This window comes from Acinonyx jubatus, chromosome B1 (assembly GCF_027475565.1).
Source record: "Acinonyx jubatus isolate Ajub_Pintada_27869175 chromosome B1, VMU_Ajub_asm_v1.0, whole genome shotgun sequence".
NCBI classification, from domain to species: Eukaryota; Metazoa; Chordata; class Mammalia; order Carnivora; family Felidae; genus Acinonyx; species Acinonyx jubatus.
This window is the reverse complement of record NC_069382.1, coordinates 100,046,386-100,168,281: the sequence shown is the minus strand read 5'-3', so window position 1 is coordinate 100,168,281 and position 121,896 is coordinate 100,046,386. Positions and strand designations below refer to the sequence as shown.

Below are 121,896 nucleotides of genomic sequence, written 5' to 3'. Positions count from 1 at the left end.
TGATGCCCATCTTCTCCTCCTGGATTCACAAGGTCTTCCCTCTTTGCAAGTCTGTATCCTAATCTCTTCTGATAAGGAAACCAGTCAAATTGGATGGATCAAGACCCATCCTAACGATCTCATTTTACGGTAATTACCTCTTGAGAGGTCCTACTTCCAAATACAGTTACATTCTGAGGTACTTGGAGTTAGGACTTCAACATATGAATTTAAGTGGGACACAATTCAGCCTATATCAGAAGGGAACTTGTCTGATCTTAACAGGAATAAAAGAAATCAAAAAGAAAAAAACAGATATTAAGAATAAAGATGAAACATTTCAATATGTGACAAAATTTTTTAAATATAAACAAAAATTTGGGATATATATGCAAACTTACTATCTTTATAAACAGTTCATACAAGTTAATAAAGAAATAGTATTATTCCAATAAGTAAACAGGTAAAAATATTAACAGACATTTCACGAAGAAAGTAGCTACTGAACAAACTTATAGAAATCTATTACCTTCATTTGTAATTGATAATATTAAAGCAAGATACCCTTTTATTTTACCTTTCAAATTAGAAAAAGATGTAAGTGATAACACTGCATATTGTAGAGAGGGCATGTGCTCATCAACTGTGATGCTTAAAACTGGCAATAAAACCCTTTCAAAAGCAATGTAGAAATATGCATCCGAACCTATAAATGTGGGATATTTTTAACCCATAACCCCAATTTTGGATATTTAGTTTTACAGAAACAAAGCAAAGTAACAAGTCGTCATTGAGGAACCACTTAAAATGCAGATATAACTATCCAATAAAGAAATGGTGCCTCGCCTCCACCTTATCAACTACTGTGCAGCCACTGAAAGTGGAAATAATGAAGGCTGGAAAGCAATGTGGGAAGTGCTCAGGATCATACTAAAAGCATAATATAAAGTAGTGTATATACTATGATTACAATTATAGGAAGGGACTTGTTATGAAATAACTGCAAAAAAAATTTTGTTGGTTATAAAGGATTATAAACTTTCCTCCTCTTGTTTTGTGTTTTCCATAAGATGTTTGCATTGTTTTTAATAAAAATTTTCAATTTGAAAATAAAATTGTTAAAAAATAAAATTAAAAATTAAGCAATCCTCAAAATCTGTGTTTAACTGCACAGTTTCCAAGGTAGGCATTCTACTGTCCCTGAGATTGCAAGGTCCTGATAAAGGATTATCCAAGACAGTGGGTACCAAATCTTCCCAGTCTGTTTTGTTTCCCTTCTTAAGTCCTGGCAATGCATGTTAACAACTTCAGGAAAATGGTACTGATATTTATTATTGCTATGTTTTTGCATTATAACAAAGAAATCAAAATCCTGAAAACCTGATGAATGGGCAGGAATTATCTTTTTAAAAATTACTCTCGTAAATTTGACAAAATCTTAGAAACCATTAATCCAATGTTTTCTCTTTCATATCCACAAACCACTTTCATAGTAATGTATAACCTTTTAAATCCCATAGGATTTTTAATAATTATCTCATTTTCTCATTGTGAAATTTTGTAATTAATTTGGGCATCTACAAGCCAAGGTGAGAAAAGAAAATGTATGTGTAGAAATGTAGCTTTAAAGATAAGGCATTTTATTTTAGATTGCTATATTATTTAAGGTAGCATTATAAAATTCATCTTCTTGCAATCTTTTTTAAAAGCTGTTTTAAGTTTATGTATTTTTTGGAGACAGAGAGTGGGAGAGGGGCAGAGAGAGAGAGAGAGAGAGGGAGAGGGAGAAACAGAGAATCCTAAGCAGGCTCTGCACTGTCAGCATGGAGCCTGATACAGGGCTCAAACTCACGAACCCATGAAATCACGACCTGAGCTGAAGCCAAGAGTCACATGCTTAGCCAAGTGAGTCACCTGGCTCTTCCTATAATCTTTATAATATTTGTAATCAAAATATATACTGGCAATGCTTATTTCCCATTTAATAAGTGATGCCCACTGTTTATTTACTTTAATTGTGTAAAAGAAAAGAGTTTATTTTGAAGATCAAATTTATTTTAAAACATTAAAATGAGGCATGATATAGCATCAAAAATACACAAAAAGAGCTTTATGATACTTAGAATTCTTTCATTTTGCATCTAGAAAAGGCAAGTGATTTTTTTTAAGTACTGTGTTTTGTTTCTAAATGGCAAAATTTTCAAAGTACTAATTTTAAATACTTCTTATATAATTAGCAGGGTGGGGAGTTTTTCTTCACAAAAATGAAACGCCAAGTTAGAGAAAACTGCCACTATAATTTATCTTTTTAAACATTTTTTAAGGTACTAGAGACATCTTGGTGGATTACATTAAAAAAAACCCAAAATGATTATATCTTAAATGTGATAAAAATCACCTTCAGACAAATTTACAGAAGTATCATGCACTTCAGTAACTTATAAACCTTATGCTGCAGTCTCAAAGCAACCCTTATGAGTATAAATTAAACAACTTATGACTAAGAATAAGAGCAATTTAAATTGCATTGTAGTTAAAACCATAACACAACTAAAGGTGGTTGACTGAGTGATTGACTCATGAGTATATACATTGGTCTCCACTAACATGTGGTACCAACTGGGAAACTCTCAAACTCGTATTTTAAAAAATTAATAACCTTTTAGATTGATTTTAAAAAAAGAAACATGGAAAGAAAGATCGTTACCACCTTGGGTGATGATACCAATCCCCCGAAAGAACTCTGAGACACCCAAAGACTGAGAATCTGCTTGTGGCAAAGCCCTGTTTGATGGAACATGGTAGAAGACCAGATTTGTCCCAGGGCACACAATAAACAATTAATGTGACTTCAGTTCTTTTTAGACATCATTCATAAGACACTTTACCTTCCCATTTCTAACAGCTTCTTTCATTTGGCTTAACGCATTTGAAATAAAAATATATTGGACACGATTGAGTAAGACAGTTGTCTTAAGTGGTAGTAAATTTGCTTTTAACAATCACAAAATACATGTCATTTTTAAGTTTTTAAAGTACACAGAACTCTGAAGACACCAGATACTATTTTGCTTATTTCCCTGTTTTATTTCAAGTCTATAAATCTAAGCTTCTCAATGTATTGTGAATTCCATTAAGTCAAGGGTCTTCAGCAAATTTAATACAGAAACACTTACAGTACCAAAATTTTTAAAGAGTAAGCCTAAGAAGCAATTTGAGAGTTGCTTCCTTTCCTTTATCTGTAACTGAGGAAAAAACTAATAATAGCAAAGAAGTTAAAAAACAGATATAGGACTTGGATAATTTTCTAATTAATCATAATCACCTAAATGTCTTTCGCTAAACAAAATTGTTTTTGGTTCTGTTAAAATGTTCCCTTCTCCAAGTTGCCCCACCTAATTCTTTGAGCATTGCTTCTAAGCCCAATGTTCCTGTTAAAACAGTAAGACAAGGTGTTGCTGGCCTAGAGCTATTATTAACCTCAAAGAAGTATTAATTTTGATAACAATCACCTAGAATAATCCTTACCTTGCCTCTATATTATCACAGTAATACCTATGTCTTAGGATGAGTTCACTGGGGACAAAGCCTAATAAGATTTGGATATGATATATTGAAGGAATGTTCTCAGCAGAAAGGGAGGAAGGGAGACAGGATAATAGAGGGAAAAGCTAAACACAGATTTGGTCTCAACTGGAGTCTGGCCAAGCCTAATCCCTTCTGCAGCTCTTGAGCATGAACTACACCAAAAAATGTGGCCCACCTTAAGACAAGGGCCCAGCCTTTTTATTTCCACCCCAGTTGGTCACTGGTATGGGGAAGGGGAGACATAACATCCAGGGCTTCCTTTCAGTTGAGGGCAATTCCCTGGGGAAGTGGATTGTTGGGAACTGCTATTCTGGGAACACTCACAGAATCTGGGAGATGCCTGCACTGGCCCATTAAAAAAGATCTGGGTAGGATATCAATAGTATCCACCACATCTTGGCATCACATCTTCTTTCTTGGCTACCACCTAGAAACTATGAAGAAGGAAAAAAATGAAATAACAGAAATGTACCAGTTTTACATAAGCATAGTAAATAAAGGAAAAACCACCTATGTTTGGAGCTTTGCAGTTGTGAAAGGCATAGACGACAAAAAAAAAATGTATTTTCTTACAGGATATAGTTGCCATGAGCTTTATTTTCATTCAACACTCCAAGGATCCTAGGAAGAATGTCCTCAGCTAAATCTGACACTTTTCCATTCAACATTTTTTCAATCCCAATTAGGAAGATTACTAAATATGCTGTCCCATAGGTACAGGAAAGACCTTTTACTCTTGGAATCCTAGACAAAACTAGAAGACTGTATGTATTTTCTATTATGGAAATTTCATATCTTTACTGGTTTAATATAAACTATAGTAACATATAACAAAGAAAAAAATCAATATTTTATTTAGCTCTGAGGTATAATATAAAATATATAAAGTTTGAAAAATGTTTAACACAAAATACCATTTGCAAAGCACAAAAGTTAATGAAATATTCTAAAATGGTAGCAAAAATGTATAAAGTTCTTTTCTTTTCTTTTTAAAAAAATTTTTTTTAATGTTTATTTATTTTTGCGACAGAGAGAAACACAGCATGAGCAGGGAAGGGGCAGAGAGAGAGGGAGACACAGAATGTGAAGCAGGCTCCAGGCTCTGAGCTGTCAGCACAGAGCCCGACGCAGGGCTCGAACTAACGAACTGTGAGATCATGACCTGAGCCGAAGTCGGACGCTTAACCGACTAAGCCACCCAGGTGCCCCTATAAAGTTCTTTTCTTACATTAACTGTTTTAAATCCCCAAAAGTAGAAATTAAGAAATAATCTTTAAAGAGCTACCATTTAATGGTCATTTTGTTTTCATGTCTAGAAAACAAAAAATGTGTGATATTAATGAGTTTTAGCGTATAATGTATTTAAGTGTTTTTTAGAACCTATGAAACTACCCTTAAGCTATGACAATTCGTATTCCTGTATGACTTGACAAAAACAGAGTGAAGAGAATCCAGATAGGCATAACTCCATGAGACAAAACCTAGCTGGTAAAAAAAAAAAATACTTTGTTTTATGGTCTGTGAAGAGATGAGGGAAATTACTGGCCTGTACCCCCATTCTTATTAAGGGGATGCATGAGGTGTTGTGGATATTACCAGTATTTAACTCACTTATAAAATAAAAATCAAATACAGATTCATCACCACCTATTTTGTATAGAAAGTGTAATTGAAATGCTTTGATAAGAAAAAGGATGTCAATCATTGTAAGCAATGATAGCAAGAGATGCCTTGAAGGGAAATGAAACGTACCTGGTGAGGCTTGGATATGTGTTTCCAGGTAGACAGCCATTGCTTTTTCCTGGTTCTTCCCATAGACATACCCTCTAAAACTCAGAATGAAGCTAATGGGCAAGATAGAAGTCAGTCATTGATATCTTATTTAGCATTAAAGCATCAGAGGCAGAAATTAGAAGGTTATAACAAAATAGCAACCCTGCATATCCTCTAACTTTAAAAAACTCACCATCCCACTAAATAAATTCACGTTATTGAAAAACAACAAATGAAAATTTAAGACAGAAAGCAAAGAGTATATACTTTAGAAAAATCTTTAATGTGTTGTTTGGAACAATTCTATGAAACTTAAATATGTAATTATATTTTCTATTAACCCATTTCATTGTTAAATTCTTCATTCGGGGCTCAAAGGTTCTAGGATTATGAGTGATGCCAAAAATTCTAAGAAAATCTTACCAAGTCATAGCCAGTTATAAAATTTCATGTTTCTATTTTTTTTTTAAAATGTCTTCAGCATTTGGACAACGGAAGGAATGCTACATAGTGATGACCTTTTTATTTTTATTTGTATTTTGTTGGCAGTTCAGTTGGGTTCAACATTTATTGAGCACCTACTATGTACCAGGCACTGTACTAGATGCTGGAGACACAAAGATGAATAAGACATGGTCCCTGTCCCCAAGGAGCTTACGGTCTCTTGGAGGCAAACAGGTAGTGCAAAGACATAGAGTTTATTCTAAAGTGGACGAAAATGTCAGTAATGTAATAATACTGGGCCTTTAAATACAATGGCATGTCATTGTTTATAATGTCAAGGCAGATAATCAAGATGAAGACCATTTTCATGTGATAAAACAGTAAAATCATTAAGACCTAACTTTTAAAGATTCACATGATAAAGGCAGTTAAAACTAAAAATTTACACCACAGTTTTTCAAGTATTTCATACTTAGAAATATTATTGCCCACATTTGTGCTATAGTCAAAGCCATTATTCCAGGTTACTGAATCATTCACATCTCAGCATGCTAGGATTCAGTTTCTCACTGAGTTTATGAATCAGAACGGCTAATTCCTCAGTTGCTTGGCTCTTGTCCTCTAAAAGTTCATAACGAAGGCTGGAGATATCTTGTTTGATTTCTTTTAATTCACCTATAGTATTTGTATTAAAAAAAAACATATCATGGGTAATTTGCTCTTTGGATTTAGAAAAGAACAAAGAATGAATTCATACAATATGAACACATTTGCTTCATAAAGTCCAAGGTACTTTTTTCAATTTTTTTCCTTCAAGATAATTAAGAAATATTAATCTTTAAAAATATACTGATCTTTGACACAAGCTATAAAAATAGTCCAGCTATGTTTTCAGTAGTAGAACTCAAAGTGTTGTTCTGGGGCTCAATCACCTCTTAACACAGGGTGATTTTTCTGTTAACTGATCTGCAATCGGGGTATCTCCATCCTGTCTATAGAGGGTCCCTTTGGTTCCCTCAGACCCATAAGGGTTGAAACCTACGTGGATTATCCCCCTTTGCTAGGATGGAAGAGAACCCTAGCAAAATGCAACTTAATTAAAGCTTAGTCAATCTATTTAACAGGCAAATACTCATATGAAACAACTAAATTTTATGTCAAGTTTGAGGAGTTGGGAAGAACATAAAGTGATTATTAAGGAAGGCAGTGGTAATGAACTTGGAGCCAAGGAAGGGTTTGTAAGACACAGAGAACCAATGTATAAGGAAGTAGCAAGCAACGGTGAAATTAAGTTTAGATGTGAAACCACTAGCAATGTGTACATACATAAGAAACTCCATAGGAGACTTTTGGCTATTAAAACACAACTATACCCATAATTAAGCTTGGCAGTATTTTGATCATATGTAGACTGCAATTAAAAACTGGATTCTCTTGCAAATGATTATCATGTAGGTAAGCCATTGACGTCGAAAGGTGAACTTTGGGGCAGAAATTTATCTTGAATCTATAAGAAGTGATTCTTCAAATCATTGGTATTTCAACAGCTTTTTATAATAGAATCACATGTAAAACATACCTTTAATGATATTCCCTGCTACCTTTATCATGGTTTAAAGTATAATTTCTATGTTCTTATATATATGAAAGTCAGAACCTCTTTATCTTAAGGAATTCTATTTTTTAGGACTACACATAAAACATTTTCAGATTCATTTTGTTTAGGCCAAAAAAAAAAAAAAGTGCTTCTTCCTTTCCCATTTGGCAATATGATCTAATTTGAAATCACAAGGCCGGTCTTTGATGAAATAAGTAGATTTTCACTCCATTAAGTATTACATTTGGACTATAAACCCAGTGGATCCCCTTTTGCATGCCTACTGCCATATCCTCCTTCCTTGTTTTTGACTTATGGGGAAACTATACTTTTATTTTATTTTATTTTTTTGAGAGAGAGCGAGAGAGAGAGAAAGAACGAGAGAGAGCAGGGGAGGGACAGAAGAAGAGGATGAGAGAGAACCTTAAGCAGATCTCATTCCCAGCACAGAGCCCAAAGCAGGGCTCAATCTCACAACCATGGGACCATGACCAGAGCCAACATAAAGAGTTGGATGCTTAACCAGCTGAGCCACTCAGGTGCCCCAGAAGACTATACATTAAGTTTTACATGTAGTCTGCCAATACAGCAAACACAAATTACTCAGCCTCTTCAGACTTCAGTCCCTTCATTTATTAATGAAGCTGTTAAACTGTATGATAGTTTAATTCGAACTTTGTTCAAAACTCCAAATTCTCACTAACTCATTTTTCTCTTTGGTGCAAGGACTTGGAAGATGCTCCTTGGTTTTAATGCTTTCAGCCATCCAATTCCCCAGATCACTTTGTTTTTGTACCCCTCCCCCCCAGGGAGGTTATTGCACAAATGATCAGATTTCCACTTTCTAGACTACAACCCCTTTCCAATCCTATCTTCCTGAGACAATTTCTAGGGCATCATGATTGGATTTTTGCTGATCCTCAATCACACATTCATAGACTTCTTTTCTACATACATGTATCATTGGACTGACTCAGATTTTCAAGGGATTCCTTGTGCTCATCAAGTAATGGCTTCAAAACCCATCACCAGTTTTATTTAGTTTAGCCCTTTCTCTCTTATCAGCACAGATAGAGATCATCTGGTGGCATCTCACTGGTGTTGTAAGCTACAGTTTCCATTTTTAAGGCAACTTGTTTCTCCAAGTTTGATTTTTTTTTTTTTTCCAACTCTGGGCCTGTGCTTTGACCCACCTAGCCTTTGGTGAAACATTTTTATAATCCAGACAGATGCCCTGCCTAGGATATATGTGGAAAAATAGGCACCATTAAGGAAGGAGCCAAGAAGAAAAGTGAAAGGCAAAAGAGAAACACTAGATGAGAGCAAGATTTGTGTATAACAAAGCAAAGATTTTCCTGAAGAAATGTGGATTCTATTTGAGCCAAGCAGTCAATTATTTTATTGGAAAATAAATATTATTTTATTGGAAAAAGGTTAACACTCATGTGCACTCACTGAAAACAGAACTGAAACTACTGACTACCTTATATAATAGGGATTTAAAAGCTTCCAGAAAGATGGCAGGTTTTACATTCTAAGAATCAGGGCATTCCGAGAAGAGATAAATGGTCTCTGAATGACATTTTAAATAACCATTCCTTTAAAAAGATAATTTTAGAAATTAACATAAGATTCTCCTGTCAATCTTGGCACTATTACCTGAGATTGGATTTTAAAGTATCCTTCAATAACAAGTTTCCCAAGTTCATCAAGTTAGTTGCAAAAGAATGTTTCTCAAGTTGGAGATGCTTACCTTCATTAACTTCATCATTTTCCTTGTCCACTTGTGCTTTCAGAACATATCGCTTTATAAGTCTTTTCATTATCTGCTGTTGATCAAAAAGAAATGATTATATCACCAATGATACATATAAGTAACCCAGATCCTATTCTCCAAAGAGTCTCACATTACCTGTAAAGCAAACACAACTTAGGAGAGAGAGATTTTATATAACTATTTACAGAAGATTCACCCAGATTCCACAACTTAATGGTTTTTCACCTTCTACTGAGACTTACTGCATAATCCACAAACATTCTCCCATATCCCTAGGAATGGAAGATGCTATATAAAAAAAAAGTTAAGTTGGAAGATTTCAATTCATGGTTTCTCTTTCAACTGATGATTTCTCTTTAAGATGTGCTGATACTATATTATCACCTATACTACCTTATTTTCTCACTGTCAAATATATGTTCGACAGAGAAAAATTGGAAAATACAGAAAAGAACAAAAGAAATAAACAAAAATCATCAATTGTTCTACTATCCAAAGATAATCATTGTTGTTATTTTGGTGTATGTCTCTTTAAATTCTGTATACATACTAATTACCACATGTACATTTTATATTTTCTAAATACCATATATTCTATTATATTGTGAGCTTTCCTCTCATAGCAATATATATTTTGAGTATATTTCAATCTAAATAAATTCTCTTACAGGATAATTGTTTACCCATAATAAGAAAATAAAATTGGAGCCCTACTTCATACCATGTACACAAAAATTAATTCCAGATGCACCTTAAATGTGAAAGACAAAGCTTTTAAATCCTTTAAAATAAAGCATAAGAAAATATATTTATAAATTCAGTGTAGATCTGGGTGTTTTTAAAACAAGATTTAAAAATTCCAAGTATAATAGAAGAGACTGATAAATTCAACTTTATTAAAATTAAAACTTCATTAAAAGTTCTGTTTATAAAGATACTATAAAAAAAGTAAAAAAGAAAGTCACAAGTTGAAAGAAAATATTGGCAATACCTATAACTGATAAAGAATTAAATTTGGATCTAAAATATGTGACTTTGAGTAAGAAAAACTCAAATAACCCAATAGAAAAAAGAGCAAAGACAAACAGACATTGCACAGAAATGGAAACAAGAATGGTCAGTAGGCCTATAAAACAATTTCAAATTCTTTTCTTGTGGAAATACAAATTACAATTAAAAGGAGACACAATTACACATCTGCACAGGGAAAAGATTAATACATCTCATAATGCCAAATGTTGGAAAGAATATGCATCAATGGGGACTTTTACGCTTTACTGGCATGAATATAGATAGACCATTTGGAAAAGCAATTTGGCATTATCTTTTAAAGCTGAATACTCACATACCCTTTCACCCAGAAAGTCCACTCTTTGATACAGAGCCTGGAAAAACTTTACACATGTGGACCAAGAGACATAAACAAAAATGTTTATAGCAATCTTGTCCAAAATAGCAAATAAAAGTCTGGAAACAGTCTAAACAAACATCAACAGAAGAATAGACAAATGGTGGTATGTTACACAATGTAATGTCATTGTGTTCACTAACGAAATTAAATAATGAAATTACCCATAGCCACACACAGCAGTATGGATGAATCTTAGAAGCATAAATGTTGAATGAAAAATTCAATTTGCAGACTTCACAAAGTCTATTCTTAAAAAGCTCAAGAACAAGTATATCTATATAATGCTTGGTAGGAATATTTGCATTATGTAGCAAGTCTATATTTGAAAAGAAAACAAAAGCAAGAGGCTGAAAAACCCAAACTTCAAGTTAGTGATTACCTCTTAGGTGGAGGCAAGGGGCAGGCCAGAGAGAAGCAACAAAGTAGAGGCCATGGATAGATAATGTTATCATTCTCAGGCAGGTGGTAGTTTCCATAGGTGTACATGTAATTTTAACTTATTATGTGTTATACACATTCTTGTGCATATATCAAATATCACATTAAAAAATAAAGAGGGGGAAGGCCTGAACTGAAATGAAAATATAGTAGGAATAGAAAATCTGTCTTAATTTTTAGGAAGTGGAAATTATGAACCTAAGTGACCCATCAGATGCCAAGCTCAAGAAAAGGATAAATCTAGGAATATTCACAATGTCTGTCTCAAAGAACAACAGATCAAGAGAGAGCCTATGTTATTGAAAAGGAAAAATCCATTTTACCAATCACAGTAAAATATAAAACCTATTGAAATCTGTGAATGTAGATTTAGGGCAGACTCATAGCCATGTGGATCTTGGCCTGGATTTGCTCATTCCTTCACCAAACATTTATTGAGAGCCAACTCTGTGCCAGATACTGTACTAAATGCTAGGCATGCAATAGTGAACACAACTCCTACTAATAAAGTTTCAATGGAACAATTCACTATGATGGGTGAACATATCAGGGATCTAATTTAGTTTAGGGGACAGCAGAGTTGATTCCTATAAAAAGAAAATACAAAGAAATGTGTATCAGTTAAAAGCAGCTTGAAAGGTGGTAATACAAATCAGCAGGAAAGAAAAGACTATTCAACAAATAGTATTGAGACAAGAACTATCCTTATGGGAAAATTAAAATTAGATCTCTACACCTCATACACCATAAACAAAAAAGTTTTTAAAGAGTCAAATAGACAAAAGATCTAAATGTGAAAAGCAAAATTTTGAAAAGAATAGGGAAATAGTTATTGAAAAAGCTAAAGGAAGGGCATCTGGGTGTCTCAGTTGGTTGAGTATCTGACTCTTGATTTCAGCTCAGAACATGATCTCATGGTTCGTGGGTTCAAGCCCCGTGTAGGGCTCTCCACTGACAGTGCGGTGCCTGCTTGGGATTCTCTCTATCCCTCTCTCTCTCTGCCCTTCCCCTCTTATGCTCTCTCTCTTGAAATAAGTAAATAAACTTAAAATAAAATGGAAAAAGCTAAAAGAAAGGATGAGCTATAAGGAAAAGATTAATAAATCTGACTATATTAAGACATTTAAAAACTTTTATGCAAGAAAATACCAATGAAATGCAACCTTATGTCAAATGGTATTTTTCCAGTTGTCCTGGAATTGTTGATAAATCCAAAACTGATGAGAAGGGATACTAAGTACTCCATGGTCTAAGACCAAGCTGTCACTAGCAATTGGGACCAGCCACCTCTCATTAAGACTTACTGAGAATTGCTAGACCAGTACTTACCACCAACTTCCTTCTCACCCCACATAAGTAAGAGGACAGAGACATGGGAGGGATCATGGACTTCTGGAGAGGTTATTCTTTTTCCTGGGTGGAAGGGAGGTGGTACACCTCCACTTCCCAGAAGCTAAGGAGGGGGGTGGAAAGCCAAGGCAATCACTCATAAAGATTAGAGTTGCCTAAACAAAAGGCCTGGTATCTTGCTTCCAATTAAATGTCTATTCTGGCAAACTTGCTGACCTGCTCCTGGCAATTAAGTCAGGGGGGAAAAAAGAACTGAGATGAGAGAGAAACAGCCTTTGGGTCAACCTGTATTCTCATTATTTGGCAAAAGGATAAATTTCCACTATATTGGGTGGAAGGCAAGAAGACATCTCAGTGGGAAAGGATTCAATAAATGGGGCTGGGATGATGCGCTATCCTTTTGGAAAAGGTGAAAATTAGATGTGAACCTTAAATCAGAGTCAGATCTCTGCTTCAGGAGCTGTGCAAAAGGAAAGTAGCTTACATGGCCTTTTCAAACCCTCTAAACATGCCCCCAACCCAGTTAGAGAGAGGCAGCACATGGGTGTCCGCCACAGTCAGGATGTTAAAACTTGGTCAACATTAGAGCAGTAGTGACCAACAAGAAAGAAACTTCACCACAGTGAGCTCAAATGAAAAGATGCCTGCCCTCTGGCTTCTTCTTCCCATTCCACATAGCAGAGGATTAGCACCTTGATGAGCTAGCAGGGGGAGATATGTACAAAGTAGACCACAGCCTTTCTCCACTAGAGACATGGAAACGTTTAGCTTATGCTAAGAAAAATAAGGAGAAGAAGAGCTTTAGATTTGATTTGAAGATTTATACATCAAAATAAACTTAACTGTCTCTTTAATTACAAAAATGAGACTTTCTAATAACCAAGTCACTGGAATGTTCTGGAATCTTGACCAGATGTTGTAAAGGGATCCTCCATTCAATGGAAAAGAAGAGTTCAAAATAGGACAGTTAGTGGAAAATTATTGAAAACAAAGTCATTTTATATGGGTTAAGACTCCTTAATGAACCCATTACACAAAGTTAAAAGACAAACCAAAAAGTGAGAGAAGTTGTTGGCAAAACACATCAACAAAGAATCAGTAAGGAGAATATTACAGAATTTTGACAAGTCAGTAAGACAAATGGCAAAGTAGAATTAGGCAAAGGAATTCAAATTCACAAAAAAGGAAATCTGAATGACCAACAAACATAGGAAAAGATGTTCAATCTCACTAGAACTTAGAGAAGAGTAAATTAATAAATTCACACCTATGAGTTTAGCAAACACTTTTTCTCTTGAAAAAATTCAAATCTAAAGAAAAGTTGAAAGTAAAATGAATTCACATATACCCTTCACCTAGATTCACCAATGTTAGAAATTTGCTACATTGCTTAATCTCACTCTCTGTATTATTATATTGCTAAAGCATTTGAAAATAATTCTGAGACATCGTGTCCCTTTATCCCTAAATACATCAACGAGTATTCCCAAAGAACAAGAATATTCTCTTATATAACCATGCTACAAAGATCAAACTTCAAAAAAATTAACAAGGGAGCAAAAACCATTTAATACATAATCCAGACTTTGTTTCATTTTCCCAACTGAGGAACGACACTGTTTTTAGATGTTACGTATCTTTAGTCTTCTTTAATCTGGTATAGTTCCTTGTCCTTTGTTTTTCATGATGCTAACATTTTTGAAGATGTACAGGGCAGCTATTTTTAGTAGGCAAAATTTTGAAAATCTGTTAATATCAAGTCCTTCTGAGAACAATGAGAAACTCTCATACCCTGTTGCTGGAAATATAAACTGATAGAACTATTCTCAGGTATGTAATCCATAAAAAACACAAATGCATAAAAGGAGACATTTACTAAGATGTTCACTACAGCATTATTTATAATACTCAAAAATGGAAAATAAGCTAAATATTTGTACAATGGATTATACTGTAGCAGTGAGAATAGAAAACAAGATATACACATATTAACATAGATCATTCTCAAAAGCATAAAGTGGAAAAAAAGCAGAATATGTAGTATATTATTAATTTATGTATATTTCAAAAACACATAAAACCAGTCCATAAAGGTATGAGTGTACTCATGTAAGTAATAAATATATACAAGAAAACATGGCAAGAACTCGCATGAACTTCAATATAGTGAAGATCGCTGGGGAGGGATAAAGGCTATTGTAATAGAGTACGTAGGGGAATTTTGTTGTATCAAAAAATCCTTACAAAAAAGGTCCAAAAAGAATATTGTAAAATGTTAACATTTATTAAATCAAGATGGTAGTGGCACAGATGTCTAACAGGATATTTGTGGTACCATTCTGTGTTAGAAATAGTTCATAATTAAAATTCAAAATCTAATAAAATCAAAACTACTAAAGGGGATTCTGGTTGGCTCAACTGATTGAGCATCCTACTATTGATTTCATCTCAGGCCATGATCTCATGCTTGTGGATTGAGCACTGTGGCAGGCTCCATGCTGGACATGGAGTCTGCTTGGGATTCTCTCTCTCCCTCTTTCTCTGTCCCTCCCCTGTTCTATCAAAAAACAAAAAAAAAAAAACAAAAACAAAAAAAACAAAAAAAAAAAACCAAAAAAACCCCCAAGAAACAAAAAACCAAAAACAACCAAAAAAAAAAAAAAATCAAACCCAACAACATACAACTATTGAAATATTCTTCTGAGTAGGTTTTTTGTTTGTGTTTTTTTTCTTTTAGAGAGAGAGAGGGCACAAGTGAGTGAGGGTGGAGAGAGAGTGGGAGAGAGAGAGAATCCCATAAAGGAAGACAGAGAGAGAGAGAGAGAGAGAGAGAGAGAGAGAGAGAGAGAAGTAGGACTCGTGCTCACCTGAAGTGGGGCTCAAGCTAAACCGGTGGGGGACTCAAACTCATGAGCTATGAGATCATGACCTGAGCCGAAGTCAGATGTTTAACCGCCTGAGCCACCCAGGCATCCCCTAAGTAGAGGTGCCTATCAAATTGATGTGCCTCACCAGCCTGGGCATTCATTCCATCTTCAGCAGCAACAGCCCTTAATTATAATAAACAAATATTTTTCACTTCTACAAAGCTGTAAAAACTTTAGTTAATATAAATAGAGAATATTTCAGAGCTTATAAGGGTCTTGTTTAGAATCATTCAGGAATGTGTTATTTAGAAATCTTACCTCCACAAAAAATAAGATTGCTTAAAGGGAGACAGAATGGGTTCAGAATTTAAAAAAATCTCTTAATGTGAACACATGTCTTTAATAGCTGAGTGAACTTAAGGTACTTAACAACCTCTCTAAGCTTCCAGTTACTCATATAAAATATGGGAGGGGGTAATAAAAACTTACAGGTTGAACAGATTAAACAATAAAATGCATCTAAAAGTAGAATTTCTGCTTAGAAAACGTTAGTTCTTGCTAGTATTGTTTATAAAGATAAAATTTGAAGACTAAAATATTGCTACCCACATTCTCTAGTATAATAACCTATAAAATATTTAACGTTATCCAAAACTATGCTTAGAAAAAGTCTATGACTTCAGCTCAGGCCATGATCTCATGATTCCTGAGTTCAGGTCCTGCATTGGGCTCTGTGCTGACAGCTTGGAGCCTAGAGCCTGCTTCAGATTCTTTGTCTGCCTCCCCCACTTGTGCGCTCTCTCTCTCTCTCTCTCTCTCTCTCTCTCAAAAACAAACATTTTAAAAAAATAAAAGAAAAAAATCTATGAAAATTTATATTTACTTCCAGAAAGGAAGAGGAAAGTACAATATTTTAAAAATTAAAATGAGTTCAGCTTCCCTAGAAACACCATGTACAAAGTTACTCAGATTACACTCCCCATTGAAGGGAAAATAGGTAGATATATTACTAGGGAAAATTGTGGTTATAGGCTTAAATTTTTCCCCTCTAAAATCTGGTGTGTTTAAAGCTTTCCATTTATCCCACAAAAAAATTCATTTTTTTTAAATTTGCATCTTAATATTAATAGCTTAAATATATTTATATCTACCACTGTACTAAGTTTGAGCTTCTCTATAAGGCAAGAAGACACCTGATGTTGGATCGAAATTAGTTTCTCCACACATGACACTACCTGGTAATAGTTCATCCTTTAGTTCATATTGGAAAGATAATTCATGAATTCCAAAATGATGTGTAGTTCAGACAAGGGACAAAGGTTAGCTATTTCCATTCTATTAGGTAGCTTGTCCAGTGAACCCAAGGCAGTATGGTGTAGCAGTTAAAAAAGTGGGTTGCAAGGGCAAATTGCCTGGATTTGAGTTGCTAACTACATTATTACAAGCTGTGGAACCTTGGTGACTTAGTCTGCATAATGGAAATGTTAGAACCTACATGGTAAAAGAGATAATACAGGTAAATTACATAGTAGGTGTTCAAATTAGTATAACTATTACACTCTCATTATCATGTATATTTCTATAAAGCAAATCTTGATTAACCAATATTAATAATGCTTAATAATACCATAGGCAAGGATCATAAAACTCATATGTGGCAAGTAAAATTACCATTGTAAATATTACCTTTAAATTTTCAACTGATTCCTTAATCAAAGCCAGTACCCAAAACAAAATTGACCATTAACAAACTCATTATTTTTCCCTCTTGGTCAAGTTACTAACTAATGGAATAGAAGTCCACAGTCCACAAACCTCCAGGAATTATCCAAATTTCTTGGTATGATCCTGTGAATTACTCCTTAAGATAGACATTGTGACTTTTGTAGAGTAGATCACAGATTTTCTCTATCCAGGGTGTTGAAAGCCTAGATGGTAGTTACCTTAAAAATTATCTCTTGCAAACAAATCTGAGTTCATTTTTTAAACCTTCATTAAGACTGGGAGAAGGACTGAAATGTGGGTAGTTGGATATATGGGTATGTCCCTCACTCCCAAAAGGCATCAAACCTTTTCTTTTCAGTTGCTTATTTTTCACTAATTCAAATTCAACTAACACCTGTGAAGAACTCCTTCAGGTACTTTTACATTCATTTTCTCATTTAATCCTACAGAGAAGCCAAATTTGACTGTCCATGAGTATTCCATAATATGAATATTAGAAATCTATAAAGTATGACTGTAAGGTAAGACTAATATGAACAAATATAAAGAACTCAGAAGTAGAGAGTAGAATTTGAGAGAGGAAAGGGACCTTGGAAGTCATGTGTTTTTCATATTTTCATACCACTCATTGTGAGACATCCTGATCCATCACCATTGCACAGCCTCTGAATAAACATCTGTGATTCAGAGCCTGTTACTCTCTCCAGACAGCTGGTTTAATCTATTTTTAGACAACTGTAGCAGTTAAAAAACAATTCTGTTGTATTGCATCAAATCTGCTTCATTATACCTTCTAACCACTAGTCAAAGTTCTGTTCTTTAGAGAAATAGAGACTAGAATTGCTTCTACTTGATGGGTTTTTAAATATTCCCCTTCTATGGGTTTCCCAAGGTTCTCATACCATTTTATTTACATTTCACCTATGCCACATTTCACAGGGTTGTGTGAATGTTCATCTATTTTTCTTTCCTTCCCACCTCAATCTTGAAATTTCACTCCAGGGGAGAGATCCTTGAAGGCATGGACTGTATCTTTGTATCCTTGTTACCAAGGACCATGCATAATAGTGGGAGTCTGGAATGTGCCATCAACCTCATTATGAATGAAGCTTAATGTGAATGTCTCATATTGCCTCCTTTAGAGAAAAATGCCATGTCCCTCCAGTAAAACCAAGCCACCTATGGTAGCCTTAGTGGTTTGGACTAGGGACCATCATGTGGGCCAAAGACAGTATAACACTATGTTGGTGAAAGGAGTTCCCAAGCTGAAGAAGGTAGTTAAAGCAGAGCTGCTACAAGAGACACCAGAGAGAATAGGACCCAAGAACCTACAACCTTGTGTCTGTGGAGTCTTAGAAAAAATTCCCATTTCTTAAAGTCACTTTAGCATATCCATGTACCTTTAACTTGAACTTTTCATGAGCAGAATTCAATCACAGCTATCCCTCCAAGTCCTTATGTTCTCCAGAAAAAATCATCTCTAGTTTTGTAACATAACAAAAAAATATTTACACACATAACAAAAATGACCTCAGCACACTATTAATAATGTTAATATAAATAACACTATAATTAATCAAAGTATTTTTGAAACTCTTCCTCTGTTATACTTTGAGGCAAACTTGAGTCTCTCTACTTTTGAAGTAATTGTTTTAGAGAGGAAACACTCATTTGGATGTAAAACACATAAGGTGCAGCTGGCAACAGCCATGTGTTTTTTTGAAGATGGATATGACTATTTTTGAAAAAAAAGTAGTCATATGGCACTGAGTCTTATTAATAAGGTGACTAATTATCTGAGTTTAATAATGAAAATGAAGCAATTTTTGTATCTTATAAACTTATTATAAAAGTAATTCTTTAGTGATATTCCAAAAATGTTCTGAATTGTGGTAGCACCATTAGAATTAGAGTATCCCAAAAGGTCACCACTTTGAAGAAAATAATCCCCATTTAGCAGATTAAGATCTGGGATTTCTTTAAGTAAGTCATATATTATAATTACACTGCATGAAACAAGAATTCATTAAACTAAAACCAATTGTTATCACTCATGGAATCCATAGTAAAGAGATTTTATCTAAATATAATCAAGGCATTTATATGAAATTTGATTCATCTGTGAAGTTTGATAGCTGATTTAAACCTTTTTTCTCAGAGTTTGTTTTTATACTATCAATTTTGGAGCACCACAGAGTATCATGCTACAGACAGGGAATTCTTCTCCTTATAAAATATGAAATGTACAGCATTCTGGAGCCTCTAGGCAGCGTAGGAAAGATCACCTCATATAGAAGCAGAACAGTTTTCAGACACAAGAAGATTGAATTTGACAATAAATTTGGGAATTTCCCCACTTCTTCTAAATCATTCAAAAGCAACAAGGAGAATAAGAAACAGAAACACAAACTCCTGTGATGCATCCATACTCTTCTTTAGAAATGTCATATGAAAAATCAAATGAGGGTGTGAGGAAGTGCCAAAGGCAGACATTCATGGCTGAGAACTTCCCTTGACCTTTTGACACAAAATCTAGAGAAGTTTGGAATAGAAGAGTGAAGGAGAAATTATAAAGGAAATCCATATTTGCTAGATATATTTCGTGAGGTGGAGAGGGAAAGTCTGCCTTGCAACTGACTAGTCTTGTATTGCTATTTTCTGTTAGGGAAACATAAAGAAAAAATGAACTCACAAATACAATCCTGTGTCCATAGGAAAATTCTATTAGCTGCGAAGGAGGATCTGGAATTCTCTAACACCACTCCAACCTCCTGAAAGCTGCTGATTCAAGAACTTACTTCATTTAAAGCTGAGTACAGATTGGGAGTTAAGACGGCAGATACTAGGAGGACTCTATGCTAGCCTCATCCCTTGAACACAGCTAGATAATATATGTCCAATTATTCGAACACCTAGGAAATCAATCTGAGGACTGAGAGAACAAACTCACAACTAGAAGGAGAAAAGAGGCCACATCGTGGAAGGTGGGAGGTGCAGAGACATGATTGGGGTAGAAAAGAATTGCTGATGCTATGGAGGGGAGGGAACCTGGATCAGGGAGACAGGAGAGAAAGAGAGAAAAAGAATAGGACACAGGGCACTGCACAAGAAAAAATACTTCCCCAAAACCATTGGGGAAATGGGAACGGGGAAAATGAGAAGAGCTGATTATCGCAAGTTTTTACAAAGAGTGGAGCTCAAAGTCTGAAGTTTCAGAAATCTGCACCATAGCTGGGTGGAGCCTGGTGGGCATAGAGGGGCTCCTGTGCAGGAGAGAAGAGGACTGAGAGTGGACAGCATGGTCTGAGGATCCCCTGCATCACACTGGGAGAGACAGTTCCCCTTCTTGGAATGCATTTGGGAGAGGTGTCACTGCCTCTCAGAGGACAAAAGAGCGGTCAGGCACCAGTGAGCTGCCCCGTTCACTAGCATACAAGCAAAGACTCCTGCTGAGGACAGCTAACATGGACACCAGCTTTTTGCTGCACTTTACCATAAACTCCAAGCCCCTGTGCCTTCGTGTAACAGCCCTTTGGGGACAAACTGTCGCCAGCCCCAGCGTGGCAAGACCCTCCTCGAGAGGATAAGCGGCATTTGGTCCCCAAAATTTGGAGTTTTGAAACCCAGCCAGTTGAGATAAAATACAGGAGTGGGAAGATGGCTCAGACACAGACAGGGTGAAGGCAAGGGATCTGAGGGATGCCTGGTACACACAAAAGGAAATTGTTCACTCTTCTGTGAGGGTTTCCTGAGAAGTGGCAGGCACAAACTCCCCTCTCTGGTGTCAAGAGAGCAGGTTGGTGCCATTTTTCTCCCCTACATCAGCCCAGACAGGCTACAGTGATCAGCACAGCATCCACAGTGGAGGTTTCAGCTGCTTACACCAATGCCCTCCCTCCTGCACTCTGTAGGTTCTTTTTTTTTTTACTAGAGCAAGTGTCCCTGAGATTCAGAGCAGTAGGGAGCCCCTCCCCCAGAAGATGAGCACAAATCTCCCGCGTGCACCAAGTCTACTGACCATACAGTGCTGCAATTTCAGCCCTAGGGCAAAGAGGATCTAGCCTCTTTTAACAAGAAGAGTAAAACACACCTAGTTAAAACGCACGACACAGTAGACAAGGTCCAAACAAGTCCCCACTAAAGGCAAGGACAAACTCTACAGAGGACTGACCTGAGGGAAACAGCAGCCAAAACACAACAGTAGCATGCACACAGAATATATCAGAAATACTTCCTGAAGCACTAGGCCCTAGACAGTATATGACCTCTTCTTAATATAGCCATTACTTTCAGGAGTAGGAAACATAACAGGCTTTCCTAATGCACAGAAGACAGAGACCTAGAAAAAATGCCAACACAGAGGAGTTCATCCCAAAAGAAAGAACAAGAAGAGATCACAGCCAGGGATCTATGCCTGTACCCGAATTTAAAACAACAATCATAAAGATACTAGGTTGGCTTGAGAAAAGCATAGAAGACACCAAGGAGTCCCTTACCACAGAAATCAAAGACTTAAAACTGATCCGGCTGAAATTAAAAATGCTAACTGAAATGCAAAACTGACTAGATATGATGACCACGAGGATGGAAGAATCAGAAGAACAAATAGGCTATACAGAAGATAAAATTATAGAAAATAATGATGCTGATAAGAAGAAGGAAAAAATATTAGGTTACAAATGTAGACTTAGGGAATTCATCAATTCCATAAAGTTTAGTAACATCCATATCATAGGAGTCCCAGAAAAAGAGAGGGAAAAAGGAGAAGGTTTATTTGTGCAAATTAAACCTGAAAACTTCCCTAATCTGGGGAAGCAAATGGGCATCCAAATCCAGGAGGCACAGAGAACTCCCATCAAAATCAACAAAAGCAGGCCAATACCAAGACATATCATAGTAAAATGTGCCAAATAGATATAAGGAAAGAATCCTGAAAGCAGAGAGGGAAAAGAAATCCGTAGCCTAGAAGGGATGACAAATAAGGTTAGCAGAAGGTCTCTTCACAAAAACTTGGTAGGCCAGAAAGGAGTGGCATGATATATTCAATGTGCTGAATGGGGAAAATATACAGCCAAGAATACTTTATCCAGCAAGGGTGTCATTCAGAATAGGGAGATCAAGAGTTTCCCAGACAAACAATAACAAAAGAAGTTAGTGACCACTAAACCAGCCCTGCAAGAAATATTAAAGGGGGACTCTTTGAGTGGGAAAGAAAGGCCAAAAGCAACAAAGACTAGAAAGGAACAAGAAAATCTCCAGAAACACCAACTTTACAGGTAATACAGTGGCACTAAATTCGTATCTATCAATAATCATTCTGAATGTAAATGGACTAAATGCTCCAATCAAGAGACACAAGTTATTAGAATAATTAAAAGAAAAAAACCCAAGACCCATCTACATGCCACCTACAAGAGACTTATTTCAGACCTAAAGATACCTGCAGATTGAAAGTGAGGGGATAGAGAAACATTTATCATGCTAATGGATGTCAAACAAAAGCTGGAATAGCCATACTTATTTCAGACAGGCTAGATTTTAGACCAAAGACTGTAACACAAGATGAAGAAGGGCCCTAGGTCTAAATAAAGGGGTCCATCCAACAAGAAGATCTAACAATTATAAATATTTATGCCCTCAACTTGAAAGCACCCAAATATATAAATAATCACAAACATAAAGAAACTCATTAATAACAATACAATAACAGCAGGGGACTTATACCCCACTTACAACAATGCACAGATCATCTTAAGTAGAAAATCAACAAGGAAACAATGGCTTTGAATGACACACTGGACTGGATGGACTTAGCAGATATATTCAGACATTTCATCCTAAAGCACAGAACACACATTCAAGTGTACATGGGACATTCTCCAGAAAGGATCACTTACTGGGTCACAAATCAGCTGTCAACAAGTGCAAAAAGACCGAGATCCTACCATGCATAATTTTCAGACACAACACTATGAAACTTGAAGTCAACCACAAGAAAAAATTGGGGAAGACCACAAATACCTGGAGGTTAAAGAACATCCTACTAAAGAATGAATGGGTTAATCAGGAAATTAGAGAAGAAATAAAGAAATACATGGAAGCAAATGAAAATGAAAACACGATAGTTCAAACCTTTGGGATGTAGCAAAGGCAGTCATAAGAGGGAAGTGCATAGCAGTACAGGGCTACATCAAGAAGAAAGAAAAGTCTCAAATACACAATGAAACCTTACATCTAAAGGAACAAGAAACAGCAAATAAAGCCTAAAGTCAGCAGAAGAAGGGAAATTATAAAAATGAGAGCAGAAAAAAATGATATAAAAACAACAACAACAACAACAACAACAACAACAACAAAAACCAGTAAAACAGGAGCTGGTGCTTTGAAAGCATTAACAAAATCAATAAACCCTTAGCCAGACCTATCAAAATGAAGAGAAAGGACCCAAATAAATAAAATCATGAATGAAAGAGGCATGATCACAACCAATACCACAAAAATACAATTATAAAAGAATATTATGAACAATTATATGCCAATAAATTGGGCAATCTGGAAGAAATGGATAAATTCCTATAAACATATAAACTACCAAAACTGAAACAGGAAGAAATAGAAAATTTGAACAAATCCATAACCAATAAAGAAATTGAATCAGTAATCAAAAATCTTCCAAAAACAAAATACCAGGACCAGATGGTTTCCCAGGGGAATTCTACCAAACATTTAAAGAGGAATTAATATATTTTCTTCTCGAACTGTTCCAAAAAGTAGAAGTGGAAGGAAAACTTCCAAACTCATTCTACGAGGTCAGCATTACCATGATTTTAAAGCCAGACAAAGACCCCACTAAAAGGAGAACTACAGGCTAATATCCCTGATGAATATGAATGCAAAAATTCTCAACAAGATCCTAGCAAATTAAATCCAAGAGTACATTAAAAGAATTATTTACCATGATCAAGTGGGATTTATTCCTGGGCTGCAAGGGTGGTTCAATAATCGCAAATCAATCAACATGATACACCACATTAATAAAAGAAAGGATAAGAACCATATGATCTTGATAGATGCAGAAAAAGCATTAATAAAAACCCCAGTAAAGTAGGGATAGAGGGAACACACCTCAACATCATAAAGGCCACCTACCAAAGACCCATAGCTAATATCATCCTCAATGGGGAAAAACTGAGAGCTTTTCCTCTAAGGTCAGGAACAAGAGAGGGATGTCCACTCTCACCATTATTATTTAACATAGTACTGGAAGTCCTAGCTTCAGCAACCAGAAAAAAAAAAAAAAGCAATAAAAATAATCCAAATTGGCAAGGAAGAAAGGCAAACTTTCACTCTTCACAGATGTCATGATATTCTATGTAGGACTCCACCAAAAAATTGCTAGAACTGATACATGAAATCAGTAACATCACAGAATATAAAATCAATGTACAGAAATCTGTTGCATTTCTATACACCAAAAATGAAGCAGCAGAAAGAAAAATCAATGAATCTGTCCCATTCACAATTGCACCAAAACCCATAAGATACCTACAAATAAATCTAACCAAAGAGGTAAAAGATCTGTACTCAGAAAAGTATAGAATACTTAGGAAAGAAATTGAAGATGATAAAAAGACAGAAAAACATTCTAAGCTCACGGATTGAAAGAACAATGTTCAAATGTCTATACTACCCAAAGCAATCTACACACTTTATACAATTCCTATCAAAACACCACCAGCATTCTTCACAGTGCTAGAACAAACAATCCTAAAATTTGTATGGAACCACAAAAAACCCCAAAAGCTAAAGTAATCTTGGAAAAGAAAAGCAAAGCTGGTGGCATCACAATTCCAGACTTTGAGCTCTATTATAAACTTGTAGTCATCTAGACAGTATGGAACTGGCACAAAAACAGACACACAGACCAATGGAATAGAATAGAAAACCCAGAAATGGATTCATCAACTATATGGTCAACTAATCTTTAACAAAGCAGGAATGAATACCCAATGAGCCAATCATGGCTTTAAAATAAGAGCACCAAAGGCTGAGGAAAATATTGTGAGTCAAAAAAGGAAATGATATATAAGCTTGAAAGTCTTAAAAAGAGGAAGAAGAGAATTGTCACAGAAAATGAAAGGTAAATTTGAAATAGCACATATGAAGACAAAGAACAATACAGTATGAGAGAAAAGGAGCCAAAGGAGAAATGAATAAAAAATTCAACTGGAATAGAATAAAAGTGGTTGCTACAGAGGACAGGCAAAGAAGACTCAGCAGGCATCTAATTGGATTCTTTAAAGAAGAGACCCAAATAAAGGAACAGAACAAAATGTTTCAAGATATGATATAAGGATATTATTCAGAAATAAAAGAAGACTGGAATGTATAGATTGAAGAGCCATACTTTGTGCAGGAAAAAATACACACAGATTCACCTTCAGAAAAACCAACAGCAAGTTATTGGACTTAGAAAATGAATGAAGAAAATGTGGGCATTCAAATCAAAATCTCAGGTCAATAGTATAAGAAAAACAATCTGGCCTCAAACTTTTCCACATCAGCATTTCATTCTAGGAGCAGTGGAGCAATGTTTACAAATACATTAAGAAAATAAAGTCATATCTAAGAATTTTATAGCAAGTCAATATAAATATATAGAAAATAGAAAACAGTTTAGAATATAAAATAACTCAGAACGTAGTTCCCATGAACTCTTTCTGAAGAAACTAAAGACAAACTTTAGTCCACAAAGGAAAATGATGGCAAAAAGATCCGTGGCATGTGCCAACTCTGTGGGACTAAAATGAAAACAAATGTAGGTTAAAATCCTGACCAGCACTTTGGCATAAGGATTACTCTGAAGTCGATTAAGAAGCAGAAAACACAGAAAGAGCTCACTCCCCCTCTCCTATCTGCCTAAAAGCAAAACATAAATTTCCCTTTGTGAAGGTCTTCCCTCTCCTTGTTCCAAACCAGAAGGAATTAAAACAACCATCATCACTGGAGACAGAAAGTTGGCACAGGGTCTGCACAGGAAAACCTTAATAAAGCAACCCTAATCTTCCATTGGTTTTCTTGTATACTTACCTTCCCACAATTTAGTACCCTTTAGAGCCCAAACCTGTTTCCTTTGTCTTGTTGCTTCTACCCAAATTTACCCTTTGTTAAGATGGTATGTAAGCTCCCAATTCTAACTACCCCCTTGCGTTACTCATCAGGGAGTTCTCCTGTGTGTATGCATTTTGCTTTTTATAAATACACGTGTTTTTTTTCCCTCATATTAATCTGTCTCTTGTCAGTTTAATTGACAAAACCTAAAGGGTAAAGTTTTTTTCCTCCACCACAGTTGTAATGATTTAACTAATAAATGTTAGGAGAAAGGGGGAAGTGATAAAAGATAAAATAAACACATTGATTCTCTCATATTTTAGAGCTGGAGGATCAAAAGATAAAACTTGAAACTTATAAATCGAGTAACAGAGACAAATATATGTAAAGACATAAAGATAAGCACCAAGACAAATAACATAATCATCTCAGCAGAGACTGACAATTCTCTTCCCTGTTTTTTTTTTTTTTTAGCTTGGCAAATGGCCCCTAGGAATTAAGATATTTCCCAACCTCCCCTGCAGATAAACTGTGCAACTTTAAATAAGTTCCTTATAGGAAAGAGGCATATATTTCTTTCCTATCAACTTCTAAATGTATTTTGGAATGCATAAATAATAGCCAGATTTCCAATAACTTTCTTGGACCATGAAGCATGTTAGACTGAAAGCCAGTCATGACACAATTATATGCTATAAAAGCCTTGGTCCTGAACATTGGTAGGTAGCATACCAGTCCTGGGATGACCACCTCTTGACTTCTTGAATAGGTGAGAGGAATAAATTTCTATATATATACTTTACATAGTGGTTGGTATTTGGTGGTTTTGTGAGGTTTGCACCAAACTTAATATCCTAATCAATACAAACAACAGGAGGATGACTTTATAATGATACTGAATACACAAATGAAGATCTGAACAGTTGGAAAGGTATATCATGTTGTTGAAAAGGAAGCCAGACATTATACAGAACTCAATTTTACTTAATACAATCACAAAAAGAACAGAATATTTTACTGCCTACACAAGCTGACTCTAAAGTTCAAACAGAAATAGAAACAAGAAGAATAGCCAGGATATTATGTAAAATAAGAGTCCTGAAGTAAGGACATATGTATGTGTGTGTCTGTGTCTGTATATTTTATTTAACTTTTGTTATAAACTATAATAATTAAAACAATGTGGTTCTACAACATATGGAAATCCTAGAAACAAATCTAAGTAGATAAAGAAATTTAGTAAGTGATAAAGGTGACATTTCAAGTCAATAAAAAGATATTTATTCAACACATCCAACTATATAATCATCTGGAAAACGAATAAATTTGGATCTCCACCCCACACATTGCATCAAAATATATTCTATGTGGATCATATATTTTCATCTGAAAAGTAAAACCATAAAAGTACTAAAGAAAATATGTGTAAAAAATTTCTCAAGTATTCTTACGTGGGGGAAGATCTTCCTAAACAGGTCACAAAATCTAAAGCGATAGAAAGTTTGTAGAGTTGATGATACAAAAATCATAAAGTTGGGTGAAAATATTAAAAATATATACAACAAACAGAAAAAAATTCTCAACTTGTATCACAGGCAAAGGACTAATTTTAAAAGAATTCTTAATTCTTCAAATATTTCATAAATGAATTCCTCTTTATAACAAAAAAACCATCAAGAAAAGTAAACATGTGGAATACTAAATATAAAAAGATGGTCAAGTTCATTCATTACAAAGAATGCCAAGGAAGACTACACTGTGATACCATATTCACCCATCTATTTGACAAAGATAAAAAACCTTTGGTAACACGCTGTTAGTGCATGAAGGAGGAAATGGGCTCTTTCACACATTTATCGTTAAGACTGTAAATTGGTACAAGTTCCATCAAAATCAGTTTGATAATAGCTAAAATATTAAAATGCCTATATACACTTTAACCAGACAATTCTATACAGTTGTGCATGTTTCAAATGTCATATATATGAGGTTACTTACTGCAGTGTTGCTTATAATAGCTAAATATTGGTAATATCCTCTATTTCTATCGATAGAAGACTGATATATTAAATGTAAATATAACCATATAAATGGAATATAATGTAGCCATTAAAAAGTAAGACTTTGACAATCAGTGTGCCAAGCAATTTACAGGATTTGCTGCTTCCAAGACGAGTGTACAAAGAGCACTGTACCCATTAAGTGACATAACCATACATTATAAATTCCTGGATCTTCATTCTTGTGATCTTGTGATCTCTAGATTTCATCAGAAATCTACAGATTTGATAGTCAAAATGATCAACCAGATGGAAAAGAAAAGCTACAACCTCATCTAAGTTGGAAAATAGTGTTCAAATGTCACATCTAATGTCAAAATGCAAAATATATTTTAAAGTAGCACTAATGGAACAGTATAGCCTAAGAATCCATTGGAAAAATGGATTACCTAGAGAAATGTATCAGGTTTCCATACTGTGAAAGCATAATATTCCTAATATACCATATCTCCCACTGCTTCTCCAGCTCAAGGTATTTGAGGATGTTCTTTGGAAGGTGTGGCAACACTTTGCTTTTAATATCACAAAGGAACTCTTCCTCAACCAAAAAAATGAAGGATGTGGAACTCTGATTTCTAAAGTCCCCTCCTACTAACATACTATTTTTTCCCTGTTCTGTTCTATCCTCATAGTATATCCGAAGAATATAATTCTACTCACCACACACACACACACACACACACACACACAAGGAATTACATAGGGATAAAAAGATATGTCTACTGAATGCTTACCTGATAACGTGTTGGCTGGTTGAGAATGCTGTTAAAACTGTGTGATTCAAAAACTCTTGAGTTAGACTGAGTGAAGAGGTTTAACTAGGAAAAAATACAATTAACCTAGTAAATTAGAATACATTCATTTGTAAGTCAAAAATATAATCTACTATATTCTCATTGATAACATTTCTGGAGTCAACATTTCCAAGGAAAACTTTGTGGAAGTGGAGTTTTATCAGTGATTTAATAGATTTTCAAAGGTAAAAATGAATGCAACATAACTCACATTTATCAAAATGTTTATAATGTGCACTGCAACAGAACTGCTTAACTGAAAACATTTTTAAAAGTTGGCTCATACTAAATGTAATTGTCCCTGAGGACTTGTGTGCTTAATCAAAATGTATTCACAGTATCTATAAGGTAAGGATGCATAGAAGGAACTGTCTGCTCCTGAGCCTGTATTCCTCTCCTACACTTGGACAGGAACACACTACAAGTTCAAATGGTATCATTTGGTATTTTGTAACCCTGAAATATGAGCCAAAATAACATGTGTTTCTAGGTATCTTGGCCTTATACTGAGAGAAATTCATAACTTTCAAGATAATTGGGCTTAAAGAAATTTTTTTTCTTGCTCTCTCTTTAGAGTTTAACTTTAGAGTGGGTAGAAAGAGACAGTAAGAGAAGCACACTGTTACTAGCTACTTTTTATGTATGTGAGCAGGGCCTGCCTCTTACTTTTGGGCAAGCTGCTACCAATACAGTATGATTCAAAGGCAGGACCACCTATGCGAACATATGTATTCACCCCACCACCTGACTTCCATGATCATTACTCAGGATCCTATGTGTGGGATGCTAAGAGGAAGTGGCACAATCTTGCCAACAGAAAACCTTAGCTAATAAAATTAATTCTTCTATTTGCCACTAGAGGTCAGTATCTGATTGTTGACTGAGGTTAGTTTTACAGGTTAGCGCATAAGATTTCTTGAGGCTCCTTCCTCTCTTCTAAAAAGAGAAAAACAGAGACATATAATTTCTCCAAATTTTTACCAAATTCAGTATGCAGAGAGTATTTATTAATATTTATAATACAAATAATATTAAAGAGATTTAAACATCTCCATGCACAATTTAAAAAATAAAATTAAAATGGCAGTTTTTAACTAGATATGGGGAGATTGGGAAGCCATGGCTCATGGCTTCTGAGAGATCAGTGCTCAACTTTTTTTCTATTTCCAGCCACCTCTCTGAAAAAAGCTGTTCTTCCTGCCAATGGTGTAATACAGGCAGAAGAGGACACCATAAATAGAGCACTTCTGCTCCCCTCACATGCATTTGAGCAAGCTGCATTTCCTTTACAGAGGTATAGGTAGCCACAAGACAGACATCTGAATGTGCTCTTCTTCCCCTGACAGTATTTCTCCCCTTCATTATGATACTCTTAAGAATGGAGTCCGTGAAATCAGTTGCCTACAGAAAGAAAACTTTAAGGTGTGAGTGCAAGAGCTGTGAGTTCCCATGCTCTCCAGAGGCTTCCGGTTTTGAATAATAAAGCTTCAGTTAATAAATCCCCAGAGAAACAAAGCACCTTCAAAACAAAGTCAATTTCAGTAGTGGTGGGAGTTGCCCAGGATGGCAATTAGAGCCTGGCCCATTTAAGAGACTAGCCACCCTGTCTCTGAAGGAGCAGCCCATGGGGAGGAAATGGGCCAGTAACCAAGCCATAGCAGTAGGTGCTGGGTATAAGGCAGCCATGTGCAGTAGAAAGAGCAAGGCATCTGATGCTGGAAAACTTGGATTTCACACCTACTCCACACAGGCCAGCTAGCTCCCCTGACCTTGTGTAAGTACGCTACTTTAATGGTTTCAGTTGTCTTATCTATAAAATGGGAATAATAATAATACCTACCTCACAGTGTTGCATGAGGTTCAAATGTACAGCAAAGCACTTTGTAAACTGTGAATGAGGAAGGGCACTGATATTTGTTGAGGCTGGAACTTTGTACATCTCATATCATCCTTACATTAATCCTACCAAGTTTTCTCTCTTTCAGATGAGACAACTAAGGCTCAGAGTGATGAAATGACTTATCCATGTTACTTGAAAATAAGCCATAAGCACCAGAATACAAATCCTGGTGTGACATAGAGGCTCTATTCTTTACATTGTACTTCTTCTCGCTGTGTACATATGAGGTACTATTTGAAATCATAGGATGACACAGCCAAATCAATGCCTTGGAACATAATAGCCTTAAGAGCCCATGTCCAAGTCAAATTTAAAAAGGTTTAAAAGGCCACCTTCCTAAAGAATAAGATGCCAGGGTACTACAAATCTTGGAAATACACATTTTTTTTAAAGAAAGAAATGAAATTGCAATAATCTAGTCTTTTTTCTCAACTTCAACTGACAAAACTTATCCACCTCTGCTCAGAAAGGTCTGTACTTTACGGAGTAACATTGCTATCTTGTGGGCTCCCAAGGTATGACAAGAACAGATCATTTTCACAACTTTAGGCAAAAATTAGTTACTAGTATAAGCAACTCCACACATTTATTCCTGTTATGTCTTGCTCCCTTATTATCTGAGGTCTGCTCATCTCCTCCTGTGTCCTATACCAATTCTATCTCTGCAAATTAAATTCATGATAATGAAGTATTGTCATAAAACTCATCTTTGTTAAAATCAAAGTATGACTCAAACTAAAATCAAAGTATGACTTACCCAGGAAAACTTTGGGACAAACCATTCTTGATTATTTATAAAAATGGTATTTATGAAATATCAAATGGAATATTTGAGGATGCTCTTAGGCTTGTGTTGATTTTATGATATTAAAGAAAAAGGTTACTTAGCTCGATAAAGAGTTTCTACAAATAAGAAGAATATGGTGGTGGTAAACTATATATGCAGCCAAGAGGAAAATGTGAAGTTAAAATTCTTTAACTTCAAAATAACAATTGAGAAGGATGGAACACAAAAATACAAAGTGTTTTCTAACAATAACTTTCCTGTTTACTTTTAACAAGTTAAAAAAGTGTTTTTGTTTGTTTTTAATCCGGCACTTTGCATGAAATTCTGACCAGAAGTAACACATAGACTAAGTGACTTCTTGAAACATTGTGAAGATATTAAGTGTTAGTCTATGAAAGACTATGGAATGGATAGTAACTTTCAACATCTTCTAAGTTCATACATAAAAATTACCGAACAAACATCAAAAGACAAGGAGAAAGACAAAACATTCATTGCAATGTCTTGCTAAGTTTTTGATACGTACCCTGGACTTGGAGTTACCCATTCCCATTTCTATATCCTTCTGTAGCCGGCTCCTTCTGCATTTGGAGAAGTTAATGATCCTCATGACGAAATAAACAAATGACTTTGGACTAGGAACTAGACTGAAGGGTGGAGGTAATGTTTTTCCATCATCAAAATAAGATAACCAAAGTTTTGAACGAGCAAACTTCCATTCTACGTCACTGTCATCCTGTATCACAAAAATAGAAAAGAAACAATGTCTCATTTTAAAAACTAAATATTCTAGTAATTGATTCCAGTAGGATCATACAATGAACCTAAATTATGCTTTTGAAATAGATAAGTCACTTATATACATTTATCTGCATATAACTTCTATTGGCCTATATAATATTCTTAGTATTGTTTTCATGATACTCATCTTTTTAATTTTTCTCTTCCATATGCCTGTAACACCTGAAATTTAACCAGAGTGTCCCACCCCCCAGCCAAAAACAAAGCAAAAATGCAAGAAAAATTCAGGGTCAAGGAAGGATGAAAACATTAACTCCTCCCTTCTTCCCCACCTCTGCCAATTCCTCATAATCAATGGTACTTCATCAGTCTTTACCCACCCTCCCTCCCTCCTCATCTAGATCCATCCAAGGCAGGCTATATATACACCATATTATACTTTAGAGCAAAGGGAAAAGAATAGCACTCAGACAAATTGCACTTTGGATGTCATGTCTGCCATCTGTCCTCAAATGTCACATAAGGCCCTGGGTGGACTATTCTTGTCTTGTATCTCCTTTTATCCTCAGCAACAGCCCAGAGTGATGGAGAGAAAAATGAAGAGAAGGAAGTTCAAAGGTGGAAGAAGTTGGCTTGTTCATTTCACCCTGCCATTACCACACTCAAGCAGTTATTCAGAGTGCCACAGTTTTCATTTCTGGGGGACCTAACTTCTGCTTTGAGAATCTATGTGTTTTCTAAAACACACACAGAGACTCGGAGGTTTAACAAATAGCAAAATACTAAAGAGATACTGAATACGAACTGGAAGGACATAGGAAAACATACATACAATGATGAAGGAAGGCACCAAAGCAAGAGCAATCCAAAACATGAAGTAAAATGACTTCTAGAATACTAAAAACTCTGGCTGGATACAGGACATCACTGATGTTTACCAGACATCTAGTAATTCCTCTACTAGGATCTTTCAGATGGTTGGCCAGCTAACCTAGGAAAGAATAATTTCCCTATAATCAGTACTTCTTCTAGCCATTAATTTCAAAACTTCTGAAATATACTCTAAGAGGAGGCAGCATGATGGAAATTCATGGGGACCCCTGCTGTGCTCCTAGAAGACACTAGAGCCTGTGAGACTATCTATCCAGGAGGGAAACACAGGGAAATGTCCAGGCTCCTTCTGCTTAGATATAAGCCTCTTTATTGACATGAACTGGACATCCACCAAAGGGCACAAAAACAGATGGAGGATATTATTAGAGTGAGATGGCAAGAATAGATACCATGGATAGAAAGCAGGTTTACCTCAATTTCTTGATATGAGCTATTAATCATAGCAATTAACATGTTGAGTAAAACGACCACCATAGTTACATTGTATATTCCATACAGAACGTAGCCAATATTCTCTATGAATTTGTGATCGTATTTGAGCACAACAGAAGTGACTTCAGACAACCCAAATATTGACCAAAACAGTGTCTTGAAACTTTCTTCTACACTGTTGAAAGAATAAGGTACACAGTAAATAAATTAACAGTTTTCAGTATTAAAATAAAAAGAAAAACAAGTTAGGGTTTGAATACTGTAAAGATGTAAAATGCCATCATCACAAGAAACTCTGAGTATAATTATTTTATTATAGTATTTAACAGAAATTGTTCCTTCAGGGGTTTATGATTAGATGTTGCCAATGCCTACCTTTTCTGTAAATTATCTTCAAGTGAAAATTCCCTGAACTCAGCAGGGGAAAGGTAAAGTCATGCCACAATACCCATTCCTTTCTCCTAAAGGATGGAAATTTGGGGTTTGATTTTATAGGTCATTTAGACCTTTAAATCAGGTTTTCTGTAGTAGAACAAGGTCAGGATTAAGATGATATACTCACTTCAAAAAAAATATGTACAAACATATTCCCTGCACTGTAGTAGTAGGGAAGAATGAAAACAACCTAAATATGTATCAGTAGGGGAGTTGGTAAATAATTCCATCTATATAATGGATTCCTATGTAGCCACTGGGAAAATGAGACACATCTATCTTCATGTGTTTATATAAAATGGTATCTAAGAAGTACTGAAAAATAAGATACAGCAAGTATGAAATAGTCTACAATTTGACTAAAAAGGAGGAGTTTACAAATACTTATATTCTTGTTTATACATAAAATATCTCTGAAAGTATCCAAAAGAAACCATTGCCTCTGTGAACTAAGGAGATATGAGAGATTGGGGCCCAAGGGTAAAGAAGGGGACACGATTTTCACTGTAGATACCACTCTACGAATTTTTTTGCCACAAGAATATATTACCTAAAAGTTACATTTAACTGGAAATGAATAGGAGAGAACAGATTGCAAGATTCCTGTTATTTTCACTTATATAATCTACTCCCTGATTCTTCCATAACAGCAAGTAACACTTAGGCTCTCACCTGACTAATCACCTACTTTTATCCTTTAAATGAATTTTGCCAACCGAATTTGGCTGCTTTTGGCATATAACCAAGTTGTATTTACTGATACATGAACCACAAAAATAATCCTTAAACAATTACACATGTAGAATTCCATTACAAAGGAAGGTTCAAAAGTAAGTCCTTTTTCCAAAAAAAGATTTATGGAAACAGTGCTGGTTTTGATTTGTTGTAACAGATTCTAAACAACAATTCCATAGATTTATAGGTTTTAGCACTAGTTTATTTACTCATGCCATCATTCAACAAATATTGATGGAACACCTATCATGTTCTAGAAATTGTGCCACACCCTTATGAGGCTGAATAGAAAGATTCCTATTTCTATATAGTTGGTGTCTATTACAAAACAGTTCATTGTGTGATTTTATAGCATAGATGGTAGCAGGAGACTGAGAAAAACGATAACCTCTTTGTTCCCACCATTACTTTAACAGTGTCCCCAAATTCTGACTCCTTCCTCTTGCTCTTTTTGCAAACCTTCTCTCCTCTAACTTCAAGAATATCGATTCCTGTGAATACGTATGTGTGGGAGGAGGCAGACAGTAAAACAGGAGAGGACACTGGCAGTGCCTGAGCTCTTACCTTGGGCAAGAGGCTTCAAATAAATGACCTTACATAATCCTCACAATAACCTGGTTCAAACCTTATTGTGTTTATTTTAAAAATAAGGGAACTAACGCAGAGGAGTGCTGAGTAACTTAACCAAAGGCCGCAGCTAGAAAATAGCAGAGATAATGCATCCATATCCAGGTCTGCCTGATTGCTAGCCTAGAATCCTTCCACTATATCAAGTTGCCATGTGTTCACACAAAACAGTGAAGACAATGTGTTGTAGAAATGAGTTTTTAAAGGCTCACAGGGGTGGCACTATGTGTAGGATATCTCCATCCCTCCCCTACTGGGTTCAAACAGAGTTTTTTTTTTTTCATTACAATAAAGTGAGTTTCCGTTCTCTTCTACCCCCAAGACTTGCTCTGTATTAACTATGTGAAAAAATCATTTCCAAACAATTTAGATGTCTGGAAGGGCTTGATGTTCTATTTTAGTCTACAGGGAACTTATTGAAGGTCTAGATTCTTTCTAGCTGTGGCATTACAGGATACAAAGGGAGACAGGGAGGGCTAATGATCTCCCTACCTTGAAGGACTACAGTACAAAGGGAGGACCCACATGCAGGGTTAGGGGATCTCACAACTGGATGTCTCTCTGCTGAGGGAACTTAAAGGGACAATGACTAAGGAAGTTTAATCAAGGAAGACTTCACAGGCAAGGTGAGTCTCCGATGTAGAAACAAGTGTGACCACAGGAAGGAAGTGGTACTAGTGTTATAGTGAGTTATACAACATTTAGCTGTAATTTCTTCTTACTCAACTCCTTTGTACTGATTAATGATACATTAAAATAAAGGCCAGTGCTTTCTTTTTTGAATAGTAATGACTACAAATTACTGAAACTAAATTTAATGTCATACATAATGTAATAGATGTCCAGTATTAAAAATCTGCTGTCCAATTCTCTTAAAATAGTCAGCTTCATCTAGGATTTTTCCAAATTTTGATTCTGTTCTGTGGTCCCTTACTAAACTCAAAGAAATGAGCCTTTAGGGAAATGTAATCATGCATAAGCATTGCTTTTCAATGGATAGTTTTGCTCTTAAAAACATCTTTATTATGATTATTGAATTTGTGGTGTGTTTGATTCATCTGGATTTGTTAGAAATTTTCCTCATCAAACCTTTTTTCGAAGATGTTTTACTTACGTGGTAAAAGCAGCATTTACTTTAGCCCCAAGGTAGTAAGAATAAAGTATGAACATGCCAATCATAAAGGCAAGAAACACCATAATAAAGAGGACCATGAACTTGAATATATCCTTCACAGTCCTTCCAAGAGAGATCTGTAAGGGGCCAAAGCTCTCATTTGCAGGGAGGATATATGCGATCCGAGAGAAACTGAGCACAACAGCAATGGCGTAGAGGCCTTCAGATATGATCTGAGGGTCAGAAGGGAGCCATTTATCTCTGGCTAGAAAAAGAGAGAGAGAGAGAGATCAGAAATGGGACTTTGTTTCATTGCAATCTACAACATAAATACCTTAAATAGGATCTATTTTGTAGGAAGGTGGTTTTTATCTCCGTTGAAACTACTCTAGATTTAATTAACTGTCTGGGCATTATTTTTATGTTTAAACCAGAAGCATATGAATTCTACACCCACATGGAGTCTTTTAATCTAATAAACATGATTATGAAGATACTAAACCTGCTCCACATTGAGTAGAAACAGAGTCAAGTGCAAAAGATAAAGAAAGAGGTTAAAACCCTTCATTAGACACAGACTGTGTCCAGAATGACAAAACAACGGACTTGACTAATCTGTCTTCTCATATATGGACCAGCTATTTTGTCACCCTATAGGCTCAGTTGGCACAAAATTTATTTTCCATATTTCATGGAGAAATTAGTTCATCTAACATTTTATGCAAATAAAATGTTGTATTACAACAAGTGAGAATATCACTGAATCACAGTGGTGCTGTCAGTGTGATATCTGAGCAATATTACTTGTTCCTGTAAAATGTAAGATGCTATTGAGGTGCAAAAATTTTGGATATAGATTCTAAATGAAGATCCCACCACTTTCAAGGTCATTTAGTAGGTTCACAGCAGACTGTTGGATACTCATTTCCCTGGAAGTTCAATGAAATAATATGTCGCTAATTTTGTGCAGAGTTACTCCCAGAAGAATGGATACATTGTAGATATTTCCAACAACAAAAATTAATGTTTATTGAATGCTTAATGTGTACTAGACACTGTGCTTTCCAGTGACTCTACAGATTTGATGTTATCATTATCGTTTTTTTAGAGATCCAGAAACCAAGACTTAAGGCTAAATCTTTGATCAAAATCATACACATAGTAAGGAGCGAATCCTGAATTCACTGATTTCCCTCCAGATTATAGTCATTAGATACACATGAATCAACCTAAATAAAGAGGTTATTGAAATAGTCAAGATATATATTACACAAGATACAATTTAAGCTAATTCTTTGATTATAAATGGTAATCATTTGCTCATTTGATCTGGTCTCCTTGGAATTAAAAAATCTTTGCTTGTTGACAACAAGACAAGGTGTTTAAATTTCACAATGTGTGAAACATCCATCTTACATTTTGGAGCAGGCGCCCAGCCTTCTTCAGTTATGTTAACATGCCACTAGTACTTATCACAATATAAGCCTTAATTACACTTATAAAAAGTGATTCTTACAATCAGAACTCACTTCAACTCTGTGCCTGAGTTTCCTTATCATTAAAATAAGCGTTAGGCAATACATTTTTTTTAATATTTACTTATTTTGGGGGAGAGCACAAGGAGGAGAGGGGCAGATAGAGGGCAACAGAGGATCTGAAGCAGGCTCTGTGCTGATAGGCTGATTGTGGCAAGCCTAATGTGGAGCTTGAACTCACAAACTGTGAGATCATGACCTGAGCTGAAGTCAGATGCTCAACTGACTGAGCGACCCAGGTGCCCCTAGGCAATACATTTCTAAGGTTCTTTTCAGATTTAAGATTGTGCAACTACATGGAAATTTGCTAATCACACCTTTCCAGCCTGGCCTCAATGGAGGGAAGGCTCACATTGCTTACCATCGGTTTGTGCTGGGCAAGGAAGGCATCAGTATCCTTGCACCCTGAATATCAGCTGGGACCTCCCTGCTCTTCATGATACACAGAAGTTAGGCATGAATTCCCTTCCATATTGTGTTGAGGGGCAGGGTGTCCCCCCCAGTATTTCTGCCTGTTCCCCAGAACTTACATTCTCATGCCACTTTAGCTCCTATTTCCCGCCTCTGCCAAATTTTCTTCACTCCACCTGTACAGCAGTTTAGGGCCTTTTGTTATTTTATCTCCTCCAAACCATGCACTCAGGTACTCATCTTCCACCTCGAGCAGTTTATCAATCTATTTTTTCCCCTAATGAAGACAGTTTCATATCCTAAGAATATGTAAGAGTACTTATGTTGTTAGGCTTGAAGATAATTTTCTCTCACTTCGCAACACCTTCATTTTATAGGTTTGAAAACTGAGGCACAGAGAAGTAAGTTACCTTGAACAAAGTTATACACAGCAAGGGAGCTCCATAGCCTTGATATGAATCCAGTTTTGTATAGTTCTAAAGCTCATGCTTTCTCCTCTGTTCATACACATTTAACACACATCTCACATTAAACATACTCTTATTGACATTTCCTTCCAAAATGTGGTTCCAGTACCCTTCCTGATGCATAAGAGGACCCTTCAGTTAATAACTTACCATAAGTGAAATACTGTATCTCTGGTGGAAGTGTAACTTCACTGAGGTCACTCTCTTGGACATAACTGTCCACATACTGTTGTGCTTTTGTTGCCTGAAGGAAAGCTAGGAATCTGGCTGTGAAAGCAGCAATGAAGATGGAAAGCATCCCAAAGTCCAGCACATTCCACAACTGCAAAATATATTCTCTAGGTCCTTCCAGCCAGAGCTCCTTACACTCAGACCACATCATTCCTGTCACACACGGAAGGTACAGGTTACATTTTATAGCTTAGACTAGCTTAGAGAAGCTGTTATTTTGTCCACTATCAGTCCCCACCTATAAAAAGCTCCATAGATAAAGTACCATATCAGGCACCCTGAGGCCCTGGGCAAAGTTAAATGGAGGAAAAATGTTCAAGTAAATAAGAATTAGAATTCGGAGAAACATAATTCTACACGTAGCATCAGAAATGGTGCGCGCGCGCACACACACACACACAGGAATATTACTCGGCCATAAAAACGAATGAGATGTTGGATTTGTAACAACATAGACTTAGAAAGTGTACACTAAGTGAAATAAGTGAGACAGAGAAAGAGAAATACCATATGATTTCACTTACATGTGGAATCTAAAAATCAAATGAACAGCAACAATGAAAAGGCTCTTGAATACAGAGAACAAAGTGGTGGCTGCCAGAGGGGAAGTAAGTGAAGGGATAGAAGAAATAAAGAGCATTAAGAGGTACAAATTTTTAGTTATAAAATAAATAAGCCATGGAGATGAAAAATACAGCACAGGGGATATACTGTAATAACATTGTATGGTGACTACGTTTATTGCGCTGAGCATAGAGTAATATGTAGACTTGTTAATTCACTATGTTGTACATATGAAACTAATACAACAGTGTATGCCAACTACACTTTACTAATAAAAATTTTTAAAAAGAACTTTTGTGAGGTGAGGTAACAAGCATTCTGAAAATGGAAACTCTCCTAAAAAAGACCTCTGAAATGAAAGCCAAAAAAATTTTTTTTTTGCAAAAAAATTTTTATTCATCAGCTAATGGCTACTAGATTATCTCACAAGTATTTCAATTAAATATTTGATCATCACAGTAGGTCAGATTTTTAAAATTTACATTTATTCAATAACTGAAGTTAAAAATGTGATATATTTATAATTGGGTTCATGTTAGTCATAAAAATTTTTATTTAGTGGTAAGAGATAACTTTTAGTATTCAAATTATTCAATTATTTTGTTCTACTGCTTATCTTACAATGAGAATGTTGTCACCACATAATGCACAATAACATTTTAAATAAAAAAGGCAATCGGGGCACCTGGGTGGCTCAGTTGGTTAAGCTCCCGACTTCAGCTCAGGTCATGATCTCATAGTTTGTGAGTTTGAGCCCCGTGTCGGGCTCTGTGCTGACAGCTCAGAGCCTGAAGCCTGCTTCAGATTCTGTGTCTCCCTGCCCCTGCCCCTCCCCTGCTTGTACTCTCTCTCTCTCTCTCTCAAAAATAAACAAACATTTAAAAAAAAAAAAAGGCAATTGTTATATAGACACAATGTTTGGTAGAAATTAAAATACTTAACATAGAAAGCTTACCAAGAACCCAGACCATAATTAGCATCTCAGTCCAAGTGAACTGGGTGGTTTTCACCCTGAAGATCTGCTTGGGATAGTCAATAACAGTGATGTTTGGCAGCGTGGTGATGCCTTCGAACCTGTCTGAGGCATTGAACACGAGCAGGCCCAGGAAGATGATGAAAGAAGCAGCATGTGCCACAAACTTCATGAAAGGGCTTCGCAGAATTTTCCCCAGCTGTAGTACAACAAACAAACAGAAAGAAGACGAAGACGAGACTTTTATTTTGGAAATGTCAGCTTCTACTTATGAAAATTATTATACAGGGTAAAAGAAAAACAGATGAAATGAGAATAACTTCAAAATTCTGCCTCTGTTTGTGAAGAGCTATACATTATGAAAATCACTCCTTTTAGGGAATGCTGCCTCCAAGAATTATTTAAGAAGTCTTTAAACTTCATTGTTTCTAAATATCCAATTTATCCTGGGGGGTAACACTGCATTCACAGATGCATTTCTGAAAATCACAAGGCATATGCTGGTTATTCTTATTTTTCCACGAAAGACCACACAATCCATGTCTAGGTTTTGAGAGTCTAGGAAAAGAAACTCCAAATTGTAGTGCATATGCTTTATTGCTTTACAATTGAAATGTTATGAATTTAGAGACTCATTCATTATAGTTGAAACATTATGTGTTTGTAGCACATAACAAGGCCTTTGAATATTAAAAACCTTACTAGTACAGAAGTAAATTTTAGTTCTCACTTGTAAGTCTTTTGAAATCGACTTGTACTTTGTATATGAAAAAGGCAGATAATATTAGAATCAAGTAAATATTTTATGTACTATTACCTCAATAAGAAGGAGTTATACAATAATTAAAATCTCTAAGTAGGTTAACTTAATTAAGTCAGCCCTGAGTTTGGAAAATCATATAAATAGTACAAAAGCATGTCTGAAGTTCAGAGCATAATTATTTTAAGGTAACTCCTTTAAAGTCCCATGTGATATAATGTCCTTTACAAGCCCCATGTTCTAGTAGAAATGAAAAACAATTCTGCCTGTCCCAAGGGCTTCTGTAGCCCAAGAAAAAGGTACATTTGGTTGATTTATCAAATAAGTTCTCTAGTCTACATACTCAGAACCAACTTTCAAACTCAGTCTGTGACCTTAAAAAGTACCAAGGCTCACATTTAAGAGACGGCAACTTCAAACAAATGTTTTTGCATGTCCAGAGCCTTAATTTGATGTCAACAAATAACCGAAGAATGTTAAGCATTTCTGGAGTTGAACATGAATGCAGACAGACAAATGTCATATTTTCCATATTAGACATAGACAAATAAACACCACATTTGCATATTGCTGTGCTGTTCTGCAGCTGCAAAGAGGCACATTTGGGGTAACTCATCCATAGCACACAGTGATTTCTTGAGAGTTTCCAAATCTGTTTCTCATAAAGGCTGATCTTTTAAAACTTTAAAGAACATGAAAATAAAGCAGCATGCCTATCGTGAAACTAGGATATACGTGGGGGATTCTTGCTATGTTGTCTTCGGTGGTACGTGGCACTTATAAATGTGGGCTCCAGAAACAACTCAATTCTGTCCTTTCCCCTCTCTGGGGGACACAGAGTTCACTATACTATTAGCTGCACTTTTGTAAGTGAAGAGAAAAAAGGAATGGACTTCCATGTTTTCACTGATTAAGCTGTCCTAAGAGGCAAACACTTAGAAACATCAACTTTCCTATTCGTTTCCCTCAGAAAGGGAAATTATTTGTGTGGGAAATGATTTTTGCTTTGATGCATGCTCTCTTATCACTTATAGATTTTAGTCTTTAGTGCTTATGTATTTGAGGAATCATAAGGTACTTTTCCATGATACAGAACAAAGGAACTTAGTCAACTCATCAAACCTGATCAAAATGACAAACTTTCTGCCTTAAATTGCATGGGCAGCTCAACAATGAAATAAGATGGATGAATACGCTCACACGTGTATGGTGCCTGCAGAGCAGGACTCACTCTGCCAGGAAGACTATGCAGCCAGAGAGGTGACGGATTTCCAGGATCATTGTAAGTGGCCTTGACTCATTTTTCCTGAAACTGCCTCTGATTTAAACAAAACCAGATCTCAGAATATAAAAGCAGGATTAAAGGACCTCAAAACGGCTTATTCTCCCTGGCGGTGCCCTTTATTAACCTAATACAGATCCTGTTAGCATGACTAGTATGCCTTCCCATATCCTGTTCAGAGGATCTCTTAGGCACAATTAAACTGAGTCTATACTAGCAAGTTGAGAGAGGGATGAAGATAGTGAACAAAGTGATTCAAGCAAACTAAACATAAACAATCTAAAAAATCCAAAGACCCCAAACCCAAATTCTACTTTTTTTTTTTTTTTTTTTTTTTTTAAGAATCTTCTGAAGGAACAAAGGGCAGAGGGTTGGGGGGAACCTGGCATGCACTTTCTTGAATTCTTTAAACTAACACCACTGTTTGTGACTGTGCTTGATACACTGAACCTCAGATCTCTTGACAGGTTCCAGTGAGTTGCCCTTCCAGTTCTCAGGTTAACTTCCTTGGCACCACTGCAACAGGACTGTTCTAAATGCAGGCCAACTCAGTTGACGCTCTTGATTTATTAAGCTGTCCACAGAATCAGCAAAAGTGCTACTTCACTCAAGCCGCTTTCCCTCTTGACCACCATGCGGATTTTACCTTAAAAGCCTAAGTATTATATGCCTTCAAATGTGATCTATTCCACTAGTACCAAATCCTTTTTCATCTCTTATTTGAATTGATCCAGTCATTAAAAAGCAGAATTTGTGTCCCTGAGTCCATTAACATTCAGGGTAAAACTGATAAGAGCCTTAAGTAGGAAGCTTTTTCCTTCTTCATTCCCAAAACACACGGCACACCAACCACGGAGGAAATGGATGTAGAAAAACATGTACCCTGCTGCAAGGTGCAATCCAGTAGCCGATGGCAAGAAATGGAAGGCCCAAGGCCACCACCAGCACAACCAGACACTTGATAGCTATGGTCTGTTCCCGCAGGCCTGAGAGGTTCTCATACCAGATTGTCAAGAGCTGCTGCTGGCAGTTGGGGTGAGCCACAAACTGTTGGCAGAAAGAGAGGGGGAGAAAGAGGTAGGTTACTATCATTAGGGATACCTCAACTACTGAATGCATAATCCTAAAGATATTAATGTACACTTTTCCAGAATATAGGCACTAGAAGGTTCTGGTAAATTTTCCTTTACCTTCCCTCCATTTTCCAAAACTGCTTCAGAACTAATAGTACTTAAGTGGAAACAAGAGCACAAAATTGATATCATCCTTAACCACATTTCTTTCTGATTGACATTCTCCATACTACACAGATTCCTGTCCATAATCTGGGTGACATATGCTTTCCTTTGTGAAAATGTGTCCCATCTTGTTGTCTGCCAGCTTACTTATGTTCAGTTCAAAATGGAAAAGAATTGGCTTGTATTAGACTATAGCTAAAAAAAGAAATGTGTTAAGTTTCATAAGTAATTCCTAAAGTGCTACATGTATGAAAAATATACATACATATATGTATGTACTATCACTGCAAACTGCAAAGATCTGCAAAAAGCCAATGAATCTGCAAGAATTCTGCTTGGTTCGCACTTACACTGCGTCCAGGCCCTGGCAGCAAATGTCCCTTCCTTCCTATTTCAGTAATCTGTCCTCTTTTTATTGCTGCCTCTATCACAGGTTAAAAAAAAAAAAAGATCTCCAACAGTTCTTTTGTAATTACAATTGTAACCAGGAAAACTGAGCACATTATACTTACTTCAGCCCTGCCATTTTATTCTATTTTGCCATCTGACTTTGCTAAGTCGTCTGCCAGCCTCTATTCTGATGGACTGGGATTTCGCTAAAGTCCTGTCCTTGTTCAGGTAGCAAAATGTATTTGTAGTCAGGCTCATGTAAAAAGGTCCCTACCCTAACAGGTGCCCATTTGTGGCTAAATATGCCTGTCTTTGAATGGCCAGGTGCACTTTGCCCAAGCTTGGAGATTATTCAGGGTCATTCACAAATCAACTATGAGTGCCAGCTTACATATATTTTTAAAGAGTGTATAGCAACGCAAAAATCAAGGTATCATTATCTTCTGAAAAACAGAACAATAACAATGAACCTGTTAAGAAGTACTCATGAAATGTTTTTTTACAAACTCTTAGAGGCAAGGAAGGCAGCTCCAGTTCCTACTATGTGAAGGGTTCATCTTTGATCAAGTTCTAGTTAATGATCTTAATGATTTTTAGCAACTCCAGGCAATTCCTCAAGTTATTCGGCTAATTACCAATAAATACCACACCTATAAGGAAATTAATGGGTTTCCACTTACTGGTGTATTGTTTCCCATTAGCTCTTCTAATTAAAAAAAATTAATAAAATTAAAAAAATAAAACCTCATCCCCTAGTGTAGACAGTAGAGATGCAATTTCCCCTAACCCCCCACTTTTGCCCCTATGTGCATCGCCCTCTGGGAAGTCCACTCTGGTGACTGCTGTGCCACAGGGCACAAGGGGCTCTTGACACCTGCTGACAGAAGTGGTAAGATGAATTTACAAATATTAGATTTGAAGTACTTCACTGAACTTATTTCAACAATACAAACTGGTAGGATTTGGGAGATTTAAAGTACTATAAAGAGGATGCTATCTTTTCTAGCTTAATGAGTTCAATGTGAAAAAGCAGATTTTACCTTAGAAGTTTCTTTCAATTCAATTATAAAAGTCCCAGGTCCTAAAGCTCACTGGTCATTGCTAGCTGCTAAGTCTGTATTAGAACTCCTTTCCAGACTCAAGATTCTGTTACTCTTTCAAAGTTCTGATTTTTGATTGATACAGTCATTATTTGAACCCATTATAAAATATGATCAAGGTTGAAAGTCCTGGAATCTTTGTGACAACTTTCTAGGATTCTTGTTGAGAACTTTGCCAAACTTCCAATTCTGCCCCTGTACTCTACTGAATCATTTCCTTCCTGCTTTACCCCTCCTTCTGTGTTAAATCCTTATCCCCTCTGAGTTCCTAAATGTACCATTCATTCATTCATTCACTCTTCAAAATGTTGTAAGCTCTTCTTATGAATCAGGTACTCTGTTAGGCACTTGGTAGAAGAAGGTGAAAATGGAAGCATCAGTGCACATTAAGTGATTAGGGATTCCTGTTCTACAGCACACAGTAAGCTCTCCATAAATGTGGGGAAAAAATGGAGACAGATTTCTTATGCTTGCCAAGATAAATAATCAACATTTAAAATATTACTAATTTGAGGGGCACCTGGGTGGCTCAGTCGGTTAAGCCTCCAACTTCATCTCAGGTCATGATCTCACGGTTTGTGGGTTCGAGCCCTGCATCAGGCTCTGTGCTGACAGCTCGGAGCCTGGAGCCTGCTTCCAATTCTGTGTCTCCTTCTCTGCTCCTACCCCACTTGTGCTCTCTGTCTCTCAAAAATAAATAAACATTAAAAAACTAAAAAAACTAAAATAATACTAATTTGAAAGTTGGAGGGTTTACATTTGGACAAATGCAAACAAAAAGCAGTCCTAGGACTCCAGTTAGGCTCAGCTTAGGATGGGGAACAGTGCATTCAGAGAAATCTACAGTGGAGATGATGTCATCAAATCAGATTGTCGCTTAGGAAGTCAACATGCACTTTTTTATAGGCCAAGACTTTCTGCAGGACAGAAAATCCCTATGAAGTTAAGAGACAGGTGGACGTGTACCCATGTAAAATTGATGGACAAATTTCCCTTTTGAGTGTCCGGCCTTTCTTTCTTAGGTTTTAATCTCTTAAGGACAAAAATATTAATGTTGCAATATGGCTTCCTCTCCTTGCTCCTCCTCCTCCAGTTAATCTTCAACTTTGAAGATGTGCTTTATGGCATGAATTACATTGTATAAGGGTTATACAGCCCTTAAAGACTTGGTGGAAATCAATCATTCCCATATGGTATTATATAATGATCAATATTTGACCCATTGTGACTTGTACAATATAGTACAAAACCCTAATATATGTTAAATATTAGCCAAAACTGTGGTGTTTGCAGTTTACTTGTCACACTTTAAAATTCAGGTTAAAGGTATATTTCCTATATTATTAATTCTACTCTCTTCTTGAGATAGTAATACACCAGCCTATGGTATCTGTTCATTCCTTTCAATTCACAAGAAAACACAAATGGATATTTTCCTCTAATAATTTAAAATCCTAATGCAAGTACACAAGGAACATTTTTAAAAAATAATAAAATCAATACAACAGTAACAAGTGAGGGCCAAAGAGTTAATCCCTCTAGGAGATGAGTTTTTCTCTTTTCAATGACTTCAAAATAGGGCAGTGACCTTTATCTCTTAAAATTGTTTACCTTCTAAAAAAACCTCTTGTGCTGCCACTCCAGTCATAGCCAGTTGGATAAAATTTGTATGCTATTTCCCAACTTCAGTGGACCAGCAAATTGAAATCATTACAAAAATAATGCCTTTATTTGAGGTGTTCTGATTTAAAGGGAGAATGCTTGACACATAAGAAAATCTCAATCTTTCAATGGAACAAAACTATTGTAGCATTGAGAACAAACATTTTTTTCTCGTGCCAAATGACTAACAGATTGTAAACTGAACCAGTAATCAGGGCAGGTTAATGGAAAACCATGAGATAATTTTCATCTTAAAAAAAAATTTCATGTTACATTGTCTTATTATCAAATCACCCTTTACAAGAACTATCTTCATGGAAATACTGTTGTACAAAAACATGTTAGGAACACTCTGTTTTTGTTTTTAATGACATTGTTGAAGGCACAGTTCATACAATTTAAAATGCTGCTGTGAATAAAAGCTACATCATTCAATTTCTTTTTAAAGCTTTTTGAGTTGTGAAATATAAACTGAAAACTTACAGTGTGTAAGTTTTCTGGATTTTGAACCCACTGAGTGCACAATATTCTGTTCTTTCTCAGTGCTGGGCACAAACCTGGCCAAGAGGCTATACAGTGTGGGATTCAGGACAGGCTGGCTAGCACCTGCACTGCACCCAAGGTCTCTGCGGGATATTTAGCATTCTCATTGCATTGCTCAATGTTTGGAATTAAGGAAACCACACTTTCTTCATTCATAGTGGATAATTTTATGTGTATATGTTGCTGCAAGTCTCTCTCTTTTTAATGTTTCGAGAGAGAGAGAGAGCGCACACACGCATGTGCAAGTAGGGGAGGAGTAGAGAGACAGGGGGATAGGGGATCTAAAGAGGGCTCCATGCTGACAGCAGAGTCCAATGTGGGGCTCAAATTCATGAACTGGAAGATCATGACCTGAGCCGAAGTCAGACACTCAACTGACAGCCACCGAGGCACCACCATGTGTCTCTTTTCTAGGTGATATTTCTATAGTTAAATCTAATCCCACCATGGAGAAAATAAGAGAGCAAAGAAGAAGTCAGGAAATTCTCTTTCTCAACAGCATGGTTTTCCAGATCGATAGTCTATCAACTTCTAGTATCCTTTATCTTTGTCAAGGACTTTCTTAGAATAGCTTAGTAAAGCTTTCATTATTTCTATTGAGGGAAAGGATTGATGTTCATCCTCAAGTTGCAGAGAAGACAGAGGTAAAGACAGAATTAAAACACAGAGCTTTTAGGGGTGCCTGGGTGGCTCAGGTCATGAACTCATGGCGCGTGGGTTCGAGCCCCACATCAGGGTCTGTGCTGACAACTCAGAGCCTGGAGCCTGCTTCGGATTCTGTACATCCCCCCCTCTTTCCCTCTCCCCCGCTCATGCTCATGCTCTGTTTCTCTATCTCAAAAATAAATTAGAACATAAAAAAAAAAACTCAGAGCTTTTTGGGAAAGGTAAATAATCCATTATTCAAACGGGAAAATAACATTTTCGTCTAAAAGTTAATTTTCTTGTACTCATTTCAAAAAATTTCATCTTTTGATCTATTCCATTCTCTTTTGTAGAATAACATGGGTAGCTCTACAAACAGTAATAAAATTTACTATCTTTCCAGTTTTATTATTTACCTTAGAAACTCCTCAGAAATGATTCTGAGATGAATAATCTGTAACATCCATTCCCTGATAGAGAACACATTATTATTTGTTCCCCACTAGTCGCATAAGATTGCCCATTTCACCAACAGAACTGAGAGTATGAATTTTCTATTCTTTAATAATTTGAGAGAGGGGAAATGGTATTTGTATATTAGGATGAATTTATTACTAGAGGGCTTAAAATTTTTAAATAGGCTTGCTATCCATTTACATTTTCTGTGAATTGCCTATTCATGCCCTTTGCTTATTTTTCTATAGGGCTCTAGAAATTTTTCTTAAAAATTTGTTTGAGCTTTTTGTAGATTATCAATCCTTGATAAGTCAGAATTGAGAAATTATACCTTTCTCACTTTGCTCTTTTTTATGATCTTTCTGTGTACAGAGGTTTTAAGTTGTCTGTGGTTAAATTGTTTACACTTTTGTTTTGTTATTTCTTCAACTGCTTTCATATTAGAAAGTTCGTTCTCCCATAAATATTAAATTCATGTTCAGATCTCTCCCATTCAGGTCTTCTATATTTTCATTTTCTTGACTAACTGCCATCGAGCTCTCTAAGGCCTGGGTAGACCTCATGGTGTGATTCCCAGGGAAGACTGAGCTCTGGGAACTATGAGGCCAGAAAGAAGCCAGTAATCCCAGACCCAGAGCTGGGAGGAGATCTTGAGCACATAGCAAAAGAGACTTTGAGTCTCTTATGGGAAACAGCTATTACAAAAAACTAGTTTCCTTGGTGGAATTATGAGTTGATTTGAATATAAATTTATTATGTTATCAAGAGGGAAAAATTCCATAACATATATTTTGAAATCCCAATGTCTTGCATGTAGCTGTAGACTACCTCAGTGTCACAGTGGGTAGGGTTCACACATCATTGTAACCCAAGAAGTGGTTTTACTTAGGAACCAGAAATGAGATAAAGGAAAAAGGAAGCACCAGCAGGGATGGGGCATCTTTTCTCTTTGCTAAATGGAGACATGTAAATGTTGAGTGAAGAATGAAGGGCATCTTGGAGAGAGAAAAAGAAAGGGGGAAGTGGGGCTTTGGGGGGCATTCTGGAATAAATTTTTATATACATTAATTGAGTGAAGCTTCTAAGTCAAAAACTTGAATCAATACTCCCTTTATATCACAAAACAAATGAACCCAGAAATACCTGCAAAGCCCTAAACATCCTTTCAGTTTCAAATGCACTTTTTGTTGTTTCCTGGCAGTAGCTGACTGATAGCAAATTTATTATTAATGACACCTCATACATAATAAGCTATACATCAATTTATTTAAAATTAACATGCCAGGAAGACATTCACTGTCTCAAGACAGTTTGGTTCACAGAAGCCCATCTACAGATGAGCTGTCTCTGCTAATATGACACTTTCAAAGCAATGATAAAGAACCAGTGACAACTGAAATCAATTCTCTCCTCTCAGGTGCTAAAGAAAAGAGATGTGTATTGTAAGATTTGTGAATAAATGTCCAGACAGTTTTCTAAAAATGGTTTAATATTAATCTTATTCAGTATTATCTTTTTTCCTTCAATATAGCAAAACCTCAACTAACAAGAATTCTCTAGAGAAAGACAAATACCAAATGATTTCATTCATATGTGCAGTTTAAGAGACAAAACAAACAAGCAAAGGGAAAAAAGAGAGAGAGGAAAACCAAAAAACAAACTCTTAACTATAGAGAACTGATATTCACCAGAGGGGAGGGTGGGGGGGATGGTTAAAATAGGTGATGGGGATTAAAGAGGGCACTCCTCATAAGCAGTGGGTGTTGTACGTAAGTGTTGAATCCCTAAATTATACACTGAAGCTAATATAACACTGTGTGTTAACTGGAATTAAAAATAAAAACAAAAAAAAAAAAAAAAAGAAAGAAAGAAAGAAATGCTCTAGGAGGAAGGCAGTCGAGCCAATTTACTTTTCACTGATAATTCCTTGAAAAGTTATTTTACATCAGTATTAACTAAGAATCTTCACATTTCCCTGTCTTTTTAAGTTGAGGAGAGATTTGTGATTAATAGCTGGCTAAAACCTTGTGAACACTAGATGTGGAAGTTCTACACTTTGTGGAGTGTGCACACACACAAAGAGAGAAAAGGAAAGAGAGAAAGATCTCCTCATGCTCACTTACTGCTAGGGTGCCAGTACATGCCTAGGTTCCACAGGTCAGAGGCACATGTGCAGACCTCAGTTCTGGGCCTGGTTCTGAGTAAGGTTTCCGGAAGCACAGCTTAGATAAGCTTGTTCTTCCACCTCCCCTCGTGAATCTGTGAGTCTCCTCATATCCCTTACTTTCTGCCTAAACTGGCTATAGTCTGCTACAATGGACTGGAACAAACACAGTGAACATGAAATTTCTGTTTGATGACTAAAGCTAAACTTGCTTAAGAGTCATCATCCTGAGAATGAATTTTCATAATGTAGAAATGCTACTAGCTCATACATGTTGAATAATCACCATGTACTATACCCGTGCTAATTATGTGCATTAGCTCTTATAATTATCAAACAACTGAAAACGTAGTTGCTATTGTGGTCCCTACTTCACTAATAAGAAGACCGAGGCTTGGCCTGGTTGGGTGACTATCCCATGGTCACACAGGGAACACGTGGTTAACTCAGGACTTGAACCCCTACAAACTGGCTCCAGGGCCTGCCCTCTTAAGCACCATGTACGGAGGACAGAACATTCAGCGATACATGATTAACCAGTTCATAAAACCAGATCTATTCCTGTTAACAGCTTACTTTTGGTGATTTATCAGTTTCTCTTAAAATACAACGTGTGTGTGTGTGTGTGTGTATAATTAGTTATCTAATATATAAAAGCTGTTAGATTCTAGATAACTGAGATTTTTATTACAGTAAAACATCATAGCTACAATTTTCATGGATTATTTAAAAGCCCCATACAAGCAGCAAATACATACACTTAAGTTTATTTGAAATACCAGAGTAAAAAAGTAATCATAAATCTTATTTCTGGTATTCACAGCTGTGTGACCTTAGACATAACATTTAAGTTTGGCAAACCTCAGTTTCCTTGTAGAAAAGAAATCTCATCATCTATTTTACCTATTTTATAGGTGAAATGGATAACATAGGCTTGTCACAAGGATTAGCATGACAGTGTAACAGTGCCTTACAAAAATGTATACAAATAACATTTTATTATTTTTAATTGCATCACGAGTGGTTCACAAAGTTCTTTTGCATGTCTTAATCCACTGAAATTGCATCAAAACCCTGAGATAGGTAAGAGGTATGATCCTCCTTTTATAGGAGAAAATTGAAGTTTAGAGAAGGTTTATGACTTATTCAAGGTCTTGCAGCAGACAAAAAGTGGAAAGGATCACAGAAGCTAGATATTTGACTCACAACTTTACCACATTTCACTCAATCTCTTTCATGAAGAAAAAAAAATCTATTATCAGTAACATTTATTTTTATTATTTAAAAAATTTTCCTGGGATTATGGCATAGTTGATATGGTGCTGGATAAAAGTAGGCCACTTACCTTTTTGACTTCATACTTAATAGCAAGTTTGACACGACTCAGTGAAGCTTTATGCCTGTGTACCTCTAGGGGCTCTGCTGATTCCAGATCTCCATTCAGAATGGCTTCTACCTCTTCTGAGTCTCGGCAAAGATCCAGCACACCCACTACAAAGTCTTTACATTGCATGGAGAGCTTCCGGTAGTCATTCTAAGAATGAGAGATTTAAATTCAAGGAGTTTGTTTTAATTCAATGAAAAGTATTTAGAGTTTTTGCGAATTACAAAAAAAGGTCCCTTCTTCTGGGTAGAATTGCTGGTTAGATACAGGCCGGATTTGCCCCCATACACCCTCTTAGCCGATACCTTCCGCAACCCAACCATATCAGACAGCTCTGTGAATGGTATGCACGTTGGTCCCTGGCTTGTATTAAGAGATGTTGGCTAAATGCTAATGCTGACAGAGCAAAGGATCAAAAAGACTTCAGGCTCTCTTATGCAGATAAACAATGGTTTCCTTAAAGCCGAAACAAAACAATTCCTGTTATGAAAATTGGTTTAAATGGCAAATTTTCTAAGGAGGCAATCTGATATACAAGATGGACTATATGTGAAAATCATTTGTTCAGTTTATACCATCCCTTGCCTTGCTGGGGACCCAGCTTCTCAAAGCGTAATCCTCAAACCAGCGGCAGCAAGAGCACCTGGACATGTGTGAGCAATGTCAATTCTCTGACCCCATCTCAGATGTTCCTATTTAGAAACTGAAGAAAGAGCTCAGCAATCTGTGTAAACACGCTCTCCAGGTGTTTCTGATACACCTTTACATCTGAGGACGACTGGTTTATAGTGACTGTAAAGAGATGGACAGGAGCCAACCTGGAGAGGAGGTATTTTTCCTTGTTTGTCTGAAGGGCACATTATCATGTCCTGCAGAACTGGAAGGAGAGAAATGTCTGATTATATGTAATTGAATTCTCAAGGGTTGCAGAATACCAATACCTGAGAGAAAATTTCCAGGCCACTGGAACTAACACCTTGCTAAAAATAATCCGTGAATCTTTAATTTCATTAGCATATTTATATAGTGCCATGGACTGGTATAAGGAAGTCACTTGGCAGCATTTCCTGTTACCTTCTGAATGGAGTTCTATTTCTGGCCCCTTGGTTCCAGTCAAGGTATCAATGACCATCTCTTGGGAAAGCATCTTACTTTCAGAAACCCCAGTTCCACCTCTATGGCTTTCACTAAGTTTTAGCCCATTAAGAAAGTTAACCAGATGATAATTTAATTCGGCACACTTGAGGAAAATAGAATTTTTCGATATGTTCTGAGATACTGTAAATGTCTAATAACTAAGTAATCTTAGGATAGCAGTATTTCTGGGCTTCCCAAAATCCTACTGAAAAAAAAAAAGACATGAAGAATTTGAATTTTTTCCCTCAAATACACAATTGATTTCATGGGCAAAAATCACATCACCAACTAAAAGAAGAAAGACTGTTTAAAGGCTACATAGACTATAATAGTTTCCATTTCAGATATCAGAAATTCAGATAAGGAACAGTTACAGTTAATCCTTTTCCCCTAATAAGAGAATAAAATGAATAAAACTTCAATCTTTGGTTTCCATTCAAGTTGGTACCATGCAACTGATAAAATTAATAAAACGTTCAGTCTCTGGCTTCTATGCAGAATGTCAGTTAAATATCCATCTGACTTTCATTCCTGAAAGACTAATGAAATATTTTATTATAGCACCCAGAAGTATTAAATCCATGTCTGTTTCCATATAAAGCTTCCCTTTTAACACATTTTTTTTTTTTTAGATGAAATTTCCTCATGTTACTCTTCAGTTCAGACTGTTCCATAAGATTTGGAGCAACATTGGATCACCATTTCTTCACTGATCAGAAAAAAGAGAGACTATTTCAATGCTTGAAGAAACTTAATAACTGCTTCTGTAGTAATACATAAATCATAATTGTTTTTAAAAATGATAATCTGGGCTGGGTGGCTCAATCAGTTAAGTATCTGACTTTGGCTCAGGTCACGATCTCAGTTCTAATTCATACTTTCTGGGTCGGAGCCCTGCGTGTCTCTCTGTCAGCACAGAGCCCACTTGGGATCCTCTGTCTCCCGCTCTCTGTCAAAAATAAACATTAATTTTTTTGCAAATCATAATCTATAAACGTCTCATCTTAAAGTCGTGTGGTTTGTTCACATCCACTGAAACATCAGTCAAGAAACAAAAACTGGTAATCATACAAGTTGCAAAAACAACACTTAGTCTTCCTAACAATGTCAACATTTCCTGCTCGAAGAAGTGTATTGCCCAAGTGCGGAAAATAATCACAGCTGGAGATAATGAGAATTTCTTTTATTGTGGTCATGGGATACCACTTCATCAATATATGTGGGGATCCCAGGGAAAGATGGAGGGCTCCAGCTAAAGACAGCTTTTCTCAGTTGCAAAGGAAACTAGCAACAGTCTGCACTGCACCACAAGGTGACTATTTTAGTTCTACCACGAGGGCCTGTCTCATGTTCCTTCACAACTCAGACCATTTGTCTGATCTGCATTTTCTAGTAATTTTCTCTTAGTTTTGCTTAATCATGCTCATCATGCCACTCTTCCAATACCATGGCTCTCCACAAAGTTACCAGATGGCCCTGCTACTTTCTTTACAGAGCGGGAACTCAAAACCCTGAGGACCTGCTTAAGCCAGGGGAAAAACAATGATGCTTGGTCCCTGTGGCAGCCTGTCTACAGATTTCAGCACACTTATTTTAATGTTTGTAGTTATCATCTCAATCCCTTTTTATCCTTAAAAGAACAATTGAGGGGCGCCTGGGTAGATCAGTCAGTTAAGTGTCTGACTTCAGCTCAGGTCATGATCTTGCAGTTCATGAGTTTGAGCCTCATGTCAGTCTCTGTGCTGACAGCTCAGAGCCTGCAGCCTGCTTCAGATTCTGGGTCTCCCTCTCTCTCTGCCCCTCCCCACCTCACATTCTGTCTCTGTCTCTGGAAAAAAATGGATAAACTTAAAATTTTGTTTTGAAATAAAACAAAAATTGAAATTCAACTCTAAGCAGGCTTTGTTCTATCAGATCCTTTCCCTAATAACAAAAGGAGCAGGCTAGTGTAGTGCTTAAAAGCAGAAATCTGAAGCCAGATTTACTGGGTTCAAATACTTCTTCCACCACTTACTAGCTGTAGGATCCTGTGGGATTTACTTAGCTTCTCTGATGAGAATAAGCCAACCTAATATTGCTGCTAGGAGGATTAATTGCTTAGAGCATGGTACACATGAGGTACTATAAAAATACATCCATGTTATCAGGTACAGCACGTTAGATAGAATATCTAGGTCTGGGACCCAAGGCACCTAAATCTAGGCTTAGCAGATGGGTCCTTGGCTATAGCTTTTGTTTTCTCATTTGTAAAATAAGAGGTCTATACAACCAGCTGATCCTAGAGTATCATCCTGCTTTTTGCTGTAGTGATTTTGGTTATATTTATTTACCTCTTCCTCACAGCCCTACTATGATGTAAATTAACATTGCTTTTCTAATTTAAAGAGAAGAAAACTGAGGCACAAGGAAGGCAAATTCCCTCTTTTAAAAAAAAATAAAGTGCATTATTGACTCAGAATTAAGAAATTTCACTTTGCATTCTCACAGCTTAATAAATGACTAGCTTCCTTGCCACTGACATTTGGAGGATTAGACCTAGAGTCCATTCTGTCCAATATTCTGTTTCTCAGAATAGCTTCAGACATCATTTACACATCCAAACTATTTCCTTAATAACCTGTCACCAAGCCGTCCTCCATTAATTTATCTAAATCTAAATCCTAGAATTTTCAACCTCTCGGGGGTAATGACCTTCATATGTTTTCGGCACCATGCCTCCTGCATTCTTCAAAGAATTTTGGAAACTGCACACTGGCTAAGAACCTTCTCGGATGCACCTAAGTGATGGCGATTTGAGGGGTGAGATGCTAGATCTTACAGACCATTGATAAGATAAAATAGATACAGGTGTCTAAAAAGAAAAAAATCACCTCTTTTTCACTAGGGAACATATTATTTTTTCATTTTAAGGCTAGTATTTGATCTCATATTTTGAACTCTTTCTCTATGGAAAGAATACAGTGAACATAGGGCAAATCAGGTTATCTGTTTGCCTCAGAAATGAGCTTCATTTCCACTGCCCTTTCCAAGCTGAGTCTCTGGGTCAGCACCGTGAAAGCACTATTTTCTTTGTCTGTCTAAAGCCCTGACTGATGGACAGGAGCGTGGGATGAGAGGGCACAGAGATGAAAGGAAAGCAGGTACTAAAGGAATAACAAGGACAGGCAGGAACAGGAAAGAAAAGCAACCTTTAGTCTGGAGGAAGACTTGTCGTCCTTAGAAACTGTAACTTCTGAGGAACCATCCATATTCAGGGTCAGAGAGGGTTATGCTACACGAGTACTTTCCGTACAGATCAGAAAAAGGAACTGTGAGATTCAGATGATCTTTGCAGATCCTTAGACACTTGGCAGCTTCATGGACGCCCTCTTTAACTCAGTAGTATTTTCTCCTGTTTTTGCCTCTTGTAACATTTTCCCACATTTGAAAGGTTATCAGAGGTGACTCTTTAAGTGAAGGTAAAGGAGATTCAAAGTATCATCAATACAGACCTAGCCAGCTTCAGGAAAAAATATGAACAACAAATTTTTTAACTATCACTTCACGAAGATGACTTCTCTACACAGAATTGCAAACACTAGCCTCTTTTATAAATTATTAAAGCATAATATTAGAAAAAATTCCCTTTTGTAGAATCTCTTTTACAGATCTTCAATATATATCAAGCAAAATGCAAAAAAAAAAAAGAGCAAAAAAAACCAAAAAAACAAAAACAAAAAAACCCCACAAGGTTTTGATGAGATTTGAAATAGTGGCTAATAAATTTAGAATTACATTTTTTATTACTTTGTCAAAATAGTGATATTTACAACTATTTAACCTTGATGCTTTTCTATTTTCTCTAAACAGAATTTGAAATTTTCCATTTTCTCTGAGTCCTGTCTAAAAGAGTAACTCATCTTGACTCCAAGGAAATTCATCTTTTCAAATATCACATAATGAATCTCTTCAAAGAGAGTAAATATAAGGTGATATTTTTTTATTTTTCCACATTTTCCAAAATTTTTATAATAAACGTGTAGCTTTTATATCAGAAAAATTTTTAATGGAATAACAAAATTATACTTAAGGTCAGAGATCCACCAGAACAAGATGAGGATTTATGATTAGGTAATTTGGTATGTATGGAAAAGGAAACATACAAACAAAAAAAACATGCAAAACTTTCCTACCATTTTTTAACATCTTTTTTTAAAAAAACATTTTTTTTTTAGAGCAGGTTTAGGTTCACAATAAAATTAGGAGGAAGGTACAGAGGCCTCCCACATTATCAAATCTCTCAACAAAGTGGTACATGTCTTATAATTGATAGATCTTCATGGACACATTGTAATCATACAAAGTCCATAGTTCATATTAGCGTTCTGTCTTGGAATTGTACATGCTATCAGTTTGGATAAATGTATAATGACATGTATCCATCACCACGGTATCATACAGATTATTTTCACTGCCCTAAAAATCCTCTGTACTCCATTTATTTATTCCTCCTCTCCACTAACCCCTAGCAACACCGATCTTGTTACTGTCTCCACAGTTTTGCCTTTACCAGAATGTCATATAGTTGGAATCATATACTATGTAGCCTTTTCAGATTGGCTTCTTTCACTTAATGATATGCATTTAAATTTCCTCCATGTCCTTTCATGGCTTAATAGCTCATTTCTTTGTCCTAAACCAATTTCTTGCAACCCCTTAACTTGAATTATACTGCTAGTTGCATTTGTGTAAACCTCACGTAAGTATGAAAAACTGTAATAAGATCTGAAAGACAGAATAATCACTTTCTGTGATCTGACACCACGCTACAAAGAAGATTAACTCAGCATCCAGAAAATAATTTAAGGAACTGATGTCTACAATAATCTTCTTAGGTGGACAACGGGAGACAAGAACCTGATGAAAAACACGCTGACTTTCACCAGAACCATGAAATCTCCTTGTGCCCCAGATTTAATATGTAGAACCGTCCAAAACCCATAGGAGGATGTAGTAATTGAATAAAAGATTAAAATATTCTATCATTAATTTTTTATAAAAAATAATACCACTTAACTGGAAACAATGTTCAGAAAAAAGGCTCATTCATTAAAAAAAAAAAAATCCGTTAATGCAAAACACTTTGCTATCCTTGTATTTCTGGGTTGACCTGAGGTCTATGGCTCACCACTCTGAATATACATTTGTGGATTTCAGGAGAGACATTTTTGTCATATTAATAAAATTATTTTAATCATATTCCACATTAGTCTTCTTTCTACCTAAAGGCATATACAGATGTTTGGGCCAATAAACAGTACATGCAAAACCAATATCACTTCAGTGTCGTGTGGCACCATACCACTAACTATAAAAGAGGAAGGATACGGGAGGAAAAAAGTCACACCAAATTCCTCCTCTAATCAAAGAGGAGAAGTCTTGTGTTCCACTTAATGCTCACCCACACAGAGCAGCACCATAACTATAGCTCTCAGATCCAGTATATACCCATCCCCGAAGCAAATTTATCATGGCACCATGTTTAGAGGTGGAAATCATCGGTCATTTCTGAATGACATCCCAGTCCCTTGTGATTTTAAATCCACTGGGCAAAACTGATCCCAGAGCAGACTATGGAAGCCATCTGGCAGCAGCCAGGAAGTGGATGAGCATGCAGGGTCGCCAGGGTGGAGCACAGAGCTTACCTTGAACTCCTTCTCTATGTTGGCCAGCTTGGCCAACTCATTGCTGAGCTCCAAGGCGGTGAGCACTGGGTCCTCGCTAGACAAGGACAAGTACGCTGGGCTGGCCAGCCCCTTGTAGGCATTGATCCTTGAGCGTGAGTGGCTGAAAGAGTCGTGCCTCTGCTTCTCCATGCAATCTCCACATTTGCAAAAATAGTCGTGTGGCCGCTCGATCCTGGCACCCTTCATCAGTAGCATATGCACCACCTCGTACTTCTGGCAGTGCGCCGCCAGGATGATGGGCGTGATGTCGGGAGAGAAGCGTGTGCCGTCCTCGTCGTAAGCATAGAAGTCGTCGTCCTGCAGCTCCTGCTCACAGGGGCTCAGGGTCAGGCGCTTGCTGGCTGCGAAGCCGGGGTGGTTGAGGATAGCTTCCACGATGCGCACGTAGCCCTTGCTGATGGCAAGCAGCAGGGCGTCGCCGATTCGTGCCAGGTTTTCCTTCTTGAGCAGCAGCTCTGTCACCTCCAGGTGCTCGTTGCCCACGGCCAGCTGCAGCGCGTTCTGGCCCATGTAGTCCACGCAGTTGACGTTCAACGTCTTGGACTCCTCTAGCATCTTGCGCACCACGGGGATGTTGCCGTACTCAGCAGCGTCGAGGAAGCGCTCTTCCTCAGCTGTGAGGCTGGTACCCCGGTCATTGAACATGAAAGCGGGGCCCCGGACGGCCTGGCGCCGGCCCTTCTCCCGCATCACTGTCTTGCGCCTCAGAGATGGGCTTCCCTCCATGGACCTAATCAGCAGCAATGAAAAACAACTGTAGACTATTAGGGCATAGTGCTTCCTCCTCATACCTCGCCCTTCTCAAGTACACAGCACCTACAGCAGACCTGTGACCTGCGGGCAGCTCGGTCAGTTGCTAAGCAACGTGCCTGAAATTTACACCTGTACCTAATATGGGCTGCTTGAACCCAGAGAGGAGTTGGCAGCCTATCACAACGAGGGTTCCTGTTCAGTAGAACATGGCATTCAGAAGAAACAATAATATAAACAATTTCCAGACATCTGTGCCTCCCTTGAGACCCTGGTACAGGTGGAACTCATTGGACCTTGTATAAATAACTGTACTGTCCTAAAAGTCTTGAAAATGAAGGCCTAGCAGGTTCTTGGCACCAAAGCACTAGACTTTAAGGCTAAAGAAAGTAAATTTTTCAAGAATTAGGCCAGAAGAATCCTCTCAAGTCATTGCATATTTTTAACTAAATAAAATAATTGACAGGGGAATAAAGGCCTACTATTTAGGCCAAGGATCTTTCAGGATCTTTGTTATCTTTTTCTCTTAAGGGTATCCTGTCCCCACCCCCCCCCCAAAAAAAAAAACGAGATTCATTTTTTTCAATGACACAGGCAAGATTTAGCAATTATAAAATTAAAGCATCAATCTAAAACTTACTTTGTTGAAAACGTCTGTGACTTTGTAATAAGAGCCGTTAATTACCAATACTATATAATTGCCTGTTTGAACTAAAAGGAGATGGTATGATTTATGGTTTAAAAATCACTACTATTATTTTATGAATAAAGCAACTGGGCACTAATAGTATATACAGAACAATGTGTACAAAATCCAAATACCAACCACATTTGTTGAGACTTAGTTGCACTATGAAAATGATCTCATTAATTGATGTGTACAGTGACTGAGTTCACATTGTGATTTCTGTGATGCTGGGTAAATTCATTTCTTCAGACTTCCTTACCCCAGGTGTAAAATGGAAATTTACAAAGTGCTTCAGAGTTTTCTCATGAGCACATAAACAAAAATCTTTTTTAGAAGTTCCAAGTCTCTGAAAAATGATGCTAAACAATATAATTTTTAACATTGTGATTACTTTTAATGTTTCAGTGGCTATTATTCTAAGTACAAATTTACATCTTTACCCAGCTCTAACATTCTTGCTGACTGAAATTCTTATGATCGACTTCCTTTAAAATATCTGTAATTTTTGTTTTCTGTATGAGTTGCACCAAAAGTACCAGTTAAAACTCTTTCCACATTATCCACTTTTAAGGCAAATAAGAATGACAAGTTAAAAGTGAATGGCTGGGGAAAAAAGGATTTCTTTCTATAATATATATTCCAGAAATACTTTCCACCATTGATAAAACAGTATTCACAGAGTCAGGGGTTGAAAACTAACTAGCGAGGACTCTATTCTCCCTGGGAGTCTGGGGGTGGACTTTAGGGAACAGGAGAACTCAGAGGCATCTACCAGCCCCTATTCAATTCTCACTTCTGCCGGCCTCAAACCAAGAGAGAAACACAGAAGGCACCAGCAGATGTTTCCCATATGGAGACCAAAGGAATGTGGCCAGGCAAACCTGGGACTACACAGGTGACATATCCAAAGAGGTCCGGAGAGGCTTGTTAACTCCAAGGGCAAGAGGGCTATGACTGGCACCCCGTTCTAACTGCTCAACTAGTGTCAGGTGATCAACTTTTAAAAATTAAATAAATATAGCATTTTTATATACACACCTTTATAAATTTACACATTTATGTACACATACGTATATACATACATATATATGTATTTGTAGCAATTTCTAGAAAGCAATACAAGAGGCTTTTAACCATAGTTATACTGGGCTCTGAGCAGTGGAACTGAGGAGCCATAGGGGAAGGGAGATTTTTGCTTTTCACTTATACCCTTCTGCACTTTTTGAATAGTTTTAACCACAGTTTGACTATTTTTACTAAAAAATAAAATTCATTTTTTGATGTTTATTTTAACCCCTTAGTTGACAAAAATTTTTAAGTAAATGTACATATTGGCAACCATTGCATTATAATCTTTCTGAAGCTAAATAAATGCCATATTAGTGGGATATGGATGTATGTTGTGTAGGGTAGCATGCAGAGTGAGGTTGTGAGTGTGTGGTGCGTATGTAGGAGACAAGGAAGTGCAAAGCTGGGTGTGGGGGTGTTGTGTGTATATATGTGTGTGTCTGTGTGTGTTGGTATGATGATGATTTTTAGGTGGACAAGAACTGGGAAATAGCATTCACTGAACTGCATGGAAGAAAACTTTGTTTCAAGATCAAACTATGACAAGGGTTTTAAACAAATCTTGTAAAAACTGTCATTGTAGTAGTTGAGTATGTTTTATTACTATTAATGGTACTGACTTCATTGGGTTAATATTTATACTATGAAGCTACAAACTGGAACTCTTCAAATGTCTAGAATCTCCATACAGTATAAAAGATGAATTCTGTGCTTACCAATGACAATATATTGACATTTTCTATAATACAGAATATATATGCAGAGTATATATGTCTGAAGAATTCCAATCTCTACTCAGGTTATCGTTGGGGAAATAAACTCATTATTAAAGTGCTACCTCTTAATGGAAAGGTCTCTTTATTTAGTGATTGCTATCTAAAAAGAAAATCACTTATAAAAACCCCACCTTTTCTCCCCAAAGAGTTGATGTGAAAATACCAGAATATGATACTTCAATGAATTTTTCTTTGCATTGCTTAGTACTCGAAAGTTTTTTTCTTAGAATTTCTCCCTCTTTAAGAACCAGTATCTCCATATTGTATATTTGAGCTGAAACGTGGGATTTTAGTACTATACAACACAAGTCACATGCGTCATTTTGATGTTGTCTTTAAAACATTCTAACACTGAGTTAAGTGTGAAGTCATATTTCTGAATTAGAACAAATTATACGGCTATTTCAAAATAAAAGAGCTGATCTAATGCTACTTCATGGTAAATCCACATAGCAAGTATCTTTCTTTCTTTCTTTTTTTAACTTTTCTTACAGTATTAAGACAAGCTTCATTAATCTGGAATGATAGAATGGTATGAGCCACATTGAATGCAACTCATCCACAATTCATAAACATGGCTCCAATCTCAGCTAGTTTTGACAGGGCATCTCCTCTAGCATGAGAAATAAGGAAGAAATGTGGGTGAATGGAAGAGAATGCTTCACTTTAGAAATACTAACACTGAAATCATTTTTCCAGACATTTCTTACCTTCGGATCCCCACCCAATGGCCTGACTCATTCAGCACTGCAAGGGTACATTGTACAGGGCCTTCTTTCTTGTAAAAACATTGGAGTACCACTGACCTAAACCAGATGCTTTACAAGTCCCTATGCAAACTCAGGCTGATAGGGATGTCTGGTAATATCTGACTGCTATGGACTGAATTGTGTCCTCACACAAATCCATATGTTTAAGCTCGAACCCCAGTGTGATGTCATTTGGGGATGAGGCCTTTGGGAGGTTTGGAAGGTAATTATGATTAGATGAGATTATGAGGGCAGAGTCCTCATGATGGGATCAGTGCCCTTGTAGGAAGAAATAACAGAGAGGGTTGCCTGGATGACTCAGTTGGTTAAGGCTTTGACTTTGGTTCAGGTCATGATCTCACAGTTTCTGGGTTTGGACCCCATGTCAGGCTCTGTGCTGACAGCTCGGAGCCTGGAGCCTGCTTCGGATTCTGTGTACCTCTCTCTCTCTTTGCCTCTCTCTCTCTCATAAACATTAAAGAAGAAGCAGAAGCAGAAGCAGAAGCAGAAGCAGAAGCAGAAGCAGAAGCAGAAGAAGAAGAAACAGAGAGCTCTCACATTCTTTCCTTCCCTCACTCTCTCCCTACCTCAAGCCAGAAGAGAGAACTCTCACTAGAACCTGACCATACTGGCACCATGATCTTGGACTGCCAACTTCCAGAACCATAAGAAAAAAAAACACTTCTGTTGTTTAAGCCACCCAGTCTATAGTACTTTGTTGATAGCCCATGCTGAGTAAGACGGTGACAATACATCTTAAAGAAAAAAATTTTTTTTTCATCCTTTATGAAAGAAATTTTGGGTTCTTGTTACTTCTCCAAACACTTAAGCAAATAAAAAGTTCTTTCTAAAAAATATTTTGGTGTATCCAAAGGCAACCCTTTACTCCATTCCATTCAGAGGCAAAAATACAAGTAATACTCCTCAGGTTTCATAACTTTGACATCAACTCATCTGACTTCAAACAGTGTTTCTCTAAGTGAGGGCCACCCACCCCAGGATCACTTGGAGCTCCTATTAAAATGCAGATTGCTAGGCCTCATTTTAGATGAACTAAATCAGAATCTTTCAGGGGCGTGGCTCTGGAATATATATTTTAAATGAGCATTCTTTGCAATTCCTATGCACAGTAAAGGTTGGGAACCTAAAAACATAAAAACAATGACATTATCCTGGATCAACGACCCCAGACTATGAGGCCTTTTAAACATCTGTCACACTGGCCCTGCCAAAAGCAAAGCTGAAACAACACATGTGAGCAGTGGAGCCTGAGGGACAAATGGCCTTACATGCATTTAGGTTCCCTATGTTTTACTAACATGTCACATTTCATGTCCAGGAAGCAAGTCACATGAATCACAGCAAATAAGAAGCCTGTAAAATGCCTCACCAGTGACCATTTAATGTCATGCCCTTGCCTGTTTCAAGGATTTATATTTTTAAAAGGTTACTAGGCCTTCTTCAAAACTACATTTAACAGGTTAAAGAGGTTGTCCATTATTGTATCCATTTACTATAGTCATCCTAGAATTGTGTATTAATAGGCCTCTCTCTCCAGATGAGTTTGCTTCCTCTACTCTAGTAATATATAAACTGTATATAACCCTTGCCTTTTTTTCTTTTTTCTTTTTCTTTCTTCTTTCTTTCTTTCTTTCTTTCTTTCTTTCTTTCTTTCTTTCTTTCTTTTGCCCAGGAAATCTAGTAATTTAGTTTAGATCTAAAAGTTCTCAGTGACCATCACTATTCTACCCCAGATTTTTGGTACAGTCTTTCCCTTCCTCCTAAATGATTTTTCATATAGATATAAAATGAATTATCCTATGTACCATGTGTTTTAAAGCTATTATATAGTTATATTAATTCTTTTTTAAAAAATAAAGTATTAATAAATACTCCTTCATATTGTGCACATATTCTTGGATGGTCAGGTCATGCTTTATTTCTCATTATCTAGTGACCCACAGGGAGTAAGTATTCAATAAATATCTGTTCCACTGAGTTTCCAAATCTCCTTCCAGGCTCTGTCCTCTCCTTTGACCTCATATCCCATATGTACAATTATGTATCCCCTGGTCACTCTAAAATGTCCCACCTCACCCTCTCCCTTAACCAGCACCCCCTCCTAACATTTGCATCTCAGGCTGGTTATTCAGGTTTAGCAATTTTAAGGTCATCTATGACTCACCATCTTGATGTTCTCAGAGTTCTGAAGCTTTTCCTTTGATATTTATTGAGTACTTACCCACTGTGGGTCACTAGATAATGTACTGGACCCTCCCTTCCAATTCTCATTGTCAGCACCATCTTCCAGATCTTTAACCAATCATATTTGGATTATTACAACAGCTTTCCAACAGAGATGGCATGAGGGAAGGCTACTACTAAACTTTACTGGGTACTTGGTGTGTATATATATATATATATATATATATATATATATATATATCATACATATATATATATGTTTTTGTACGCTATCATATTTAATTCTCATAACAATGTTATGAAGCAGGTATTATTTCCCTTTCATAGATAAGAAAACTGAGATTTAGAAAAATTGCCCATGGTAATACACATAGAAAAATGCAGATCTGGGCTTCAACTTGAGGTCTGTCTGACTCCAGATTCCTTCCAGTACCACATGCTGTTCTTGATTTTCTTCCTTGTACACCACAGCCATCCCAGCATCTTGCTCTTTTTAAACTCTGCTTTTACTCTCACACTTCTCTTAGACAAGAACAGCAAACAAAATAGAATTCTCCAGTTGACTTTCAAGGATGCTGACTAGTCAACCTTGTTTTCCTTGCTCCTCAGATTCATTCTTCACTGTCCTATAAACATATTATCGTGCTTATTTCTATACTATCAAGGGTATTTCTATACCATCAAGGGTATTTTTGGAAATATTAGCAAGGTGCTTTTCTCTTTTGTCTTTCCAAAAACAGTGTCCTCGCCCTGGTTGACCTTACTGTGGGGATAGCAGGGGAGGTGGAGGGGTGTGAGTGGTTAGAGTTAGGTGCCTATGTTTCGGGAAGAAGTAGAGAGCACAAATTTTAGAGGAGTGCAAAGAGAAATATCAAGGTAATTTTCAGCTTTTTGCAGGAAAAAGAGGAGTTTTCATGCAGAATTTAGGAAAAAGAGAAATTGTCTTGAAAAGGATTTTCTCTGTTCCTTTATTTCTCTAATTAGTTCTGAAGGAACCTGATCAGAGAATGCTCTCATCAGGCAGACAAGATAGCTCTCCCACTTTTGACATCAAAGCTATGATACTTCCTGTCCTGACAGAAGAAAGAAATAATAGAGGGGAAGGAAAAGTTAAGATGTGGATCCAAGAAAGTGAAGAACCACTGAAGGCAGGAGATCTGGGACAGCCCAGCCTGATTAAGTAGGGAATGGTGTGGGCTTTCTCAAGCTACCCTCAGTTCCCCTGTGGTGCAACCCGGCACTGAGAACCAGAGAGCCTGCTCCCAGACTAGGACACCACTAGTGCTGTAAGCTCTATTAGAGCTCTGTAGCTCATGGGAGCTGAACTGAAACCATATACACCAAGGAGCATATCTGGGTTATAACAAAGGCAAGTTACCAAGATCAAGTTATTTTCACTGACAAGCAGCACCCGAGCAGACAATGAACATTGCCCAGAGACCAGAAGCATCAGACAACTCTTTCTTTCCTCAAGGGAACACATAAGCTCCCTTCCCCAGTGCCCAGGCGCTACAGAGGAAGCAGGAGGGTGGCTGTTTGAGATTCTGAGTTATTTTATCCAAGTGAGAGGCTATTTATTAAAAAGAAAAATCACTTTATCATATCAAACTAGGATCAATGACATTGGCTTCACAGCATCTCTACAGAATGCCCTCAACTAGGAGTGTATACATAAACCATAAAGAGACTATGCCCCCTTGTAGGGATTGGGGGGAAGAATTAGTAAGAAAATGTCCCTTAGATATAAACTCAGGGCACAAGGAGACATTGTTAGTTGACTTAATCCCTGTGATAATGTAGAGCAAGTCTTCCCTCTTGTTAACTCACATAACTGCTTAATTGATTAATTAACTTAATTAATTTATTGATTGCTTAATTCACTTGTGGAATGACAATAAGTATCTGTTTAGCAAGCAAAACAAAAACAAAAACAAAATTTAAAAAACTAATTTAAACCACACATTGGACAATTGGTTCATTTTTTTTCCTCTCCTGGTCAGCAGGTAGGAGACTCAAGGGAAAGACCTGTTACAGGTAGATTATAGGAGCTGCTCATCCAAGTTGTTCTGGTTTCTTGACCCTGCTACACCTACACTTCTAAAACAAACAAAAGGCTGTTCTTTTTGTTTCTATCCTTAGGCCTACTCACATTTCTGCCCAATTGATCCAAAGTCTATAGACAAAGAGATTCAGACAGAATGGTAAGTAACTTCCTCAAGGTCACTAAAGGATAAAGAAGAGAGCTCAGAGGTCCTCTCCCAGGCTTTTTGTTCTCTACCATGCTGTCTCCAGGGAATAAGAAAAAGATGAATAAAGGTTGCAAATCAAAATAACGTTATTAAAATGTATGCTTAGCTTATGTTTGGGAACATTTGGGTTCTATAAAGAACAGCTTCAAAAATTGCTCTTCGGATTGAATCAAAATCTCTTTAGCACTCATCAACAAATGAACATTATTAAAGAAGTCAAATCCTTTACTGAAATAAAGAAACAGTCAACTACTCAATCCATCTAGCAAGGAAGCAAGCAGAGTAATAACACCATCAATGTGAGCCAAAGCAATGAGAATAACACCCAAGTTGTTTTGACTAAGCAGTTCACCACACTGAAGAAAGTGAATGTGCCAACCAGCCAGGATCCAGTCTGTAATTCTGTGAAGGCCAAGAAGAGCAGAAGGAGCCACAGAAGATAAGTAGTGAGAAAAGCTCAGAGAGGGAGGGAAAGTGTTAGAGAGCAACCACCATGTCACGGTGTCGGGGGTGGTGATAATTGGAAGTGATGATGAGGGCGGGAAGCAGCAGGCACTGACAAAGGACAAGAAAGCCAGAGAGGAAAAGTCAAAAGTAGACAAACCCCATAGTCCCCCTGGCAAGCAGGCAGCTGTCAGTCAATGTCCTGCCTCCGGAGACACTCAACATCTACATAGCACGGTTTACGAGTGAGTGTGCTAGCAAGGAGGAAAGGGCGTCTCACAAACAGCCTCAAGAGTGTCACCAAAAACACGTTTTGAAAATCTCTTAATATACGTATTTGTAGAGGGCAAGAAGTGGAGTGGGAGATACTCTGAACTTCAGTAGCCCCCAGGGGCACCAGTACTCAAGGCTAGAGGAAGGCAGCCCCATCTGTTCAACTGTTTGGTAGACAGGGTCCAGGGCTACGGGCAGTCCCAGGCCCCACACCGCCTACTGCTGAGCCCACATCTACTGACATCACAAACAGCTCAATAACATATTATCACAGTAGCAACCAAACCAACAAGATGAGGAGCTCCATTTAAGAAACAGGAAAGCACAGCTTTCACTTCTAAGGATTCTCATTGCAGGCAAAAATTAATAGGTAGCAATTGCAGCACTTACAAGTCTGGAGAGATATCTGGGTCTCCACAGTAATTAATTTCCTGACAGTTTCTGTTGGCCTGTGCTATATTCAGAATACTCTAGGTATGAGTTTAATAAATCTATTAGACAATGCTAATTTGGGTATGTGCCCTAATCGCTAAGTCAGAGACAAGAAGCTGTTGTATATTTAAGGAGGGAAGCTCCAATCTCCTCTCTTTGTCACCTTCCCAGTCATCCTTCTCATGAAAGCTCTTTGCCAGACCCCTCAACAGCTAAAACCAGAAAAACAAAAAGGCCATTTAACAGTGTGTTCCTTCCTCTAGAAGTTCAGTGCAGGCAGAGGTGAAGACCCCTAATCATTGCCTGCATGATTTGATAATACTTCTAAACGCATGTGCCTTCTGGAACTTAGATGCTTCTGCTTCCAGGAACTGTATTTTGTGTATAACTCTGTTAGCTGTTAAACTGACTATTACTTTGTTTTGTGATTGTCTGCTTTCATGCCTGGCTCTTCAGTAACATCTGTAAGAGCAGAGACTGCCTTTCTTTATCTATAAAGAGATAAATGCCTGGCTTTTAGTACATGGCTGGTGAGTATCCATCTATCGGAGCCATGACTGCACAGATGCATGAGTGCTTAAACCCCCTGACTGAATACCCAGGGGACAAACAATCTTCTCCTCCAGGCTAAAGAAAACCTTTGGCCACACACGATAATGTGCAGAAATAGTGGTGGAGGAGAATTAGAATAATTTTCTTATTAAAAAAAGTAATGAATAATACAAAATAATAATCAGAAGTTAAAGTAAACAATTATTCTTTCAAAGCAGATTTCTGCTTTATCACATTTAATTCTTAGTGATACCACAAAAAGTATCTGATGAACTCCACACCTCTTGATTTTGATATTAAAATTATGTTTGTAAGGATAATATGGGGGCACACCAAGGATAAAACTTAGAATTGATAACCTCTAATAATGAAGCTTATTTATAAAAATAAACTCTTTCACAATACTCTCTAAAACTAATGTTTATTATTTCAGGAACATTAAATGACAATGAAATTAGAATTCAAATGAATTCAATGTATAATTGAACAGGAATTGAGATAAAACAAACTCAATAATAAAATCAAAAACTTCTACTGACCCAAGAGAAGTTCATATTTGGCTATTTAAATATATTAGATGCTATTAGATGTATTATATTATATTATATTTATTATTATTCTATACATAGCTTTATATATATATATATATAACATAAACATAAATAATATATGTTATATATATAGACCTTTAATATTACTAGAAGCAAGGGATCTGGTTTTCTATCACTATCATCTATATCCTAAGTCAAAAATCTGAGGTTTTTGGATGCTTGCTCCTGCCTCATCACCCTCAACCTACTTTTCAGCAGAGAACCCATATGCATCAGTACTATTTGACAAAACATAATCAGAAATGCAAAACTGGTATAGAATATTAGCACTGCCATGCCCTTTCCTTAATGGGTCATATACTTGTGGACACTTAAACCTCATTTTTTAAAAAGGTCTAAGACCAAATCCGTACTGTCACCTATTATTTGAATAGTGCAAAGAGGGAAAGTTTTATTTTTTAATAGGGGATTTTTTTTATGACTAGGTAACTGTAGACAAACATCCTTAACCTAGATGCTAAATTAAAGACAAAACACTATCATAATCCTAAATATTCTCATAAAGTCACTGCTGAGCCCCATATGCACAAGTGTGAGGTTGTCCACCCATGGTTCACAACTCCAGATCTTCTATCTGGGGCCAGACTCCTACATGCTCACCCTGCACAGACCACTAATCTGTTTCCCCTGCCAGACTTCTACTGCGCAGTGTTGATAAGGAAGACTGTTGGTCAAGAAAACAGCCTTCCGCCTCAGAAGACTGCTAAGCAGTCATTCACCATTACCCGAGCATGCCACCCCCCCCCCCAGGAGGCAATCTCAATCCTGAGGCAAGAAATTAAAAGTATTCCTTCCTACCAAGAGCCTAGTAGCCCAATAAAAACAGGTTTCTTCCTCCCGTTATATTTCTTGTGGTGTTTTATTTCCTACCGTCAAATGTGGTAAGGATTTATGGGATTGTAGGCAAAAGCAAAGCTCAAAGGTTAAGAATACTGAGAGAGAGAGGAGGGGTGGGGAGAGAGAGAACAGACAGACATTTGTTATCCTAGGGCAGTAATAAAAAAATCCCTAAAATTCTAACTCCACCATAAAATGATGCTCCAGTCCTAGTCTAGGATCCTCTCACCACTTTGATAATAAAAAAGAGAAAACCATAAATGATATATGGCAGGAGGTCAATTACATCTTGAGATATTCTTTCCTCCTTTTCGTTTCCATTCTTAGTCCTCCTACTTAGCTTACAAACTTTCTCAAGTTGATCGGCCATCAGCAGTCAAATTGAAATGATTAACTAATTGGATCTCATAAATGAATTAATACTAATTAGTAGTGTCCTGTGTCATTCCTCCCAGGAGTAAATGCATTTTTAAATTTCTCTGAGGAAGAGAAAAAAGCTGAACCCAAAGGAGGCCAAGGTGTGAACAGCACAGTGCTAAGAGCCTAGAGATTTCAAATGACCTGGGGCTGCTATGAATTAGAGGTCACACTTCAGCTTCAGTTTCTCAATTTGTAAAAGAAAAGACTGGGTTAGATAAAATCCTTTGCAACTCAAAAGTTCTATTTTTTTTTCCAAAATATTCTATATTAGTTAAATTCAGGAAGTGTGGTACTAAGATGACTTTAGGTGGGGGAGTTCAGATGACCTTCACATCACACTGTATAGGTTACCAACTATGCCATCTGCCCAATAAAATCAGACATGATTAAGAATATTCTTCCTTCTGCAATCTTGGCCTGTTAATAGCACAGTTTTCATTGGGGCTTAAAAAACACATGAGACACAATTATAGGGATATTTGGTTTCAAGATGATGGAACAAAGGCCTCTCTTCCCCTTTCTCCTCTCCAAAATTACCCCCTTAAATATCAAGGAAAACAAAGAAAAGTAACACAAATTTCATCTTCCATGGAACTGGAAGACACTTGTAGCATCTCCAACTACACAATGCATGAAGTTGGAAAGAAGATGAGTTGGAAGAAAAGGAAATGATTTAGTGGGGATAAGGAAGGTCCAACCAGAGTGCCTATAGCAAGAAGCAAGCTAATCCACTCTGCTTGATGCCAGAAAAGCCCAGAAATGGAAGACAAAAGAAATACCAGCAAGTAGAGATGAGGCAGGAGCCCAAAATAGGGGGATTTGGCTGAAAGTCTATATACAGAGTAGGTAGAAACTCTTTCCCCAGATTTCTACCCCCTTACAGATATGATCAAGTGACAACCCTCACCCCTGTAGTAAAGATAGGATGTGAAATCTCCAGAAATAGAAATAGAGAGCTCTAAATGTGGGGATACCAAGCCCAAGGGAGGGCAGGCACTAAGAACAGGGGATCCCTTCCCAGTTCCAGCATGAAGTATTATATAAACACAAATTGCTGCTTTTGTTGGGACACACTTTTGGCAGCACTTTCTCTGAAGAAAAACTAAACAGAATCTTCTTTTCCAGAAGTCTTTCTTTTTTAAAGATAACACCACTGAGAAATCTAATGATTTTGTGCACATGTTAATTTCAACAAGAATTGATTTGTCTTTCTTTTATTAAACATTTTTAAAATTTGTATTTATTTTTGAGAGAGAGAGAGACAGAGAATGAGCAAGAGAGGGGCAAAGAAAGGGGGAGACACAGAATCTGAAGCAGGCTCCAGGCTCTGAGCTGTCAGCACAGAGCCCCACGCAGGGCTCGAACTCACGGACCACAAGATCATGACCTGAGCTGAAGTCAGACGCTCAACTGACTGAGCCACCAGGTGCCCTGGGAAAATCCTTTTTAAACTTCATTGTATTTTTAAGAATAATTAAGTATTTTGATGTCAAACTTTCAATTTAATTATGATAACCATATTTTTAAAATATATTTTTAATGTTTATTTATTTGGGGGGGAGGGGCAGAGAGAGAAGGAGACACAGAATCCGAAGCAGGCTCCAGGCTCTGAGCTGTCCACACAGAGCCCGACACAGGTCTTGAACCCATGAACCATGATCATGACCTGAGACAAAGTTGGACACTTAGCCAACTAAGCCAACCCGGTGCCCTGATTCTTCTTTCTTAAAGTAGACTCATCAGGTGCCTAGGTGGCTCAGTCGGTTAAGTGTCTGTTGATTTCAGCTCAGGTCATGATTTTACGGTTTGTGGGATCCAGCCCTGCATCGGGCATTGCACTGCCAGCAAGGAGCCTGCTTGGGATTCTCTGTCTCTCTCTCCCAATTTCTCTCTCTCTCTCTCTCTGCCCCTCCCCCACTCATGCTCTTTCTCTCAAAATAAATAAACTTAAAAAAAATAAAAGGAGACTCATAAATTTCTCTCTTGATTTATCAAGTACTTTCCAACTGTGAATCAATTCTTCCCTTTTCTTGAAACTATCCTTCATCTTCTTCTGTGTCCTCTATTTGCTACTCTTTCTCTCCACTCTCTAAATAACAACAAAAATTCCCTCAGAATAGGGAGTCAAGAGCGCTCTTTGTTTCTCTCTCCACACTTTCTTTGGGTAATATATACTCCCATCAGCCAGTAGATTCTCAAATTCTCTCAAGCTTTAAACTTTATTTCCATCTTCCTGCTTGACACCTCTATCAGAATTATCTGAAAACTCAGGCCCTCCTCTTTGTTCTTTTCTTTTCAACAATGACATCAATGATCTTAGTTATCTGGTCAAAATCACCAAGTCATCTCTGACCCTGCCTTCTCTTTAAACCCTTGTGGGCAGTTAGTTGCTTATTTCCATAGATTCTCTGTGTATTCTCTCTTCCAAACTCTCCCCCTTTCCATCGCCCTAGTACTACACTATTACAGATCCTAATCTCAGCCTGAACGGTTATGGTAGCCCCCTAATTTATTTATTCACATTCTGTCAACTGCCACTACAATCCATTCTGCTCTCAGACTGGCTTTAATCAAATTGCTGCTGCTTTGTAATCATTAGTGGCTCCCTTTTGCCTCCTCCTGGCAAGATCCTTATATTAATGCCCAAACCAATGCATCCAGCTAAATCTCACTGCTCACCTACACATCCTATATGTTCTTTAAAAAAAAAATTTTTTTTAAGTGTTTATTCATTTTTGAAAGACAGAATGTGAGCAGGGGAGGGACAGAGAAAGGCAGCGGGAGACACAGAATCTGAAGCAGACTCCAGGCTCTGAGCCGTCAACACAGAGCCAGACGTGGGGCTTGAACTCACGAATCATGAGATCCTGACCTGAGCCGAAGTCAGACGCTTAACCAACTGAGCCACCCAGGAGCCCCGACATATTCTATGTTCTAACCAAACTCAATTAATATTCCTCAGACATGCCTAGCATTTTGAGGGGAGAGCTTCAATTAATTTATCATTCTGTCTCTGTCTCCTATCCTATCTTTCAAGGCCCATAAAAGTTTCCTTGATTTCTGACTTTACATAGTGGGTCTCTCCTTTACACTTGATCCTTCATAGTTCCACCCTTGTGTGTATGTTTTTATGGTGCTTATTTTACTCTAATTCATAATAGCTCATGCCCAGTTTAATTTCCATCTCTCCTTCATGAAATTTTAAACTCTTTGAATGCAGAAAAATTGTCATACTCATCTTTGGGGCTTGCCATACCTAACCTGCAGTTTGCACATGCAAATGCTTAAGAAATGTTTTTGAATCTGGGGCGCCTGGATGGTTCAGTCGGCTAAGTGTCCGACTCTTGGTTTTGGCTCAGATCTTGATCTCACAGTTTGTGAGTTTGAGCCCCACATCAAACTCATGCATCAAACCACATGGGATTCTCTCCCTCTCCTTCTCTCTCTGCCCCTCCCTGCTCATGCGTTCTCTCTCTCTCTCTGAAATAAATAAATAAGCTTTAAAAAAAAGAAATGCTTTTGAATCGAAACTCATGAGAAGTACCTTCATATACCTTTTTGGAGTTTCATCAGATATTTAATAGCTAAGACTGAAAATGAGGTAATCTTGCCAATGACATACTACTTGCTCCTAGGTTTGCAAACAACTGGGATAAAGAAAGTCTTGCTTTGAATCAATAGTTGAATCAAGAGTTCTATCAAAGGACTTTTAAAATTTCTTGTTAGTAATGTAACAGATGACATTCTTTCTCCTAAGTCAGTCTGTTTAAAACTCCCAGATGGAACACTGGAGCATGGAGCAGTGAAATGAGCAACAGGATTACCCTGAAGAATCTTTTTGGTCAAAGTGAGACTCTATCCTGAGCATCCTGGCTGAATTTTAAATTCAGCTGCTCTATTCTGCCTACTGAAAATGACCCTGGGGCTTTGAGAGACTGGTTGTCCTGCTCCAGTGCCAACATAGGGTTGCTGTGTTTGCTTTCTGAGCTGTTACATTCTTGCCATATTCTACTTGAAGGTGGAATAAAGAGCTGATTTCTGCTACAGATATCAAACTAGTGCCTGATGTTACAAAATGATAGGACTCAGACATGGAGAGCTTGCTGCCCTACCTCTCAAAGAAACATTTATTGTGTCCTTAAAATGACTGCGTCTTCTCAACTGCTTTACAAAGTAAACACACTACCACGTTTACTTATTGAATTATGTAAAGTCAGAAAATGGGGGGAAAATGTTCTAATAGAAAAAAAAAAGTCTACAGTGCAACTTGCTTCAGTGCTTTGTGTAATTGGCCTCAAATTTCTAAAGGCAAAGTGAGTAATCTCTGCTCCACCCTACTTTCTCAGATTAGAGTGCTGTGGTGTCCATTTAGTGTGGATTTAAGGTAAAAGAAAAATAAATAATCAAGAAATTGGTAAAAGGAAAAACAGACAATGTCTTAAAATCTTAGGGAGGCTGGGAAGCGAGCTGGCAGAGCTTTAATCCCTCAGGATATACCTTCCTTCCATTTCCTGGACCATTTCCTCTCCAGGCTAATCTTCAGCAGTAATTGAACCACATCAGGATGCGTCGCTCATTTTAAATCAGAACCCTTTCCTAGGCGATCTACTCCTAGCCACTGACTCTGGGTTTTATAGGCAAATCCGGCAAGGCCAGGAGCAGGCTCTGAGCGAGCAGAGCAATGCGAGATTAGGTCGGTCTGGAGGTCGCCGCGGAGGCCTGGGACCAGGAATGTGGCAGCTCGAGGGCAGCAGGGGGCACTGCATAACCTCGGTCCCCTCACGTAGCCGGTTACCCGTCTTACCCCACCCAGATGGTTAGGGCTGCCCGCCACGTCTGACCTCAAGTTCTCTACCTAGGTCTGTGCGTTTTTCCTAAAAAAGACAGTAAGCCCTGTGGCACGCCCAACATGTGGGACACGAGAAATGCCATGGACCCTATAAAACTAAGCACTCTCTTTTGCATCCTTTCTGCGTCTCGTAGCTGCTAAGGATGTCTCCAAGATCTGGAAATTAAGAAAAGTTGCTCTTTCTCACACACTACAGTGCCGGCATTTGTCTTCCTTTAAAAAGAAAACAACTACTGACCCCGGGCCGCCTGGGAACTACAGCCAAAGTTGTCATTAAACAGTTCCTGCGGCTGCCCTGCGCCCACTCTCCCGTGGGGATTTGGCTTCAGTATGCCCCCAACTGTGAATGGACCGTCGAGAAACGGGGCGACCCGGCAAACCTACACTCACACTGCGTAGAGCACACCTTCCTTCCCTTCCCTTCCCTTCTCCCCGCTGCCCTGCCCGGGCCTCAGACGGCGGAGAGCTTCGCGGGGGACACGGGTTCCCAGGGTGGTTCCACGCTGAGAAGCTGAGGGGGGAGGGGGTCGGAGTTCGAGGGCGCGCCTGGCTTTGTGCAGACCTTCCCATTCTCCGGCTTCCTAGGGTAAGCTCGGGGTGCATCTGCTGAGGGGTCCTAGCCTATGGGGCAGTAGTGCTTGTGTAGGAGAGGACGTGTCTGTTTGCTGGAAATCGAGTCTGGCGTCCGTGCTGTCCGTCCACGGGGCCGTTCCGTGCGCTTGAGCCGGGACAGAGCTCCAGCCACGCCTTCAGCGGCCCCCAAGTCCCTCCACAAAGCAGAACCAAGGGGACGAGCCCCGGACCGAGGTCCGCACCCCTACATCGCCCCGAACAGAACTGCCGTGCCGTGCCGTGCCGTGCCGCGCCGGGAGGCGTTTTGGGGTCCCAGGCACTTCGCGGGTTGGCCGGGAGCGCGCCTTCCCGCCCCCCCTCCCCCCCCACCGCCGCCCCACCGGGCACTGCCCTCCCCAGGCACGGGCCGCGGGCCGGCCGGGTACTCACATGTCCAGCCCGGGGGAGAAGCGCTGCGGGCAGTAGCTGTGCGCTTCCCGCTGTGAGGGCGCCGAGCGCGGCTCCAGCCCCCCGTTGACGCCCCTCCAGCCCCGCCGGCGGCGCTGCGGCTCCGAGCCTTCGTCCTCACCCTCCTCCTCCTCCTCCTCTTCCTCCTCCTCCGGCGCGGGGAAGGTCACCCTCGCTTGCTCCTTGCACTTCCTGACCTTGGTGGACATCGCGCCCGCCGCGGTCGGAGCGCGGGGATGCCGGCTGCCCGCCGCCGCCGCCGCCGCCGCCGCGCGGTCTGGCCGCGGCACCCCTTCCCCGCCGCCGGCCCCTCCGGCAGCCCCCGGCAGCCCCGGGCGGGAAATCTGCAGGAGAGAACGGCACGGGGGGACGCCGAGCATTCAGAGGCGGGAGCCAAAACCCAGTCGCCGCCGCCGCCGCCGCCCACCATGAAACCGTGGGAGCGGCCGCCGCGGCTGTGGCTGCGAGGAGGAAGCCCGGGGCCGAGTGGGGCGCTGGTGCTGGAGAAGGCTCTCCCGCCCGGCGGCCGCGGCGGCGGTGCCTCCCCCGAGCCCGGCTCCCGTCTCCGACAGCATCACTTGCTAGGACACTAACGTTACTCTGGGTGAAGGACAGAGAGGGAGGGAGGGGGAGAGGGAGGGAGAGCAGGAGGAGAATCAGTTCCTAGCCGGACAGAGAGAGCTGGAGAGGAAACCAGATCAGCAGGTAGGGAGCGAGGAAATCAGAGAAACTTCCCTCCCTATTCTCCCATTTCTCTGCCAGGGGATTCAGAGCCCCTTTCCGTTTACAGAAGCAAGTTTCCTAAGGGAGAGAAAAGGGACTCATCTGGCTTGCTGTTAATTTTTCTGCAGTCGTATTTACCCAGTTCAACTCCAAATATTTTTCAGCAAACATCCCTTGTTCGTTGCGTTACTCTAAGCCTTAGTTGAACCTGCAGAGGTTTAAGTACATTTCCTTGAGTGCCTTTGTACCCTAAGAACGGTAATGTTTAAATGTGCATGGTGCTTCAGGTTTGTTTGTGTGTGTGTTTTTAATGAATCTCAAAACCATCTGACAAGATTTATTTACTTTCCAAGAAATATTCAGCAAAATTTAAAGTCTTCTTTTGAAAAGTTAAAAAACAGTACTAAATAAAACAAAAAATTTTCATTTTAAAAGTCAAAAGCAGTATTTTTTTTTTCCTCTGGGAAAAAAGACTCATGGAATTTTAGTCAAAAGGAGACTTAAGGATCAAAGAATTTATCCCTTGTTTTAGAAATAAGAAAACTGAGGCCTAGAAAGACTGAGTAAACTAGTCATGGTAGGTAGTTTAGTGAGAAAACTCAGATTAGACTGAGTGTATTTCCAAGGCTCTCTATTGCCTTAAATATGCAGATTTCAATCAGGTCCAACTTGGAAGAATTACAAAAATACCAGACATGCTATGATGAGATAAAATAAGATATTCATTTTTAACTATATTCAATTATATTGTGTTTTTTCCAGGAGCAATTCTTCCCCCAAATTAACTAAAAACACAAATAAGGAAGTGTAGCTCTTTTGAATTTAATTCTTAAAAGTAAATATAATATTGTATGTTTTATTAAGTTGATAATAAATCTATGTTTAAGGAAACAATTATATTTATTTGTACATCTGAGACAGAAAATACAAGTATGTATTGTCTAATGCTTTACAATTGGAAGCACCTTTCCCACATGAGCACATGTAGAGGTGGGAGTATGCAAATCTTCACAATGTAAATCCCATCTCTGAAATATCCCAGAAGCAGGACTGCTGTCTGCACCCCAGTACCACTGCCTCAGTTCAGGCTCCCATCTACCTCCCTGCTATCCGTATGCAACCTTCCTCTCTTTGTGCCATTTCATTCTCCAAGCTATTACACAGACCATGCTCACAGCAAGTCTGATCGTGACTTGTCTCTGTAAAAGTCTCTGGTGGCTTCCCACTGCTTTCAGGTTAAAATCCAAATTTGGCATGCCCAGCCCTCCGTGGTCTGACCCTATTTCTTCACTCTCTCCTGGAACCCTCCCTCATACACATCCTAACTTCAATTACCCAGGACATCTCACTTACCATCCACATTCTAGACACTTCTCATTCCCCTGCCTTTGTCTGTGGTACTCCTGTCACTGAAATGTCTCTGTTGCCTTGTTCACCTGGCATACTTCTTTTTCCTAAAGACTTAAGTTAGATGTGGCCTCCAATCTGATGCCCTTTCTACATCCCAGGGAACTTCTCACAGCCCTTCTGCATACCACAATCTTACTACTAGTCACTTCATATTGAAATTAACTCTTTCTGTGCTTGTCTCCTCTTTAGATGGAATTCCTTGAGGATTTTTAGGGTTTTATTTACTTTGAGCCACTTGGAAGCTTATCTTTTTGTCTTTGCCATTCGGCTGGACAAGTTCCACCAATGTTTGTTGAATTAACTCATGAAGTCTACAGGATCTTTATAATTATGTACACAAGTTCATGAACTGCTCTTCTAAGGCTCTGGAGAGAAGCATTTCAGGAATGCTGGAGTCACCAGGGTTTACTCTTACATACTATATCAGTTTGCTAGGGCCGCCATAACAAAGTATCAACAGACTGGGTGAAAAGTTATTTTCTGACAATTCTGGGGGCCAGAAGTCCGAGATCAAGATGTCGCCAAGGTTGTTTTCCTCTGACAGATCGCAGATGATCATCTTAACCCGTGTTCTTCCTTCTGTGCCTGTGTCCTAGTCTCTTATGAAGATACCAGTCATTTGAGCTAGAGCCCACCCTAATGACCTCATTTTTAACTTAATTACCTTTTTAAAGGCTCTGTCTTCAAATAGACATCCAGAGGTATTGGGGACTAGGACTTCAACATATGAATTTGTGTGGGGGGAGGGAGGGTGGCAAATTTCAGCTCATAACATAAACTAACTCTCCTGGTCTGAGGGAACTGCTCTTTCCAGAGTGCTAACGTTTTTATTTCTAAGGAGCATGTCCTTGGAATTGATGAAAACCCAGAGGAGAGGAAATCCGAAGAAAGTAGTTTCTTGAAGAGAGAAGAAATATGGACCTCCCTGGCATAAGCCAGCTTTATCTGTCTTATTTCCTTCTTTTGTAAAAGAGGGTCTATCACTGCATATATGTTATTAGCTATCTGTGTATTCATGAAATGAGTGTTTTCCTTACATACATTCAGAATCCATTACTCCTTTGGTGTGTGTGGGGGGGGGGATCGTTATTCAACGTTCAGAAAATCCAACTGTTGAGCAGATTATTTTCAAGAAGAGGTGGCCACTGAGGCATAAGTAAAGCATAATTTTCATGATAAGTCCTGATAAATTAAAAGTGACTGTTAACCTTATAGAAGAAGTTGGTCTCTAAATTTCCTCTTAAATATCTAAGGAACTGCTGTATCTTCTTCAAAATCTGTTCACACACTGTGTGAATCTTCACACACTGTGGAAGGCTCCTGTTCTCTTTCACTGCCTCTTTCTTTCCCTCTTCCTCTCTCTCCCTTTTTGTGTAACACACCTAATAAGAAGACACTATTGAGCAGTAATTCTTGCACCCCGGGATAAAGGTTAGCAATTTTCTCAAGGGAGCAGAGCATGGGAACAGGTATAGTGTTCCAAACAGTGCACAATTTTTCCTCCTTAAGAATAGAAGTTCTCTTATAAAGGGATTTTGCCTTGCTTTTTTAAAAAAAATAGATTTTATTTTTTTAGAGCAGTTTTACTTTCACAGAACAATTGACTAGAAGGTACAGAGATTTCCCATATACCCTCTGCTCCATATATGCATAGTCTCCCCCATTATCAATCAGCTTTTCTCACCAAAGTGGCACATTTGTTAAAATTGATGAAGCTACATTAAAATATTATTATCACCCAGAGTCAGTTTTTATTACAGTTCATTTTTCGTGTTGTACATTCTGTGGGTTTGGACAAATTTAAAATGACATTTATCCATCATACAGAGTAGTTTCACTGCCCTAAAAATCTTCTGTGCTCTGCCTATTCATCTCTCCTCCCTCCCAACCCCTGCCAACCACTGATCTTTTTATTATCTCTATAGTTTTGCTTTTTCCAGAGTATCATATAATTGGAATCATAGAGCATAGCCTTTTCATTGCTTTCTTTCACTCAGCAGCATGCATGTCAGTTTCCTCCATGTCCTTTAATAGCTTGAGAGTTCATTTCCTTTTAGCACTGAGTAATATTCCACTGTCTGGATGTGCAACAGTTTCTTTATCTACATACCTACTGAAGGGCCTCTTGGTTGCTTCCGAGTTTTGGCAATTATGAATAAAGCTGTTAGAAACATCCATATCCATGTCCATTTTTGTGTGGACATACATTTTCAACTCCTTTCATAGATACCAAGGAGCATGTTGCTGGATCATAGGGTAAAAGTATGTTTAGTTTTATAAGAAACCTCCAAACTGACTTCCAAAATGGCTGTATTACTTTGCATTCCCACCAGCATGAATGAGAATTCTTGCTTCTCTACATGCTCACCAGCACTTAGTGTTGTCAGGGTGCTGGATTTGGGCCATTCCAAAAGGTAGGTAGTGGTATCTCACTGTTTCGATTTGCATTTCCCTAATGACTATGGTGTTGAGCACCTTTTCATATGCTTATTTGCCATCCAAATTATCTTCTTTGGTGAGGTGTCTGTTAAGATCTTTCGCCCATTTTTAATCTGGTTGCTTGTTTTCTTATTGTTGGGTTTTAAGATTTTGTGCATTTTGAATAATACTCCTAATTAGTTGTGTCTTTTGTACATATTTTCTCAGTCTGTTGCTTGTCTTCTCATTCTGATTCTTTGCTTTTTAAAATTTATTTTATTTTATTTTAATTTTTTTGATTCTTTGTGTTTTAAAGTAAACTTAAGGCGTTAATTTTCTTAGCAGCATAAGCTAGTGAGGTGGGAACCACTGCCTATAAGAACAATTGAACCTAAAAGGAGGATCCCTGAACTTAAAGTGTGGCAATTAATATTCTAATGTATTTTGCACGGAATTTATAGCGTCCTATTAACCGTAGGTCACTAATGTTCCCAGGCTTCTTCTAGTCCCAGGAGGTCTCAAGTACTTTCCTAACTTAAAACACTTGTTTGAAAAATTTCTTCATGACTCTCAAGTTTGGAAGTCAGAATTTATTTTATTGTAGAAGTAAGTTGTAAGTGATGGTTATATTTCCCGGGCAGCTCACAAATGACTAGTTAGTTTAAACTTGTTTCAGTGTCAGTATACCCCAAAGGCCTGGAATCAAACCCCATCTTGGCTGCTTACCATTCCATGACATTGGGGTATATAGATACGTAATCTATAAGATATAATCATGGTGCCTATTTCATAGGGCCGTTATAAAAATTCTCATTGTCAATTGCACTGTAAACTTTGCCTGGCATGTAAGAGGTTACTGTATAAGCATTAGCTACTATTAGTTCATGTTGTGAACTATAGAACCAACTATAGACGTGTGAAGTCTGGGTCCTAAAGAAAGGACCTATCCTGTCTGATTGAGGTGCATTTACTAAACTGTATAACTGTTGACTTACTTGTCTGTCTGTCACATAGGACTGTCATGTCTTATCTGACCTTGTCACACCCGTGTAATCATAAAACTGGAAGCCAAGCAAGTGTTCAATAAATGGTAACAGTAATAGTACAGGGGCAGTTGCAACAACAGATACTCAGTATTTATGGGATGAAGATCCATAGAAGTGAGGAGAAGGAGGAAGGGAATGTTCTTCCTCTGCTGTGGGCACAATGCCAACCTCAAGTAAAATCAGAATGGGTGTGATTTCTCTTGGGCATCTCCCTAGTCTTTCTCTCTCTACTCTTTCTCTCACATCCTTTCCTACCTTATAGTGCCCAGCTTCCTTCAGTATGGACTCAGTGACTTCATATTGTTTTAATTCTCCCGCAATGGTCTCTCTTTGGCCTGCTATACCCCAAAAGTGCTCCAAACTCCACAATTACCCTTTTTTATCCCCTACTAGTTAAAATTGCTATTCCTTCAGAGTGGCCAATCTCAGCTAGCTTTTAAAGGACGAGTATCTTACACAAATTCACACTAATATGTGTGAAAACCTAAGAATCCTTAATGCTTCAAGAGATTTACATTTTTCAAAACTGCAATGATTATCCATTCAGTGGAATTATTAGTTGTGTATTAAAGTGAAATGAAAGAGAGATGCTTTGGAGGAGGATGGGGAGGGTTAGAGAGTTGCCAAGTAGCGAGCCTGCTTTGGGGTATCTTTCCTACAGAGTTTCTGACTTTCATCTTGCCACTACTAAAGTTACAGCACCCAAATGATTTAAATTTGCCCCCAGCCCTCTCCCCATCAGCATCTGCTCATAGTATTATCAAGAAAGACTCCCAGTTTGAAAAAAGAGTGGAAAATGGGCTAAGGGGCAGAGCTAGAGACTTTATGTATAGTATCAATCTTGAGAAAATAAGGACAGAAATTTATTATTTATTTTTGGAAGACAATTCTCCATGAGTGCCTCACATTTCCATACATCTTGCAAGCAGAGGCAATGGCTGCTCTCGTTCTGGAATATCTTTTCAAGGGTGTTTGTGTTGAAAACAGCCTTGGAAGACAGAGATAGAGTCCCTCTCTGGGGCAAAGAGCAGGTTTGTTTACTGCAAAGAGCAGTAAACAATGCTCCCTCTGGGGCAAAGTTTACATGGGCTTACTGATCATTATAAAAGATTCAGTTCCCTAAGCTCAGGTTCCTCTCTTGTAATGCAACCCACTACATGTGCAGGTATCATTTAGCCCTCTTCATGTCACTCTGTGGGAACTAGGACTCAGGGAACTGGCACAAATGCTGATGCTTTGGCTACTGTTATTACTGTGAGTAATAAACCATCCTTTGTCCCTGGTCCCGGAGTTTTGTGCCTTCTGCCAGCATCCATGAAACTGTGACTAACATGATGCATGTTAGCTTGCAAACAGTGTAAAATTTCAGATGCTTTATAGTTCTTGACAATTGTTACATTTACAGATGAAAAAATTCACAGCTGTCCCCAGGGCAGAAATCTGTTCTTCCTTTTTTTTTTTTTTTTTCCTATCAAAATACAGTTGACACACACAGTGTTACATTAGTTTTAGGTGCACAACATAGGATTCAACAAGTCTACATGTTTTGCTATGCTCACCACAATTCAAGAATAAATTAGGTTCTTAAAGGGATTGTAATAACTTTCCCATGGGACCAAATGCATTATTAATTTTTATGTGCCCACTCTTTTACATATTTGCTAATATTATTGTTTATGTGAAATGAGTACCAGAGGAAATCAATCCTGTCTACTTAATAAGACACAGAGTTGATGAGTGCTGATAGTTTTGTATTGACAATCTGAGGAGTGGCTTGATGCCCGCACTGCCCCTTGAGGCTCTGAGTGCTGTTGTGTTTAGAGACCGGAGGAAAATGAGGGTGCATGTCTAGCTTTCATTTCCTCGACCTCTGTCTGTGTGTACATACAGAAATCAAATCTGTGCAGGCTCTATTTTTGGCAAGGATAAGAACGCCTCTGCTGCATCCTAATCCCTATGATCCCTGCCCACCTCCTTCTGAAACCTATTTAAAGACATGTTCCTCAAAGTTATATTTGTCCTTCATTGAGGGAGGAAAGAAGTACTGATTACTTACAAATGGGAAACTGGCAGAAGTGTGTCCCGTAAGTCACCTGTCAGAAAGGGAGTTTGAAAAATAGAGAAGTTCTACCTTTCTAGTCATAGTATGTTCAATATACATTGAAATGAGCTAATTCATTTCTTATTTATATTATTCCTATGCAGGGTGAATTCTTAGGACAAATTGAAAATGGTCATATAAACTAAAGTGTAATTTTCTTTACGTTTGCCACTCCTATAGCCCTCCTATGTCAAATTTGTTCTGTGATACACACACATCTCTTAGAGGTTGCAAATGCAATCCCATTCTGAAGTCTGCATTGTTCAGTAATAGACTTAGGGTAAAGCTGTTAGTATCCGCATACCAGTTTACCGTCCTTCGTTTAAAGGCACAAGATCTACTCACCACCAGTGGATGAGAGGAGACTTGACTTACTGACACTCCAAGTCTGAGCAGGTATGGAGTCAGGGAGGGGGAAGTGAGCCCCGCTTAGACACTCTGAATATATAAAAGACAGTGTTTCCCCATTGCTTTAAGCCATGCCCTCCTCAGTCCCCAACTTCCTATCCCTAATCTTGAAACGTAATTCCTCTATCCTGTAACTTAACTTTAGGCCAAAGTGTTAAGAGAAAGTAAAGGAAAGAGAAATAGGAGAGAAGACGAAGTTTTCTGCTTCTCCATATATATTCACCTGGAATAAATTATTTTTTTTATTAAAAATGTGTAATGTTTATTTATTTTTGAGAGAGAGAGAGAGAGAGAGAGAGAGGAGTGCACATGCAAGCAGGGGAGTGACAGAGAGAGAGAGGGAGACACAGAGTCAGAAGCAGGCTCCAGGCTCTGAGCTGTTAGCACAGAGCCTGACAAGGGGCTCGAACTCACGAACTGTGATATCATAACCTGAGCCAAAGTCGGATGCTCAACTGATTGAGTCACCCAAGTGCCCCTGGAATAAATTATCTTGAAAATATATACGGATTTTCAATGGTCTCATTGTAATGCAAGTTTTTATTTAAAATTAGAATTATAAGGTATTCACACAATAACATAAAACTCCATTACTAATACTTTTGATATGACATTATATAATTATAATGTCTTTAAGGATTTTAGGGATAAAGGAAAGGAAGGGGATTACATTGTCTAGAAAATCATAAACTATGTGGATTTGAAACATATCTTAAAGGACATTTGGTATGATCACCTTATAATGCTTGAATCCCTCTGCACTGTCCTAGCTAAATGATCATTCACATACATTGATGTCTTTATCATGTATTAGTTTTTTTTTTAATGTGAATTACTTCCCTCTACAGGTTTTTGTTGTTGTTGTTGTTGTTGTTGTTGTTTTGTTTTTTTTAGTGCAATAAATCCTTTCTTTGAAGAGATTTTAGATGCAGGAGAAAAAAAAATAATGATGTGGCTTACACCTTAATCAATGAGTTGAGTCTGTGAGTAACTGCCCGTAAGGACATCGTTTTAACTCTTAGCAGTGAAATAAGTTCAAAGGGGGACATTGATATCTCTGAGGGTTCCTGGGAGGAACTGATGTCCAATGCCACTTATATTTACAAGGACTGGAAAAGTCCAACTGTATATGTACAAATCAAATTCAATAAAAATTGAATCCTCATTGAAAGTTTGCACTTTTTAAATTCAAGCCTTGGATATCACCCAGTCAGAACTTCTGTTATAATTGTGAGTTGGAGATAGGAATGGAGAGCATTTAATAAGGATTTGTGTTCTTGTCAACCAAAACCAAAACAAGTTATAGATTCTGCACATAATAGATTTAGGCTTCACTGAAAAACAGAATTGTCTAAAATATAATTTGCAAGTGGAAGAAGCTTTACATCTTGGCTTCAATGTGATTTACGCTAGAAAGGGAGCTTTGTCCCAGGGACATTTTTGGTGTGCTGTGAGGTGATACTTGCTGCACAACCCAGGCACAGTAATGGAAAGGTTGGCATCCTCATCACACAAGCAATTCCTGCACGCAGAAGTATTTCTCATTAAAGTTTCGCATTAAGTCTTGCTACTGAACAACCAAAGAGTCATTTCTTTCGAATGTTTTATTTTGTGAGAATCTTTTTCCCCTACTCAACTGTTTAGCTAGCAGCTTAACATGCTGAAATCCCAAAGGGAGAAAGAGGCTTCTCACAAGTCAGAAAGGCATGGCAGACTCCCAAGCAATAAATGGCTTCAATTTTCATGTAAAATCAGCTTAGAGAATCGCAGGTGGATTTTTACCAAAAATGCATTGAGGGGCCTCTGCCACCAATAATACTTACTTAAAAATATTCAGCTTATCCACAGCCAGAAATATTATGTGTACTGTAGCCAAATACATTAAAACATCAACAAAGACACCTTTATAGATAATTTGGCAAAATCCCAACATCCACAAATGAATTAATTTCAGGAGGAATAATAAAATGAGCACAAGAGGGCATTAAGGATGTGTGTCTATCAGAACTGTTAAGGGAGAAAAACTAGATAGTTTAATTAGAATGACTTTCTGTGAGGACATAGAAGAAGATCTTACTCATGTGTTAGATCTGTTTCAGAAGTTACTCTGCTCAAAATTAACTACAGTTAAGAGTTGGGGGCATACTGTTGCAGGATTTTTTTCTATATACTTATATCCTTGGTAGGCAGTTTAATGCATTTAAAAGCACAGACCCTGGAGCCAGGGTGTTTGGGGGCAAAATACTATTTTCAGGGGTTTGGGGAAAATTTCTTTCATGCATTTCATAAATGCAAAATATGAATTTGAGTACAAAGCAGGGAAAAAAATCACCAGTTCCTAAGGAAATTAAAAATCCCATGATATTAATGTGGCCATGAATAAAATGATCTTAAATACAGGAAATATCAGACTGGTGTATCATGTGAGAGAGATGGTCATGATCAGAGTCCCAGGATCTCAAATTACTAGCAGCAGTAGCAGCAGCAATTTTTTTTTCTATTATTGCTTTCTGTTTAGTGTGGAGTGAGCATCTGTAAGATGATGTGCTGGAAGCCTATTGAACCCATATGCACAGAACAGCGAGATCTCCACCACTTAAAACCCTGCAAAGTCTTCTCATTGTGCCAGATAATATCCTTTACTTAGCACATAAGACCTTTGATGATGTGGCCCTTGCCTATCCTTCCATCTTTATTCCTGCTACCTTCCTTTTGAGACTTTGTATATGTCCCCTCTGCCTAGAATACATTCATTCAAAAACAGTTATTGAGCACCAACTATATGCCCTTTCCTAACTGTCCTCTTGGCAAACTGTGCATCCTTTAAGGCTCAAAAAAATCTTCTCCTCTTTGAAGTTTCCTTCCTCAAGGCAAGTTAATCATTATCCCTTTACCCTTTTAAATAATGAGACCACTGTACCTTGTGCACAACCCTGGTGCAGACTGGAACTGTACAGCAATATTTTTTAAGTGAGTAAAAAAAAAAGAAAGAAAGAAAAAACCCAACAAACTATATAAGTGAACATATTCCAATTAGAAGTTTTAAAAACTTCAAGTTTTAAAATTATTAGAAGTTTTAAAAACTTCAAGTTTAAAAACTTGAAATTCTTTTCACCTTTTACCTCCTTCAAACCTACTCTGCTCAAAAGTAACTGCAGTTAAGAGTTGGGGGCATACTGTTGCAGGATTTTTTCTATATACTTATATCCTTGGTAGGCGGTTTAATGCATTTAAAAGCACAGACCCTGGAGCCAGGGTGTTTGGGGCAGAATACTATTTTCAGGTGTTTGGGGAAAATTTCTTATTTTTGCTGGGTCTCAGTTTTCTTATCCATAAAATAGCAATTATAGTAATGGTATGTAACTGATTGAGTAAAGCACCTAGAACAGTGCCCTGCACATTGTAAATTCTTTTGAAGTAGTTGCCGTATAAGCTACACATAGGCTTTTTGTTGTTTTCTAAAATATATAGGTGAAACTATAGTATGGCTACTGTTCTGCAACTTTTAGTTTTTGCTTAACCATATACCTTATTTTGCAATATTGATATACTATGTTTAACCATTCATCATTTTTTTAAATGTTTATTTTTGAGAGAGAGAGAAACAGAGTGAGAGTGGGTGAGGGGCACAGAAAGAGGGAGATACAGAATCCAAGCAGGCTCCTGCCTCTGAGGAGTCAGCACAGAGCCATCACGGGGACTGAACTCACAACCTCCAGATGATAACCCAAGCCGCATTTGGATGCTTAACTGACTGAGCCACCCAGGTCCCATCCCATTCATCGTTTAATTTGCTTCTGAATTGTCACCACATGAGAGTATTTTGAGGAAAATTCCTAAAATTTTTCCGTCAGTGTATATATATATATATATATATATATATATATACACACACACACACTTTATGTTTATTTAAATACTGAGAAACTGCCCTGTAAGGAGAATGCAGTTGCTTGAATTCCCGTTGTTAGTCCTGAGCAGCAGGGGTCAAGAGTGAATCTAGTACACTTTGAATAAGATGCATCTCTCCGGTTCACACCCTCATTCACAGGTGTCAAGACCTCTCAGATAGCACTTCTCTGCCTCCTTATCTGTAACTGCGGAGGGCCTGAAGGAGCCTTGTAGCAGCTACAGCCTCCCCAGGGCTACACTGTCTCCCTTGAGTCGGCCAGGACTGTCTCCACCATGCCTTTTATCTAAACGTTTACATGACTCACCATGAGGAACTCTAGACTGCAGGCCACCCTCCTCTCCCATCAGTCCTGCCCATTTCTAATTCTAATCCATGGTTCACACATCGTCCACCAAACTCCTGAATTTCTTCCACTGTGCCTTCTGGAACTCACAATCCATCCTCAGCTGAAATCTACCACATCTTCAACCTCTTCTGTGAATGTTTCCGTCACCTTCTCGCTCTACAGAGAACCTGACTATCCTCTGAGGATGCTTCTTCCCTTGGAGTCTTCTCAAGTTGGGGCTGTTTCTTCTACCACACTCTTTGTATTTTAGACCTGGAATCTGGATCCATGAAATCAGGGTAACTGTCTTTACTTTTTTTTTTTTTTTTTTTTGCTTGAAACTTCCTCCCTCTTCCCTCAGCTTGAATCTAATGTCATTAAATGATACGATATTACCGACTAACCCTCATTATTGGGATCATGTACCTATACCAGTGCCACTTACAATGTTTCTATGATTTTAGCTCCCAGCTCACTGTCAGGCTCTCCAGTACTTATCCCATATTAATTTTTGAAAATTCAATATATATGTAGATATTTCCAACACCCTGGCCTCTCAGCTTCTTGAGCTCCTTTCCTCTGTCTTGTCCTGCACTCTACCTCAGTGGTGACTCTATGATCATAGCCTAGAATTTGTCATAACCAGTCCCTAAAATCCCTCTGGCATCATAGCTTCGGAACCTCTCACCCTCTGCACTTACCACCCCCTATAGGGGCAGTTTGCTTCCTCTAGGAGCACAATTCTGGCGATGCTTCCATCTTTCCAGAATCTCCAATTCATCAATCCTATCCTTTTCTCTCTTTTACACGCCCCCTTACCCAACTTAGATTTTAGGACCATCATTATTACCATCCATGATGTAATGCCCTCAACTCCCTCACCCTCTCCCCCTTCCCCATGTTCACTTGGCAGAACTAACTCTGCTGCGTCATGCCTCTGCTGGTACAACTGGATGCATCCATAGGAAAACATGCAGTCCTCCTTCCTGACCTCACATTAAATTAAGACTGAGATTATCAAGAGAGCTGTTAATACTCTCTGACCATCACAACACAGATGGCGGTGGGAGATGGAGGCAAGCAGAAATATGTGAAGAGTCGTGTTTTATTTAGAGAAAGGATAACACTATAGATTAACTCTATAAAGTGACAAAAATATACACGTAAGAATGTGTTATTTCTGAGCAACCACTATTCTTACAAAGAGTTTTCCCTTCAGAATGTTACTTGAGGATGAGGACCATGTTTATTCATTCTTGAGTTCTAGCAACCTTGTGTTTAATAAATGCTTGGGGAATTTGATTTTGATCAGAACATTTTTTGTTATAGTTAATGATGGAAACCGATGAATACCATGGTGGGGGTAGGGGTGATGGTGATGATGTGGACCTAGGCACTTCTTAAATGTATCTAAACATCATCCTCCCTAAACTTTGATAGTCTTTATGTTCTTTTTATGCAATAACTACATGCATTTACAGGGATTGATTAAAATTTTAAATTCTGAAAATATTGTGAGTTCTTTAGAGCAGAAGTTCTGGCTTCTTTGTGAACCTCTCTTTCCCATGCATTAAATCCATTTTGTTTCTTTTTCTCTGAAAACTTTATTTTATTACTCTTTTATTTGTTGGTCCATATTTAAGGTATAAAGCTACTTTGGGTCAAATTTTAGAAAAGATTGATAACCTTAGGAATAATCTTTTCCCCCAAAGCCTTTCTTTATTAACAGTCCGATGTTTTACCTCTTAAATAAGTTTTTGGATTAGGAAAAAAAAGAAAGGTCACCAGCTACCAGGATGGTTAGAAAATAAGTAGAAATAAATAGTCCATGAACTAATTGCTCTAGATGACATCTTCTGAGATACTTCTTGATTTTTTTCCATCAACTGTGTTGGCGATGGAATTATTAAAAAAAAAAATGTTGGCCTGTGACAGATGCTCACATTCTCATACTTTACAATTAAGTATTTACTCAGAATCTAGAATTTTAGAGGTTTTTAGAAATCATATAGATTTTTTTCATGTGACACAAGTCACGATTGAATTGATCAATGATCATGTATCAATGTATTGAGCATTTATATAATTTATCTGGAATGCACTTGTCTTCGAACTTTACTGAATTAGCAAGAATTTTTTCCCATATTCGTTTTTGGCCACTCACTGAGGTAAAGTAAATGGTGTAGAAAATAAATGCTAAGTCTTTTGTTTGCTTCATTGTTAAATGATTTAAGACTTTGATTATCTATAATCATTTTATACCCTAAAAGAAGAAATTAGTCACTTTATCAAGGCATATATTTTATTTAAAATCTTAGTATTTCTTCAGAACTCAAGAGAGTACTAGTTTTTCTATGTGAAAATTAAAATACGCAGTATATGATTGTGTAAACTCAATTTCATTCTTTGTCTCTTTTTCATCAAATATCCTCCCTTATCAAAGCTCAATTATTTGATTAGTTATTAATTGCTATGTGTATTTGATATAATATGAACATGAATATTCACAATATTCCACAATTTATAATAAAAAAATAGAAACAATAGGATTTTGGAAAAGTAATTATGGTGCTTCCATACAATAGAATACTATACCGGCACAAAGGTCATGTGGTGGAAGAATATTTATTGACATGGGAAAAAGTTCATGATATATGTGAATTAAAAATTGAACTCTTTGTATAGCTTTATACCATTTTTTTTTCCCCTACAAACTGACTTAACAAAAAGACCATAAGTACTTTCACCTATTTCTGGGGGCAAAAGGCAAGTGGGGAAAAGTGTTTAGGATTTGTGATGACTTTTGAATTTTCCTTTAGCTTTTCTGTGTTTTTTATATTTTCACTGACAATGTATTACCTTTGTGAGTAGAAAAAAAGTTTAAGACAAAATTGCTAAAATTATATTTGATTTTTCTTAATTTTATTATCCAAATCAACCAATATTTATTGAATAGCAACCTAGTGCAAGACACTGTAGGAAGATATTTTAAAAAGACCATTTTTCCTTCAGTCAAGGAGCTTCCAGTCATGTTTTAGAAGAATTGGATGTAAAAGTATAAAATGTTTTAAAAATCAGGAGTGCCTGGGTGGCTCCATTGGTTGAGTGTCTGACTCTTGATTTTGGCTCAGGTCATGATCTCCCAGTTTGTGGGACGGAGCCCCACAATGGGCTCTGTGCTGACAGTGCAGAGCCTGCTTGGGATCCTCTCTCTCTCTCTCTCTCTCTCTCTCTCTGCCCCTCCCCTGCTTGCACGCTGTCTCTGTGTCTCTCTCTGTCTCTGTGTCTCTCTCTTTCTCTCAAATAAATAAATATTTTAAAAACTCAATAGGGTTTTGGGGTGTCTGGGTGGCTTAGTCAGTTAAGAGTCTGACTTGATTTCAGCTCAGGTCATGATTTAATGGTTCGTGGGAGAATCACTTCTCTGCTTAACATTCCCATGTTTAATCTGATACACTATGAATCTAACCAAGGTATACTTTTTTCTTTCCTAGTACATAAGGCTAGCTGTTTGCACTGATGACCTCATCATTTGTGTATAATCCTATTCCTACATTCAATTCTAGTGGCATTCAGCAAAGCACAGTTCTGAAACCTTCTAGCTCCTTGACTACAAGCCATTTCATAACACATAAGAACTTTACAGTAAACAGACAGTCCCTATCCCTTGTCTGAGATTTCAATTTATTTGTTTATTTTAATGTTTACTTATTTTGAAGGAGAGAGAGAGACAGAGTGTGAATAGGGGAAGGTCAGAGTGAGAGGGAGACAAAGAATCCAAAGCAGGCTCCAGGCTCGGAGCTGTCAGCACAAGGCCCGACGCTGGGCTTGAACCTACCAATCGTGAGATCATGACCTGAGCAGAAGTCGGACGCTTAACTGACTGAGCCACCCAGGTGCCCCTGAGATTTCAATTTAGATATAGCATGTAAAACTTTCTTTCTTTCCTGTTTCTTGAAGTGGATTAAAATATGGGGAAGAAAAAAACAGTCATATATTTTTATTCTTGGAGCTTTTGACATATTTTCTCAGCTACAGAAAGGAGAGTACAGTAGGATAATCAGTCATTTAATCAATGGTTTTTTTCTTGAGAGGTATTTAGAAGTGTGCTAGTAGCAAGGCACAAGCTGCATGCCAGTCAGTGAAGTGGCAAAATAAAGAGAGTTGAACTGAGTACCTAAATGTATTTCAAATAAGGACCATAACCTTGGTTGTTTTTTTCCCTCAGTGTTTATCCATGTTTGTTAATTCCTCCCATGGGAAAGACTAGGAATGAATTATTGTCATTTAGAGAAGATAATTCCATTGTGAAGAAATATATTACTTAGCACCAAAACAAGATTAGTATTCTTACTTATAATAATGGAAATGATGGTTCAGATTTCCCTGAATGTTATCTATGGGGTAGCTAAGACAAATAATTATTGAATTACATTCTTCTCTTACACTACATAGATTTTCACAGATTTCCTTCCAGAATAATTTTCAAAACGCTGTATGAGGATGTTTATTTCCCCCCAGAGGAAACTTAAGCATAGGATAAATTTAAAAAGTGGTACAATAAAAGTGATAACAGTGTTTTAAAAACATTTTTTCATGTCTGCTAACTGAGAAAGATGCAAGGATAAATATTTCCCCATTGCACTTGTGACTTATATTTATCTAATGAAAATTTTAATTTTTTATTGATTTCTCCTCCTTCCCTCCCTTCCTTCCTATTTGCTTCCAATAAATTACATACACATTTGAAATTAGATTTCTATAGCGACTGCCAAAGAATATGTCTTTTTTCATTGATTTTACAGATATGGAAGCCTATAAATCCTGTTCTCTGGGATCAAAGCAAATATGATAACCCAAAGAAAAATAATAGTAGCCTCCTTATTGAAACAGAACTTTTCAACTGCTCCTTTAAAAGCTAAAAATAATTTATTTGAAATAAAATATGCATAACCAAATGAATGCTTTATTCAAGTAATGTATTTTGTGTCAGTGTTTTCCCATAATACTAGGAAGTTGTTTCTCTGAAATAGAAGTCTTTATTAAAGGATGACTTCCTAACATTGCACTCACTGTTACATAATTATAAGCCTATTAAAACACATAAATTGCTCATTTGAATAAATACATCATAATTTTCATAAAATGATATTTATTGAATATATTATATTAATGCCTATTTATTTTATAAAATAGTATTTTCTATACCTGAAGCTAAAAAATCTGCTAATAGAATTATGGAAGAAATAAGGATAAACCTCCTGAGTGACTTTTTTTTTTTCACCCAGGAGTTACCGTTTACAGTATTCACTTCATGTGAGGTAAATTTAGAATTTTTAAAAATGAAATGGCAGTGGCTTTTTCTTTGCCACTTTTGGCCAGTAGAATATTCTTTTTCTTTTTGAAGGTTTTTTTTTTTTAAGTTTATTTATTTACTTGGAGAAAGAGAGAGAGAGTGCATGAGTGAGGTAGAGGCAAAGAGAGAGGGGAGACAGAGAGTCTTAAACAGGCTTCAGCTTGTCAGTGCAGAGCCCGATGTGGGGCTGGAACTCACAAATGGTGAGATTGTGAGTGGTTTCCTGAGTGGAAACCAAGAGTTGGATGCCTAACTGACTGAGTCACCCAGGCACCCCTTCTGAATATTCTTAATGTTGTATTTACCTGAAAATTAAAAAGTCCTGAATAATTTCTTAGGCTGTAAATTTCTAGAGACAACAAGAATAGAAAAATGAAAGTTATGACCCTTCCAAGGGTCCTGCCTGCTCACAGAGATTTGAGAAGTCAATGCAGTAGTGCGTATTGAGGGGCTTGGGAGGAAAAGCACTCTGCTGTGAGACGTTTAGAATACTAGTGCTGGGATCTTAGAGATCTCCTTGCCCAACACCCTCATTTCACACGTGAGGAGAATGTGAATGGCTTCTCTGAGATTACTCGGCCGGCCAGTTTCCTTACACACCTGCACTTCTTTTTCTCCTTCATCATCCTCCCAGGCACTTGAAAAAAGTTGCCCTTAGCCTACTTCTCCCGATTTCTCATGAGCTGAACAATTCTTTAAAAAGGTATGCTATTTAAAATTTGTTGAGGAATTGGGGGGCACCTGGGTGGCTCAGTTGGTTAAGTGTCTGACTTTAGCTTAGGTCATTATCTTACAGTTCATGAGTTTGAGCCCCGCATTGGGCTCTGTGCTGACATTGTGGAGCCTGCTTGGGATTCTCTCTCTCTCTCTCTCTCTCTCTCTCTCTCTCTCTCTCTCTCTCTCCCTCTCTCTCTCTCTCTCAACAAATAAATAAACTTTAATAAACGTATTTTAAAAAGTTAAAGAAATAGAGTTTGTCATGGAATTGGCAGTATGATCATAGAGAGCCATTAGGAGCTGCCAGTCTGCTATCCTGCCATGATTGAACTCAGCCTAAATCACCTGTGCAGTTCCTATCCTGCTGCTTCTTACTCATTCAGCAGCCTTTGCTCACCACCCTCCCACTTCCCAGACTCGTTACTTTGCAGGAGTACACCTAGTCTAGGTGTCTAGATGCCTTTGTTTGTGCTGTGGCCATCATGCTCATCCTCCTATATTTCCAAGAAATGAACTCACCTACTATCTTTTCTGCCTGGAGAAATTCTCTCTGTCCTTTAAGCCCAGTATAGTCACCTGCTCTGAAAACCTCCCTAATCACCAGGCCTCGCCTCTCCCAGGGTAGAATTAATTATTCCTTCCCTTGTACACTAATAACATTACTGCTGTTGTACCTCTGGGGTTCCTTAGGCAGACAACAGCCTTCCAATTTGGTATGAAAAGACTGTATCTTATCCAGTTATGTGCCTCTAATGAATGATGTGGCCACTCAAGAAATCTTTTGAGAATTAAACCTAACTGTGGGAGTCAGGATTTCAGTCTTGGTTGCCCAAGTCCCATTTCACCCCTCTTAGGGATTCACTGCTCTTGAACATTGCTATTATTACCCAGAAATTTTCTTGGCTTTAGACGTGAAGCTTTGTTAATATCATTACCCTTCACACTTACAGAGAATATTCTGATAGAATTGTTTCTTTGTCACACCCTTTCTGTCAATAGTATTAAATGCTTTTAAAAAATAGGGTTCTCAACATAAAACACTACTATTTGTAAGAATGGTGGTAAAACGTGTATTTTTATTTAATTATAAGATTCCATTAGATATGGTCATTAGTGGGTTGCACAGTTGTTCAGGATGACTTAATTCTTAAGAATTTGAAAGGTAAGTGGTATTTGTTATTTTTTTTAATTGTACATGTACTTGAGATTTTTCTTTCTTCTTGATGTATGCTTGTATTGCTATAAGCCTCCTTCTTAGAACCACTTTTGCTGGTGAAATGAGTGAAGGGGAATAAAGAATATGTTTATTAAAATATTTCATTTATGAAAAATAAAATAATAAAAAATGAATTAAAATTAAAAATTAAAAGTATATATGTAATACATGAAAAGATCTTAACTGTAAAAAAGTTAGTCTAACAATATCAAAGTATAATGAGGAAAATTGATACCTCCTTTCCATGCTCCTTTCCCACAGTATGACTTTCTCCCTATGGGCATCACTATTAACAATTAACTGTGTATCAAATGTATATATATATAGAGATGTTGATATAGATAGAGCCATTGGGTCACAATATTAATTCCTTTATTAAAGAGAAAAAGGTCAGATTATGTGGAGCCTCTTTGTTCTGCCTTTGCAGAGTATTCAGTCGATGTCAGCAATGGCAAAAGAAAAAAAACATCTAAATGATTTCAATGGGTTAAGTGGCCTGATACCAAATACATTGGATGCTAATATATTAGATAATACTAGCAATGGCATTTTTATTTTGCATTAGGAGAGATCATGATGGAATGAATTTGTGAAGTTCACAGGAATTAGAAAAGAATGAGTAATTAATAGGGACTTAATGACAAAAAAAAATTAGTGGTATACCATGCTTAAGTATTTAGAAAAAGTCATTGTTCTGTCAAGTGGAGGTGATCTTTTTCTACTGATATTTTACAGAAATTATACTATTGCTTTTTACTCTTCTTCTTCTTCTTCTTCTTCTTCGAGAGAGAGAGAGAGAGAGAAAGCGGGAGACGGGGAGGGGTGGGGAGAGAGAGACTCTTAAGCAGGCTCCATGCTAAGTGCGGAGCCCAACATAGGGTTTGATTTCACAACCCTGAGATCATGACCTGATCCAAAGTCAAGAGTCAGATGCTCAACTGACTGAGCCACCCAGGCTCCCCTATAATATTACTTTTTAACATATAGAGGCCTGGCTTTAAAAAACCTCCAGATTTCTTTTTTTTTTTTCTTTTTTTTACATTTATTTATTTTCGAGAGACAGAGACAGAGCACAAGTGGGGTAGGGGCAGAGAGAGAGGGAGACACAGAATCTGAAGTAGGCTCCAGGCTCTGAGCTGTCAGCACAGAGCCCGACACGGGGCTGGAACTCACAAACCGTGAGAGCATGACCTGAGTCAAAGTTGCACTCTTAACTGACTGAGCCACACAGGCGCCCTGCCTCCGGATTTCTAATAACTATTTTTGTTAATTTTTTTAATGTTTATTTACTTTTGAGAGAGAGACAGACAGTGTAAGGGGAAGAAGAGCAGAGAGAGAGAGGAGACACAGAATCCAAAGCAGGCTCCAGGCTCTGAGCTGTCAGCACAGAGCCCTATATGATAGCACAGAGCCTGATCCTCCAACTCACAAACTGTGAGATCATGACCTGAGCCGAAGTCAGAGGCTTAACCAACTGAGCCACCCAGGCACCCCAGGTTTTGAATTACTATTAAAGTAATATTTTATTTTTCTTGTAAAATTTAGCATTTCAGATAAAGAAATATCTGAAAGCCTAACTTCCTTTTATTTATTAAAAGCATGATAAAAATATGACCAAGAACTTGCAAATGAAATGTATTAAAATACTTCTGGGCACCTGGGTGGCTTGGTCAGGTAAGCCTCAGATTTCAGCTGATCTCATGGCTCATGGGTTCAAGCCCCTTGTCGGGGTCGGTGCTGACAGCTCAGAGCCTGGAGCCTGCTTTGGTTTCTGTGTCTCCCTCTCTCTCTGCCCTTCCCCTACTCATACTGTCTCTCTCAAAAATAAATAAACATTGAAAAAAAATTTTAACAAAGATTTAAAAAAATTTTTAAAAACGTGCTTTTCAATTTAATCTCTGGGTGAAGGATTTGCATCCTAATTATAGCATAGCATCTTGGAAGGAACTAGAAAGGACCTTGGAAATAAACAAAGGCAAATCCTTCACCTTACAGATGAGCAAAATAAGGCCCCAGAGAGATGGGACTTCTGTCTGTTGGCATACTGAAAGAACAGCTGTGCCAGGGCCCCAGAAGTCCTGGGTTTGAATCTCACCTTGGCCACTTGTGCCCCTCTGAGGTTTAATTTCATCTTCTATAAAATGGGGCTAAGAACAGAATGGCATGGGGATATATTAAGTGATATTATTTAAAAAAGATAAAATAGATGTGCCTATGCAGTGGAATTATTCAGTAGTGTACTTTCCCTACACTGTTCCACCTTGTCTGAAGATACACCAGATCAAGGTTGTAGGAAAAGTGGGAATAAGAATCTAGATTATCTGACTTGCAGGCCAGTTTGCTTCCCAGTAATTCCTTTCAGCCAAGCCCTGATGCCTATCAACTCTTCAAGGATCTTATTTTCAGTCTCTTAGATATGAGTACAAGTCCTTTCACTACAAACGCTAGGTGTGTTCTTGGCGGATGATGGATCATGGTCGTCTTCTGTGACTTTCCTTTGCCCTCAGGTCCGTCTCTTTCACATAACTTAAAAGGCCTCTGTTAACCTCTCTGGCCTCAATGTGTGGCTTTCTCCTTAAGTACTCAGATCCAACCGTAGGAACCTACTCTCAGGCAGTCTGTTATCTTTGTGCACTCACAGCAACCCCTTCAGCCCTCACCGGGCAAATTCATACCCATACATTGTGTTTGCTCCAACTTACATGTCATACTTTTTTGGGAAGACTTCCCCAGCCTTCGGTTCGGTCCCCCATATTATAGAAAATATCCTAACACTATGTACTAATGGATTACTGATCTATGTGAATCCTCTGCTCTGCTATAAAGTCCCTGAATCTTGAATAGACTTTATTTATCTTGGTATCTGTAACACCTTGCATGACACTTTACATTGTAATTTTATTTTTTACTTTTAACTTCTTAATCGAAGTAGAACATACATTACAAAAACTATATAAATCATATGTGTACAGTTGGACGAATTTCACAAATTAAACGCATGCTGTAACTAGCATAAATCAAGAAATAGAACGCCCTCTCATGCCCTTTCCAGTCATTACCCCTCTTATTTATAACACAATAGAGTGTTGTCTCTGTTTGAACTTTTATATAAATGGAATCATAAAGTACATATTTTCTTTTGTGTCTGTCTTCTTTCACTCAATATTATATTTGCAAGATTCTAAAAGCTTTTTTTAAAAAACTACTGAGTAATATAGCAGTATCTAAGATTTTAATCAATGTATATGAGATGTTTTCCATATCACCAATCAGAAAGAAGGCAGCTATTATAAGGCATGTGTGAAATTCCCCTCTAGTGGATGTCTACTCAGCATTCTTTCCTGTCATTCTCAATGAACCACTTTTTTTAGATTCCCCCTCCCACCCATGCAACCCATGTAATTCGTGATGGGGTGAGCCTGATTGATAATCTTATTCCTCCTTGCCAGTGGTTGGCTGAGGAATGGGAGTCTCCATTTTGGCCAGTGAGACCTGAAGAGAGATTTTCTGGGGCTCCTGGGAAGTTTTTTACCTATTACTCCAGGAATACTTGCAGAATCAAGCCTCTAACTTTTCTTCTGGATCTTGTCATGTGTGGATGTAAGGCTCAGACCTCTAAGGCTATCACATCACCAGCCTTGAGGATGAAGTCAATACTAGGAGGAAGATGGGGCCAAGAATCACAAGGAAAAAGGGCTGTTTACTGGATTAAGTCAACTTTGAGCCTATCCTACTTCTAAGTTTCCAGTTGTGTCACTCAGCAAATCTCATTATTGTTTAATCCAGTTTGAGATTTTTCCTGTCTGTTCATGTTTGTCTGTTTTTTGTTTGTTTGTTTGTTTTATTACTTAAGGAATTTAACTAACATATCTCCTAAGGACTTGGATGATTACCTGGAAGGCTTATTTAACTGAATGGACAGGCATGGGAAGCCTCAGTCTTCAGAATAAGTTGTAATTCAGGCAGCAAAGGATGGAGTGGCATGGGGCTGAGATAGAAATGTCTCAAGGAAGAGCTATTCTGGCACTACCCACATTCTGCCCATTGTTGTAGACTTAAGGAAAGATGGAACCTCAGAACAGTAACGTTAAGTGGTGGGAGATGAAGGCAGCTGCTTGGGCCTGCAGGTAGAGAGACTTTTCCTTTTCCCCTTGCTGTGGAGATGACGGTCAGAGCAACAACAGTTGTGTAATCTTAGATGAACCAAGGAATTTCTTCAGAAGACAGGGATTGTGCCAGCTGTCAGGCTGCCAGACTTGGTGGTAGTACTGTCCAAGATGACAAAGATTCTCAAGTAATGGACATGAAGTGTGGTGTAAGGATAGGCCCCTGGGCTGATGGAATAGGTTTTCTGGCTCCCGCCCTTCCCACCCTGTGAGATAGGAAAATTAATATCGACCACTGAGACTGAGAAAGCACATCTGGGGATATTGGAGTTACTATGGAAGGAGGACGCTCCAACAGAGAGGATATTGTGTGAGGTAGCACTTCAGAGCTATTTGAACAAAAAATAAAGGGAAAATGAATGTTTCTTCCACCAGAGCTGGGGGAGGGGGATAGATCAGCTACATTTATATGGGGATTATTAGGGAGATTTTGTGAAAAAGGCAGCATCTGATTTGATCTGTGAAGGAAAGATAATATATATACTTGAAGTGACAGGGAGGACATTTCAGTTAAAGGGAACTGAGGCATAAGGGCAGTAATGAGAAAAGTGGACATAGGAGCAAGTGAGTAAATCAGTTGGGCTCTGCCATAGGGTGTGTAAAGAAGGGAAGGGCTGATAAAGTCGGAGACAGAAGTTGGGGTGAGACAGTGTTGTTAATACCTCCACAGAGCTTCGAATCCTATCCTGTGGGTCATGGAGAACAAGGAAAGAATTTTAAACATGTCAGTGATAAGACTGAAGTTGACCTCAAGATGATTAAAATTAGAATGGACTGGAATCAGGAAAGACAGAAAATAGGAAGATCAAATTAAAACCCAAAGTCATAGAACAGAGGAAAGGAAGTAAATTAGGGTCATGGTGACAGACTGTAGAGAAATAAAAGAACTTAGGAAGGAGAGTTTGACAGGAATCTGATTGGGTGTGAGTACGGCATGATTAAGAGGAATAGGATCATTGTCACAAAACCTGGTCCCAGGGGTTCATAATTTTTTCACACCATGTTAACATTTTCTGCATAACCATCTTGCTAGTGAAATGATTCCCAATTTGCAGGCTATTTTAGGAGTATATTTGTAGCAAAATGAAACAAACAAAAACCAAAGTGATGAAGTGGTGCATGTGAAAAGGATTTGCCTGAAACAGACTCCTTTATCTCATGGGGTTAACAGTAGCACCGCTTTTAACCAAGCCAAATTGTGCGTTCTGATGATCGCAATGGGAAGAGAAGTGTGTTTGGAGCTCTTTGCACCTCCTCTGTCCTCCCAATTCACTATCAGAACCTACCAGAACTGAGTCAGAGCCAAGCATTTGAAAATGTATTTTTTACAGTTTTTCAGAATTTAATTTATTGGCTAGAGTGCATTCATTTCTAAGCAGGAAAACCAAGCTTGGAAATTGACTACAAAACATAATTCTCTTTATTAGTAAAGAGGAGGAACTGTGGATGTGCTCCTTAAGGCACAGGTGCCAAAAAGCTTTCTTGATAATAGAGGTAACAATACCTTTCAAAGGAGTGTTCTTAAAAGAACAACTTCAATATCTTCTCTTCCTGAAGGAAAACCATGAACTTTTTTATCTCTCTATTGTCATGATCATATTAGTTGCTCCATAAGTATCTATAAAATAAATATCAAGAAGAGATTGTAGCAAACAGAGAAAAACTAAGATAGGAGAAATCCTAAGCAGTGATACAATTTTAAAACTATTGTGTCAGGGGAGCTGTCTTACACTCAGGTAATTAGAAAATCAATAGACCCTCAGAGATAAAAATAAAGAGGGAAAAGTTTTACCCTTGAAGACTATTTGGTTCCCTCATTTAAGATTAGACTCAAGAGTTGGGACTATGTTTCTGTATTTATTATTCATTCATTATTTTGTATTTTTAAAATTTGGACTAAGTTTAGAGGGAAATCTCCATTCTGGAGATTTGAAATTACAAATTTGAAATTACAAATTTGAAATTACTTATGCCCTTCAGTTATGTTGGATTCAAGAACATCGTGGGGACTTATGGAAGGATCCTCAAGGCCCATCACTTCATCCTCAGGAAGAGACTAGAGCTGACATTGGTATTTAATCATGACCCTGGTTGTTTAACAGACTATTCTCCCAGAATTATATTGGTTTGTGTTATGTAAACTAGAGGTCCTATTTTTATTAATAGTTAGAATGACTAGCTAATCTGTAAAGGAAAATCTTGAGTATCTGAGTTACATTGCACTTTAGAGCAAATTCTGCATAGCACCAGGAAAGGAAAAGTTGGATTTAATGCAGAGCAATTAGTATTATGCAATAAAAATGAAAAGAATTAAGAAGTAATGAGATAGTGTGCCCCAAATCATCCTTCCAATGCCATCATTTGCTGGAAATTTTCCAAAAGGAGACAGAAATGTACGGATTCCATTTTAATTGCACAAAAAAGGGAGAAAAATGCTCAACTGCCATAAGAACATGTGGGAGGTAGATGAATTTTGAACCAAAAGATGAAGGTAATATTATGACTCTGGAAATTTAATGTCTCCACTGTGACTTAAAGTGTTGTAGCTTATAGTAAGCATCTTGGCAAAAGCAAAAAATGGATATAAAGCTGGAGTAATTATCATGAATCTAAATTTCAAGATATGAGTAAGGAAAAAAGGTGAATGCTAGCTAAAATTCTTTCAAGCCACTTATTCTTTAAAGGCATCAGGGCTTTCTTAGAAATAACTTCCTTGGGATAAGAGTAGCAAAGTATCAGCATCCTGAGTCACATCTAAAAATCAATAATTAAAGCTCTTATCTATATAGAATAATCACTTCATGACTTGTTTCCTTTGTCATCATTCAGAAACTTACAGTGAATTGGATATAACCTGAACTCCCTTCTTCTCCCTTCTTCCCTTCTTCATTTCCATTCTTTTTAAAAAAAAAATTTTTTTTTAACGTTGATTCAATTTTTGAGAAACAGAGAGACAGAGTGTGAGTGGGGGAGGGGCAGAGAGCGAAGGAGACGGAATCTGAAGCAGGCTCCAGGCTCTGAACTGACAGCACAGAGCCCCACGTGGCTGGAACTCACAAACTGTGAGGTCGTGACCTGAGCTAAAGTCGGATGCTTAACTGACTGAGCCACCCAGGTGCCCCTGTTTCCGTTCTTTTGAGGGGAAGGGATAAAGTTATCATTTCCCAAACAAAGGACATTAGTTGAGGATTTTTATGGACTTGCTAACTGTATCAATAGCTATTGTTGCATAAGAAATGACCTTGAAATTAAATGGTTTCAAACAACCACTTATTTAGTTTATGATACTGCACATCAAGTAGGCAATTTAGGGTGGTATCATCTGGGCTCCCCCACATGTCTGCATGTACCCATGTGATGATGGGTAGCTCTGCCTCCTGGACTTGGCTGGCACCTTTTGGCTCTCCTCCATGTGATTTCTCATCCTCCAGCAGGCTAGCCAGAGTGTGTGTTGAGGTTGGAGGCAAAGGTCCAAGAGAGAAAGTGGAAGCATGCAAGGGTTCTAGAGGCCTAGGCTTAAACCTGGCACATGTTTACTTCTGTGGCATTCGTTTAGCCTAAGCAAGTCACAAGGCCAGCTTGATTCAAGATGTGAGAAGCAGACTACCTCTTGATGGGAGGAGATGCAAATTCACATTAAAAAGGCATGGCTAGGGGCGCCTGGGTGGCTTGGTCGGTTAAGCGTCTGACTTCGGCTCAGGTCACGATCTCACGGTCCGTGAGTTCGAGCCCCGCGTCGGGCTCTGTGCTGACAGCTCAGAGCCTGGAGCCTGTTTCAGATTCTGTGTTTCCCTCTCTCTCTGCCCCTCCCCTGTTCATGCTCTGTCTCTCTCTGTCTCAAAAATAAATAAACGTTAAAAAAAATTAAAAAAAAAAAAAGGCATGGACACAGGGAGGCTATTAATTTGGAGCATCAAGTGATCCATCTGCCATACTAGCTACTGTTCTTCTAACACTTTAAGCTATTTATTAAAGAAACATCTTTTTATTCCTATTTTACTAGGTCTTTTAACTTAGGAGTGAATGTCGAATTTTATCAAATGTCTTTTTTTTTTTTTTTTTTTTTTTTTGCATGTGTAGAGATGATCATGGACTGGAGGTTTTCTCCCTTGGATTCGGATAATATGGTGGATTATCTTAACTGATTTCCTAATACTAAACCTTCATTGCATGACAGGAAATAATCCCCTCACCTTGAATGTGAGCAGCTTCTGTGGCTTTTTTCCAACTAGTAGAATATGATGGGATGTCATATCTATTATTAAGTTACATAAGAATGACCTCTGTCTTGTTAACAGACTCTCTCCCTTACATATTTTGATGAAGCAAATTGCTGTGCTGGAGAGGCCCACCAAGGAAATGAGGATGGCCTATGGGCAACAGTCCTCAGTCCAATGGCCCTTGAAGAACTGAAATTCTGTCAACAGCTAGCTCCTCCCCGGTTAAGTCTCCAGATAAGACCTCAGTCCTAGCCATACCTTAGTAGCAGTCTTGTGAGAGACCCAGAAGCAGAGAACCCTGCTATATCATACCTGGATCCCTGACTCACAGAAGCTGTAAGACAGTAAATGTATATTGTTTTAAGACTGTAAGTTTATGGTAATATGTTAACCAGTAAGAGATAACTAATACACATTGAGTAATAGATTCTCATGGTGAGAAGGATCTTCCAAAAATCACACAGTTTGGGGTGCCTGGGTGGCTCAGTCGGTTAAGTGTCCAACTTCGGCTCAGGTCATGATCTAATGGTTCATGGGTTCAAGCCTTGCATTGGGCTCTGTGCGGGCAGCTCAGAGCCTGGAGCCTGCTTCAAATTCTGTGTCTCCCTCTCTCTCTGCCCCTCCCCTGCTCATGCTCTGTCTCTCTCCCTCTCTCTTAAAAATAAAAACATAAAACAAAATTTTTTTTAAATAACACAGTTCAAGCTTACATTCTATTGTGAATCTCCTCAAAGTGCTATTCACCTTATGTTTAAATGGCTCAGATGTCAGAAAATTTACTAATATGTAAAGTCGTACATTCCATCTTGGGGAAATAGTTCATTTTAATAAGTTAAGTATTTTGTTCAGAGGTCCTCATTCTTACCTAGATATTATACCCATTTCTTCTTCCTTAGAACAAACTTCAAAAATAAGACCATTATCCTTTTTATCCCTATCTTCTATTGTTATTTACACTATAATGAGACTATGAACATTCTGAGACTGGGAACCAGTCCTCTGTATTTTGTAACAGTGACTGTAAGGATATGTTCAACAAATGTTGGTGGAAGAAAATGGAATCATAAATGTTAAATAATCCCAATTCTTCCAAAATCTCTTCCATGATACTGTTTTGTGTGTGTCTTATCATCTTTTCTTAATCAGGTGCCCACAAATGCCACCCTACCATCTCTACCCTATAATTCTCTTCATTTTCCTCTGTATTTTCCTTCCCTTTGTCTCTCTGTATAACATACAATACTCTGGATAATTTCTTCCAAACTGTATCCCAGTTCATTAATTCTTTCTTCACCTTTTCAGCTGAACCTGAGGTCAAATCCATTCACTGATTTTTCAATTTTGGTTATATTTTTTATTTCTAGAAGATCTATGGGTTTTTCTTTTTCAAATCTACTTTGCCAGTTTTTATAACTTTCTATTTTTTGCAGATGAATTCAAGTTTATCTTTTATTTATTTATTTATTTCAACAAAGTCAGCATAGTTCTTCTGTTGCCTCCGAAGTCTTTTGGAGTCTGTTTATGGTTTCTACTGGTCTTTACTCAAGTCTAGTTTTCTTATATTTCTGGTTTTCTTTGTGTGTTGGACATTGTATGTGAAAATCATTTATGGAAACAATTTGAGGTCCACAAATGAAAGTACTAGCCTCTAGAGAGAAGTTTTGTTTGCTGCTGCTAAGCTTCTGGAGCACTTTCACCTTAAACTAAGTTTATGTCTTGAGATAATAATTAAATCACAGGCTTTCATTTTCTTCTGGACTGGTTCATGCTTATCCTGAATGTGCAGCCTCTTGGGGGAGAGCTCCCAGTTTACTGAAAACAGGTCTTCTACTGAATTCTCCATTTTGAGTCATTCTCCCTTATCTAACAAAGCCATTAAAACAAACGTTCTGATTTACCCAGATTGAGAAATTCCTTCAAGACAAAAGCATTTCTATGCCCATTTCCCTTCTGTGCCAATTTGCCTTCCAGAATTCTCATTTTCTCTTCACTTTTGGCCTTTTAAAAAACTGTCTTGTTTCTTTGATGATTTTAAGAATATATTTCTTTTAAGTATTTTGGTTATGTGACTTTGGACAAGTTATTTAACCTCCACATGCCTCGATTTCCTCATCTGTAAAATGGGGTTAATAATAGTACCTACGTTACAGGATTACATGTAAAGAATGTAATGTATGGTAAGTATTCAATAAATGGTAACTATTACCAGTATCTATTTTCATGCCATCTTATTTGTTCCCTTTAGGGTACTTGCCATTCTCAAAAGTTGTCTTATCTATTTATTATTGTTGTTTCTCCTCCACTAGACTATAAACCCCACATTTTCATGTTTACCAGTATAAATTGAACAATACCATTTTAAATGAATTAATGAATTTATTCAAGCTTTTCACTATATAAACATTAGCCTTTACTCAATCCCAGTAACTCCCAAATGAAACATAGGTCACTTTCTGTGAACAAATAATCCAAAATCTATTTTATAGCCAATTCTTTTTTAAACTAGTACATTAAAAACTCATCTTAATCCAAGGAAAATTAAAGAATAATTAGACCAGATTTTAAATTTAATTGCCAAAATCACTTGGATATAGAGCATATTACTTCTGCCTGGGAAAACAATACCTCTCTTCAGATTTAAAAAAAATACCTTAGTTCAAGTATCCTTTAAAATTTACATATGTGCTCATTTGTTGAATATCTCAGTCTTTCACTATTTATTCTAGTTCTGTGGACTCTTTTCTTTCATGGAGCCATACTCCATTTATTGCCGTTCAGGGATATTCAGCATGTAATGTCTTATATTACAACCTTTTGATAAAACCACTGCAGTATGCACTCTAATCCATGCCAATGAAAGGAAAGGAATGAACTGTAAACATGTCTGATTATGTGAGTGCCTCTTTGTGGATGGAAATGCCATTTGGTTTATAATCTGATGGCTTAAAACTTCACTATCATCTCTGTGTTCTTTTGATTCAGAGTCTCAGAAGGATGTGGATCATTTTAGACATGATACTGGGTTTGTCTTAAGAAACGCTCCCCACCATCTGTCTTGGTCACAGTTGTCTCTGCTTTGTTGTCTGTGGGGAGAACAGGCATTGACTTCTGCAGAGACACCAGGAACCCCTTCCTCAAAGACATCTTGCTCCAGCTCTCTTTAGCAGCTTTCCAGTAGGCAAACACTTTATTGCCTTTAATTTTTTTTTTCAATTAGGATAAGATAGAGGGTTAAACTTAACATAAAACTTTTATATTCTTTCTGCTTACAGAACACGTAGGCCTTTGCAAAGAGAAATCTAGATGTTAATACATATTTGTAGAGCATACTCAGCTTTATACAAACATTTCTCCCCTCAATTCATGTGCATGTCAGATTTTTGTAAATTAAACAGTAGTCACATACAATAAGGGGTCTTTGTATTAAAAAAAATCTGAGGTGAATTATTTTAGAAAGCATAGAGTGACAGGGAGGAGTAAGAAGAGATGAAGTTCTATATGAACATATAAGGGCCTCCAGACACTCCCTGATTCACCCCACACTACTTTCCATTAGTACCCTGGGTTCTTTAGTACCAAAATTTAGGGGCAGAATTTTCCCCTCAAAGCACAAAAAGAACTGTGTGTGTGTGTGTAGGGAAGCTAATAGGGGAAAGGGAATCAGATTATAGTCATTTAAGTAAAGTCAGGTTTCAGGCTCTGGAGAAGTTGAGTTCCAAGGGCTTGCAGACCTGGGGTGTGAAGCTGCGAAGAGAGGGTTAGAGAAAAACTATGTTACAACACAGGGATAGAAGCTGGGGGACTGTGGAGAGCTTCAATGGGGCTTTCCTAATTCTCCTTTATGGTCTGGTGGTGGATCTGGCTGGCCAGAAGTAGGACAATAAAGTGAAGAAATGGTGACTCTAAGTGGAGTAAGTACTTTTAAGGAATTTGTCTACCAAAAAACAAAAACAAAAGCAAAAACAAAAACAAAAGAATAAAGGATTTAAACTGGATTTTTGTAAAGTATGCACTAAGATGGTTTGCTTCTTAAGTTTAGGATTTACTACACATTTGAAATACTGAAATCTTGAGGTTTTGGTAATGTTAACATAATAGGTATAATTTACAAATATATTTGTTCTTCAAATAGTCTCTGTAGCTAATGGGGCTAATTTCCAGAAAACAGACTTTAGTGTCTGTGATGATTAGCAACCACAACACCTTTTGGTGTCTATTCTTATTGCTACTAATAAGAACAAGAAGCTAAGAGTAACAAGAAGGCCAGTGGAATTCCAAAGCAGGTGAAATCTAGGGCTATGTGAAAAGTCCTACAGGGAGTAAGTTGAAGTTTTCTCAAGTTACCACCTCATCCAGATATGTATACATATATGTTTTTGTAATCTGATTTAAAATCCCTGTTCTTTTCATCTTTTTTACTGCTTGAAGACATTTCTTTCATGTGTATAAACTAAAGATTTGGGGCTTAGTCATCTTTTCAATTGATCTATGTCATTTAACCCCAATGCCTCATCAATTTCCGCTGCCCTGTCTCCATAAGTTGTGAAGGCAAATGGTCCTTCCCTCCTGGCAGCTGAGGACAAGGTCCTGCTCAGTTCTGATTCGCTGAGACCATTGCATCTGACTAGTCCTGGCCAGTCAGAGGGCATGTTCACAAGGGCAGGTTGCACTTTTTGTCTCTTATTTTTCTAAGATGGTATTAAACCATTGGAAAGATAGCAAGTGAAATTTCCTTGAAAACACATCTCTTTTTAAAAAGTGGCTGTAAATACTTACACATTTATATTGTCTGGTGGTGATAATGACATGTATTAGTCAGATCTCTTCAGATTAAAAGTGATTGGATTAAACTGGATTAAACTAAACTGAATTAAACCAAAAAGAGAATTTGTTATTCCTCATAACTGAAAGTCAGGGCTAGAGTTCCAGCTCACTGGACCCCATGTGCTCAAAAGCAGTTGTTGGAAATCTGTCGCTCTCCTTGCCTACTTGCCCTGCTTGCCCCTGCACTAGCTTCATTCTCAACCTCTGACCAAGTCATGAGAAAAGTGTCAGCCAGCAGCTCCAGGCTTGTATCCTATCAGTTTATGAGCTCCAGCAAATAATGAGCACCTCTTTTCCAACTGTTCTGGCAGATGTCCTGGAGATAAATTTTATTTAAGGAGTGGCTGAGTAAAATAACCACTGGGTCCAGGGGTCTGGACCTTACTGGCAAGCCAGGCTTACACCATGTGCCCACTCCTGGAGATGGGGTTGGGTGTGGGGTCAGCCACATGAACAGCAACAAGCGATAAGTGGGCTACGAACCTGTGTTAGGTGGGAAGATTTCATTATGGCTCAGCTCATGCCCCATGTTCTCAACAGGCCTTTTCACATGTGGATAAGGCAGACCCCTTTTTACCTAACAGTAGAAACTATTCTTGAAAAGGGGAAAGAGACAATAACTCATGTGAGGAAAGCAGCTCTCTAACAGAAAATAAAAACAAAACAAAACCAAAAACAAAAAACCTGGAGAGACAGCAGAAAAAAAAAAATAGCATGAGAAATAGAGTCGTTAAAAGAGAAATTTAAAAAACAAATAAAAATAACTATAAGCAAATACAAGGATAAGTAAACAGCTATAAAGTTAACCACCACATTTGCTTTGACCAATTCCTATAGAGTACAATCTTCTTTAGTACTAAGCTCCCTGAAAATGAGTTGCAATGACCTGTTTTGGCTTACTCCAGGGTATCCCTCTTTCTCGTCCATTCCTGCTTTCTACTTTCCATCCCTTCTATTTTCTTTCTGACTGCTCAATCTGTACTGACAGCTTCCTCTTTACATTGGCAGCTACTGTCTTCAACATTTTTTTTTACCAAATTTTGTGTCACCTCTGCAGAATCCAATTTTATTTTGCATTCTTTCTAAGAGATATGGAAAAGAAAAAGGTGAAGAAGACATTCTACCACACCACTGGCACAGTTATTTGATATACCAGAACTAAGGCTAACTAATTTTCTAAATTAATTAAGAATTCCATGCTAGCAGAATATGAAACTAAGGACAGGGCCCTTTGGAGCTGGGCTCTATGCAACTATAAAGGATATACACTCATGAAGCTGACCCTGTGCAGAACTCTTTGGTTACCTTCCCAACTTCTATATTCAGATGTTCCTTCTCTTTTGCACGACTGTCCTTTTAGGGAAGGCTGGTCCCATCTTCAAATCCAGGAAGATGGAGTAAGTCAAGAGTATATCCCCATTCCTTTTGTCAGTTACTGGTTTACGCATGAACACATGACCCAGTGCTGGCCAATGGGATCTGATTTCATCTTTGATGAAAAGAGACACCAGAGAAGAAATAGCTCTTCTTTCCTAGACATTGTCATGTGTGCATAACTTCTGGCATTGGTATAGCCATCTTGCTATTGAGGGTAATTTCCCTGAAGAGGGCAAAGTGGAAACAAAGAAGGAACCCATCAATTAGCTGTTGAATTAACTAGCCATGAAGCTACTCCTCCTTAGGCTTCTTGGTATATGAAATAATAATTTTTTTTATTAAGCCAATTGAGTTGGGATTTTCCTCTTATAGCTAAAAGCAGCTCAATTTATATATCTTAGTAATCAAAGAAATTCTTACATAAAAGTAAGTTCTTACAAAAAAAAAATAACAGAAAAAAATTAAATGGAAATGTTCATTGTGGTGCAACATAGGAGGACAGGCTTCTTGAAGATATTTTTTTCCTCACTGAAGAGGCCATCTCATACTGTCCAGTTTCCCTCTCTCATGTGAGATGTTAAAACATTTAGAAAGTTTAAAAATAAGAAGCAAAGAAACAAAACCTATTAAATGAAACGCAAACTTGGATTTCAGAAATAGTTTTGACAATACAAACTTTGAATTTACAAATAAGATTTCCTGAGGATAACATGTGAGTTAAAGCTACCAATCCAGAAGCAGAAATAATAAGTCCTTGAATGTGAGCACATTCATTAAGCCACCTTTGACATTACCACCGTAAGTGACTTATATCTAGTTTCAAGAACTTGCTTATTGGCAAAACAGGGATAAACTAAAGGGAAACATTTTTTGAGACACTGCCAAGTAAATACACCCTGAAGCTATTTCTTACAGTCAGGACTCTGTCCATAGTAATAGGAAATCTAACTCAAGTTGATTTAATATTACATAATCAGGGCCTCCAGGTAGACAGGATCGTGGCCCAGCTGGATCCAGGCTCAAACAATTAAGGCTCTTTCTTTCTCCATCTCTTGGCTCTGCCCATCCTTGAGAGATACAGTGCTCTGATTGGCAGGTCTCCTCCCACACCCTGCCCTGGCTCGGAGAGGCAGAGCTCGCCTACCCCAGCCTTATAGACTGAGAGTGTAGGAGGGGTGATTTCTGAAGGATAACGTAGGTTTTGTTTAAGAAGATGGGGAAAGGATTCTAGGCAGGTCAAAAGCAAGCTTCTTATTACTGTTTTGCAATGAATTACTGTTGGAATTTTAGTTTATTAATAGCAAATATTGCAGGGAAAGACAAATGTTATTCAGAAGTCAAAATAAAGAATTCTAGGGGCACCTGGGTTGCTCAGTTGGTTAAGCGGCTGACTTCGGCTCAGGTCATGATCTCACGGTTTGTGAGTTTGAGCCCTGTGTCGGGCTCTGTGCTGACAGCTCAGAGCCTGGAGCCTGCTTTGGATTCTGTGTCTCCCTCTCTCTCTGCCCCTCCCCTGCTTGCACTATGTCTCTCTCTCTCTCAAAAATAAGTAAACATTAAAAAATTATTAAAAAAAGAATTCTGAATCCAACACTAATGTATCTTGAATTTAAGATTTTTTTTCTTAATATACCAGTTCAGTTTTGAGAATTGGGTTAAGATTTTAGTCTTCTATTCAATCATTCTGAAAACTAATTCCATTTCTTAATTGAAGGGGATTTGTGAATTCACATATGTCTGATCATCAAATGTAAATTGAAAAAGGAATGCAATTGAAACCAGAGACATTATATATATTGCCAAATCAAAATGATGACAGGTTAAAGAAAACAAAGCAAAATTCTTGAGTGAAGCTATCTATTATGCTCCATCAAAGTGGCAATTAAAAAGCCCAGATGTAAAGTACATGACTTAATTGGACTCATACAACATTTCTGACTGCTTGTCAGAAAAGACAATTTAGTTATGAAGTTGACTTCATGTATTAAAAAGCAAAAGTGTGTTTTATTCTTTTTTTTTTCTTAAAAAGCTTATATTAAAATCTTCTAGTCACAAGATACTGAATGTGTTGTTACCGGAAAAATTTCAAGAAGGACTTCCTATGAAGCAAAAGGCATACTTCTAGTTTCTATTTCTAATCCCAGAACTTTTTTACTATAAGTTCAGGGATTCACCTTGTGAAGAACCAGATGTCCACATCTGCATGAATTCGAGACTGCCTCATTTTCACTGGCACAAAGACAACTACATTAGTTTCTTGTTCCAGGAAAACAAGACATTCATTATCTCAAATAGAGGTAACTTGAAAACTTTGCAGTAATTTATAGACATTATGCAATTGTAAGACACTGTGTTATTCCAAAGGTGGGAGAAAAATTAGCTATTTAAGAGGCGGTTTGTCTAAGTCAGAATTATAGCACTGCTTTGCAAGGAGTTTTCTCGCATCTCGTGCAAGCCCAACTCCTTTTTAAGTTATCACCTGAGGGGCTGTGCACTGCTACAGTCAGTACAGATGGCAAGTCCTAGGATGGCAGTGAAGGTCTTGACTGAATGAAGAGATATCTAAAAAAAGCCCAATTCCTTCAATATCATCTTTTTATATCTTATTAAACAGGCAGCATCCATCACCACAGTGTACAATAATAATATGTTACTAAGAGAAAAAAAATGCATCTGACACGAAAACTGGCTGTGGCTTTCTCCCTTATAAGGAAGAGGTCGCATAATTCATTTCAGCGGAGAAATCTGTCTCTGTCTGTCTGCTCTCTCATTGCAGAGACTAGAGAAGAGGCAAGGGGGGTTGCGAGACCTGGGGCAGGGACCCACCATCATAGAATCTTCGGCCATTTGAAAAGGGCTTGATACTGAATTGGGGAATAGAGGTTAGACAGCTGCAAAGTGCTCTTCCTGCCCATCAGCAATGGGAAGAACCACTGTTATTGTTATTGTTTTCGTTGTTCATGGCAGCTGAAGAGGGAGGCAGAGCCAGAGTTGGGCAATTCAGTGGGAAACTAGAGTTGGTGAAATAGCTAAGGATCTTCAGAAGAAGCAAGTCTAGCATTACATTTTAAGTTGTCTGCCCCAGAAATCTGTGATGTAACACAAACCGGTATAGCACCTAACTCCTAACCTTTTGAGAATTATAAGCAAGTTTGTTAGACGTGGTAAGCATTGAAAGAGAAATTAAAAGCAATGTATGGCATTCCAAACTAAAACGAAAAGGCTCAGCTAATGTGGGGTACTGTAAACTTATGGAATGAGAAAGATAATGGGATCCCTGGGCCAGCTCCTCAGAAGCTGCCTGGGTTTGGGCGAGTCACTTACCCTTCCTCAGTCGCAACTGCCCGTGGCACTATGGGAATTGTGAGAGTTGGCTTTACCCACTGGAGCATTGCCCTGCATCTTAAGTGAAAGGACAAATGGGAAATTGCTTTGTGAACTGCAAAGACTTACATCTATTCGAGTTATTATTCTAGAATTCTAGTGCAAATGTGACTGTCCCCCAGATATTTAAAAACAGCCCATCTTCTACATCAAAAGTCAAATGCCAGAAGGTGAGATTATAACTGCTACCTTCAAACAAGACACCACTTTTACCCTGTCACTCATCTACTCATGTGGGGAGAATTATTGGCAGGAAGGCAAGCAGCGATGGCAGCAAGGAGTATTGATGTCATCAAGGAAAGGAAAAAGAGCAAACACAGTCCACCCAAACCCTATCCTGGCTCTCACACTGTTGGTTATAGACACAGTGTGTTTTGTACCCTGAATATTTCTCAAGTACATTCTTTATTCACCCCATCACCTGCCTTCCTTCAGGTGCTTGTTGCCTTTGACTGGGCACTGTACCAGCACATCAATCCACTTCCCACACCGCCGCCACAGTTTTCTTTCTAAAATGCAAATGTGATCATGTTGCTCTCCAGCTTAAATCCCCAGACTGCCTTCCCAATTCCTGGATGAGGTGTCGAGTTCAAGCTCAGCAGAATCCCCACAGTCAGCGCTCCCCGCTACCCGTGCCTTGCAGCGCCTCAAATAAGCCACAGAGCCACGTCTTTGCACTTGCCCCTCCCCCTCCTTGTTTTCTGATGCTTGTTCACTGGATGCAAGAAGAGCCACTTCTCCGCGCAGCCTTCTTCCGTATCTGCTCCGATCCCCATCCCCTTCACAGCACCCCACACACCCAGAAGTAGTTAGGGGTTTTCTCCAACCCATTAACACATTATGCATGCTGCTTTTATGGCATTTTCCACAGGGGGTATCATTATTTATTTTTCTGTCTCTTCCACTAGACTGTGAACTCCCTGAGGGTAGAGAATTCCTCAAATTTGAATTCCTAGCATCTAGCACATAACAGCTTTCAATAAACAGGTTTCAAAAAAACGGTTTTCAATAAACATTGGAAAAATATAGATTTATTAACACTGACTTAAAAATTCTCCATGTTAGCTCAGTTTTTAAAAAAATGACTACATTAGCAATATATTCTAGAATCACAGCTTGCTTGTAATTTTCTGTCTTATGTACTCAGCATGGAAATTTTTTCAATCAGAATAACTGAAGTTGTAATCATTTAAAAGAGGTGTCACTAGCTAAATGGATTCTTGTGCTTAGAAAAATATGAGTGCAGTGATTAACAGAAAAATTCCAAGACATTTTTCTTTATCCTCATTTTCATGTCAAATCTCCTTTTTTTTGGAACCTGCAGTAAAGTTTTGACTCTATTAATTATGACATTACTGGCTACTGCTATCATTATGCTATCAGCATAACGACAATGTCAAGAATGCTGAACTGTGAAAACCCAACAGGGACGAAGGAGCATGGAATAGGGAATATTTCGGTATGAGAAACTCTCTAAAGGACTAAATCCAGTGCCCAGAGACCATTATCTGGTAAAACAAAAAACAAAAAACAAAAAACAACCAACAACAAGATTTGTCTGACCATGGGTATAAGCCAAAAGCATTTCATTTATCCTGGGCAAGGTACTGTACATAAGTGGGACAGAAGTATTTTAGCTGCTTTTTCGGTGTAATGGCAACGATCACAGAATTCTATAGAAAAAGCAAGCAAAATGCATTAATTAATGACTCGCTCTCTGAAAGCCACAATTTACACTAGACTTGGTGGTAACACTGAGGGGGGCATGACATTCAAATTGGTCTGACTTACTTGGTGGAAAATTTTTAAGGGAAATTGGTAGCCTTTTCCCCTTTCTCCATTTTTTAAGAGGCTTCCTTAAGTGGCACATATCCATTAAAGTCCATAAGTAAATGTTGCTTTCGTGTGTAGGCTGGGATTATTGCTCTTTTTGAAAGGACGGAAGAGACCTGTAGGTGAAAGTGTAGGGCAGCAGGACATCTTTTCCTTTTCATCCACTCTGTCACTACTCTAGCTTTTGCCCTCACCATCTTGTGCCTGGGACATGGCAACTGCCTCAGACATCTCCCATCACCCCAGTCTACCTTTTTCTCTGGCCTTTGCTGGGCCACCCAGCTTCACACAGGATCACCTTGGAGCACCTGGCTGCAGAAGGTGCTCTGAGCATCTCTTGATTCATATGCTGGGCCTTCTCTGATGCCTCAGTATGTGATGCCCATGGGACCTGCTGGTCCTCTTACCTGCAGTCTGACAGTGGGTATAGATGGGAGCCTTGCTCCTTCATCCCTTGGGTGGATAGATCTGAGGCTCACCCTACATGGTTCCCCAGGAAGTGCCATCGGCATCAAGCCCCTATAGCCTACAGTGGTGGCCAGACAACACACCATTGTATTGGCTCTCTTCCCTCTCTGTTTCACTCTATCCAGTTCCCCACCCTTGTTCATTGAGATCACTTCTCAAAGTGAACTACCTGGGTGCAAACCTTGTCTCAGAGCCCTGCTTTCTGGGAACACACAGACTCTTCTAACTGGTCTGTGACAGACAGACTTTTTCATTAGTAACTGTAATGGGTAGAAATATACTTTTTAGTATTTGCAATAATGATGTCTCTACTTCTACTTTGTAATGGGGGGGGGACATTTATTTAGTCCAAGGTAAGTCAGCATCTTTTGGTTAAAAAAGTATTTTTAAATTATTGCAGTGTCTGTCCTTTAGCATTTAAGCTTTTGGTCAATTCTGGATTCTTTCCCTCCCCTTCTCCTGCACTTCCTCCCAGATGCCATTTAAATTCTGAGATACTGAAATATCAACCTGGCGTCTTTTGCTTTTTCTGCTATTTGCCTTCTTCCTTCCTAAGACAATAATCCAGACTCTCATGGTCTAGTAATAGTAAGAGATTATAGGAAAAAAATTACAAATAAGAAAAATATTTCTAAAAATATTACAGAAATAGGGGCACCTGGATGGCTCAGTAGGTTAAGCATCCAACTTGATTTTAGTGCAGGTCATGATCTTATAGTCATGAGATGAAGCCCTGAGTCAGGCTCTGCACTAGGTGTGGAGTCTGTTTGAAATTCTCTCTCTCTCTCTCTCTCTCTCTCCCCCACCTCAAACCCTCTGCTCCTGCCCCACTCATGTGTGTGCCTGCTCTCTCTCAAAAAAAATAAATAAACTTAAAAAAATTACAAATATGTTATTTCCTTTTGGGCCTTTCCCCTCTTTTTCAAGTCTACTTCATACCATTGTTGAATACTGCCATTTTTACCATGTCAGTTATCTACAATGGGGCCAAGAATGGCATCCAATTTATACCCTCTAACATCTAATTTGAACTTGTCTTCTCTTCTTCCAGCTTAAAGTTAGTGTAAATATCCCTTGAAGTGAAGGAGGTACATAGGGTATAAAACTTGGGGTAATATTGGGAAAGAGAAAATGGGTATTAGGGAGGTGACCAGTAATAGCCATTAAAGTTGCCACTGTGATATGCTTTTCCTACTGTCCTTCATGTGACTTCCTGCAGCAAAAACAATGCCTGGTTCAATAACATATGTTTGCTCTTGAGTACACAGATAAACTACATTTCCCAGTTTCCTTGCAGTCAGGATGGAACCATCTGACTGTGTTCTGGACAGTGGAATGTGAGCAGAAGTGATTAACACTACAGCGAGGTTTGGCCCATGAAAATGTCCCATGTACAGTCCTCCATTTACTTATCTCCTCGGTGGTAGCCTTGGAAACCACACATGGAAGATGATGACATCAAGAGATGGAATCAGTCTAGGACTCTGCGTGACTGGGGACAGGTGAACACCTTATTCTCTCCCCACTCTTGGCCCCACTACATTAGATTGGGATGCAAGTGAATAATTAAGGTTTATCGTGTTAGGTCACTGACACTTGGAGGTTGTTTATTATAGCAGCTAGTGTTATTTACCCTAATGTATCCCTCAGTATCATGCATGGGAATTCTCCTGCCTAAAATGAATTCTGTCTTCCCTCTTTTTTTCTAATCAAAATCCCACCAATGTGTAAAAACTCAGCTAAGGGTCTTACACAATACACAAACTTTTCAATGATTGCTACAGCTCATGGTGATATCTCTCTTCTAATTCCTAGGATGCTCTTTCCCATTTAGATCTTAAATATGTACTGCTTTGCCTTGTTATTTACTTTTCCATGTGTATACGTTTACTTACCCAACTAGATTATCAATTCCAAGTGGAAAAAATGATCATTATTATTGTTATTATTATTACTTGACCCCCCAAAGCAATTATCACCGATCTGTGTAGGTGAATAAAAAGTCAGAAGTTATATAAGGCTTATAAATGTTCCATAAATATCATTGTATGCTTCTAGCATGGGCTAAATATAAGAATTTGGCCCTAGTAATTCTGGCTCACAGGTACAACAATGAATTCTCTGAGGATAAAATTAATTCCTATATATAAATAAGCTGTTCTGAAATTTTGCTGTTTTCCTCAAGGGCTAATTAATGTTAGCATTTCCTCTGCCTGTCCCCTAAATGCATATTGAACAATATCCCAGATTGTGAAAAAAAGAATTAGAACGTGAGATCTCTTTGAAATCCCCCCACCACCACCACTACCGGTTTCCTGTCACCCATATTCAGCTTCTTTCGAAATGAAAGTTAGCAGGTTTAGTACAATCTGTGCTGGATTTTATGAGTCTACTTTTTCAACAACAACAACTTCTTTAAGTTCCTGAATCTCCTCTTTCTGACCCTAGCTGTTAAACAGTCAAATTTGTCTCTTTTCTAATTGGGACGGAAGAACAAGATAGTAATGTGTATCATTCAGGTGGCCATGATTTACTTTGCAATTAAGCAAAGGGGCTTAGGGATGAAAGTTTCAAACATAAAGATTAGAACTTGAAACAAGCACATAATGAAAAATTCTATATAAGCGTCTGTTTTTGAAGATGCTGGAAACCATTTTAAACTGGGGGGAAAAAGTTGCCTATAGATTTTGATGCTATAGAAATGTGCCAGCTTTCAAAAGTGCAGATTTCTCTGAACTCCTATTCATTCAGCGGGACTGGGTGCCAGCAATCTGCTTTTCTGCCCAGTCAGTGCACTTTCATTTTGAGCTGGGGAGAATACCTCTGCAATTGTAGAGTTCATGCCCTCCAGTCTTTAGTCTATTCTCCACTGAAGCTACTTGTATAGAGGTCAGTCTCTGCTGGTTGCACCAGCAGTTCTAACAATCACACAGCATCCAGTCTTGTCCTTTTCAAGTACCAAGTGCAACATATTAATGATGAAGAGTACATTTTCTAGCCTTTCAAAGAATAACTTGAAATGACACAGTAACATGGAAGAAATATCTAAAAACCAAAGAAACATTTTTATGGGCGGTCTATCATTCTTGCATTTTAATTTCTTAGCAGCCAAAATTGAACCTCTGGCTCACAGGAAGGGAGGATGAGAATTAGGATATAAATACGTTGGTTCATGTTTTCTTCCTGTACAAACTCTAATGTTAGAATTGCCTTTTAATATGTGGTCATAGTTTTTGGTTTGTTTTTTGTTTTTGTTTTTTTTTAAATAGCCATCAAGGACTTTCAGCAGAGGGTTTTTTTTTTTTTTTGGTGTTTTTGTTTTTGTTTTTAATATAATTTATTGTCAAGTTAGGTAACATACATTGTATACAGTGTGCTCTTGGTTTTGGGGGTAGATTCCGTGATTCATCGCTTACATACAACACCCAGTTCTCATCCCAATAAGTGTCCTCCTCAATGCCCATCACCCATTTTCACCTCTCCCCTGCACCCTCCCTATCAACCCTCAGTTTGTTCTCTGCATTTAAGAGTCTCTAATGGGTTTGCCTCCTTCTCTGTTTGAAACTATCTTTTCCCCTTCCCTTCCCCCATGGTCTTCTGTTAAGTTTCTCAAGTATGAGTGAAAACAAATGATATCTGTGTTTCTCTGACTGACTTACTTCACTTAGCATAATACCCTCCAGTTCCATCCACATTGCTGCAAATGGCAGGATTTCAATTTTTCTCATTGCCAAGTAGTATTCCATTCACATAACTGTGTTTCTCAAGGCAACAGGTTTTCCATGGTCATACCTCAGAGCTGCCCAAAGTGGGCCTGAATGTGGGGACTTTTCTTCCCCTTCCTACTGCAGTAGTTTTGCTTTTTGTCTGTTTTGCATTTGGATTTCTACATAAAATTTACAATTACAAAAATGGATTCTGGGAAGAAAAAAATCCCTGAATGTTGGAATCATGGAAGCATTTATTTTCCTCTAATCGGTGCAACTTATTTTTCCATATTGAAATAACCAAAATATTATGTTGTAGGAATGTGTAGAGGATATTTGCTCCCCATTCCCTAGCATCCTGATTTCCTTCGGGGAATTACCTGTCTCCCACTGAATGTGATGCCGGCAGATGGTGAATCTGGGACCTTCCCTCCATAACAGCTTAAGTGACCGATCTCTCCTCTCAAATTCCCAGGCCAGCAAGGGGGTATGCGTCCTCAATCAGATGCTCTCTCCTAGGTGTCTGAATCTGCAGTGGGGGACACAACAAAAGAACATAGGTACTTTGCACATTTTATTAGTAGTATCCTTACCTATCAGAAGACTCTGCCAGGATTCCTCCTTCTTGGTCTTCCAGAGCTGCCTTGGTGCCTGCCCATTTCCAAGTAGATTGTCCAGCCTCCTGGCAATTTAAGGAGCCCCTGATAACCCTTCCACTCGCACATGTTTTTCACACTATGTATCTTAATTTTCCTTGCTTTGCTGTTTCTTAGCTCCTTCTGGATCAGACCATAAACTGCCTTATGGCAACCCTCCACTAAAATGTAGTTACTTGCTGTCCTCTGAGATGTATCTTTCTCTTCTTGTAAGGGCTTTGGACCACTTTCACTCTATCTCCATCTACTCCAATACATAGACTCGCCATCTCCCTGTTTTTGATTTGTTCTTCCCGTGTTGATGCTGATATCTCAATGTGTCCCTGCTTCTCTATTCAGTATGCTACCCCAGCAATGGTATGAAAGTGTGTAGTCCTCAGTTGTTTGGAGAGTCAGAACACTTGCTGGGAAGGTGAAGGTGAAGAAGATCTGAATCCAGCACAGCGAATCAGGAGTGC

At 38.0% G+C, this 121,896-nt stretch overlaps 1 protein-coding gene across 2 annotated transcripts; it reads right to left on the bottom strand.

The window, feature by feature from the left end:
* Positions 1 to 5,604: 5,604 nt before the first annotated feature.
* TRPC3 (transient receptor potential cation channel subfamily C member 3) lies at positions 5,605 to 77,759 on the bottom strand. Of its 2 annotated transcripts, XM_027063825.2 has the most exons (13): positions 77,153 to 77,759; positions 59,206 to 59,977; positions 52,346 to 52,534; positions 43,685 to 43,849; positions 40,743 to 40,959; positions 39,143 to 39,376; positions 36,580 to 36,844; positions 33,648 to 33,843; positions 32,128 to 32,337; positions 30,755 to 30,802; positions 28,855 to 28,938; positions 9,135 to 9,210; positions 5,605 to 6,459 (listed from the first exon to the last, which is right to left on the bottom strand). In XM_027063825.2, the coding sequence occupies exons 1-13, from the start codon at positions 77,548 to 77,550 to the stop codon at positions 6,317 to 6,319; spliced, it is 2,997 nt and encodes a 998-aa protein (XP_026919626.1). In that variant the 5' UTR covers positions 77,551 to 77,759; the 3' UTR covers positions 5,605 to 6,316. The 2 variants fall into 2 exon arrangements, with proteins under 2 accessions (XP_026919626.1, XP_026919635.2); XM_027063834.2 differs by lacking the exon at positions 30,755 to 30,802.
* Between the last annotated feature and the right edge of the window lie 44,137 nt (positions 77,760 to 121,896).

Excerpts from the sequence above, each read along its gene's own strand:
- TRPC3 (XM_027063825.2), bottom strand. The coding sequence starts at position 77,550 with ATGCTCGGCGTCCCCCCGTGCCGTTCTCTCCTGCAGATTTCCCGCCCG. Across the intron at positions 32,338-33,647 it reads GCTCATATCAAGAAATTGAG|GATGACAGTGACGTAGAATG; the intron begins GTAAACCTGCTT and ends TTTGTGATACAG. Across the intron at positions 28,939-30,754 it reads ACCTCATGCAACACTGTGAG|TTAAACCTCTTCACTCAGTC; the intron begins GTAGGTATTATT and ends ATTTTTTCCTAG.